This window comes from Trachurus trachurus (assembly GCF_905171665.1).
Source record: "Trachurus trachurus genome assembly, chromosome: 19".
Taxonomy (NCBI): domain Eukaryota; kingdom Metazoa; phylum Chordata; class Actinopteri; order Carangiformes; family Carangidae; genus Trachurus; species Trachurus trachurus.
Genome location: NC_139913.1, coordinates 12,221,211 through 12,365,389, shown reverse-complemented (window position 1 = coordinate 12,365,389; position 144,179 = coordinate 12,221,211). Strand labels below are relative to the sequence as shown.

General features: G+C 42.9%; 6 protein-coding genes across 10 annotated transcripts in view; 3 read left to right on the top strand and 3 right to left on the bottom strand.

Annotated features, from left to right (window-relative positions):
- Positions 1 to 23,283, bottom strand: part of LOC311002555 (uncharacterized protein) — a 42,228-nt gene extending 18,945 nt beyond the window's left edge. Inside the window, exons 1-28 of one of the 3 annotated variants that reach the window (XM_083993951.1) lie at positions 23,232 to 23,283; positions 22,393 to 22,482; positions 20,065 to 20,657; positions 18,291 to 18,495; positions 17,299 to 17,669; positions 16,528 to 16,653; positions 16,243 to 16,440; positions 15,287 to 15,427; positions 14,730 to 14,999; positions 14,038 to 14,218; positions 13,574 to 13,740; positions 13,319 to 13,462; positions 12,418 to 12,587; positions 11,479 to 11,657; positions 11,144 to 11,368; positions 10,929 to 11,038; positions 7,636 to 7,854; positions 6,494 to 6,608; positions 6,185 to 6,401; positions 5,945 to 6,092; positions 4,436 to 4,613; positions 4,144 to 4,321; positions 3,263 to 3,389; positions 3,057 to 3,176; positions 1,983 to 2,121; positions 1,781 to 1,893; positions 731 to 881; positions 343 to 591 (exon numbers count right to left, since the gene is read on the bottom strand). In XM_083993951.1, the coding sequence (XP_083850077.1) occupies positions 343 to 591; positions 731 to 881; positions 1,781 to 1,893; positions 1,983 to 2,121; positions 3,057 to 3,176; positions 3,263 to 3,389; positions 4,144 to 4,321; positions 4,436 to 4,613; positions 5,945 to 6,092; positions 6,185 to 6,401; positions 6,494 to 6,608; positions 7,636 to 7,854; positions 10,929 to 11,038; positions 11,144 to 11,368; positions 11,479 to 11,657; positions 12,418 to 12,587; positions 13,319 to 13,462; positions 13,574 to 13,740; positions 14,038 to 14,218; positions 14,730 to 14,999; positions 15,287 to 15,427; positions 16,243 to 16,440; positions 16,528 to 16,653; positions 17,299 to 17,669; positions 18,291 to 18,495; positions 20,065 to 20,646 (5,023 nt within the window). In that variant the 5' untranslated portion in view covers positions 20,647 to 20,657; positions 22,393 to 22,482; positions 23,232 to 23,283. Of the gene's footprint in view, positions 1 to 342; positions 592 to 730; positions 882 to 1,780; positions 1,894 to 1,982; positions 2,122 to 3,056; positions 3,177 to 3,262; positions 3,390 to 4,143; positions 4,322 to 4,435; positions 4,614 to 5,944; positions 6,093 to 6,184; positions 6,402 to 6,493; positions 6,609 to 7,635; positions 7,855 to 10,928; positions 11,039 to 11,143; positions 11,369 to 11,478; positions 11,658 to 12,417; positions 12,588 to 13,318; positions 13,463 to 13,573; positions 13,741 to 14,037; positions 14,219 to 14,729; positions 15,000 to 15,286; positions 15,428 to 16,242; positions 16,441 to 16,527; positions 16,654 to 17,298; positions 17,670 to 18,290; positions 18,496 to 20,064; positions 20,658 to 21,312; positions 21,345 to 22,392; positions 22,483 to 23,231 lie in introns of those variants that run through there. The other 2 variants (XM_083993953.1, XM_083993952.1) reach the window with 2 other exon arrangements.
- Positions 23,284 to 24,662: 1,379 nt separating this feature from the next.
- On the bottom strand, positions 24,663 to 31,356 carry LOC311002409 (sulfotransferase 2B1-like). Its single transcript, XM_083993773.1, has 6 exons — positions 31,164 to 31,356; positions 27,017 to 27,228; positions 26,080 to 26,206; positions 25,893 to 25,987; positions 25,623 to 25,803; positions 24,663 to 25,441 (listed from the first exon to the last, which is right to left on the bottom strand). The coding sequence occupies exons 1-6, from the start codon at positions 31,300 to 31,302 to the stop codon at positions 25,332 to 25,334; spliced, it is 864 nt and encodes a 287-aa protein (XP_083849899.1). The 5' UTR covers positions 31,303 to 31,356; the 3' UTR covers positions 24,663 to 25,331.
- Positions 31,357 to 35,837: 4,481 nt separating this feature from the next.
- LOC311002601 (sulfotransferase 2B1-like) lies at positions 35,838 to 39,654 on the top strand (the record flags this gene model as incomplete). The annotated part of the gene is made up of 6 exons (XM_083994012.1): positions 35,838 to 35,976; positions 37,672 to 37,883; positions 38,669 to 38,795; positions 39,014 to 39,108; positions 39,198 to 39,378; positions 39,545 to 39,654. 6 exons carry the CDS (start codon positions 35,838 to 35,840, stop codon positions 39,652 to 39,654), a joined length of 864 nt encoding a protein of 287 aa, XP_083850138.1.
- A 794-nt stretch (positions 39,655 to 40,448) lies between these two features.
- Positions 40,449 to 67,511, bottom strand: radil2b (Ras association and DIL domains 2b; the record flags this gene model as incomplete). The annotated part of the gene is given in 18 exon segments (XM_083994873.1): positions 40,449 to 40,629; positions 40,734 to 40,873; positions 41,390 to 41,669; positions 41,671 to 41,984; positions 42,801 to 42,961; positions 43,171 to 43,315; positions 44,751 to 44,923; positions 46,185 to 46,449; positions 51,072 to 51,184; positions 53,121 to 53,347; positions 53,424 to 53,461; positions 54,304 to 54,708; positions 55,609 to 55,908; positions 59,621 to 60,069; positions 61,679 to 61,911; positions 64,122 to 64,296; positions 66,503 to 66,702; positions 67,396 to 67,511. Coding segments are annotated over 18 exon segments (3,828 nt in total). The 3' UTR covers positions 40,449 to 40,535.
- Positions 67,512 to 76,975: 9,464 nt separating this feature from the next.
- On the top strand, positions 76,976 to 131,900 carry abcc3 (ATP-binding cassette, sub-family C (CFTR/MRP), member 3). 3 transcript variants are annotated; one of them, XM_083994690.1, is made up of 31 exons: positions 76,976 to 77,289; positions 91,767 to 91,943; positions 92,871 to 92,996; positions 97,520 to 97,657; positions 100,091 to 100,216; positions 100,398 to 100,459; positions 101,698 to 101,829; positions 105,045 to 105,293; positions 107,237 to 107,414; positions 107,517 to 107,678; positions 108,803 to 108,895; positions 109,217 to 109,420; positions 109,860 to 110,006; positions 110,114 to 110,201; positions 110,480 to 110,546; positions 110,627 to 110,753; positions 112,361 to 112,537; positions 112,651 to 112,818; positions 113,759 to 113,942; positions 114,034 to 114,139; positions 114,830 to 114,986; positions 115,998 to 116,208; positions 119,432 to 119,745; positions 124,748 to 124,947; positions 126,806 to 126,932; positions 127,920 to 128,021; positions 128,445 to 128,591; positions 128,682 to 128,840; positions 130,034 to 130,200; positions 130,299 to 130,493; positions 131,190 to 131,900. In XM_083994690.1, exons 1-31 carry the CDS (start codon positions 77,254 to 77,256, stop codon positions 131,299 to 131,301), a joined length of 4,638 nt encoding a protein of 1,545 aa, XP_083850816.1. In that variant the 5' UTR covers positions 76,976 to 77,253; the 3' UTR covers positions 131,302 to 131,900. The 3 variants fall into 3 exon arrangements, with proteins under 3 accessions (XP_083850816.1, XP_083850818.1, XP_083850817.1); XM_083994692.1 differs by lacking the exon at positions 119,432 to 119,745 and adding an exon at positions 116,626 to 116,903 and having other exon boundaries at positions 76,977 to 77,289; XM_083994691.1 differs by lacking the exon at positions 119,432 to 119,745 and adding an exon at positions 116,593 to 116,903 and having other exon boundaries at positions 76,978 to 77,289.
- A 5,190-nt stretch (positions 131,901 to 137,090) lies between these two features.
- On the top strand, positions 137,091 to 139,309 carry wfikkn2b (WAP, follistatin/kazal, immunoglobulin, kunitz and netrin domain containing 2b; the record flags this gene model as incomplete). The annotated part of the gene is made up of 2 exons (XM_083993772.1): positions 137,091 to 137,306; positions 137,771 to 139,309. Exons 1-2 carry the CDS (start codon positions 137,115 to 137,117, stop codon positions 139,307 to 139,309), a joined length of 1,731 nt encoding a protein of 576 aa, XP_083849898.1. The 5' UTR covers positions 137,091 to 137,114.
- Positions 139,310 to 144,179: the final 4,870 nt, after the last annotated feature.

Here is a 144,179-nt window from a genome sequence, read left to right as displayed (position 1 = left end):
AGCACTGTGAAGCTTATAGCTCAACCTTCACCTTGAGAAGAACATTTTATTCAAACTCAAACACAATGGGGTCTTGATCTTGGTCTCGTCTTCACTGACATTCACTAAAATCCTAACTTGAATCTTTGATATGATAATAGTAGTTGATTAATGGGAAAAACTATTACTTTAAAATGTGTCTTAAAACTGAATAAAAGTCAATGTTGAGCTCCTGTCAGGTAAACACAACACTGACACATGATCACAGGGGATGTGACATCACTGACATGTGACGACCTCTGGGGTTTGGGATCCTTTCACTAGTCTCCATTATAAAATCCTTCTGTCTCCGTGTGCACACACCTGAATGGATGCCGTCAACCATCTTCAGCTCCTTTGCCATGGCTGTAGTCACCGTGGTCACGTCCGATCCCCGCAGGTGTCGGACTCCCAGGTGAGTGAGCAGGGAGGCGGGCGGGGCGGGGCTCAAACTCGGGTGGAGATAGGACAGAGACAGATGTCTTTCAAGCTCGTCTCCACCAATCACGTCACGGATCACAGGGTCCTGACAGACGGCCACCTGGGATGGCAGCTTGTACACAACCTTCGAATCTGGGATGGAGGGAGGGAGGGAGAGAGCAGAGAGGAGACACAGTGTTCTCAGGCAGCAGTTAACCACAGCCTGGCTTTTCATTTATTCATTGGGAGTTTATCATTTCAAAGGTTTTAGATTTGAACTTGTTTGTCACACCTGAGCTGAGAGTCGGCAGGAAGGCTTTGCCCTTCAGCATCTGAATAATCTGCCCAGCAACAGGCCTAAAGAAGTCCATCACCTCGTCGGGAAGGGGGATGAACTGCAGGAACTGGCAGAGACCCTTTAACCCCCTGAACTCTGGGTGATCCTGGAAGAGGAGCAAACAGTTAAAACACAAACAGCAATTATGACCAATCATGTGCATCTTATGAGTACACATCCTGATTCTGACTTTTACTTCATATTCAACTGAGCTTTTACTTAACTCAGAGTTTCAAACCTGTATATTCTACTGTATATCTAAGTTGGTTTCATTCACTGATTTTGTCCAGTTGTTTCGCATTAGAGAATCAACTTATTACTACAGTGATGAACAATGAGGTTCCACGAGACTGTTAAGTAAAAACAGGAGACTTTCAGTTTTTTAGCTTCTCTAACTGGTATGCACTGATCAGGATTTAACTGTCACTGAGTCACAACCTGATGACAGTTAAGGTTGATGTCAAATTATGACGAAGCAGTTCACATTTGACAGTTGAACACTGGGTACATACCGTATTATCTTATGGTGTTTATATTATCTTTTTTTATTTCTTATTTGGTAATGATGTTAAATTTAATTTTACTAATCCATCTGTTCATTCATTCATCTTTTATACTGATTATCCTCACTAGGGATGTGGGGGAGCTGGAGTGAGAGGCAGGGTACACCTAACATATACAGGGCTAACATATACAGACAGAAAATAAAATAATAAAATGTTTCATTACTGGTAACAGTAGCAGTGTTATGGACACAGTACTATACTGAGATAATGCAAATTTTGATGAATTTAATGTGACCTATTACAGAACAGACCACGTCACCCCTATTCAACTGCATTTACTTTTAGGTAGTAGTGCTGTAGTTTGTACAACAGATCGAGGAATTATTTAAGATATTATTATGTATCATCTCCGCTCATCTGTTCTCTCAGTGGAATTTCTCCAATGATATAATAATAATAATACATAATATTTGTAATATTATCTATAACATTGTCTCACAGTGAAGACATCCATGGCGTGGAGGAAGAGCTGAGGTATCTCAGATCGAAGCCACTGGTTCCAGGAGCTGTCTCTGTCCACATCCTCACGAGATGAAGGGATGTCAAAGTCACCTATAGAGCAGAGCAGGGACGGGTGAGTGAGTCGCTCTGCCCCTCTCAGTCTGAGCAGATCCCGTTACAAACATAAAATCTGCTCTCACCTTGGATGATGAAACGAAAGCCAAAACTGCGCAGGGGAAGGTAGGCGAACACGGGCTGTTTCTGAGGCTGGTAGGTGATGTCATTGCTGCAGAGCTGGAAGGCCAGGGCAAGCTCAGTGGACTCCACGTCTTCTTTGATCTGAAGGTGAAATTGAAATTCAAAGATGCTTTATTAACATGGCTGGAGTCAAAGTATTGTCAAACCAGACTAGTTAAGAGGAAACAGGCACACTTAAAGGTGTTAGGTACTGTAAGGCATGTGTGTGGTGTTATCTTAAGACACTCTACTGTGGGGCTGCAGTGGTTGAATTGTTCTTAATGGATGGAGTTTAGTGCAGACCTGTCTCCACTCTAACGCTTACAGCAGTCTGCTCTGCTGTTAGCCTCGTCCCTGTGCCTCAAACCTTTTTGATCGTACTGTCCATTTCGAGGTGCTTGGTGGTCAAAGCACGTCCCATGTTGGCAATGCCCAATGCAGTGATCGGCGGATCGCTTTCTGACTATGCCGATCTGTACTGCGTGTCATTCCCCCAGTCACTCAAATTAAAGAGGAAGTGGGGAGGAAGTTACATTTTAATGCTGCGTTCGAGACAAGTTGGAACTCGGATCTTTCCCAGTTGAAAACTCTGAGTTCTGACTTCAAAGTGTTCAAGACGCACCAGGTCAGAATAACCAAAAGTATGGTGAACCAGGACAAACTTTGCATTCAAAGTGCTTCATGTAAGGCATAGAAACATTGCAACGGGCATAAAAACTATTTTAAAAAGAACATTGCAATGTATTTTGGCATTTAAATGCATTTTAATTGATGTTTTACTGTTGTGTGCCTCTGCACGGGTTAAGATTGTTGACATCAGACAACTGCTTCTCGGCGAAGTCAGGGTAGATTTTCTACTCGGACTTGAGGTGGCGTTCAATTTCAACTTTTTCAAGTCAGAGGTCGGAAAGATCCGAGTTCCAACTGGTCTTGAACACAGCATAAGATGTTAAGAAGTTTGTAGGCACCCAGAAGCTTCACGCAGCAGTTGCTCACCTTGCCTTTTCCCAAGCTGTACCTCTGTGTGTGTTTCTCACCTTCTTGGGCTGCAGTGTTGTTTTGACCACCAGCCAGCGCTCTACTCCCTCTGTGTGCTCCACCTCCAACATCCCATGGTTCAGATCTTTTCGAGTCATGGTCACAAGACGCTTGTCACTCTGCAGAGGAACAGAAGCAGCAGGTCATTCCTCTGTGAGTTTTCAGAGAACAACGTCATGTGTGTGTGTGTATGCAGTAAAGCTACCTGGTTGTAGATGGTGATAGAGCGCAGCCGGTGGAGGAAGAGCAGCAGGGAGGGGTGCACATCATGAAACAAGTTTCTGGTCTGATGGCTCTCAGAGCGCAGTGGGAGGCAGATCTTTGTGGTCCAGCTGATGAAAAAACACAACATTCAAAATGGGAGTCTGTGGGACCTGACTCACTGTTAGAGACACTCTCTGGTGGTCAACAGAGGAGCCATAGTTTTTGGTTCTTCACTACTGGCTTCTACATGTAGGCCGATGCTTGGTATATAGCAGGGGTGTCAAACATGAAGCCCGTGGGCCAAAACTGGCCCACCAGAGGGTCCAATCTGGCCCTCAGGCTGAATTCCCAGTGTGAGAATTACATAGAAGACAGAAGAGGCATAATGTTGTATTGCACATATTTTTCTCAAGTAATAATTTTCTTGAAAACTCTGTTTTGTAGATGGATAGTTCATTAACTGTAAGTATCTTTATAATGTACTTGTACTTCCTTGCACTGAAACAAAGGGAAACATTTAGAGCCCTTGTTATTTATAGGTTATTATGCTATTATTCTACTGGTCCAGCCCACTTGAGATTAAGTGAATGTAAGTGGCCCCTGAACTAAAATGAGTGACACCTCTGGTATAGAGAGTGTTCCATGGCCCTCAAGTGGCCAAAAAACTAAACTACACCCTTTAACAGTACACAAATGTTGTCAGCCAATCAATATCTCTATTATCATACTAAAAGGTGTGCCAATAAAATAAACAATGACTGAATTCAATTTAGCTGTTTCAGATTCAGGGTCCTGGTTATTTCCCCACACTCTCAGCCATAGTTCATGTAAATAATGCCTTACTAACAAAACATCTGCATGTTCTGTGTATTCTCATCCAACCTGATCTGGCTGATGTTCTGCAGCTGAGCCTCCAGGGGCCTCTTGTCCTCAGACCAGTGGGGAAGGATGTAACCCATTGAGCCACAAGTCCTGTCGAAGCGCAGGTGGAAGCCGTTGGAGTGGATCTCAGGACAGTCTGTGACCTTAAAAACTGACTTGAAGCCAATTCCCTTTTGTCCTGTGAAGAATGGCATAATATGTCATATTAAGAAACAGCAATATATTTTCAGTCCATCCATCCATCCATTGTCTACACCGCTTATTGGTGCAGGGTAGTACAGTATGTTCTTACCAATGTATCCATATTTGTGTTTGCCCTTGGTGCTGCGTCCAACGTCACAGATGGCTCTGATGTTTCTCTCCTGAAAGCCAATCTCATTGTTGAGAACAGTGATGCAGTCTCTATCCACCACAAAGGCCAGAGACGGGACGACACCAGCTTCTGATGGGTAACTGTTATCATCAGCATTCTAATGGAAAACAAAGACATGAAGAGGTTAATCATAATTGCGTCACATTTACTCACACGTCAAATGCTTTTATTCAAAGCATGGTCATGACTAATGCTTGAGTGAGTGACAAAAATCGTGCTTTACACAGTCTCTAGGTCTTTGTTTGTCATTAATGCTCCCACGCTACTGGCTTGTGTTAGTCTGGGGCCGTTGACTCTCTGTTTTGGTAACTTAAGGAAATGGATCCAGGGCGAGAGAGACAGGCCTTTCCGTCAAAATAAAAGCACTAAGCTAATAAAATGCGGTGAAACTCTTTAATTTAAGGAATATAATTTACAAGAAAGTCCCAGAGCCATTAACTTAACCTTTTGCTTCTATTGTATTACAAGTTAATGTCTATTTTATAAGTTTTATGTTGGTGAACACTTTTACTTTGGTGAATTTTGTGATTTCCGGTTCTGCTAGAAAAAATCAGAGCATAACAGACACCAGGCTCTTCGCCTGTCTGAAGAGCCTGGTGATGCGAGGCTAGGCTTGTGTAGACATAACCGCTCCATGCTCTACTTAATGCCCCCCTTCACCTGCTCTACAGGGCCTCATTCCTGTCCAGAGGGTGAACAAGAAACCTTGTGTGTGTTTTCTTCCACTCACATTTTCTTTAAAAGGAAAACACCCGTATTACTAATCGGAAAGGAACAGTTAACATTAAAAGACATAGAGCAGGCACCAGCAGCGATGTCCCAGTCTGCTGTGTGGGGAAACATTAGTGCAACCTGATGATGACATTAAGAACATGGAGAAACAGCCACTATGTGCTCACACTGTGCAACTCGTGTTTATAGACAGGCTAGCAGCAACACGTCCAGTACGACGGTTCATCTGCCAAACTTGCTGAAGATGCAATAAGGGTCCTACAGATGCCAGATTGTACACATAGACACACACAGGGCATTGCATCAGAGTGGTGATGTGAAACAATAACCTGTAGATTACCTGAGTGCATGTGAACTACTGTTACTGTAACTAAGTGCAATAAAATACCCTCAAGGGTAGAATACCATCTTTACTATAAATAACTTAAAATAAATACAGACAGATTACAGCCTTATGTATATGTGATAGCCACTTACTTCTGTCTATATCTACTGTATATACCTTCTGCTGATTTATGGTATTTCTGGTGTGTCAAAAAATAGAAGAAAAAAAAACTGAAAACCATGACATTTTGTGAATCATTCCATCCATACTATATATATAAAAATGAAATATGAACAAACAAACAATAGCAGTGGGGAGGATAATGTCATGCATAGTGTGTCCATCAGGGTGTAGATGTGTTAGTTAGCCACCTGAATGAGCTCCAGGACAAAGTGTGTGTCTTTGCTGTAGAGCTCAGTGGAGAGTCGCTCCAGGCTGCGGCCCAGCCGGTCCTGGTGAACCTGCATCAGTTTCTGGCCTTCATCGTTCAGCTCCACACCGATACCAAACTCACTCTTCCTGAGAGACAGAGGGACACACAGATCAGCTGGATGAACCTTGACACCTGAGCAGATAGTGAACATAGATCCATGTGGTTAATAGGAGTCAACCTGATGTCCTCGACCACGGCTCTGTGGAGGTCTGCTGTGCTCTCTGAAACGCTGCTGGCTCCGTTCTCCTCATTTGAATCGCATGTTTCTGACTGATCCTCATCGTCACCTCCTTCAGCTTCGATGCAAACATCTGATGTCGCCCTGTTCAAGGCCAGCTCAAACAGCTCTTCCTCGTCCTCTTCATCCTCAACTGTTACATCTTGCTCTCCGTTTACTGGAAGAAAATTGAAATTCAATCAATTGAAAACTGAGGTCGGAAAACTAGTTCAGTTGTCAAGTTACTGCAGCACTGCTGCTGCCGGTCACCTTGTGGTTCACTCTGGTTGGGCTGGGAGGAGACGAAGCTGTTGTCCATGACATCCTCATCATCACTCGTGTTCAGGTTTGACAAACTGCTGCTCTCAGAATCTATTAGATCAGACTGAAGTCAAAAACAAGAAGAGAGACGTTAGAAGAACAGACGACACGGCAGAGAATTAACCCTCTGTATAACATGGCTACATATCTACAGTAAATACTGTAGTTATAGCAGAGCTTATACTGAGGTGACAGATTAAAGGAGACCATAATGCAGTCAGGAGTTGATCCTCCAGGACCCTTCTGGCTTGTAAATCTATTACCGGTAACTAAATATGTTTACATGCGCAAAATTTCTTCATCAGATTAAAAACTTGAGGGATTGGAAAATTCGAATCCACTGATTATATGGGTGCACCAAGCTTTATTCAGAATCGCAGCATTTTGACATGCGCAGAGCTGTCTAATTTCCCTAAAACAACCGCAGAAGAGTAAGTTGTACTTCCGCTTAGGCAAACCATGAAACAAGACGACAAACGCGGAAGTGGCTCAATTTTTCCCATCCATGATTTTTTCCCAGCTAAGGATTCACCTGATTAACTGTTCAACTGTTAACCAATAACAATAACTTTGACCGATTAATAGCCTACTATCGGTTAATATTTTTTATAAGCTCCTTGTGTCAGCAACTCATGGGGGCGTGTCCACACCTGCAGACTTCCTTCAGTCATATTTCGCATCATAAAGTTACACAGAGGACTGACAGTATGAGCCAGTGATGCAGTTCAGTCCCAATGACGGACGTCTGAATGTAAGGACGGTGCCGCTAAATTTTTCTTTTTTTTAAAAAGGACGGCACTGCCTCTCCAGTCAGCTCATCCGTCACTCACCTGCAGCTGAGCCGATCACGATTGGAATAAGTGTTTATGTGGAACACAATTTCTTTCCGGTTGAGCTGAATCAGATCAGAATCTTCCAACTGAGGTGTTTACATGACGCATTTTTATTCTGATCAGCCTTTTATTCCGAATATTTGTGTCCATGTAAACATAGCTACTGTGTCTGTCTGGCCAGGCCTGTTACTATGAGCCAGATGGTCCGTGTAGACAGATGAGTGGATGGATAAATAGATAGATAGACCTTGACCTGACCTTGCTGTGTTCCACAGGCGCTGTGTGTGTGTTGTAGCTGTGGCTCTGTGGTGGGTTCAGTTTTGTCTGGTAGTCTTTCATCCACTCTGTGATGCCCAGGAGGATGCCCAGCCGATGCAGACAGTTCACGTGCTTTGGGTCAGACTGGGCCACAGTGATCAGGACCTGTTTGGCCTTGGCTTGGCCCAGGAGGACGCGGGAAAAAGGCTCCAGAAACACCTGAAGTCGTTTATGGAACAGGGGACATGACAGAGAGACAGAGAGACATGTTTATCCGAGCTGCAGCAGAACTGCACAGAAGAAGGTTCACCAACAAGCCACGGAGCTACTGGAAAATGAAAAAAAGTTGTCATGACAACAGTGAGGCTGACAATGTGAGAAGATGAAATTCGCTGCCCACTCCTTCAGGAGACACTGAGGTTTTCATTTGTTTCATCATTTCACATCGAGATTCATTTAAAAGAGATGAAAACAGAAGTAATTTATTTACTGTCATCAACTGGTTTATCTTCCAAATCTCAGTGCTAATGATGCTATACTCCTACTTGAATGGAAACATATTTCTGAGCAACAGCAAAGAAGAAATGCTACATGGGGCATTATGTGTGAGGAAGTGAATACAGTTTAGAAGAACAACATATTCTACACAGTGAGGTCCCTAATTCCCAGGGGCCCCAGAGCTGAGTCACTGGAGAGGGAGGAGAGGAGAGGAGCACACTGGATGAGAGACATGCACCATGCCAAAGCCTGAAACTACATAAAAACCTGAAAAATGGCTTTGGAGACCCCCAGCAGAAACAGCAGTATGCTGAAATTACCTAGATGAGGGAATGCAGGGATGCAAGAACTTTTGGCATTGCAGGTATTTCCTAACTCCTTCTTGTAACTGGCTCCAGATCAACCTTTAGTTCATCCAACAGCCCCATAATGACATTTTGTCTTTTTTCATTCTAAAAATGTTAACACAAGCAGTGCATTAGTAGATCTGCTTGCACGTTGGTTTCCAGGTGATTGTTGGTGTACATTTTTACACATGCAAACCTTTAGTTTTAGTTTAGTTTAGTTTAATAAGTTTATTTGTATCAGGGACAATGTACAAAATAACATTAGTCTCGAAATGAGACGAGATGCCTTGTACCGGATTTAGCTTACTAGCTACTTTCCATCCGTAGTCCCTGGGCAGGTGAATAAGAACAATAGAAATATAAGAATTATCAATTTACATAGCATTCTAAACATCCATACACATATGCATATACACCCTCTCACACATCACAAACACTCAGGACATAGTCATATTTCATATCAGTTAACAAAACATACAGTTATTAAAATACTTCACACTTTGCCAAGGTTAAAAATAATTTAGGCTCATGATTAATGCTGACATGTCTGATTTCTTAGGATCCATTGTTTGACTTCCCGGGAGAAAACATTGAAGTCTGTACAAAGTTTCAGATTAGTTGGAAGATTGTTCCATGATTTGACAGATTTAAAAGAGAAGGCAGATTGAGCAAAGGCAGAGCTACGCTTAGGGATGTTACAATCTCCACTTGAGACAGATCTTAAAGCTCTGGTGGAGTGCTCAGAGCAGAGTTTAACAAAGGTTTTCAATGGGGGAGGGGCAACATTATGAATTATTTTGTACACTAGACGGACATTAGAATACATCATTAGATTATCAAAGCTAAGCATTTTATATTTGTTTAGTATTTCACAGTGATGATACTGTCGTGACTTTCTGTCTAATATTTTCAGTGCTTGTTTGTGTAGTGACCTGATGGGTTTCAGGACAGATGGACTTGCCTGAGACCAACAGGACATACAGTAATTATAATGTGACAAAATCATGGCATTGAAATAAGTTTTCGCGGCTTCAACTGTTAATGAGTTCCTGATGTTTCTAAAATTTAACAAGTTATATTTCAGCGTGTGGCTCATTTTCTTAACATGGCCCTTAAATGTAAGAGTGGAATCTAGTATCACACCCAGGTATTTGAACTCATTGACATTTTTTATTATTTCTCCATTAACATATATATTTGGGAAAATAGTATTTCGTTGTTTATTTGAGAAATACATGGTTACCGTTTTATTAGTATTAAGTGTAAGACGAGAGTACTGAAGCCACCGTGTAACTTTTTCCATTGCCATTGACAGCTTCACAGCTACTTCTTCGGGATCTTTCCCAGCAGTGTACAGGACCGTATCGTCCGCATACATCAGGGTCCCTACTTTATCACACACAGATGGAAGGTCATTAATGTATGTGCTAAACAGCAGCGGTCCTAAGATGGAGCCCTGCGGCACTCCCAACACACAGGCTTTAGAAGACGAAGTTTTATCATTGATCCGCACACACTGAGAGCGGTCAAGTAAGTAAGACTGGATCCAATTTAATACATTAACTGAGAGTTTAAATGTTGACAATTTTGAAAGGAGCACTGAATGATTAACTGTATCAAACGCCTTTCTTAGATCTAGAAATAAGGCACCCACCACCCCTCCTTTATCAAGGCTGCTTTTAACGACTTCAAGGAAGTAGCAACATGCAGTTTCAGTAGAATGGTTTGCTCTGAACCCAAACTGCATAGGATGCAGTAGGTTTTCTTTATTTAAATGAGCTACCAGTTGTTCAGCAACTGTCTTTTCGACAGCTTTGGAGATAGCCGGGAGTATATTAATTGGTCTGTAGTTGCTCACTTCCTGTCTGTCACCTGATTTATGGACAGGAGTCACAATGGCATTCTTCAATGAACTTGGAAATATGTTTTCATTCAGTGACAGATTTATAATTCGAGTGATGGGGGTAGTTAGAACATTCTTATATTTTTTAAGACAAACAGTATCAATTCCCCAAATATCTTTAGCCTTTGAGTTTGACAGTGATGATAACATTTTATTTACCTTTGCCTCATCTACATTTTTAAAAAACAATGCATTTGTCTCATTAGCTGGACCAACAGGGAGTTGTACTAAAGGGACATTACCTCCCAGTTCTATAACAGAGTTGAGAAAATAATCATTAAAAACATCTGCGATAACTAAACTGTCAGTCTGCATACTTCCATTTAACTTAAGTTCTATGGGAGTGCTTTTAGGGCGAGCTTTTCCACTGATTTGGTCTATGCCTTTCCATAACAGTTTAGGGTTTCCTTTTGCTTTGCTTTTAGTAAATCAGGCCACACCCTAAGTCTTTTGCTAATAGGAAAATTAGAAAAATAATCAGATGTCCAGTTTCATTGTAGTTTTAGTGAGCTCTGCTGTGATGTGTGCACGCCGGTGTTACTGACCTGCTGCAGCAGAGCCTGACATGTCCTGGAGGGGATTCGTATCAAACAAGCCAGGAGGAACTTGGCCACTCTGCTGTAGCACAGCACCTCATCTTCAGCCTGTGACAAATCTAACAAATACACACTCTATTTTAGCGACAATGAAACATTAGAGCTGCCTTGCTGTGAAGCAATTTGAAAAGATAAGGGGTAAAAAGCTAAATTAAATGACCTACCTTCTTTACCCAGAGCTGCTGCCAGTGAGTTCTCCATGTGATTGGCCAGGAGAGCAGTGGGAACATTGTCGATCCCGTCAGCTACCACCATAGACACCAGATGACCAGCTGTGCCAATGGGGTCAAGGGTCATGGTGGCATTGGAGAAATGCTTGGCTCCTGTGTTTGTAGAGACCCTAAGCAGCACACCAGGTGTGACCTCCAGTGCCTGCAGGCCTGTGTTATCTGTGAGTGAGTAAATTACAAGTGTCATTCACAAATTAGCTGTGAATATTAACCCCTATAGCGCCACACTCTTAAACAATCCATCCACATAAAAATGAAATGATTTCTACCTGCATGTCTTTCGATGAAGTCTTTGAGGAGGCCGTGAGTGGGTTTAAAGATCAGCTCCCACTGGCTCCACTCACTTAAATCCTCCAGCAAAGGGCAGGACAGCAGGCTTGCCAGGGCCTGGGCCTTGGACATCTCACCCAGACACCCCACCACCTCAGGAACAGCTACACCACTGTTCCTGGAAGGGATGACGGACATAGAACAATATATGTTTTATCATTTTAAAAAAAAAGGATTTTTATTTTATCATAAAAAAGTTTTCTTTTTCTCATTTTGAGGCGCGATTGTTGACTGATGAGAGAACATTTTGTTTTAAATGGTTTTAGTACAGAATTGCAATGTAACATGTGGAAACAGTGATGGGGCATGAAATCATTCTGATTGAACTGTGGATAAAGGCAATGATGAAAAGGGAAGAAGAAGTTTGAGCACATTCTTGTTCCTGCAGAGTCACCTCTTTGGGGTTGTCTGCCTCAGCCACTCAGACTAATTTCAGGTTACATTCCTGCTTATTCAGTCATATAAAATACTGTATGAACCATTTGTGAGATATGTCATAATTGCTGTGAATTAAAAGTGTTTTGCAAGGTCACATCGATCTTGACCTTTGAATTTTACCCACCACAATCTGAACAGTTTGTCTTTGAGTCCATGTGACATTTTTACCAAATTTGAAGAATTTTTCTCAAGGTGTTACAGAGACATTCCATTCACACTGCAACACCACAACTTTGACCTTTGACCACCAAGATCTAATTAATACTTCCTTTAGTTTAAATGAATGTTTGTGCCATGTTTGAAAGAGCACATTACATTTTGGAGCGGATCTAGTTAAAAGGACAGATCAAGGAGGTTCTTATGTCCCCTCTCATGGGAGACAAACAAAATGTAATCTAAAAAATGAAAAATATGTGCCTGTATAATGAAACACTTCTGACCTTGATTTGGCAAAGAGGGCAGACTCATAGTAAACCTGGCTCAGTCCTCCTCCATTTAGTTCTCTCTGACGTATGACCAGATCAACCAGCATTTTCAGAGCTCCGCAGCCCAGGTCCCGACTGTCCCGGACCCTGTAGTGGGACCTCAGCGCTGACTCGATGTGGAAAATCTGAAAAATGAGACGGATGTTGGAAAATTCCAGTCAACTTATGGAAAGTACAGTGCTGTGAAAAGGTATTTGTCCCCAAGTAAATAGTAAATGCAGTTTTTTAATTTAATAAGGCAAAAAGCTATCCAAACCTACCCGGCCCTGTGTGAAAAAGTAATTGCTCCCCCTTGTTGAACTGTGTTAAACTCATTTCTCTGGAAAGCTGAATTCAGTTTCACTCTCTACACCCAGGCCTGATCATTGTCAGACCTGTTGAATCATGAAATAACACACATAATGCTGCCATCTAAAGAAATCTATCAGTCTGGAAAGTGTTACAAAGCCATTCCTAAAGCTTTGGGACTCCAGTGAACCACGGTGAGAGCCTGGCAGTGATCAGGCCTGGGTGTAAAATAAAAATAAAATTGAAATAAAATTGAACTCAGCTTTCCAAAAAATGTGCCTTATCACAGTTAGTTCATGATTTAATAAGGTTGGGCAATAATTACTTTTTCAAATAGGGCCAGGCAGGTTTGGATAGCTGTTTTCCTTTAATAAATTAAATCATCATTTACAAACTGCATTTTATATTTACTTGGGTTATCTTTATCTAATAATATCATTTGTTTGATGATCTTAAACATTTAAGTGTGACAAATATGCAAAGTAAGAAATTAGGATACTTTTTCACATCACTGTATGTAGTCCAAGGAGAGGAACTTTAGTCTTTACGTGTCTGTAAAATGACTTACATCATCTGGGTCAGTAGATGTGATGTCACCACACTGTTTGATGAACTCAAAGACATCTTGTCTGCTCGGTTTAAAACTACTACCCGAGGGCGCCACGATGCCACTGTCCACAATCAATGTGGACCCCAGTGTGTCCAGCAGCAGCTGCATGAAACCAGATAGATACAAAAGGACGGAAACATAGATTATTATCTCATCACTGTGACAGAATCAGGCTACACACAAGCAGTAATATATACAGAGATGGAAAACTACCTGACTGTGTTTTACCAGGAACTCCAAAAAGCTGCCCAGCTCCAAAGAAAAGAAATCTTTGACCTGGAAGTGTTTGTTCAATCTCTTCTCCAGAGAAGAGACATAGACCAGAGTGCTGGCTGAGCCCTGAGAGGACAGTCTGTCTTTGACAAACTGCTTCACTTCAGCTGAGAGACAAAGCAGAGATGTCTGTCAGTCACACACCAACACATCAGACCAGTTACTATTTATAATAATAATAAACTTTATTTCTATAGCACCTTTCAAAACCAAGGTTACAAGGTGCTTCACAAAAAATACAAATACAATATCATTGAGAAAATAAAGCAATTAGAAAGTGAAGAAAACATCATACAGAAAACAGTGAACAGGCATAAGATAAAATAATGGAAATATATAAGACAATAGAAACAAAGATCAAAAATATGGGGAAAAAATAAAAAATTTGGCAAAAGCATTGGTACCTTCGCTGGGGAGGGGTGTGGTGGGTTTGTCCTCTGTCTTCGTCTCTGCCCTGGTTTTTGGTGCCTTGTCTTTGGGCACCAGGTCCTGTGGCACAGCCAGGGAGCCGCCACAGATGGCCAACTGAAAGAGAGCCGTGGCCAGCCGGTCGCCTACCACCTGCAGCAGGAAACTCTGGACGTGCTAGGATGGAAATCAAACAGAGCTGCAAGTCAGAGATTCAAACACACACTGTCACCACCTGTCACTGTCACTGTCAGTGATTTTTATATATAAAAAAAAAAACAGAATTATATCAGTGATATATATTGTCAAGGATTTAAGGATTAGCATATTTTACAGAATTAAAATTTAAAAATGCAGTTATGATTCAAATCTCATACATACATATCTCATGCATATTCACATTTTTGTGGTTTTGAGGATTAGAAAATGATGAAAGGTGACATTTTGTTAATGGGTTCAGAACTGAATAGAAGCTATGTAACTTCCTGTCATCCTGCTAAGGGCTTATAGCGAGAAGTTTAGTGGGATTAGTGGAGCAGCCAGCGACAAATTAAGGGCACATTAAGCCCAGAGTATCACAACCAGTGAGCCCTGGTTCCCACACTGCCACTGAGAAAACATTTTCATGCATACAAGAAGGCATGACATTGATTAACAGAACACATCTCTGTCAGAGTCAGGTCCCCACCTTGGTCATCTTGGCACTGAACACTCCCTCTGCATTTGAGAACACAGCCAGAACCACATCAGCTGCTGTCATGGAGGCATATTTTTTCCTGAGGTCCATGTTGTTGTTGTTGCTGCTGGAAGAGAAGGGCCCAGCTACCTGCACCTGCTCCAACACGTTCTTCTTAACCTTCCTCAGCTGCTCCTGGGTCTCCTCCTCCAGCTCCTTCTGGATCAACTCCCTGGCTCGCTCCAAGATGGCATGTTCACAGCGACTCACCTTCAGCAGGGTCTGGAGGGGACGGATGAGGGGGATTACATTGTACATTATTTTCTACCAAAGAACTTCCTGCACACACACATCTCTACTCACAGAAACAGAGTTCACCTGTCTGCATTCTTTGATAAATGTATAATTGTTTTCTGATCATTTGATTTGACACGAAAGGATAAGTGACAGAGTATATATCCTTTCCATATATGCACACATAAACCTACAAAGATAATAATAATAACAGCACAAGCACGATGTTAGACTTGTGTATATTAGACCTGCGTTATATTGCTCACGTCTCTTACCGATATGGGCAGCCCAACACTGTGGATCCTGATCGCCAGCTCGTAAGGTGAGTCACAGTTGTAGTGGTCAGTGAGGTACTTCAGAAACTCAGCCAGATCGACTTTGGGTTTGTTCTGCTTCTTCCGGAATATGCGAAGTTGCTACAGAAATTAAACAGATGTTAGCAGTGTTGGGGAAGCCACTTTGCAAGTGTAGCTTGTGAAACTCCATGTAGTTGAGCCTGGTAGTAGTTTGAACAAACTACAGCTAAAAAAGTAGCTTTAGCAACTACTTCTACTCATTATACTCATTTAACTGAGCCTTACTTGTAAACCAGAAATGTAAATCAGTCAACAAGAGGTCGACATATTCTAGATCGGTGTGTCTTAAACAACAATGTTTAAAACCATGACAGGAACGCCAGGGCCAGCCAATCAGAGGCAGCGTTGGCTTGGCATCATGTCATGACATGATTCATGCCTTTTTTCAAAGAGAGGTCTGGAACATAATAATTGTAAAATAAAATTTTATAAAATATAGGTCTTTTTTTTATTGTTATTGGCAAAACTTTGTTAAACTACAAAAAATAGTAGATGAAATACTTGACGCAGCACAAAATATGAATGTAGTTTAACTACCAGCAGGTTACAGCAAATTGTAGTTAAGTTATGTAGTTCAACTAGTTTAATTCTCCCCAACGCTGGAGGTTAGAGATAATAAAAGGTGATGAACGTCTTCACAGTCTTATTATCAGGCAGCAGAAAATTCATCAATGACCACAGGAAAACTTCACAATTGTTTTACACCAGAACCTGGACTTTCTCGAGATGGTTTGCACTGTTCACTCTTCACATCTGAGCTTTTAGATACATATTTCTACTATATAGAACAGAAACAGATTAAACATTCTTGATTCACATAAACACAAAGTCCAATGCACAACCTACAATATTAATATAATTTTATGCTCTCTTACCCTCAGGATGTCTATTGTCTCGATCTGGGGGATGTCATCATCCTTAGTGTTACTGTCGATCTTGAACATGCGGTGGACGAGCGGGAGTTTGCAGAGAGGGCCCAGGTTCAGCTCTTCGAATCGCTTCTTGTCCTTAAGGCCTGCCAGTGACTGGCCCATCTCATACAGAGTACAGATGGAGGACACCGCTTCAGTGGACTGGCACAAAGAGAAAGAAGGACTTCAGCTACCAAACACTCACATGCATATACTCTAAGTCATAAGCAAATACACCTATTTGCATACCTCTATGAACATGTTGATCTCTCTTATGATGTATTTCAGGTCTTTCAGAGCATTAAACCTCCAGGGTTTGATCCGTGCAGCTTCCTGGGAGGACAGCTGCAGCAGCGTACACACCCTGGATACCACCTGGACACAGATGTTGAACGTTGAGTGAATATGATGAGGGAAAGAGATGCAGTACACGGTCAGCTGTTCAGGTTCACTGAAACTTTAAACATCTCTGTACCCAACTACCCAACTCATCAGTACTCCTCGGTATTCCTCCACACAGGCAGGCTCCGCGACGTGCTGTATCACTCCGCCTATCAGCTGTTTGGATCAGCGGTGTGTGGAAGAGGTGGAGTGATACAGCACATAGTGGAGTCTGCCTGTGTGGAGGAATACTGAGGAGTATTGAGTGAGTTGGTTAGTTCGAGATAAACAAACTTTTTTCCGACCAGCTGATGCATTGGACATTTTTACTTTAGATCCTACTCTTGAACTGGTGTATTGTTTTGAGACGGGACTTCTTGAAAATACGCTGATTAATGGTCCCTCATTGACAACAGTGTACTGCCTGTGTCTCTGTGCAGCATGATGGGCCGGTGTTTCTCAATGGGAGGGAGCAGAGACCTTTCTACTGCATCTAGTAGTATACTTAATGGGCATTTGTAGCTCATACAACCCCACTTCAAACAAGCTGAACTATCCCTTTAATACTATGCTAAGCTAACTGCCTGCTACTTGAGGATGATCAACCAACAACACACCAAAGAGGATCCTCCCCCTCACCTTCTCCTCGGTGACCAGTTCTCCCTCTGCGGCGATTTCTCGGATCACATCTTCCAACAGACTGTTGATTGTCTCTGGATTCATGGCCCCTTTCCTCCTCTTCCCTGTCGACTCCTCATCATTGTCCTGCACGCTCTGCACTGCCCTGACATTATGCCCATGCACCTCTCTCAGCTGGGCATGATAACCGTCTTTAAAGACGGGGAAACTGCCCTCTTTCTGGGCCACATCTTTGACTTTGCCCTTCTGCCCTTTGGTCATGTTACTCTTTGCCCCAAGCTCTGGAAACTCAGAGGCCGAGAGGAAGTCAGATGTGACGTCTGGTTGTTGCTGCTGCTCTTTTTCAGGCTCTCTTGTTAAACTGGTCGATGCTGTGGAGGGACAGAGTGACATTTGTTTCATATGGTTGCACAGATAAGAAAATATTTCTCTGCAAGACAGGGTTATTATAGTTAAACTGAAACTACCAGTGAAAAAATAATTTAGTAAACTGAAATAAAAATAAAAATAACATTTTTTCCAAAAACAGGAACTAAATAAAAACTACAATGAACAATGCAAAACTAACTAAAACTAAACTGATTGTAGATAACATCAGCTTAGTTTGAGTTTTCTAAAGTTGCAGGAAGAAAACGCCGCAGCTCAATATGGGATGACTTGGAGTACGACTCAGGTAGATAAGCGTGAATGTAACGTGATGATGATGGATGGGAACATTAAGGAATGCAACTAAAAGGGAAAAATCCCACAAATGTGGAAGTTCATCTTCAGAGGTCTCACAGAGGATTTCTCCTACAACCTGAAAAACTAAAACTAAGACTAAATAAAAAAAAACTAGTCAATTCCTCAGAAATAAAAACTCAACTAAAACTGCCTAAACACTTGAACTAACTAAAACTAAACTGAAATTAAAAAGGCAAACTGAAAAACTAAATAAAAATAAAAACGAATAACCTTGCCGCAAGAAGAGGGATGGTGTCATGTCCGCCTACCTGCAGTTTTCTGTGATACACCAGTGCTGGGATCTGCTGCTGCTGCTGGCTCAGCTTGCGTGGGCAGACTCTTAGGACACGCTGCCTCCCAGTTGTCATACAGAGCCATGTACTGTGAGAGAGGCAGCTGCTCGCCATACTGAAAAAAGTAGCAGTTTTGGAGCTGCTCCATCGATGGAGTCCTCAGCTGGTTCCTCTTCATTACCTGGAACATCAGCATACCTTTATTACAGGTGATTCACTTGATACACAAAGTTTGACTGGGGAAATTACTGTAAAGGTCAAAGATCAGATTAGTTTAGATTAGTAATAGAGCACAGAGCACAAAAAAAACCAGATACAGACTGACCACATCTCTATCAGTAACCACACCACACCTATATGACGCAAGGATTTTACAGCTTTTTTCCCTGTAAAGCAAAGCAATGGGCGGGACACCGAGAGCCAGCTGGATGTTGCCCTCACGTGTAGCTGACTGAATTTTGGTGTCTAACCTACACAGCCAAATTCATTTGCATGAAAAATGTGCTATTGCAAAAGTACCAGGCCGTGCAGCGTCCTCTCTGACAGCGAACAGACTGAACCAACCCAAACTAACCCCTCATCACGTCCACATTGCTGCATCTAAATAAAACCAAACCACTGACTCCATATTTGTAACACTGAAACACACACAGCTTTTAAACACACCCTGAAACACCTTCCTACAGTAGTCTACTTTCTCATGTCTCTGCATATCATAATTACTCTGTCTGCTGGCTCGCTGTCTTCCTGTGTGCTTATGTCCTAACCTGCTCACTTGACCTGCTTCCTACATGCCTGCATGCCCTAACGCTTGCTCATCATCTGTCTGTCTTCAGTTTCACTCCTTATTGTTCTTTTCTTTTTTTTCTCATGTTTGTTTTATATCTGTATATACTTCACCCTTTTAGACACATGTGTTTTAGTAGTATCGAGTACGGTAAATTGCATATAATGTAATACTGCTGTGTTGTTTTATAGGCTGGCAATTAACATCTTGCCCAGGGACTGCAGTTGAAAATGAGCCACTTGGCTAACACTGGCCCATTTACAGAAGTGTTGATTAATGTGCACTGTCCCTGTAAAAAAAAACAAAAAATAAATAAATAAATAAATCTAGTAGAGAAGTCTGTCTGCTCTGTTAGGAACTGCAGACGGTTTGTTTACTTCATTTGAACTTTGATGCTATTCTGACTGTGCGTCACGTGACCAGTAGCCTGGCTCCTAACAACACTCTCTCGCCATATTCATACAGATTGCATACTCCAGCATAGCAAAGTACACATAGTATTTTACCACCAGCACCAATTAAAATGGTGCACAAAAAACAGACTAAATGATAATACCTTCTTTCTTTCTTTCTTTTTCTTTATTTAGCCTTCTTGTGATTTCCATATGCTAGCAACTTAACCAGTATACTGTCATAGTCTGTCACTGTTTTTTTTTTTTTTTTTTTTTTTTTTTTTTTTTTGTTTGTTTGTTTTGTTTGTATGGTACCATAATGTGCGTTTCTATTCATGTTTTTAGTAGTTGGTGTCTCACAACTCTCTTTTTGAGTGGTCCCCAACACTTTTAATTTTGTCAAGGGGGAACGGGTCATTTTGTAATCAATACTGTATTTTTATATTGTCTCTGGATTTTTATTGTGTGTTGTGGAGTGACACCGAAATAAAGCTTATCTATCTATCTATCTATCTATCTATCTATCTACACACACAACCACAGTGATTTGTATAGTTTCTCTGTAACTGACCTCTAAGACCCTCTGGTACAGCTGCTGCTGGGTCAACGGCTCAGCTGGCTTGGCCACATCGAAGAGTGAGTTAGCAGGATTAAAGAGGGTGGAGAATAGCGATGAGGTGGAAGTCAAAGGAGGACCAAGGAAGCTGATTCCTGATTGAGTGAGAGGCGCAGAATTAGGTTTGACCTCTTCCTGTGGCATGGTGACAGTAGGTGTACTGCTCCTGTCTCCTGGAGGCAATCCTGTTGTCGGGGGATTTGTGAGCCTGATGTCCGCTCCAGCTCCAGCTCCAGCTCCAGATCCAGATGCAGATCCAGATGCAGATGCAGATGCAGATGCAGATGCAGATCCAGATGCATCTTGAGTTGCAGCCTTCTTCACATTATGGTGAGCTTTGTGAATCACCACCTTCCCATCTACGACCAGATTCTTCCCCAAGGAGGCCACCAGGTCCACCGTGGACTTGGCGCCCAGGTCGGACAGTCTGAGGTTCTCGTGGTACTTCTTGTTGTAGAATAGAGCCAGTTGTTTCAGGGGGATTCCAGCTGGGTACTCCTTCACCATCAACACTATTTTCTCCCGAACCTCATCCATGTTGAGTAACACTGTCGGGGCAAAAAGACACGGCTGTTAAATACTGCAGAGGATTTAACCAGTTGTCTGTGCGTGCTCACCATCACCATCGCCTCCATCTTCAGTTACTCTCTCTGATCACATGTCAAGTCACTTCACTTCACTATCCCTATTCACACCAGTTAGGCGAGATGATACACACCTCATCTCTGTCACACACACTATTCAAGAATGGGTGGGACACCAGAGGAGCCAGATGCCAAAGAAAATCTCTTGCCAGCAGCTTAACATCATTTTGTTATGTGCACTACAAACCTGGTGGCATTATCAAAATGTCATAACACGAAGCAGCTCTAATTTAAATTTACCATGAACTACTTAGAGAGGCACAACCCTCACAGGGCAGATCTTAAACACACTGAACATGAAACAGACTCAAAAGACTTGAGAACTTGATCTGCAGAAAATGTAGATGAAAGTTTCTGAATTGAGAACAAAACCTTTTCAAAATCCTGTTTTATCAAAAATAAAATCCATACCTCTGTCTATTCACTTCATTAAACCCCATTACAGAACTAATCATCACTATAAAGTTTGTATCAACATATCACCGGTAGTAATTAGAGGCACAACAGTGGTAAATCTGCATGAGGAATAAATAGAGAACAGAGTTCAGGTTTTTCTTACCTATTCTTTCAAACGACAAGTTGTGTGCTTCAGCTCTGTCAAAAGTTCAACTACTGTCTAGCACCAAGCAACAACCTTCCTGTTTATACTCCCCCTCCCTCCCCCCTCCCCTCCCTCGTCTGTGTTTCATTCTCTGTTCAACTGCTGAGAAAGGAAACTGAAAGTAACACGCAGGCTGACAATGGCCAGTAGTTTAACTCTCATATTCCTGGAAATAGTCACACAACGCCACAGTCACAGTCATGACAAGATGGACAGTGAAGCATTGGAGCAACCTCCTAACTGTCTGTCAAAAGCTCCTCTGCAGTCGACAACAACAGTCTTTATGTTCACAGGACATGTAAAACAGAGTTAATGAATGTTAAAGTAAGCAGCAGTTGGATAGTAAAGAGAAAATGCAAAAAACCTGACATATTGGACCAAGTCTAGATGACATATCAAATTTGGACTGGAAGCATACTGACTAAAGTAACTTCAGTGTTGTGGTAATGATACTGTACTAACAAGATGATGTAGTGGTGAAACTTAAGTAAAACTGCACTGTAAGGAGACCAATGACACAGCAAGAGCAAAGGGATGATGATGATGTGACTAAGAAGGAAAGAAAAACTGGTGTGGCTGTGTCCTCGCCCAGCTGGTTCATGCATAAAAACCATGTGACCTGATATCAGTAACATTCCACTGGTGCAAACAAAACTCAAGGAAATGAAACGCACGTTCAGTGGATTTTAAAATATTCTACCTGTCTGTTGCCCTGTCTTGTTTTGATAATATTGGCCTTTTGTTACCAGTGTGTCAAGTTTCAGTCAATATGAACTACATTTAGCTGACCTTATATGTTCCAGCGGTATTTATATTGAAATTTTCAATCAGGGTACCATCTAGAATGCAGATTTGAAGATTTGTGTCAGTTTATTGAAAAAAAAAAGAACTTTGTTTTATCTGCACTTACAGTGAGTTTAACATTGATGAAAATGGAAATTATTAAGGGACCTGCTTGTGTTATTAAATCAGATTTAAAATCACCAACTTTTAAGCATTGTTTAATATGCATGGTCCACAAGCCACAACATACTGTACCTTAGTCAGCTTTGAAACCATGTGGTCATTGCATCTTATCCTTTCTCCCCATCAACAGATCTGACTGCAGCTTATTGGATGGAGAGAGCACTGTGCAGAAGATGGGGATGAAAACAAGAAAAGGCAGTGATGAGACCTATTTTATATACAGTCTATGGATGAGACTGTCCCTGATTTACCTTTACCCGAGCAGAAAGAGATTGGTGAAAATAATTCCACCAGACTACAGGGGCACATGTGAAGGCAGCTTTTATGTCAGATTTCTTACTTATTCTTACTTATAAAATGCATAATGTACATCTCAATTTTACTTCCATTATTAACTATAATGACAGTTACTGCAGCATTGTATCGTGATTTCATATTATGTAATATAAAGAACACTGGTGTGGCTCCATAACAACTGGTAGCAGCAACCGACGACTGCAGACGCTGCACAGTCAGTCAGTTGTTGGCAGACGAACGCCGTCGCGTTACGTGCTAACCACAGACCAAAGCTACAAGCTAAACATGGCGGACTGACTCTCCAGCTAAGTTACTTGTTAATGCGCCAGTAAGGCCCCGTTTGTTGCATTTGTTGGGTGTGAATCTTTGTGTTCTTTCGATATTCTCGTTCTTGCGGAGGGAACTACAACACAGCACCACCGGGGCCGCTTACTTGAGCTACTGGCACTGCTATTCTTGCTAACTAACGTTAGCAAAGTAGAGGAACTACCGCCGTAAAACTTCATTTCAATGATGTAAGTTAATTTACGAATATCGTTGGAACGGGCACAGTTTATACATTACAGAAACGTAACGCTGTAAAGTACAGTACGATACAAAGAAGCCGAACTTACTAATTTAACGTTGTTTTTGTCTACCACTGCTAGCCGGCTACCTAGCAACAACATGCTGCGTTCAAGTTACATGACAAAGATAGTAAATAAGAGCTTTTATATATATTTGTAACTTTTGTTTAACAAAAACAGAAAAACACCGGTTCTAATATTGTTGATGAATGTTCACCATTTAACCCAAAAAATGCATTTCAACCTGCTTTATGTTGGTTCATCGTTTTGGGGAATTTACACCTGCTTTGCTTGTGTGAAACAAAACGCTGAAGAGGAAATAAACTAGTGATTTTTTTTTTTTTTTTTTTTTTTGGAAGACTTATTAGGTCACGTGAACAAAGCTGAGTAACTGTTATCTACTCTGTCCTTACAAAATAAAGTTAGTGAAGTGGCTGCATGATGTGAAAACTCAGAGTGAACCCTGAGATGAGGGATGAGAGGTAACTTTGTGTCAGTCACCATGGTAACTGACTCTGTGAACCTGCTGACCTCATAATGCCTAAATCCAACAAACATTTGATCCAAATTTATATAGGTTGAAGTTGAAAAAATATGTATAAAAATGATAATAAGGTAATAAATAAATATTCACTTGCCTAATAATTCTGCACACAGTGTATGTTTCTTGTAACAAAAATCGACCCTATCACATCGGTGAAGGAGGGATAAGCATAGTCTGATTTGCTCTTTCACAGAAAATGTCATTCATTTTTATTTTGTTTTAACTTTGTGAAAGGTCTTGGCGGTGTATGCAGTGGGGTGTTCTGGAATATATCAAATAACATGTGTTTTATAACATGCATCTGCTGTGTCATAATAAAATGAAAACTGAATGAACTGATTTTAATGACTTTTTTTTTCTTGCCACATTATTCATATAATTCATACATAGTGTTTCAGTGTTGCCCAGTAGAGGGCAGCTTAGACCAGCTAATGCGCAATGTAAAGTACTGGCGTCAATTCACAGAGAAGGAGTTTGTTTCAGTAGACTGTGAAGATTTCAATGCTACATAATCTAGTCATAATTTTGAGGTGGGAACCTGTGGAGCTAATCAGTTAAATGGACATACTGTATAATGTTCTGTCATTAGATCCTCTTGGTCAAACATGATTCCAGTGGAAGTGACAGTTCAAAGTTTTAACTTTAGTTAAAATACTGTACTCCGATTCAAAAGTCATCTTTCTTTGTCAGTGAATTGTTTTGTGCTCTATTGTGTTCTCAATTTTTTGTCATTTATGAATTCTAGTAGTGGTAAACTCAGCAAACATTAAAAACTCAGTGAATCTCTCTTTATTTCTAACCCTTCAAACACAGATTAGAACATGGCCTCTGGTGAGGGTTCCTTCCTCTGAATCATCTTTATGTAATGTAGCTCGGTGGTTACAACACTGACAGGTTCAGACGTGGCTGACAGTAAATGTGAAACAAGACAAAGACTTGGTTGTTGTGTTTGAAAAGGTAAAGAAATTAATCTCTTTTTTACGAGCATGAGTTTTTCTTAGAACATTCATCACAGAATAACAACAAATCAAAATGCAACGAAACTATGCAAAGAATAATAAAAATTAAAAAAAAACTATTCCAATGTAGCTGTCACGATGGAGGTCCAATTACTGGTCATTGTTTTTTGTTTTTAGTCTAGGCCCAGTCTTCAGCCGGTCAACATACAAGGGAAGGACATTGGGCCTGCTCAGACTTGGTAAAATACTGGATGTCTTTTAAAACTTAATTACTTATATAGCACCATCATTTCATTTAAAAAAAAAATGTAACACGAAGTGCTTCACGGGTTAGAAGTTAAAAGACCTGCCACACTCACCGTGGGTTTTTGTTCTCACATAGGAGACCTAGGTAATGTAAAAGCAGGTTGGATAGGCCCAAGACCATTAAGACGCTTGAAAACTAATAAAATAACCGTAAAATTGATATCCTTGTGAGTGATGTAGGCTATGTGCATCACTATTAAGAACTTGTGATCATATCATTAGGTCTGAGGTCTGTCCACCAAGTCTCTGTGTAGACATGACGAGCCTCCTATGCACACTTTCAGCAAGAGTGTCAGATAATTGGTCAGACATATGATATACAGAATACTTAATGACCTTTTAATCCCATGCAAACCTAAACTTGACATCCTTCATTTTGTCTTTGTAGACTGAATCAAAGAGCTCTGCTTCCGACGCTGTCAGATGGTTTTTCCAGTCTCCAGCAATTCCTGCAACATAAGAGGAAGAGGAAACAGATCACAACAAGAGATTGAGTGTAGTCTTCTTATATGAAATTAACTATTTTATGATTTCTATATCTAGAGGTAAAATGTGTAAGCTGTTGGCATTTCACATATTAAGAAAAAGTGCCACAGGGTAGGAACACCGTGTCATTAAAGTGAAACACACCTTTCCTGAGGAATTCAGTCTTGGACTGGTCCATGAATTCCTTAGGAACAGTAGAGTAGTTTGACATGTTGTTCTGCTTCATGTTCTTGAACAAACAGCGTTCTGCTATCTTCTCTATCACCTCAGAATCCAGAGGTTTCTCCAGGAACTGAGCAAGTCTGGACACAGAGTCCTTCAGGTCCTGAAACGAAGACAACCAGAGCAGTCAGAACTGCTCAGAGACTCTCAGAGGGTTATGAGGAGGTTTTGAGGAGTGTTTCTGAATCTCACCATGATCATCTCTTCATAGGTGATGTACATTATGTGCTCTTTATCTTCAGCGTTCAGCCAGCCTTTCACATGATCAAACCATGAGCCAAACATGACTGGAAGAGACAGAAAATCACACATATACCATTATCCCCTGTATTCAGTTGCTTGTATCCGTTATTGTACCATGGATACTTATGAGTCCAACCTTTTCCATCCAGGAATTTGTGTAGGAACTTGCTCTGTGAACCTGGGTTCACCAGGAAAGAAGACATCCCATGGTAATGAAAGGAGGATATGAACACATCTCTGGGGTTCCTCATCACATAAATGACCTGCAGGGAACACAACACACCCATTAATCATTTATAGAACATGGACCAGTCCGCCTGTTTCAATCCTGCATCCCATAACCATGTCTCAATTCAGAGGTTGCATCTTTCGGAGGAGGTGGTCTATCACAGTGGTTCTCCCCTAAATTGACATAATTAGGCCACGGACCCCAACTGGACACATTTTTTGAAGCAAACATAAATACACAAATATGTGTACTGAGACTGAAGAACATTTCATTTTTAGTGAATGTATATGTGAGGGACCGGAGCGGCCTTCCCACGTACTGTATAGGGGACCAGGGCAGACCAGACTTAGGTGATGGAACAGAGCCAGCGAAGCGTTGAGTGCCAAAAGACAAGGTTTTTTTTATTTTACAAAAAAATAATAAACACCACATCCTCTGAGGGCAAAAACAGGTCCAAAAAATGACCCTACCCTAACCTCACACCAGGTTAGAACTGACCTCATAGCCTCACACCAGGCTAGAGCACCTTTCCTCAGAGCCGCCCGGAAGCCAAATGCCACTCCCTTAAATACAGCTGTGAGTTAACTTTGGGGCAAACCAAACACATCATTTACATCAATACACACCAGAATAAACAATACATAACCTATTTTAACCTTGTACAATCTTTCACATATCCACACAATACCTGTGCAACATGATCACATAAAACCATACAATACAAAAAGACAAACACCCCTGAGCACCATGGGCTAAACGACCGGATCGCTTACTGCTGCTTTAAATAATTCATTATTATGTTTTTAATCTGTGTCGGGTAAGTGTTCATATGTAATAGATTTACCTTGGGCTTTACTTGAAAGAAGCTTGGAGGCATCATGTCATATTGGAAATGTGTACTAAACATGCGAGGAGATGGCCTGTTCTCCAGATCAAGGTTGCAGGCCCGATTCTCCTCCAGCCAGGGAACACGGTCCCAGTTAGGAAGAGTCTCCACAGAGGCTGGATCTCCTCCACTCATGATCAGAGGGACAATCTCCTGCGTCCAGGTCGTACCTGAGTAAAGCAAATAAGAGGTTTATGATATGTTGGGGTTGTTACACTAGAAAAAAAGATAAATAAATAATCAATATAATAAAATATCACTTAAACAAAGGAAGGACGCTCTTCAGAAAGGCACCTAACTTATAAATAACTTTATCTTCTTTATCAGACTGTAGCAGCTACAAAATTAGTTTAAACATAGATGGATGACTAACATAATACTTTGGGAGATATTTTTCTCTGAAATTTATAATACTTCTTGCACTCAAATAAAATATGAAACTCATCACCAAGACGGTTATTGTCACAAAGGTATACAAAACCTCTGACTTCTATGTACTGTAGGCATTTATACCTTCCAATGACTTTTGGTATTCTAGTGTTATTCACTCTAAAATTGCAGATGACCTGTCTAAACTTTGGATTTACTTTTCTGGTTTGAACTTCTGTTTAAGCTCTATATCAATGTCACATGATGTCATGATGCTACCAAGTTCACTTTTCCATGTTTACAGGAACTGTAGTCTCTGTCTCTTTTCAACAGTTAGCTTCAGCCAGTCAGTGTTGATACATTTTTAAGCGAGCCAAAGGTACAACAAACCGCAGTCATCCAAATAAATAGTAGGATGAACTTTATTGTTCCACCAGGTCCACCATGCTGCTGCCATTAAAAAGACAATATACAGCATACACATTGTAGTAGCCGAATGTCAAACAAATAAAAGTTTCAAATCAAACTTCAAATTATACAAATCAAAGGGCCACTGTTGCATCATGGGTTGTGGTGTACTCGGATGGGAAAAACATAATGTCCAAACAAATGTCCACTTTCAACAAAAATCGTGGTTTATTTAACCAAAAAGTGAGCAAACAAAGAACAAAGAAAATTCCTGTGCCTCTCCCGCTCCGGTAAAAAACCATTTGCCCACCCAGGTGCATGCTGGTCCCTTACCGACAGCGACAGCCTACCTATATAACTTCAGGTGCCCCCCCTAATGTGCCCAAATGGAAAAAAACACAAATAATAAACAAGAAACACCTAAACTAAACAAATAATAAACTAGAATACTAATAGAGATCTAATCATAATTAAATCAAATAAATTGATTAAGAATAACCAAAACTAAATACTCACTAAACAAAATACTAAACTAAACAGCACTAAATACCAACAATAAATAAATAGCTCCAACACACATTGCAACAATGTACATTCAGCATCCGCTTCTAAAACACATACACAAATGAGATCAAGTGCTCAATTCATGGCCACTGTTTAAGAGCCCAATAAACACAGGAATTTTGCTACAGTCTTATTGATCCTCATCATTTTATCTTGACCTGCACCAACAGGTTCCCAAACCACGCTGTTATACCAAACCTTATCAGACTATCTAAGACAGCCTGATGAAACATGATCATAAACATGATCATCAACCACGTGAACTCAAAGATGATGCTGGAAATTTTTGCTGTAATCTGCCACATAGACCGTCGACATGTGCTCCAGGTGCGAGCGAGACTCATCAATAAAAAACATCAAGATATTTATATGACGAGACCTGTGCGACAGTTTGGTTGTGGGGTCTGGGGTCAAACACAGCCTCCTCTTTCTTGCTGGCATTCAAAACATCAAAACACGATTCTACCAGGCCACAAATGTGTTGATCGTTGAGTGAGAAGCCGTCAGAAATGTCACAGTCTTTTATCAGAAGCGATAAAATAGCTGTGTCATCTGAGAATTTGATTATAAGATTGTCAGAATACTGATTTCCACTCTCATCCGTATAAAAGGTGAAAAGTTGAAACTATTTGAATTTAAAGGAAAATGTAAAGGAATTTGGTTTTTAACACCAATGGAGATTTAAGTGACACTCCAAATGAAGAGATTAATTATCTGTGGTTTGCTCTCAGATCCACCAGCCACTGAGCACGGGTGTTATGTGACACTTTCTTGCATATTCTGTTATAAGCTGCTTTCTTATCTGTATACAACATCTATTGCACATCTGCCCGTCCTGGGTGAGGGATCCCTCCTCTGTTGCTCACCCTGAGGTTTCTCCTGTTTGTTTGTTTTTGGAGAGTTTTTCCTCAGTGGGTGTGAGGGTCTAAGGACAGAGGATGTTGTTATGATGCTGTGTAAAGCCCTTTGAGATAAACTGTAAAAATTGGCACAAATAAAATTGCCTTTCCTTGCCTTTCTTATAACAATGTACGGCTGATGATTTATCTTCCTTACAGATAAGAAAAGTACCCTGCTGTCCATATTCACTATTCTCAACCAGATGATATTGACAGTCAAACATTTTAGCCTTGTCTTTATATCAAGGAAGATTTAATGATGGACAAAGCCTTATTTGTACATATTAGGCAAAACTCAGTGCCTTCAGTCATGCACTCATAGTGTAAGCAGAGCTGTTGAGCTCAAGAGCTGGACACAAGAATGCAAATAAAGAGTCAAAGTATCACCCACAGATCCAGAGACAACCCATACTGTAGCCACACACTCCTTCAAGCAGTGGTCTCCTGAAGCCAAGGAGCCTCTGACAGCAAATCAGTTCAACTTGTTTGTTAAGAGGTTTGATGGCACAGTCAGAAATACTCGGATGATACAGCGTTAGTCCGCTAATCAGTGATGGGAGAGAGACGGAGTGCAGGAGTCTGATTGAGGATTTTGTGAGGTTCTGCAGGTGTAAACCACACCTAAGACCCTGTCCTTTAAGAGGGGGTCGGTATGGAGGTGGTCCATACCTACACATACTGTATCAGGGGCTGCAGCTGGACCACAGGACTGGTCAGAAAGCATCCAAATGATTTACAGGAACAGGAACAGAACCACCTGTACTGGAGCCAACAACATCTGTCAACATCTGTAAAAAGAACCACTGAGAGTTTCCATCCTGGACAAGTGTCATGGAATTTTTTATGTTTATGACCCTTGAATGAAATTCGAAGATGTTCATGAACTCTAGGTAACCTTCTGGGAAGTTCCACTATTCTGCTCTGTGCAGGGCAATATGCAGGTGTCCGTCTTTGTTCCTGTTATTTTGTGATAGTTATGCTTAAGCAAGCGGTTGTCTCCATATACAAAACCACAGTGCAAATGTCAACATGCTTACAGTGTGTGTATCCTGACGTAACTAAATCTTGGTGTGCACTCTCATACAGACTTTTGTATGTATGACAGTCCACCTCTTGCAAGACAAAATAAAGTAGTTTAGGATTATGAAAAAACTTGATATTGAAAGCCTTCAACACTTGAATTACTTTTTAAGATATGTATGCGTGTGTGTGTGTGTGTGTGTGTGTGTGTGTGTGTGTGTGTGTGTGTGTGTGTGTGTGTGTGTGTGTGTCTGTGTGTGTGTGTGTGTGTGTGTGTGTGTGTGTGTGTGTGTGTGTGTGTGTGTGTGTGTGTGTGTGTTTAGTTAGTTTAGTTTAGTTTATTTATTTAGCAGACATCTAAATTCAATGTTCAATTCAAAATTTCTATGGCTAACAAATAAACATAGAAAAAAATGAGATAAAGTGCATACAACGTTATATGAGCAAAATGAACAAAAAAGAGAAAAAATGGAGAGATAAAGAGCAAATAGAGACAATAGACTTTTTAAAAAGTGGATAGGAAGAAATGGATCTTAGTGAAGGAGGTAGTCCATTCCAAAACATACTGTAGGACCCCTATAGGTCATATTAAACTGATGGTGTGATGTGCGGGTGAAGGGTAAATATAAAGTAAAATTATTACTGTGTCTAGTGCGGTGAGAATGTACATTAGTGAAGAAGTGAAGTTACAAATGCCTGCCTCTGATAAAAATCTGTCAGCTTCTTGGAGTAAATAAAAGTTCAGCTCTTGTTGATCTCTGAGTAACAGACAAGAATGAACATTGTGCCCATTTGTTCAATTAATGTGTAACGAAATAAATGTCTCACCTTGATGTGCCACTCACCTGACTTTGGATATGTTGAGATGAGAATATCATCTGTGCAGAAGGTGAAGTCCTCATAGTATTTCAGGCTTTGTGGAGTGTGCATACATGAAGGCACATGCACACCTTTATACAGAGAGTAAAGCTCAGCCTCAGTCATAGTCACAGGACAAGACGCTCCAGCTTCAGCTTCTACACTGAGCCTGATTCTCTCTCTCTCTCTCTCTCTCTCTCTTTCCCTGAGTCACAAAGGAGTGGCCTCGGTGGTATGCAGTCCACCACCCTTGGAATCAGATTGGCCATCTTCCCTGGCGGAGGCGGGACACAATAATGACTGTAAACTGAGTTCTTGTCTAGAGTTGCAAAATTAGGCTCAAGCGTGCTAAAACTCCACAGAGCAACACTGTGTAGTTGTGATTGACAACACCTAGAGAGTCAGGAGGATTTAGGTCCCCTCAGTGCGCTGATACATAAAGTGGATACAAATTTGAGTTGCTGACAGTATTTTTGGAATTCCATAGCAGGTCTGTCATCATCTCAGCCTACTATCCCCTCGGCTCTGGAATGCCCTGCCTGGGGATCTCAGGCAGGCAGACTCAGTGTCCTCTTTTAAATCACTTCTTAAAACTCACTTTTATCGTTTGGCCTTCTTAAACTGATTCTCTTTTACTATTGTTGTGACTCTTTTAGTTTTTTATTTTGTATTCCTGTATTTTAATGTTGTTTTATTGTTGTTTTTTAATCTGCACCAATCGTTTTATTGTTAAGCACCTTGTAACTTTGTTTTGAAAGGTGCTCTACAAATAAAATTATTATTATTACTAACCAATGTGTTGTCATCTTGTGGCTACTGACAGTGATGCTAATGCAGTATTAAGGTCAGTATTTCTCAACACTAACCTCTAAGAACCGGGACTTACTACTTAAAGCAGAAGTAAGCAGAATTTTTGTGTTAATATAAGTCTTAAATAGTTATATCTTCCGACAGCAATCACTTATATAGAGTGTTTGGTCTGAAACACGGGTCTGTCAGTCACTCTGCTCTGCTGTAAGCCGAGGAGAAAACTTTCCTTGTATCCTACAACCTTTATCCAATGAGGAGAGAGAACGGCATAAAGGGGCGGTCCTCTCTGTGTGTGCAGCCAAGGGATGCGCGTGAATGTGGTGACGTAGGGACGAGGGCGGGGACTGCTAAGTCCATCGGCTGACAAGAAGTTAGCCAAAACGACCGGATCGCTTACTTCTGCTTTAATTATTTTTTTCTTTTTTTAAAACATCCTGCCTTTCCGACAATTCCTTTAACAGCGTATTTTTCCCCAAAAGATTTTGCAATGATGAGGCAATGATGAAAGGAGTTGGTTAAGTTTAGTAAAAAGACCAATTACGCACAACCATGTGGGTTTCCTCTATCAGCATGTCTTAAAGAGGGAGTCATCTGTTGAGTAACGCACATTTCCTTATATTGAAAGCCTTGTCAGAATGGTGGGACGATGCTGGCATGTCGGAATAGCGGTATGTCGAAATGGTGGTATGCCTAAATGGTGGGATTTTGGAATGACAGCATGTAGCCGTCTGAACCAACTGCTCAGTGGCCTGAACTCATTTATTGACTTTGGCAAAACCATGAGCACTTTTCATCTGGTTATGCAACAAACACATTCTCACTCACTGAAACACATTCTGCACTGTGATGCACTTATGCTCTAACGCATCTTAAACACAACGACTCAAAACTGATCACATTGGGAGTGAATGATGTGATGACACTCGTACAAGCCAGTTCAGAGAGCACTGGTTGTTGAAGGTTGTTCAATGGACAGAAACAATCTGAGAGGCAAAGGAGGGGGAGAGAAGTCTCTTTTTTTGTCATTACATAAATATTTACAGTATGACTATGTCATAGCTGTTTCTTTTTTCACATGCACTATGTTTTGATAGGTGTATTACTAAATAAATGCCTAAGTATCTGACTGCAACATCAGCCTTCATAAACAAATCAGGCTTGCTTCTTTGTGAATGGAGAGTGTTGTCCTCCTGAAGCTGTCGTTCATCTGACAGGCCACCGTCCACCACAGGGTGGTGCTGGTCCCGTGGCCCAGCACTTTTACACTTTATCTCAGAAACTCTTATGGTCCCCCTACCCATGGAAGTGTTTGTCAAAATGTCAATGTTTTATTTCGTTATAGTCGTCTTGTTATCTTGTTGTTGTCTGCATTATTATGTCGTCTATGGTGTATTGTCACTGTACTGTTTTTTTATGCTATGGGACTCTATGGAAATTAGCATTGCTGCTATAATCCGGCACATTTACATGTTTTTATATGTTCATTAATGTGCACTGTGCCATCCAAATAAACAAATAAAGTAAAGTAAAGAAACACTCAGACACAGTTTACAACTGGTCTGACCGTCATCAGCACTGACACTGTGTGAAGTTTCCCACTCTCACCTGTGATCATGGCAGCTAGGTTTACCTGATCCCAGACAGAGTGGGACGGGTCTCCACAGAGCAGTGTTGGGATGATGCTGCATTAGAGACAACTTGAGAATATGAGGTAAACTGCAGTAGACACTGTGCAGGACCTCAGGAAACAGAGCTGAACCTACAGGTTGCTGCTTGGCTGAGCATAATTGCTGGTCAAACATAAAGTAACACACAACTACACTGGCGTAAGTAAACCACAAGGTGGCATCTGAAAACTGCAAATTAGATCACTCTATTACATGAACCCTGTCCAGTTTCAAGGTTTACCAGTCCGTGTTTCAAGGGATCGGTGGCAACCCTTGACACAGACCATACTGCATACATAGACAGGCTAGAAACCACTAAAAGCACAATGTCAGCCTCACATTTTGCAGAACCATACACACTGTGGTTTGCAAAACACTAAACACACTTGTATACACACAGAAGTACATCATGATGTCACTTCCTTGCAATGCCAAAACACTGTCAAATTACCACAACTCTGTGCCACATGGTTAAACACACCCATCAGGTATGCAAACACATGACTGCCAAATTGTAGACACACCAAACAGGTTTAAGCACTGTGGAAACGCAGCAGGTGAGTGAGGATGAGAGGAGGAATCCACAGAGGAGAAGAAGGAGGAAGAGGAAGAGGAAGAGGCGGTGCCAGAGGTAGAGGAAGAAGAAGACCTGAAGCAGGAGGAGGCCTGACACCAAATGGACTATTTCCTGAGGTCTCTAAGGAAAGTCCACGTCTCCAGAGAGCTGCTGCTGTCCTTCTACCAATGCTCTGTAGAAAGCATCCTCTGCCACCGCATCCTTGTGTGGTTCCAGAGCTGCACCAAAGCCGAGAGGAAGGCGCTACAGAGGGAAATAAAGACGGCACAGTTCATCACCAACACACACCTCCCCGCCCTCGAAGACATCTGCAGGTCCCGTTGCCTACAACAGGCAAACAACATGATAAATGACTCATCATCACACCCAGGAAACCACCACTTCACACTTTTGCCGTCTGGAAAGCGCTACAGATGCCTGAAGAGCCACACATCAAGACTCCAGAACAGTTTTTACTCCTGTGCCATCAAAGAGCTGAACAGCAGCCTAAAGGACAGATAGGCAACAATGGGTTGTGCAATATCCTTTCATGAGCTTATGATTATGTTTTTACACTTATCATATCTCACTCAAATTATGAGTTTCATGTTTTATATTTATCTTGTCTTATATATGTTGTATGGTACCACAGCGGGGCAGCAACGTAAATTTTGTTGAATTCTTTCAATGACAATAAAGTCAATCGATGATTGTCAATGTCTGATTTATGCTGAGCTGTGAGTGCCACTGTAGTAGAATGAAAACTTAAACTGGGACATGTTTTGTTGACATGTTGACTAATTTGGGTAGGCTATATAGAAAGAAAGAAATGCTATTGTCAGTAGAGTGTGTCGGTGTGAATTTGTTGTATATTTGCACTTTCTCTGTGTAGTCCACTTACAGTACTCTAGTGGTTTTTTGGCTTGTGACCCCATTTTGACATCACAAATATCTGGTGACCCTGCGATCATGACCGCCAGCTCAGATATTTTTATATGCTGCATTTATTTGAACTCGATTTATATTCGAGAAAGTGAAAGTATAGAATACAGTTGTTTAAGATTGTGTGTGGTGTTTTTAATCATTATTTAAAAAAGAATAATAATCAGTTAAAAGATATATTTTTATCAGTCTTTTTTTTTTTCCAATTACTACACATTTCAGGCGACCCCATTTGAATTCCAGGCGACCCCACATGGGGTCCCCACCCCAAGGTTGAGAAACACTGCTCTAATCACTGAGAAGTGTAAGTCAGTTTACCATTTACCATGGTGCTCTTATGTAACAGTCCACTGTTAAAAGTTTAACATTGGCCTTTAGGACATGAAGACCAGGAAATGGCTTAACTTGACAGATCAGTATAAACCAATTAGAATTGTGGGAGATTTTTTTTTTGGTCAACTACCTGGAATTACATATTAAACTGTTCATCTTCACGCCTGGATTAAACTCCTGACTGCTCTGCTTGCATCATCTTTCTTTGTATATGCAAACAAGAAAAAGAGAGAGCTGTCGGAGGAGATTAGTCAGTCTTCACTAAGTCCAGAAGTTCATTTGACAGCTGTCCCTTTGTGTCGGTCACTCCAGCTGCAGCTCCTGCTCACTAACTAACTAATTAACTCTGAACCATGACTGAAGCTGAGTTGTACACTGTGTATAAAGGAGTTTACCTGCCTTCATCTGTGCACCCTCCACACAGCCTCAAATACTACGAGGACTTCATTTTCCGTCCAGATGACATTCTCATCGTGACATATCCCAAATCAGGTGAGTTCACAGTCACACAACTGAAGTGTACATCAGTATTATAATTCATCCATCGCAGCTTTGTTGCAGGGATTGCAGCTTTATGCCCTGATGAAGGCCTGTGAGCCGTTTTGGTGTTTTTAATGTTCATTATGAGCTAGCCATGGTGCCTTGGATCCTGTTTTGTTCTAGTATTAAAAAAAATAAATGTTGTAATTGTTGCAGTTGAGTGGTAAATAATAACTTGAACTGTTAAAAAGACAGATGGATTTGTTCGGGTGAATGTCAGTCAGAAATACCAAAACACTGAACTTTTAACAACAGTAACACATTAATCTTGGCTGCGTTCCACTCAGAGGAGATCTTTATGCTGCCTGTGCTGTGTTGACTCACTGAAAAAGCCCCCTGGGAAATAGAAGAAAGAAGAAATGTGAAAAGATCTACTCTGTTGCACACTTGCAACGTACAAGCAGAGTTGCAACATTTAACATAGTTGCCTGCAGGAGTAAGTCAGGAACTCAGATATTACAATTAAATGTTCTTTTTTTGTGGACACAGAACAGAGGGTCAATATTTGTAATTTGAAGGACATGTTGCGGTTTTACAACAGCCATAGCACAAAGTTAACAACGTATTTTAATATCAATGATCTCTCCCTCCTTCAGGCTCAGCTTAACATTCATTCATTCATTCATTCACAGTTCAAATGCACAGTAGGCTGCTGCTGTCATGTGATCATGGTTTTGTTACCAGTCCAAAACAAACATTTTGATCAGATTTGCTCTTCTTCCAATGTCAGGAAAAAACACTATATACGGTGATACGTTTCATACTGCAAAATAAGTTGTCACAGCTTTGATGTATCAACGACCAAACTCTTTACACTATAAAATAAATATATGCAAGAGGACATACCGGCGGTACATAGACCTCACATGAACCTTTGAACCAGTTCCACATCAAATTAAACATCAACTATCTGGGTAATGTTGGTCTGAAGGTGTTAAATATTTAAATGATCCACCTGCTAGGTCTGTAAACAACAGGTAGAACAGCAGCATGGATTGATTTGAAAATGGGCTGCTGTATTGTTTCTTTAATGTCTTTCAAACAGCCAGATCTTATCTGAGCCACAACAAATCAATAAAAAAAGCAAATACACAACATTACTCTAATACATTGTGAATATTGTGTGTGTTTCAAATGTCTAGCTAGGAAAAAACATTCAGAATTCTTCATTTGTGGAATGATCAAAAGTGAACTAACCCTGTCACTACAAAAAATCAATAAATCAACAAATGTATGTACAGTATACTACATTTACCTACCTAAATCCTTGAATAATTCCCTTTTTCATTCGGTCAACAGTGTATCAACACTGCCCCCTCCTGCCTGGACCTGTCTCCTTGGTGTTTCCTGTTATATTTTGTAATTGTTTGCCTAATGTTTAGTTTGGTTTATGACCTTTTGCCATTAGTCTGTTCCTTTTGTTCATTGGCACATCATTGAACTTTGTAAAAAAGCCTCTACCTGGGCATCTGGATTCAGGCTATCTATCTACCTTTGCTGCTCTTGTTTTAGATGACCCCCAAATCAGAAAGAAATTAACAAAAAAAGAAGGTACTAAACTATTTTATCAAAGTGATTTGACTGAGCTACCATAATGATGAGCTGAGATCAGAAATGACTGATTTTAGAAATCCTTATATTCTTCAGGTACGACCTGGATGCAGGAGATTGTCCCTCTGATCGTGAGTGGAGGAGATCCGGCCTCTGTTGAGACTCTTCCCAACTGGGAGCGTGTTCCCTGGCTGGAGGAGTTCAAGACACGCTACATGCACCTTTCAAAGTGGCCGCCCCACCGTGTGTTCGCTACACACTACCACCACAGCATGATGCCACCAAGCTTCTTTGAAGCAAAGCCGAAGGTACTGCTGTGTCCTGGCTCGTGAAGGGCAGGCATTCAAGCTGGTAGTGTAGTAGTAGAATACAACAGAGGCTTTGGATGTTCCAGTGTAGAGGACTGAACATATATAGCTCCTCTGGAAAAAATAGAGACCACTCCAAAATGTTCTTAATAAATCAGCTTCTCTACATGTATGGCAGCCATCATTTCCAGTGTCTGTTGAACTCCAACACAAGCACACCTCACTCTACTTAGCTGATCACCTGAACCAAATCATATTTAATGAGAAAGAAAGATTATAAATAATAATAATAATAAAAAACATTGCTGCGATTAAAAATTGGGATTGTTCCACCATTGTTGATTTCTAAACTCTTCGTAAGTTTAAAAAGTAGTGTTGTTTTAAAACTGAATATGAACTTGTTTTCTTTGCATTAAACAAGGTCTGAAAACACTGGAACTTTTTTGTTATTTTGACCTGTTGCCATTTTCTGCAAACAAATGCACTAAATTACAATATTTTTATTTCAAATTTGGGAGAAATGTTGTCAGTAGTTTATAGAATGAAACAAAAGTGTTCATTGTACTCAAACACATACCTATGAATAGTAAAACCAAAGGAACTGATCGTTTTGAAGTGGTCTCTTAATTTTTTCCAGAGCTGTAGTTGATGTGTTGGTGTCCAGAGTATGTCTGACTCTTAGATGATATATGACCTGTGTCCTCGAGTCAGGCTGTCGGACATGGATTAATGAATGAATGAATTAATGTATTAATTAGTTAATAGATGTCATGTGATCCCTGCAGGTCATCTATGTGATGAGGAACCCCAGAGATGTGTTCACGTCCTCCTTTTATCACCATGAGATGTTTTCCTTCCTGGTGAACCCAGGTCCACAGGTTGAATTCCTACACAAGTTCCTGGATGGAAAAGGTTGGACTCATTGTACAGTATTTATCCATGCTACGATACACAATACAGGAAGGGACAGAAACCTGAACTATTATGCAGACAGGTCAGGTGGGCATCTGTTAACCATGTGGAGTTCAAAGACCATTAGGTTCAATGTGAAATAATTTCTATACATTATTGATGAAAACGTATCATTTCAACACATCAACTGGATGTTTGTGATTTTCTGTCTCTTCCAGTCATGTTTGGCTCATGGTTTGATCATGTGAAAGGCTGGCTGAACGCTGAAGATAAAGAGCACATAATGTACATCGCCTATGAAGATATGATCATGGTGAGATTCAGAAACACTCCTCAAAACCTCCTCATAACCCTCTGAGAGTCTCTGAGCAGTTCTGACTGCTCTGGTTCTCTTTGTTTCAGGACCTGAAGGACTCTGTGTCCAGACTTGCTCAGTTCCTGGAGAAACCTCTGGATTCTGAGGTGATAGAGAAGATAGCAGAACGCTGTTTGTTCAAGAACATGAAGCAGAACAACATGTCAAACTACTCTACTGTTCCTAAGGAATTCATGGACCAGTCCAAGACTGAATTCCTCAGGAAAGGTGTGTTTCACTTAATGACACGGGTGTTCCTACCCTGTGGCACTTTTTTGTAATATGTGAAATGCCAACAGCTCACATGTAGATATAAAAATCAAAAAATATTTAATTCCATATAAGAAGACTACACATAATCTCTTGTTGTGATTTGTTTCCTCTTGTGTTTCAGGAATCGCTGGAGACTGGAAAAACTTTTTGACAGTGTCGGAAGCAGAGCTCTTTGATTCAGTCTACAAAGACAAAATGAAGGATGTCAAGTTTAGGTTTGCGTGGGATTAAAATAACATAATTAAGGGCAGTGATCTAAGTGATTGTGGTTCACTGAAACCTTCTCAGTTCAGAGATAGTTGCTGTGATATATTCAGCATACATATGATACATACAACATAATATGACACAATATTGTTTGTACTGTAGGATCAAAAGCTCAAAGCTATAAAGAAAACCCTCTGCTCCTAGCAGCAGACAGCCTGTTTGGTGTTGTTTTGTGTGTCTGTGTCTGTGTGTGTGATGGTAAAATGTGCTCCTGGAGAAACATACAGAGGTTGCTGATGGACACATTGTCATCATGATTGTGTCAAAAGCCATCTGTGTTTATATTTCATTGTTATTTGAAATGTAGACACATAATCATCAACAACATGCAACAAACATCATATGTCAAATCAAAAAAGAAAACTAAACTCATTCAACCACAGCTGCTGTTTTTAAAAAGAGAAGCAGGGAAACTCTTTCTACATCAGTACTGATTATGAAATGATGAAGTGGACTACAGACAGGTGACACGTGAAAGGAAAGCATGAATGAATGAAACACACATAAATACAACACAGAGAAACACGATGGCTGCATCTCCGTCCTTCTCCACCACCATCACACACTGTTTATTTCTGCACATGAGATCAGAGCCCACTGAAGTTCTTCTGGATCTAATGTGGACTTCTTTCATTTGTCACCGCTTGTGTTCAGTTTTAAAACTACATTGAGCAGCAACGACCTGGTTCTCAGTTCCTTCGGGACAAAGGAAGTTCATCTCATAGTGCATCGTTGTCGTCCTCCTACGAGACCACACACCCTAAAATCCAGCTCCACTGTGAAACCTGAATATTCAACCAGCCCTGCTGCTGAGTGTGTCCGTGCAGTCCCTGAGTCTGAACCAGTCAACACTCAGTTTCTATGGCTTTAGCCATCCACTCACATCTGGCCATGAGTAGCCTCAGTCTGTCACCGGATGACTGGATCAGCTCCTTCCCACTGAGAGGAACAAAAACACACGAGAGAAAGAGATGTAAAAACAAAAAAACATCGCAATTTTATTGTTAATTCTTCTGACTTGGAGTTTCATCTGTCATCCTGACCTTTGGTAGTCCAGACCCAGCAGACTGACTCCATTAACAGCCAGAATCCGGTCTCCTGGGACCAGTTTTTCACAGCGGGCTGCAGGAGAGTCCGGGACCACGGCTCGGATGAAGATGCCTTTCACTCTGAAGGAAGTGTCCTGGAACGGGAGGTCAAAGGTCACCGATGATCCACTCATGCAGTTACATGTTTATAATGTTCATTCAGTTAGTTATGTTATGTTTATTTATTTGATATGGACATCACAAATACATTGAGACTGTTCCAGTGGACAGAACAGATGCTTTGCTTGGGTGTGTTTAGCACGTGCTAATTTTCAACACCAGTCCATAGGCGGCAATTCGTTAGCATACTAATGTCTGCCAATTAGCAAATTAGTATTCCAGTTTTCCTGCACAGGTGACCAAAATCAGTGCAGAACAGGAAGTCAAATTAAACCGTCAAAATAAAATGCCAGGAAAACAAGGCACTTTGTGAATGAATTGGCATCCTGCAGCTGCAGATTTTAGGATTTGAAGTGAACCATATGTGATGATGGATTAGTTGAGTGGCAGGAAGCTGATTATTCTCTGTAGGTTCACTATAAACAATTCACCTTCTGTTAACCAATATATACTTACAGTTTCCTTTATGTGTAATGATCTCTGTCACTCACCCTTGTGTCAACCAGAGCAAGACCAAGTCCTCTTTCACCTCGCTCCAGCTCCAAGCTGAAAACCTCATTGCTGTCGTTATAATGGTCCTCCTCCTCCTCCTCTTCCTCTCCATTCTGCTCCCCCTCTTCCTCTATAATTTGGGGACAGTCTGATTTCGGATGGTCTGCTCTCAGTGCAGACAGACACTCAAACACTAGGCCACCTGGATGAAAAACAAAGAGGAGTTTAGTGGATTTTGGAGAGGAAGAAAACATGAACAGTGACGCCTGTGACTTTAACTACATCAGAGAATTTAGGAAGTGTCTCACTGTCCGTCTTCATCCTTTTATCCTGGTCTGTGTTCATGCGGTCCACAGCGTCTATGATGTGTGGGGTGTTGGGAGGGGTGAGGAGACAGGGGGGGTCCAGAGCGGACCTCCTCACCTGGCTGCTCGCCGTCTCTTGGATTTGCACCTCAAGGTGTCTGAGCTTTTGGGACAAGAGGACGGCGCTGCAGGAGCTGAACTCGTCCAAACAGTGGGTGGAGAGAGGAGAGTGGAGAGAGGGGGGGGACGGAGGTAAGGCGGAGAGCGCTGGGTGGCCGTGGACTGTCTCCTGTAGAGACGAAGAAAACACAATTCAATGCTGGTACTGATACCATGTCCATGAAGTTAATTTGTCTCTAGCGTAAAGAAATATATGAAGCTACACAAAAAGATGTATTATGCTTTTCATACGGTATAGGATGTTGTGGCCATTTATATTATACAATTTATTAAATTAAATATACATTTAACTTTTGAACCCACTGTTTATGGATCCACCATATACTGACACATACAGTTCAATTCAATTCAGTTTTATTTGTCACTTTCATGAGAAACCATTTGTTTAACATGGGAGCGAGAAGCCGTTCTCCCTGTCATGTTGTATGCAAAGATAAGAAAGGGTTAAGAGATTAAAAAAGAGGCATGTCTAAAACAAGACAATAATTCTAAATTTCTAGAAAGACAGCAACGTTTTGTTGAATAAATAAATAGTTAGGAATAGATAAAATTACATTACAAAATAAAGTGCGCTGGTTGCAGTTAGTTAAAACATATTGTATGTCTATAACAGGCCCATGTAAACATAAACACTGATAAATGTGGGGGCTGGATATAGACAGTATAAAGATTTGTTCTTATAGATGCCACACATAATTATTACACATGTGCTTTTATCTTATCTTACTGTAAATATATAATGAAATGTGTTATATTTACATAATAACACATTTGCACGTTGTTTAATATCCCATCTTTACCACCTGAGCCACATATGAAAACCTGCCTTCCTCATATTTGTCATCCTGGGTTAAAATACTTTGTAGTGCTGTTTTAAACATCCTGTTACAGCCACATTAAAGGTATGAAAGCTCTTCTCCTTTACCTGTGGCTCCCTAGTAGCTGTGATCTCAGGGATGAACTCTTTGAGCCTATCCAGCTGGTCCTTCAGACCTGCATCTGTCACTGCTCTTCTCACTTGGAGCTGGTACCCCCCTGCTGGCAGCATCAGAGGGTGGTGGGTGTCAAAACTCTCCAGGATGTCGGCTGTGGAAAGGAAAGAGGACGTTTAATTTAAACAAAGTGACACAAAATGAAAGATTACGTTTTTTTTCCCCCTCTTCTCTCCTTTGTGCGTGTTTTTGTGATGTGCTATATGTGAATATGTGATATTCTCTAACTACCTACGTCAGATTGTTTTTAAATGCGTAACAGTTTTCTGACCTCAGTGTGACACCAGTGTGAGGATCTCTCACCAGTTTTATGAGCTGCTGCTTCATCCTGAGCTGACGGAGTCCAGGTGTGTCTGCAGGGCGACGCTGGGCTGTACAGGCCCAGCAGGTGGTTCAGCTGAGCCGCACTCAGGGAAGGGTAGTCAGAACGCAGTGATGTCCAAGATGTCTATACACACACAACAGATTTTACCAGTATTTCATCTACAGTCATCTCATGAAACCATCAACAACATTTTACAGGTATGTACAGTGGGACAGTATACTTTTTCTTAGTTTCTACCCCCACAGGCCTAGAGATAGGGCAATTTACAGAGCTTGCTGGTGGGCAATTTCAACCAGGCCCCCCAAAGTCCTCAAATGAAAAAAAAAGAAAAGAAATGTGCATCACGTTGTCTCCAGGAGAACTACAACGACTCTGTCGTGCTATGTGACTCGATTCCAACAGAGGGCGCTGTCTAAATCTAGATTGGATTAAATGCCACAGCTGAAAACGAGTTTGTGTGATTGTTATTAAAATGATCAGCCTAAACTTTTCTTAATGTAGTGATGCAGGTCTGTGCTGTTCAAGTTCAAGTTGTCTACATACAGTATATAAAACAGAACAGAAAAGGATTTAAGTATATATTAATGTTAATGAATATGATTGTGCATTTGTTTAAAAGTAGTTTCTGTGAATATTATTTCCTTCATTCACTGATGGAGTTAATAAACAGTACTATATGTCTACCAAATGGATGTAGTTTAACATAATTCAGCATGGTTCAATTTGATTTTCAGTTGTGTGGCCCTTCTTTTACTTTACTGGAGTCAGTATGGCCCTCTGGAAAAATATATTTCCCACGTCTGCTCTACACCCCTGATCAATGAGCTTCTAAGGGAGAATTAAAGATTTGCAGCACCCATTTTTTAACATGCATATTTTTGGCTGGACTGACCTTGGATCAGCTCTGCGCCCACAAATGTCTATGACACAGTGAGTGATGTAACACTGTTGGTGAGCTGACCGCTGGTCTCTTCCCACCACACGTTCAGAATGATTTGGCCCAAACAGATCAAATTACATCGTTGGAAGTGTATTTCCTCCAAAAGTGGGCGGAGTCTTTATTTACCTCAGCATTTCTGTATTTATGAGTTCCTCTGTTTGATTTACTAACAAGTCTCATTTTCAGGCGCTTTCATCTGTTGTGTTAAAGTTACTGCGTTACTTATTCATCCAGACTACAACATTTCCTGTAACATTTCTTAACAGGACTTTTATTGCTGTGCTTCAGTAAGGGTCCTCTCTCATTTCCTGACCAGCCTGCCAATGTGGTAGCCCTCCTGGATTTCTCCTGGTGCTCCTGAAGCCCACGCTGACCTGGGGCCAACAGCAATAAAAGTACTCATGTTGCATTTTGAGATTATTTTCTATAAAATATTAAAGTTAAGTGTTTTAGTTGGGTGGCACTATCCAAAGCACTAAAATGTTGATGAAATTCAGGGTTAGTGTGCATGTGTGTGTGTGGTTAATGGCAATTAAATAGCACTTTTCTAGTATTATAACAGCCACTCAGCGCTTCACAGCACCTGTCACATTCATCCATTAACACACCCATGTTTACCTGCAGTAAATTCTTTCTAGGTGTGGCCAGGAGATTGATAGCTGACGAGAGAGTGTGTGTGTGCTCCAGAGCCGGTTCTCCATGTCCAGCTGCATGGGCCCAGTCCAGGACCAAGTCCAGGTTGGCCCGCATCTGTACCCCTTTGGACCACTGGTAGAAGCCTGGCTCTGAGCCTGCAGACACAGCAGGAGAAAGCCATCCTTCAAACCTCCTCCCTGTTCGTTGAACCTTGTTCCTCTTCTCATGCTTCTACAGCTAAATGTTCTTTGTTTCTGCAGATGGATGGTGTAGTTATTCCTGAGCTGGAGCTCCATGTTACTCTAGACAACCAACCAGAGCACATTTAATTCTCTCATCGGAGAAAGACCCGCATCTGTAATCTACAACATCTGCATCCATGGAAAGATTTAAACCAACGAAGAATATTTCAAACAGATATTATCTCTGTCTCATGTCTATCGTTTCCTCTGCGCTACAAAGCTCCACTTTGTTCAAAAACTATTAAACACATACTGAAGTAGTTTATGCATGTATTATACTTTATATTAGCTGCAGGAGTACATTATGTGATGAAGAAAAACCTGTCACCCTTTAATTTGAAATGAACAAACGGATTATTTCCTCCTGACGCATAACAAGCATGTCACAGACATGTCTTTAAAGGGATAGTTCAACATTTTGGCAAATTGGCCCATTGCCATAATCCCTATAGTCATAGCAGTAGGTTCGTTACCTTTAATTGTCAGTGCAAGCTATTTTTAGAACGGCGGAGCAGAGCCGCGAGCTGCTACATTACGGAGGCTAGTGGGATTTCTTGGTTTCCCTCATCAAACTCATCAAATACACAATCCAACAACTCCAAAACGCTGTGGTGGACAAGTTGTGACCTGCACATTCACCACGCTATGAGATAATAATGGAACGTTACGAGACAGAGTTGTTTTAGAGACAAATTCATGCAAAACTGCTGATGCGCGTTGTGTTTTTCGGCAAGCAGTCTCTGTATTTACCTCTAAAACAACTCTGTCTGGTAATGTTCCGTTATTATCTCATAGCGTGGTGAATGTGCAGGTCACCACTTGTCCACCAGAGCGTTTTGGAGTTGTTGGATTGTGTATTTGATGAGTTTGATGAGGGAAACCAAGAAATCCCATTAGCCTCTGTAGCATAGCTCTGAGCAGCTTGCGGCTCTGCTCCGCCGTTCTAAAAATAGCTTGCACCGACAATTAAAGGTAACAAACCTACTGCTATGACTATAGGGATTATGGCAATGGGCCAATTTGCATCCCTTTAAGACACCTGATAACTATTCTAATTTGTGGAAAAGGGACAGAATATGTCTCCTTTCAGGTCTTCTTCATCCACCTTCCTGACCACCATGGAGGTTGGAGCCTTCAGCTGCTCTGCCCTCACCTCTGAAACGTATTGATTTACCTCTCTCCATGAGTGAGTTGACCAGTGATGCGTTGATGAAGTAGAAGAGGTAGCCAATGAGCTGAGAGGAAATCTCTGGATGGAGTTGACAGTCTGCGAGCAGCACCCAGGTCTTGTCCAGGACCTCCACAACCTGCTGGATCTCCGCGGGGACCTGCAGGCCACAGGAACCCGGGAGCCAAGGACTTTCTCCGGTCGCCTGCTGGTCTGGATTCTCCCTGAAGGGGTTGCAGTCCAGGAGTCCAGGTAGGATGGGGTACAGGACCTGGGGAGACAGAGGTGTCGTCATGAAGGGGACTAGAGCTCATCAATCATCATTCCTGTGGGTCAGTGTGAGGCTGGAAAAGTTAATGTCCTAATCTGTGGGAGAACCTCAAACATGTAACCCTCTAACCCAGACTCAGACCACCCACGCCGCCTCTACATGTCTCTCTGTTTCTCACACCACAACAGCAGTTGATTTTAGATTAGTTTTCCTCTCTCCCAGCCAAAGGTCTTCTCTGCTCCTCAGAGCGAGTCCATCATCTGTGGCTTTGTTCAGGTTAATTGTACACAGACATCCCCTCTCCCCCTTTAATCTTCCCCCTTGCGCCCACCAAAGCTTCCAAGGGCCAGCGCCGCCCAAAGAGCCGCATTCCTCAAAAGCTGAGTATATGGCTCATGCGGGCCTGGCACGGCTCTGAACCGGAGTGCTGAGTGAAGACTTGTGGAGGAATCCACCCAGACCAGATCAGCTTACATTTACTTTAAGGCCCCTCAGCCTCGGCCCATCTGAGCACCAAGCAGCAGTCCAACACAACAACGTGGCTCTCATCACACATGAGACAGTGGAGCTGGGACAAGACTGAGCCAAATAATCCTGCTGTGTGTTTCTGGTTGGAAAACGTCGCTCAGTGGAGCCAAGAGCGCTCATTCAGGATTCATTCATTCAGTAATGCTGGAGTGACCACACAGCAGCCACAGCACGGCTCCTCCCACAGTCAAGACATAGACTAGTGTGTGCTCCGTGTTCTTATCTGTGCTTTCATTGTGATGGGCATGTAAAGGCACAGTCCGACTGCATGTGTGTTCATCATGACATCTTCATCGGTGACGTTTTCCATCCTGCAGTGATCACACTCAGTTCACAACAGTCCTGTTGTCTGTGTCCGACCCATCATGGGTCTGGCTCAACAGTGTAGCAGCACAACTCACACTGGATGGAAAGAATTTGATTTAATATTGAGAGATTGATTCATTTCCTTCATGACCTTTCATTCAGGTGTTCCTGTTTGAAGTTGGATTTGGACACTCGTTCCTTCCTCTGCGTGTAAGGACACACACACGCACACAGATGGGATGGCAAGCAGGAGGATAAGTGACATATATTCTGCTTTACATGGTATCAGAATCAGAATCAGAATCAGGTTTTATTGCCAGGTATGTGTGAGCATACATACAAGGAATTTTTCTCCGGTTCTTAGCTACTCTATGTAAATTAATATCCATAAAATGTATGTATATAGGTATAATATTTCAATTTTAAGGTTGAAATAATTCTGATGTTCATCTCTCACCTTTGAAATGGAAAAAAATAAAGTTTTTTAAAACCACATAGTTAATTAGAGATGGGTCTAACCTACAATACATTCAACTTCCTCACTCAAAATAACCATCCAGATGGGAGATGATAGTCAAAACTATAATAGAATAGTAGAGAAAAGGGACAACGAGGAGTTTTGGAAAGCGAAGTGTTTTCACACTACATTTCCCATGAGCCTCCATGCGCACGGTGAAATTCTTGGACCGGCACAAGACGGATGAAAGCCAAAACATTTGCTAAGAATGTTTTCATTGAACAAGAATGAAAGTCGGAGGTTGGAAGACGATCAGATACCGTCGTAGTTCCGACCATAAACGGCGATCCGGCGGCGTTATTCCTATGACCCGCCGGGCAGCGTCCGCGAAACCGAAAGTAGGAAATGCTGGGCGAGCCAACCACTAAATAATAATAACAGAATAACTATAAAGACAAAACTATATATTTATCGAAAATGGACCCATTAACAAATTTGGGTAACGCAGATTCATCCACATTAATATGAGACTTTTTTATAACCAAATACAAACTCCTTGTTGTCCCTTTAAAAACAACTAACTCTTACTTCTGTGTATTGACTTTTCTCTTGAATATCTGCAGGGCTCCTTATTCGGTGATTGTTTTATAATGTTTTGTCTTGTTCTATGAATGCAGGCTTTTGCATCTAAAGCATCAGGTCTAGTGTATAGTCTCTTCTTGTACTGCTCATACAACACGCTCCATTATTTGTATAATGAAACAAGATAAATACAGATCGTTGCGCCCCGTCTGGGTCTGTCAGACAACACCTCCATCATGCTGGTTCCAGGCAAAATACAAAAACAACTTTCAGGGGTTTGTGACTGAAGTGACGGAGCAACACCACATGAGTTTATTCAACTGTCACACTATACCAAGTCCGTTTTAGTTTATACTAATTATGATGCAAAGAAACCCACCCACCTGTCACTCAAAGAGGCCCTGTCCAGGATTATACATAACTTTAGTCTTAATAGAGTGAAAACAGATGAGTTCTATCATGAAGGGGGAAATAAGCTGTGGAGAACAAAATTGTTTTTGTATCAGACTAAACTTGTTTATTTCTACTGCAAAGTTGAACATGGGATCAACCAACACCAGAGGTCAACACTCAAAGCGATGTGTCATTTTACAAACAACTGTAAATCTACAGGATCATGGCTCGGACTTAAGAAACCTAACTAAAAAATGATTTTTAATGGTCCATTGGCTCATGTTGTATTACTTATGTTGTACTTATTGCTGTAATACTCAATAAAATAGGTAATAAATATTAAGCTCATTAGGACTTACGTAGATACGGGTTTAGAATACAGTGCAGTATGTTATTGGATATTGAATATGAATAAATATTAATTGTAGAAACATCATAAACACTTTTCTCTTCTAACATGAATTGCTCCTCCTTCACATGTTTATATGCTATTAATCTCACTAATTAATATCACTGATCACAGCAGGATAAATGGGGGAATATTCATATTGTCCTTTTTCTCGGCTTTCGGGCAGTTTCATTGAAAACTCCTAAATCATGACTGTGTATTTGATACAAAACCAAAAGGATCACACAGTCTTTCTGTTTTCTATATACAGTACCTGACTCTTCTGACCAGCTCCAGATCTTTGGTGACTGGTATTACATTGTTAAATATGAATGTGTTGTGTTGTGTTGTTGTGTTGTGGTTTATATCAATTATTTATTAATTTATTAACACATATGCAGCCCCGGCATGGTTGAGGGGTAAATCTGGGCAACATCACATTTAAATGGAATCCTGCAACTTCCACTCCTATGTATTATACTTCTGGATTATTCATGGATTTACTGACTAACCACATCTGGAAATCATCAGCTGCCCCAGCCCTAGTTGCTGAGAGAAATATATGCTGACTGAGAGGAGGAGTTAGAGAACCACATCCTCTCTGAGCAGGAATGTGCTGTCTCAAACCTGCAGGACATTAAGGAACATGTAGGAATTCCTATAATTTCCCCCTGTAGAAATGCAGTGGATTTAGGGTGGAGGTGGATATAGGGCAGGGCAGGTGAAGCTCTGCTGGCGGGACGTGGGACCCTCGGTTGGGCTGCTGCTCCTGTGGAACCCACACCATGCTACAGTAATGATACCTCTGATGTCTGACGTGGCTTCCTGCAGTTCTGGTCCCACGCTCATCAATAGGTTTGACTGGTTTGGATGATCCTGATGAGACTCCTTCGGTTCACACATACTACCTGAGAAAGGCCACATGTTCACTGCATGAACTTGAACAGATCAGGCTCCTCTGTGGTGTTTTTCACCCACAGATCCACTGGAAATTTGTCTGAATTTTTCCAAGCTCAATTTCATGTAATGGTTTCAGTGAAACTGCACACAACCAGCTTCTGTGGCTGGAATCACATACCATGTTCTCTTTTTCCAAGAAAGTCACTGTGAGAAAACAACATGACTGTGCACAGTCAAATTCAGTATGTGAAGTTCTCCTCGTTACCTCCACAGGCGGACATCTTGACATAGGAGGAGAAGTGACCAGAAATCATTTATCCTAAGTTATTTTTTGGGGGGATTCTTTCTTTGCCTTTTTGTTTTGAAAAGGAGAGGAACAGTGACAGAGAGACATGGATGTCTAATGGGAAAGAGAGTGAGGGTGACACAAGATGTAAGAAATTCAGTGTTTAGCCTGGGTGATCAGATGATGTCGGGGAACACTCACATCAACAATCAACAAGACTTTTGATCAGATCTTTTTCAACTATAGTTTTTAACCAGTTGAAGGATTTTAGTCATCAGGCAGTTGAAAAAAAAGCTGAGATGTGCTGTGTCCACTAAACTGTGTGGGTAAACCACACATTTTTACAGTGAAACTGTTTTAATGCCTGGTCTGTTTATGATGGTAGAGAGGACACCTGTGTGGGTAATTCAGCTGTTGCTATACTGACTTTAAATGATTTGGTTTGAACAAATTGTTTGTCTACGGCTAAATTAGGCTGTATTTTCTGATATAACACATGGTTCATTCATCGACTGTTGGTTGGAAATCTGAAAATCCCAGTGATTCTTACAGGTTGTTTTTTGCTTATACTATATCAAATGTTGTATTTTAACACGCATGCACACAATTATATAATATTAAAAATCTGTGTACTTCCATCAGGCTTTTTAATTATTCTGCAAATGGTAGATTAGCTGACAGACAAATGAATTTTCCTTTGGGGATCAACAAAGTCATTCGGATTTGTATGTATGTATTGTATGTATTTGTATTCGTATTCAATCTGTGTCATCATCTCTCACCTTGGTGACGTAGTACACACACTGCTGGAAGCCCAGCATGATTACCTCCTCCAAAACTGCCATAGTTTCCTCGCTGGCTGAACGGACACAGGACAAATGGTGCTCCAACGTGGCTGAAAAGGACACACGAACACACACACAAATACACACATATCAGTAACCAATATAGGTATCGAGTTTCCAAACAAGCAATATGTCCATCCATCTAGCCATTCATACAGTAGGCTATATTCATGTCCATTTTACAAAGCAGATGTCCCTCCCCCACTCCTTCCAGGAGCTTGTATGTGCGACAGTCATTCTAAGGTTGGACAGTCTGAGGACAAAGGATTTCCTGAACATCTCCGTCCTGCACTGCAGTGAGATGAGATGTTGGCTTTACTGTAGCTGCTACAATGATCTGGTTGATATGCATAAGATGCGTAAGCTGCAGCTGTGTATCTCCACAGCAGCCACATGGGTGAAGGTAAGAATGTAGATCATGGATTTGCATGTCGGCTCAGCTCCATCTTCTCAACAACAGTTCAGTTTTTCTGACACTGCAACAACCCCACTTCACTAAGGGCAAAAACTCACCCCTCACCCTGAGTCTTTGTGTTCTGGCTGACAACCACGGCCTCAGACTTTAAGGTGCTGGCTCTCGTCCTCCTCACCACTTGACACTCGACTACAAACCACCATGAACCACCATGATGAATTCATCATCTGCAGAGAACAGCGATGTGGGTCTGACGTACTCCTCCCCTTGGCTGCAACTTCTGACACATAGTGGAGTCCAACAGTTACTGAAAACCTGTTGTGACTCCAAGAATACAGTATTAAACCCAGCTCTCATTACTGTAATCCACGCATAATGTAGCTGGTTATACGTGGATCAGATGGTTCCTAACAATGGCTCCTCCAGTACTCCATGTTACCTAGGGAGTAGGGTGGTATGCCACAAAACACCAAGTGTGAAGAGCTGGTCCACTGTTCAGCACAGAATCCACTTCACCCCCTGGATCCAAGGCTCAGCACCTGGACAAACCTTCCTCTCCAGCTTTGGCCTAAGGCAGGGCCGTCCAACTCATTGGACCAGTAAAATAATAGCGTAATAACCTATAAACAAAGATAACGCTACATTTTTTACAGTACATTATTAAACCAACACTAAGTAACTTTTCAACCTTCATATAATATTTTCACCTCTGTCATGGCCTGAGGGGGTCTGTATCACCTTCACTGGCACTAAGCAGCTTTGAGGAGCATGGCAGGAACCCGGCTCTCACTTAAGTTTCACTTTCGCGAGTCACGACGAGGAGGGAGCAGGCAATGCGGCACCTTTCCGTTGGATTGTGTATATGTGTTTACTGAGAAATGATCCGCTGGTAACAGAAACTTGGTTTGGACGTCTTCTGTTCATTTCCATGCACCAGGAGATCAGGATGTTTACGGCGCTACGCGCTGGTGCTCATGGGAAATGGAGTCTTCCTTCAGGCAAAACACTACCGCTTTGGGCCACTGGCGCCGCCAAACTCAACCAAAATTGAAAGTTCTTAAGTACTGCTTTAAGATGCTTATCCTTTTCCAAAAGATTATGAACAACCTGAATTTATTGAGAACAATATACAATTTCAACAATGTTATACCTCTCCTGTCTTCTATGTAATTTTCACACTTAGCAAATTCATCCCGCGGGCTCGAATGGGAATGACACCGCTGGCCTAAGGTGTATCGGTTGTACAGACATGAAACATCTTATGTTTGATAATGCGGTTGTTCGTAAGAATCCACACTGGCACATTGGACAGGCTGTTTCTCCCAATCAAACACCTCCAGGTTTCTCCATCACTGACCAGCAGAACACGCAGAGAAGGGAACATCGCCCAAGAGCATCAGATACACTGAGCTGTGTGCGATGCATAAGCTGCACATTACTTGGAATATTAAACATCTTTAATGTTTGATTCAAAGAGTTGAAGGTGGAGAAAAAAAAATTCTGGAGAGTAAGAAGAAAACGAAAAAAACGATGGGGAAAATTCAGGACTGAAGTGAAAATGTGTCACTTACCTACGCTCTCTGCCACCTTGCTTTCATCATCCTCCCGTCCTTCACGCCCCTCCTGTCCCTGCTCCACCCTGGTTCTCCACTCCAGAATAAGAGGTAGCTGGTACTGGATGAACTGCAGCAGCTCCAGACTGTTGGACATCCACACCACCAGAGGGCGGAGTCCTGAGATCAGCTCATACAGTCCTAGAGGCTGGAGGTCGTCTGAATCTGAATCTTCACTGCTGAGGCTGCGGGACAGGATGACAGATCTGCAGTGGACTGTTACAGAAGAGACTGTTGGAGAAAACAGTAAAGTGCACTTACGCCTCAGGTTGAGCTGCAGCCAGATCCTTAGTGTGATCCTGCAACAAAAGAAACCATGTGATGCGTCATGGTAACAACTTTCAGGTGTGTCTACACAACCAGACCTGGAGCTGTACAACCATCTGACCCTAGTGGGAGTGACTGAACAGTTTCACACTGACAGAACAGCCAGGTGTTAAAGGGATAGTTCAACATTTTGGCAAATTGGCCCATTGCCATAATCCCTATAGCCATACGTAGCAGTAGGTTCGTTACCTTTAATTGTTGGTGCAAGCTAATTTTAGAATGGCAGAGCAGAGCTGCGAACTGCTCAGAGCTCATCAAACTCATCAACAACTCCAAAACGCTCTGGTGGACAAGTTGTGACCTGCACATTCACCACGCTATGAGATAATAACAGAATGTTACGAGACCGAATTTTTTTCGAGGTAAATGCAGAGACTGCTTGCTGAAAAACTGCCCCGGACGGGAACGTGCATCAGCGGTTTCGCATGAATTTACCTCTAAAACAACTCTGTTTGGTAACGTTTTGTTATTATCTCATAACGTGGTGAATGTGCAGGTCACAACTTGTCCACCACAGCGTTTTGGAGTTGTTGGATAGTGTATTTGATGAGTTTGATGAGGGAAACCAAGAAATCCCATGAGCCTCCGTAGCGTAGCTCTGAGCAGCTCGCGGCTCTGCTCCGCCGTTCTAAAAATAGCTTGCACCGACAATTAAAGGTAACAAACCTACTGCTATGACTATAGGGATTATGGCAATGGGCCAATTTGTCAAAATGTTGAACTATCCCTTTAAACAGCTGGTTCTATGACCAGCGGCAAAGGGATTTAACACATTGGTTTGATCCATTGTGAACTTTTCATCATCATAACTCACCCACATGGCTCTCTGGATGCCGCTGGCGGTGAGCAGCAGGAGCCTGCGCAGGTCTGAGGTCTGAAGACACGAGGAAGAATACTGAACACACACGCAGAGCAGAAACGCTGCAGTCAGCATCGGCCTGTCTTTGACTCTGCTACTCCCCATAGCGATGATCTCCCTGACGATGGCATCCTCGTCCTCTGGGTGGTAGTTCAGCGTGAGGCCGTGGCCCTCGGCTGACTGGAACAGTGGGAGGCCGAGGCCCGGCGGCTCTGGGCTCTGGAGGTCGGTGCAGGGTGAGATGCAGGTGCTGCAGAGGATCTTGTCTGTAGAGTGGCTTGTTGTAGTGGTCGGGGTGTCGTGATGCAGCATCCAGGGGACAGCAGACAGGCTGGGCTCGGGGACAGCGCTGTCCACCTCCTTCATCCCAAGAAACATAAACAACAGCGCACTCAGAAGACAAACTTCGGCTTAAGGGGAGACACTACAGGTGAATAGGGTAAAACATTTAAATAACAGATATCACCATGAAACTTCCCAAGTTTATCACTTAATTAAGACAAATATTTTTTGTATTACAAGTTTTGTCAAATTTTATGTTTAAATATGTAAATGAGGCAATATCTGATGAAATATGCGCTAATTTGCATACATTTCCAGAACCGAAATCAGAAAAATGGATGAAGCCATTTTGTTGACATATTATAGAGGGGATTTTGGATATCTCTTTTTTATCACTTTGTAAATGAGAAAATACTGTCACCAGCCCTAAAAAAAATCTAATTTTGCCATGTTTTTAGGATTAAAATGTTTTATAAATCAGGCTTTGAATGATTTATCAACAATCCCCTCTGTAAAAACCTTCAGAATTAAAAAAAGGGAAGGTTTGGTGTCTGTAAGTGCTGCTGAAGTGGAGATTTCGGGGCCAGAATCTGAGGAAAAACTCATTTTGAAAAATGGCCTTTAAAGACTTGTACTGTAAAATTCCATAGATTGTTACTGTAAATCATACTTTTACGATTGGCTGTGGATACAAAGTAAATGACAATTTTTTGTTCAGGAGAGAGAGAGCTTTACAATAATACCTGACATGACATGGGTCAGATAACAAGCACAGCACATACATATGTCACAGTAGCATGCTAACTTTTGACGAATTTAGGAGAAATCTACAAACAAAAGAGACAAAATGAAGTAAAATAACCACCTATCTCAAAATTGATCAGTGCATGAAAAAACAGTGTTTTTGCCTGTGTCACGCCTGATATCTTTCGGATAATGTGTGCTATCATTCATCTCTGGGATGGAGTAGCGGCTCACCTTGCACTTTAAAGCGACAGGATCCTTGAAGAGAAACAGATACCAGTGTCCCAGTCCAATGACATCACCTGGACTAAGCTGCACTTCATCTTTCAGTACTTGGCCGTTCCTCGTGACCACGGCACCCGGACCGGGACAGAGCACGGTCACACTGTCCTCCTCACCACGGCGATGGAAGCAGCAATGTCTCTGAAGGATATCGGTGGCAAACAGGAAGATGTCGGCCTTTGACTGGTCGTCAGGGTCACCTCTCCGTCCAATTACAGTTTCTGGCCCCACAAGTAAGTAGATGAGGAAGTCCTGTGTGGACAAAGTTACCATGTTACCAAGTAGGCCTATCCCACAATGCATTGTAAAAAAAAAACAGTGTACAACCAATGGTCAGTAGCAAAGCGGTATATACCATCTTGTACCACCTGAATGCAGTGGTGTATTCAGGGAGTGGCCTTGGGTGGCACGGGCCAGCCCTGAAATCTGATTGGCCACCCCAGGTGTCACCCCAAAATATAATGGGCTATATGCCCAGTCAGAGGCATTTGATACATTGTTTATACTGGCTTTTGTCACATAATTCTTTTCTCATTGAGGTTTTCTATCACAATTGTATGTTGCCACTCTTGTATTTTGTATTTTCTGTATTTCCCTGTCTAGTTTTTCTTGCAGTGTTAGTAATTTAAGTAGATATGGGTTTTGCAGACAAAATGGGTATGGCCAAAACCTGTGTGGGTGTGTGTTTGTGTGTGCACGTGCTCACGCTTCATGCCACCCCACCATAAGTCAGTGCCCCACTTGGGCCACCCCTATCAATAATGTCTGGTTACGCCCCTGCAGGATAAAGTTTCCACTCTTAGATTCAAATCAATCCTTTTCTTTTCATTTTCATGTAGCATAATGTTTAAAGTCAAAGGCCAGTTATTATACCTTTATATCTGTGTTATACTCATGAATGTAAATCCATATGATTTAATACACCTTTCTTACAATGAAACACAACAAAATATACGTGATAGTGATGGGTGAATTAATCCAACTCCAATGGGTTGTAGACTTATGGACCACTGATTATAAAGTGATTGAAATTAAATGAGCTAAGTACGGTGTATTTATGTGTTCATGTATGTGTGTTTGTAAGCTGTGTTACTTGTCTTTGTTGTGTTTATTCATAATTGTTGAGTAGCTCATGCTACAGGAAAAATGCATGGTTCTGTGTAAATTATATGTAAAGGATAATATGTGGTCTGCTTGAACCTTAATAAAAAGAGAAAAAAAGAGCTAAGTACAGTGGTTTATGTGCAAACAGACACATCCCCTTATTATCAAACAATATAATATTCTATAATAATGTGGAATTGTTACTCATGTTCTAATAGGGGTCAATCCTGCATAATACATATTTTCAATTTTAATACTTAAGAACATTAATTAGTGTTACATAACTGAAGGATTACACTGCTTTAACTTGGCGTGTGTGTTATGTCACTTGTCATAAGGAGCAGAAAAAGTGAAAACCTGACGTGAGAATATATTTTGTTCAATCAGTCACTGACAAAGAGCAGGGAATCAGAGACTGGGGATATTTAGCAGCTACATAACAACAGAGCATTAGTCTGATCATGTGGATGTATTAGACTTACAGTTCTTATCTGAGCCGGATTAAACCGAGTGTTTTAGAAATCTCACAGAGTGGGAACAATGAGCAGGATTATTATGTTGACGCTACCTGTGTAATGCTCAATTTCCAACTGGACAGATTTAACTGAACAGTGTGTGTGTGTGTGTGTGTGTGTGTGTGTGTGTGTGTGTGTGTGTGTGTGTGTGTGTGTGTGTGTGTGTGTGTGTGTGTGTGTGTGTGTGTGTGTGTGTGTGTGTGTGTGTGTGTGTGTGTGTGTGTGTGTGTGTGTGTGTGTGTGTGTGTAATCAGTCAGGAAGCAGGGCCTGGTTTGTCTTTTTCTGTTTCCTGATCAGTGTTTTGACAGTTTTTTTTTTCTGTTTTCTTTGTGACCTCTGTTGTAATGATTCTCCCTCCGTGTGTGTTGGCACTGAGACAACAGGCGTTAGAGCTGGACACACTCTGGACGGTGTGTGGGACATCATGCAGTGTGTTGTTACCTTGTTTCCAATTGGAATTGAATACAACAACTTTCTTTAAAGAAGTTGTATGAGGTGTTACTCCACCTTGCTTCATCACATTATAACAATCTATTGACACAATGGTTCTGAGATATTCACACAGAGGTAGAAGCAGGATGAGCTAATTGAATTCATGTTAAAGTTTCTCTGTATCAGAAGTTGACAAGTTTGAAAATGAAAACTCTGCTATTCTCTGATATATAAAAACGGGCAGTTACACATGAACAAATAACAGATACAAACTAACTGCTCTGATACGTCTGCTGCGCTCTGGTTCTGAGTGAGTCTCTCTGCTGTTTCCTCCTCTGACCATCTTTCTGCTCTCTGCTCGTTCCCCGGGGTGGGGCCCGAGGCCTGATCAAGATCTTCTAATCAGGAAGTGAGAGTAGATGAGCTCCACACAGCTACACACAGTTTGCACTTTTCATGTGTGAAAACCAGGTTGAACAAATTATATATGATAGACAGTGTTGGGCACCTTACTTTTAAAAAGTGATTAGTTATAGTTACTGAATTACTACACTATGTACCAGGAATAGTAACTTTTGTGTTTGTTTGTTTTTTTAAATAAAATGCTTAAATATGTCAAATTACTTGGACCCACCCCTCTAACCATAACCCAACCATCTGGAACTAACCAACTCACTCAAGATCCGCGACAAGCTTCTTTTTTAGTTGTGACTAGTTGATGGACTTGCACTCAGTTCCTTGGTAGGAGTCCTTGGAGTGTTTTCAACATCTCCCTTGATCTCTCTGACTAGCCGAGGTGACACCACTGGCTTTGGACCGCATCCTTTGAGAGTTTTCACTGTGTTTGTGGTACTTGTTGAAATTTTTGGTACTTCACTTTGTACCATTGACACTGGCACCTCTTTGTATCCTTTTCCTCCCTTATTGGCATTTACAATGTGTGCTCTTAAGTCCTCACTGAGCTCTCTGGTCTTTGCCATGGCAAGTTTTGCGTTGACATGAAAATGATTGAAATTTCACAAGCAAGTCATCTTTTACAGTCAGAAAACTGGTCAAAAAACCCCCAGAAACATTGAAAATAAATTTAAACACTTAAAGTTTAGACCCTTAAAGAGAATGGTTTGTTCAAACATCCTATGGCTATTTGTCTTGGTATCACTGGGCTATGAATAATTTTGGACATGGTGATTTTTGTTCAACATTTAAATAAACACCTTTAACAATGTAACTTCACTTAAATAAATTGGTCATGGCTCCAGACTTTCCATGTCAAATCTGAGTTGAAATACTAATCTGTAACTGACACAATTAAGAAATTCCTTGTATTTGGCAGGGGTATGAATATATGTGCACTTTAATCAGTGTAAGGGGATTTCTTGATTCAAGTAACAGCGCACTTTATTGTCAGTAGCTGCAACAGCGTTTTAACGGGGGGGGGGGGGGGGGGGGGGGGGGGGGGGGGGGCCTGTCATCTGTGTGTGCGTCTGCACACACAGATGACAGGCCCCAAAAGTTAGCAAATGTTAAAATAATGTTATGGTATCAGTCAGTATTGACAAAGATCATATCGTTCTAACATTGCCATGTTCGATTAACATGCTTTTTTAATGTTGTTGATGTTGTTTATTCGAAATAAAATCTATCAGGGTGTTTGCATTAGCTGGAATTGGTGTAAATAGTGTGAAACTATACATAATGCTTGGTTACAGCTGCAGGCAGTCAGCTAGTTAGCAGTTGCAGGAGACGAAGACACAGTTGAATCTGTTCCTTGCACCTTTGCTGTTGAGATTTTGGTTTTGGAAAACAGTGCACCACCCTACACATTCTATAAATACACAGTATCAGTGTCCCTGCAAAATATGCACAGCAGTTGACAGACAGGCCGGTGGAGCAGAGTGTGTGAATGAGATACCTGTGAGGAGCTGCAGCCCTGCAGCAGCAGCAGGTAGGGACAGTCATGAGGAGGGTGAATGGCGTACTGTGTGGCGTTCTGGTCACGGCTCTCCTCCTCCCTCTGTGACTCCTCTCCTTCCCATTCGCCTTTCGGCCTTGGCAGACAGAGGGTCTCTGTTTTGGCCTGGAGCCCCTGGTGGGGGGTTTCCAGGCTCTGAATGTAATTCTGTGCTGGGCTTGTTTTGGGGAGCCTGCAGCTCTGCGGTGACCTTTGATCCAGGCTGTCGCTTCCATCCTTCACATTTTTATTGTGATCTGCGTCCTGTTTGGTCTCCGAGTCAGAATCTAAGAGGTCCATCTCGCTTCTGCTCCTCCACAGCTTGTGGCCTCGACCCACTGTCCTGTGTATGAGGGTGGACGTCACTCTGGAGCGGCTTTTCTGCAGTTTACGAGCCTGGGCGTTGATACCTGACAAAGACACAAATCAACAAATTAAAGCCGTTTGCAAATTAGAGATTCAAGGTTCAAGATTGAAGAGGCTATTGATTATTTATAATAACATTTGGAATATAAAACTTAGAATATAAGAAAAATGAAGGTGCAGGAGAAGTGAGGTGACCAGAGCTTACAAAGGTAGAGCACTACAGTATAGTATGCCTAAGTGGAAGCAGGAAGTAACGTCGCCATGGGTCCTCAATTCGGAAAAAGTCTCCATGTAAGTGAACGGGAGTCAAAGTTTTATTTCGTGATCCGATAGAATTGTGCCAATATGACCATAACCTACTTAAACATAACGTTTCATGCCAAAAAATCAGCAGTTTATCGTAAAACGGCAACGGAAGAATGTATTTTGTGTGAAGACCGCTCTATGGACTACAGATCCCCACAAAAAATACATCACCAACTGACACGGGAAAGGGCGCCATGTGGTGTGTGACATCACCTACGCCACCTGTAGCCTTTCTCGTTACGGATTCTTCGGAATTTTATTTTACAATAGTTTAACAACAAACTGCTGATTTCTCGGCATGAAACGCAATGTTTTTAAACAGGTAGAGGTCATTTTTTTTCTCATGGCACAATTCAGAAATAAAACTTTGACTCCCGTTCACTTACTGTACATGGAGACTTAGAAATTCTCTGATTGAGGTCCCATGGCGACCGATACTTCCTGCTTCCGCTTAGGCACTCGATGCCTACAGTAGGGATTGTTGATATATTGTTCAGTGTCTGACGGCCTATGGGTGGAAGCAACATTCAGCAACATTGTAATAAGCACATAAAGTTATGTTTTGAAAGGGCAACACCAGTTCTGTTTTTCCTGAGGTACGGCAGGGTGTGTGTGCGTCTGTGTGTGTTCATCATTTAAACATTGTGCGCCACACTGGGCTCAGGAAAGCAGAGCTCAGTGGAAAGAAAGACAGAGCTCATGAAAAAAAAATAAAAAAAGCTCATCCACACAGCAGGCATCCGCAAGCTGGCACTGATAGAGGCTATCACAGGCTGCGCACAAAACAGGACACACTCTCACACCGTGAACACAGCTGTGTCAACCTCAGCCAGGGCCTCCAGCAGAAATGTTGATGGGACTGCTGCTCATTAGTACGTAGAGCCTGTACTGTACGTATAGTGTTTGTGTGTGAAGCCTCTGTGGAAAGTTTCTAGTATGTTGCTGTTGCATCATTCTTTGTGAACATCAGTGAAGAGGACATGTTAGAGCACTTTAGTTTAAACAGTGAAGGGTGTGTCACTGGAACAAGTTTAATTGAATCACTGCATGGCTTTAATGGTGATTAAAGTTCAAGTTTCCCAGACCACCGTAATGGCAGCGAGGAGGAGGAAACATCAGCCCAGATCTGTCACAGAAATTGAGAAGAACAAACAAAAAGAAATTGTGGCCCTATTAAAATACAGTTCGGTCTGTGTGGCTTGGATGATTTTCACTGGAAAAACAGTGTGCCAACAAACCACATTTGTACTGAGAGAGCTCTAGAAGCAGATTTTATACTGACAATACTGACTCTATTTCACGGTATAAGAACTCCACCCTCAATCAGACAGATGAGACGGCCCATACCAGCAGTGATGGTGTCTTTGTCTCTGGATATCTTCTCCTCCACGGAGCTCCTCCTCTGGATCTCGAACCGTCTCGCCAGGCCCTCTCTGGGTTTCCACAGCGCCTGCAGGAGGAGGGGCTTCTCGTTGTCGCCGACGGCTCTGAACCCCTCCATCCTCCACTGGTGTTCACTGACGGAGCCGATGGCATCGCAGAGAACATAGGACTCTGCTTCCTCCTTGCCCAGGCCATATCTGAACGACACAGTGACGTTAGGTAGAATCTTTAAAATGGTCAAAAAAAATGGATCAAACTAATTGTGCAATGAAAAGTCATCACTGTGGTTTTTGGAAACGTTTGGCTATCTTGAACTTTAAATGACCATGGATAACTGTCTACTCTGATCCATAGCCTCTAAAGCTGGGCAACTGAGCTAACCGAGTCACTTAAAGGGAAACTTCGGTTTTTTTCAACCTGGGCCCTGCTTTCATATGTTTTTCTGTATACGTGAGTGGTGGATAATACAATTATTGAGGTGGCTCCAGTATTGAGCAGGGCAGGCAGCCTGCAGTCCAGCTAACCCTCTTCAACCGGGCAAGTGGCTCCCGTCAAAGTTCGCCCTATAAACGTGCATTTTTTCACACTGACAGGCTCAGATAGTTACAATGAGTGTCCGACAACAAACTAGAAAGGATAGATGAATCTATGTCTCTAACTGTATTATCCATCGCTCACGTATAGAGAAAAACATATGAAAACAGGGCCCAGGTTGAAAAACACCGAAGTTGCCCTTTAAACACCCCATGGGATGAAAAATGTATTTACCAGCTTATCCTCCATTCACATGGTAATTGTTTACTAATCTGTTAATATTTGCCAAATACATATCAGAAATTGCATTTATTACTTTCTCTTCATGTAAAACGTTTTCAGACGTTCGATGACTCATCTTGTTCTAGAGGGTGTATAAAGACAACCTCTGAGCTGTAGTGAGCATTTTCTGCTGATTCATTTTGTACACTCCATTGAAAAAAAAAAGAAAGTATAGAAAAAGTTCTACTGACACTGTGTGTGTGAGCCTGTGCTAGATCACAGGGATGAACCTGACTGCTACCTTTATGGTCTCAGTCCAAAACTGTTTTCATCGTTTTCTCCCTGTTTCACCTCTGTCCGTCTCATCGGCGATGTGTACAGGTGTGTGTGACGGTGAAGGTGAGGGAGAGAAGTCCTCCACAGCAGCTGACAACCCCACAGGTGATGCTGAACATACATTTGCAACGCAATTGGCTACTGTCGACAGCAAGCGATATCTGTGACATGTGCTTCTAATAGCGTCTTTGTTTTTACTGGAAATATGTGGCTAAGCACGCGTAACCTAACTGCACGGCATTCTGACACCACAAGGCCCCCAATGCTCTCCGGTTCTAACTCAAAACACACAATTTTGACATTAGTTTGACTCATTTGAAAGCAGTTTTTTGCTGAATCCGAGCGTTTCAGAGCGAAGCAGGAAAGAGTTAGAATGGAGGAGTACAAAGACAGCTTGTATGTGATAAGTATGGAGTTTTTTATCGATAGAAACTTTCAATAGTGCCCCATTGTGGTCCAATATCACATTAAAAGCCCCTGAAATTAGCATAATAGGTCCCCTTTAAAGAAGCAAAATAGCCCCAAATCTCAAAATTGAGCAGTGCATGAAAAAACTGTGTTTTTGCCTGAAGAATCTGGCCTTAAATAGTCCTGGATTCCTAGCTAACCTGTTTCTAATTGTTTATATTTTCCATATTTTTCCAATAATCTGTCACAGCTCTGAACAATTAGTGAGGCCTACAGTACAAACACTGATGACTGTAAAACACTTTTGCTGGGACGTTCTGTGAAGATGTTTCCCATGCTAATCAAAGTTAAATCTAATCATGATATCCAAATAAACCACAATGTATTTGCTAGCCCATTATTAATGACCTAGTGATCTAAATGTCACTGCTGCCATGTGAGTTTTCACCGAGGAAAGAGAAAATGATTCACTGTTTCCTCTACAAGTTGAACAGTTGTATTGAATGTTCCATTATGTTTTTTGGCTAACAGCTGACAGACTCACCCTGTGGAGAGACCGCCTCTGAGCCGTGGCCCACACTGACTGCCTCTTATGCAGATCTGTGGTTTTGCTCCTTTCAGAACTACTAAATGAACTGCTATATACACACACACACACACACACACATACACTGTGTGCATTGTACTGTAATTAAAACAAACTTTCTTCGTCTGAAACATACTAATCACAACAACATGAGCTGCTATCCTCTAATCCGCTGCCAAACCTTTGTCAGTCAAACACACTTCTGCAGAGAACACATGTGAATGAACTCATATCTCACCCTAGACACGCACGCATGGACGCATATTCAACAAAACACATATGGCAGGCAGACGCACACACAGATGACATGGCCTTACTTACCGTTCCAGAGCCTCTTTGACCAGCTCTTTTGCACTGGACTGTGTGGTGGCCAGGATGCTCTTGTAGTGAGCTCCTTCACAGATTTCATTTCCAAAGATCTTCAGGATTCCTGGAGCAGTTATCTGATTGGACAACTCAGACGGGTCATCGGCAATCAAAGCATCTGCAGAGATCACTGTGTACAATGACAGATCAGAAATGTTTTAACGTTGGGATTAGATGTGGTCTATGAGCAGAATTGTAGATACACAATTTGAGTGCTTAACATAGATACAGCGACTAATCAGTGTATGTAAACATATAACACTGCTATTTTCCATCCCTTTTCCTGCTGTATAATGTCTTTCAGACAAAAACACATGAAATCTCACCTGTGGTTAGGTGTTGTTAAACACTTCCTATGAGAGTGAGCTGCAGCCATTGGATAAGTTTAAAGAAAACCACACACACACAGTTACAGACCTAACGTCTCACCTCCATGTTACCAGACTAACCAGCATCAGTTTGGAACAAGGTTGCAGTGGTTGAATTAAATTCAGACTAAACAGCATAGCAGCACATAGTATTATATGAATACGGAAATATTCTCAACAATTCAACTGTTCAGTTCAATTTTCAGTTTTACAGAAACTGTGGGGGGAAAAACAATATAATTAATTCTGTTTACCAACATTTAAAACAGGTCAAAAGAATCAAAGACATTTTTCTTCAGTCAGCTACTGTCACATATTGTCTTTGTTCTGTTTGATAACTAAACTATGACATCTCCTGGTTCAGTATCCTGCTTCTCCCTGGTTTGTCCACCATCTTCTCAAAACCTCCAGAATGCCTACCACCGCAGTCCATTTCTTGGTGTTGCAGTGGATCCATACCTTCCACATTGCCTGCAATCCTGGCATTTATGGAACCCTCATGTTACTCAAGAGACATTTGTGGTGAGCAATTATGGCACTAGAAAAACTTAGTATTGGTATTGTTTCAGATAGAGGACCTCAGTTCATTTCACAACATTTGCCATGCTTTGGGAGCTTCTGTGAGTCTGTCTCCAGGTTTCCACCCTCAAAACGGACTGCAAAGGGCAAATAAGGATTTTAAACCTGCACTAGACTTTTAATTTTCTGGACCGACTTTGGGCCAGGATAGTTCCCCCCTCCACTTGGCCAGGGCTGGGCCAGTTTTGAGGTCAGATAAAGCAGGAGCAGCAGAGAGCAGGCAGAGCACATAACTGGAGAGCGGCTCTGAAAGTGAAACCTGCCACTGTGATTACAATCTTGTTTTTGCACGGCACAGATAGTTGTGTCAGCAGCAGCAATAGTGGTAGTAGTAGTAGTAGTACTGTATAGCGATTAGAATGCTACTACCACCAATGGTTTACTGTTTATTTCCATGTTTTCCACATTCTGTGTTTTTTTCTTTTCTTTTTTCTTGTCTGTATACAACGTCTATTGCCCGTCCTGGGTGAGGGATCCCTCCTCTGTTGCTGAACCTGAGGTTTCTCCAAGGATGTGAGGGTCTAAGGCAAGGCAAGGCAATTTTATTTGTATAGCCCGTTATTACAAACAGTTTGTCTCAAAGGGTTTTACATGGCATCATAACAACATCCTCTGTCCTTAGACTCTCACATCCACTGAAGAAAAACTCCAAGAAAACCCTTTTAACAGGAAAAAATTGGACAGAGGATGTTGTTATGATGCCATGTAAAGCCCTTTGAGACAAACTGTTTATAGAAACGGGCTATACAAATAAAATTGCCTTGCCTTGCCTTTACTCACCCTCAATACCTATTCATTTTAAATCTGATTTTCCGGTCCAGTCATTCTTTAAAAATATTGTTTTGTTCCTTTAACACTGCCTCACATTCAATAAACTTGTAATTGTCCTCTACTTGCACATGATCACAAAGACCCAGTGCTTTATTTATTAATTAATTTATAATTTATAAACCCACTCAGCTATGGTGAACCTAATAATTGGGTGAGGCAGCTAATGTTTACTCTGCCTAAAAACAAGTTAACAACAACATCGAAAATAATTAATTAAATTAAAAAAACTCCAACAGGATTATATTGTCACAGTTTGGACAGTAACTCTTTCTAAATCAAACTCTCGAAGGAAGAGAAAGATCATTCAATCTAAATCTATGTGGCAATTTATGTGTAGAAACATTTGTATGTTATGCTATGCATTTAGCAGATAATTCCTTCAAACTCCAGATTTCCTGTTATAATCCAATTTTAGAGGATAAATCAAGATTATTTTTCCTCCAGAGCCACAAAAAATAATGATTGATTAATGTAAAAATATAGTAGATATAGCCTTCAGTGACAACAAAATACTGGTAGCTATCATACAAGGAGAAGAGTAAAGACAGTGTGACGTACTGCTGCCTTTCCTTGTGTGGATGGACAGTGATGACCTGAGACCTGCCGTCAGCATGGAGCCTGAGCTGGAGGTGGAGCCACGGAGGAAGACGCTTGAGAGGCGGTTGGTATGGCGACGGATACTGCTCTTGCTGGGCAATTTGATGGATGATCCCTCAGCTGACCTGATGGAGGACGAACTGCCAGTGGATGAAGCTGATCTGATCAGAGAAGGAGAGTCCTCCATCAAGACCTGTCCTCCAGAAGACACAGAATCCCTATACAGATCTCAATCCTCAAATAAGCTCAGAAGGAGAATTAAACTCAACGACTGGTGCAAGAGCAGAGGATGAAGTGAACTTTAGCGGAAGGAAAAAAGCTTAAACAGCACTCAACTATAAGATCTTGTGTATGTGTCATTAATTAATTAAGATCTCTCACTATACTACAGTGCAGTGTATACATACATACATATATCTGTCCCCAACAGAGAGCTGTCCAGTCTGACTCAGTTTCCCTCAGTGCATAAGTGAAATAATGAAGTCTTGTTAACTGAGACCAAGCTGCTATAAGCTTCTTATCATTGGTTCAAAGGTTCTTTGCAGTGACGCCACCACATCCATGTAAAAGGTCGAAACATTTTTGATTAAGGATATTAATGAAAATATTGAACCTTTATGATGTAATGATGAGGATGATGGTCATAGTATGAAGCTACTGCCAGTGGTGTAGCAGCTTTAATGTTGATATTTTTCACATGCATTTCCTCAGACTGGACTTATTCGTATTTTTCAAATTCATTTAAGAGCATGAAAAGAGAGTTAACACCTCGAAAAACAAAAGTTCTATTTCCCAGTTAGTCATCCTATCTCTCACAGAACTCGTGTGTTAATCATCCAGCTGTTGACACTCACTGCTGAGAACCATCACTGATCTTCCTCCCCAGCTTCACAAAGCGTCTCCTCGGTGAAGCTGTAGGTAAGCCCGGTGGTCTCGGAGGAAGAGAAGTCAACTCCTTCATCTGGTTCATTCCTGCCAGCTGCTCCACCTGGATGTGCCCGGCGCTCAGAGTTAGTTAGAGTTCCTGTAAATGGAGACAGGGCGCTCCTACGTGTCCCATCTGCAAGTCATACACTCCAAATCGCTTTGCTTCATTCCTGGGATGTTTCATCCAGGACAGGCGAGCGGACAGAGCCGTCCAGCTGCTGCTCGATTTTATGCAGTCCGGAACAGGCGCGGCAGATGTTTACAGCCCCCATCCAGCTGCTGTATGCATGCACACACTGCTCTGCCCAGCTATACTCCCCGCAGCTCACACTGGGTTTGACAGATCGGATGGGATAAATAACGTTGACTGACAAGTGTGTAGCGACATCTAGGCCGAACTAGTTCCATCACATGTAGGCGTGAGTTTCCAATTCATAACGGACGCGCTCTCCAAATATGAGAGGGCTGCACAGCGCCACTGCGCATACCCCGCCCAACCAAACTACAACTTGTAACTTTTTTTGAACTAGTCATTCATTGATTCGACGGGGATCGAGAGAAGGGGGTAAAGAGGGGGTGGGGGGGCAGAGAAACGGTCCTCTATGAACCGAGTGAACCTCAGGGCCGGACAATGGTGTGTTCAGGACTCCATCTTCTGGCTGCGCACAGATCGCATGTGAGAGAGGGAGACTCCCACTGTAGCGTTGTGTCTGTTGGGATGATGGAAATTTTATGATCACACCCTTTATGAATCATTTCGCAGTGTTTTCATTATAACCTTCGGGTTCATTTATCTAGCAGCTGCATCCAATGCTTTCCTAATTCAAGGAAGATGTTTTCTTCTGTTCGTTATAATTAATGCTAACTCATTATAAGAACATTATAATTACCGTTTTTTTTTTTACAATCTGGACCTTATTTCTAGCATAAAATATGATCATTTACTCACCCAGATAACTTTGGTGTCATTAGCTACAAGTGGTTCCGACGAAATTAGATCCAGCCGAGAGCCGCATAATGCGAGAACACGGGGCTCGCAATGCAGCCATAACACATTATCCGCCGCGAAACTCTTTCATTTCACCAATATTTTGTTATGATACAGTGCTATTCCCCTCTGAGTCCGGGCTGACCTGTTATCAGCATCCGGGGTCTGTAGGTTGACCTACTAACCTCTGACCTGGATATCAACCTACCAAAAAATATGATCCCAATTGGCCAGATGGTGGTGCTGTGGGGTAATTAAGGCTCAAAATGCAATTTTGGGAAGGCCACGCCCCTCAAACGTGAGTCCGATTGACTTGAAATTTAACACACAAGTTCAGCTCAATGTGCTCTACAAAAAAACTTTAGGTTAAGAAATTAACCCCCGTTCTCTGAAACATGAGTGAGGTATCTCACTATGGGACACGCCCCCTGCGCTTGTCCCCAGAAGCAATTTTCCACTACGCCAGTCCTGACTGGCAGAGAGACGTGACGTCACCTCCCTGGGAGGGTCTTCCTCCTCCCTATAAGACCGTGGCGTCACGTCGGTACTTCAGTCTGAGCAAAAAACACCTCTTCCTCGCTCCAGGCAAGGAGGGTGATCTGGTGAGATACCTCACTCATGTTTCAGAGAACGGGGGTTAATTTCTTAACCTAAAGTTCTCTTTCAACATTCGTTTCGGTATCTCACTATGGGATATAGAGACTCCCGTATTGCCTCAGACAAGCATATCTCGAGGACCAGATATTAACGTGACATAAATCACATAGACAGCCCTCTATCTGTCGCTGAACCCACTTGCAGCACAGTGTGAGCCATCGTGGGTACAGTAACATCCAATCTGTAAAATCTGGAGAAGGTATGAGGCGTAGTCCAGCTGGCAGCCGCACACACCTCCTCCATAGAAACGCCCTGAAACAATGCCCATGACGCAGCCATCCCACGAGTGGAATGAGCGCGCAGCCCTGAGGGGGGCCCTAGACCCTTACTCTCATAGGCCAAGGCAATAGCCTCCACAATCCAGCGTGACAACCTCTGCTTCGTGAGAGGCTTCCCCAAGGTTGGTGCAGCCCATGACACAAACAGCTGTTCTGATTTCCTGAATCCAGCTGTTCTGTCCACATAGGCGCGCAACGCGCGCACCGGGCAGAGCGTATTCATGCGCCCATGCTCCTGCGATGAAAAAGGAGGAGGATAGAACGCCGTCAGCTCAATAGGGCGATATGGTATTGCCGGGTTAAAAACCTTCGGCACAAACGCAGGGTTAGGCTTCAGTAGAACCTTAGAATCCCCTGCTAAAAACTGCATACAAGCCGGGTTCACCGATAATGCATGGATGTCACTCACGCGCTTGGCCGAGGCCAACGCGAGTAACAGAGCCGTCTTAAGGGAGAGCTCTCTGAGCTCCACCTGAAGCAGCGGCTCAGGTGGAGGCCTGAAAGGCCTCCACTCTCTCCGCTGACAGACGTGCTCTGAACGCGACCGAGTCCAGAGATAGACCGATGAATTTGATGTTCTGAGTCGGGATCAGAACACTCTTTTCCCGGTTCACCGTGAAACCCAAAGCGGCCAGATGTGACATGAGCAGTGTGGCGTGAGCCTGGGTTTGGTGTGGGGACTGAGCTGCGAGAAGCCAGTCGTCTATGTACGTTGCCAAGCGCATTCCCACCTCTCTCAGAGGTGCGATGGCTGCCTCGGTACATTTTACAAACACCCTCGGACTTAATGAAAGGCCGAATGGGAGCACCAAATACTCGTACGTTATGCCTTGAAAAGCAAATCGGAGGTATTTTCTGTGCGGGGGGTAAATAGGGATGTGAAAGTATGCGTCCTTCAGGTCTATGGATATGAACCAATCGCCTGGACGCACAAATCGTATCAGAGCCGTGTGCGTTAACATTCTGAACTTGTACTGTCTCATGTATCTGTTCAGGGCGCGCAGGTCTAATATGGGCCGCAGACCCCCGTCTTTCTTGGGGACCAGAAAATACCTTGAATAGAAACCGCTCTGTCTCTCTTCTGAAGGTACTATCTGGACAGCTCCTTTGTTTAGCAGGGAGTTGATTTCCTCCTGCAATATGCGAGCTTTGTCCCCTAGCGCCTGTGATTGCAAAACTTTGTTGAATCTGGGCGGAGTGGACGCGAACTGGAGCCTGTAACCTCTGGTTACGGTTTTCAGCACCCAGTCCGATGTCACGCATGCACGCCACTGCTGGGCTCGCTCCGACAGCGGACCTAACGGTGGTCTCGCCGCCGTGCTGGGCCGCACAGCGGGTGGTGCCGCTGCGATGCTCAGTCTGTGCTGCTGCTGCACAGCAGGGAGACTGGCCCGCTGCACCACGAGTGGGGTTATGGCTCCCCCTCGTGGCGTTATGTGAGGCTTTACAGCCATGATATGTTTCTGTTTTATTTTTGTTTTCATTAATAAGTTTGACTGCGCCCTTGGTTCTGGACCTGGATGCACAGTTGATAACAACTTTATTAATAACAATGAGGGGGGTGTGTGTGTTTTTCTGCACTGGTGTGTGCTTGTGTAACACAAAGTCTCTGCATGGCTCTCTGCAAGGCTCTCTGCAGGACGGACCTTCCTCCTCTTCGGGCGGCTGTGGACCACGAGTGCCGGGGCGGCTGCTGCGTGTCTCTTCAGGGACCCGGAACACGGCCTCTCTGAACTGGGCCGGAACAGAAACATCTTCAAGGGGGGGGAGACGGGCGTCTGGCTGGACCCGGCATCCCCCTCCGTGGACAGCGTCCTAGGTGGCGCGTCGCTTCTTCTTTCCCCCGTGAGTGACTCCTGGGGCCGGCTGGCTCCCCTGCGTCACATTTGCGGCGAACGGCTTCTTGGCCCATGCGCCTTTCAGCTCCGGTGGTTTGCTCTGGGCGGCCGCCTGAGCTTGGGGCTGACGTCTCGGGATGCGGTAACCCGGCCGGGCTGCAACCTGGGCGAACGTCTGCCGCGGAGCTGCTGGGGGAGGAGGTGGCATCTTTCTGGGTAGACAGAGTTTGAGTGCTTCACCCTCCTTCTTCTTCTCCTCACACTTTCTTTGCATGGTGGCTACAGCTGGTCCAAAGAGGCCTCTCGGGTCCACCGGGACGTCGAGGAGGTGGGCTTTTTCCTTCTGGGACAGGCTGGAAAGATTGAGCCACCTAGCTCTCTCCTGTGCGACCATCAGGGCCATGGCTCTGCCGGAGGCCTGGACAGCGCACCTGTGTAGGCGTAAGCAGAGGTCAGTCACCACGCAAACTTCTTCCCACACAGCAGCGGAGGGTGAGGTTGTCATCTCATCTTGCAGGTCGGCTTGGTAGGCCAGCAGGAGCGATGACGCGTTGAGAGCCCTCACAGACATGGCTACGGACTTGTAGCCTTTTTCAGTCAGGGAGGACTGGAAGCATTCCGCCTTGGACGGCAGGGCGGGGCCCGCCGCCGTCATGGTGGGCTTCTGGCCGGGGTGGAGGTGCGACGCCAGGAGGGGTTCAACCGGGGGGAGGTGGGAGAAGCCTTTCTCCTCCATGCCCGCCCAGTCCAGTGCTGAGCCTCCCTGTGCGGCGTTCTTGGCCGTCAGTGGATTGCTCCACGTTCGGGTCGCTTCCTCCAGGCACTCCGGGAACACCGGCAGGAGCTGTCTGGTGGAGGGTTTGGCCTTGGGGAGCCGTCTACCCTCGTACCGGGACGTGGAGGTCTCGGCGGGGGCTTCTGGCCACTCAATGCCCAGCTTTGCAGCCGCTCTCTTGCAGACATCGTGCAGGTCGGTGCCGGCGGGCGGGTTTGGGGAGCCGCCACTTGCCTGCTCCCCGGTGGTCGACTTTGCAGCCGACGAGGGAGTGAAGGAGTCGTCCAGGTCCGAGTCGTCCTCGTCAGAGCCGAGGCTGATGGACTCGTCCCCAGAGTCGGAATTAAACACGACGTCCAAGATGTCCTCCTGTTCTGCGAACAGGTCTTCACCTGGGGCGTCGTCTATCAGCGGGGCCATGGCGTCGAGCTGATCCGCCCAATCTGCGTCCGTGGGGATGGTGTTTCCCCCGGAGGGCCCCGCCTCCGACTCCTGTGGTGGGGGGTTGGATACCCCCATCATAGGGTCGGTCGCTGACAAGCTGGCCAGCCGTGTCAGCCTGCGGCGGCGGGTTTTGTTTGAGAACCGCGCGCAGTGCTCACACGACACCGGGGTTGCCATGGCATCCTGAGCATGTTTCAGCCCGAGGCACGCCGAGCAGGTGGAGTGGGTATCCGCCCCGGAGATCTTCTTTCCGCACGCGCAGGGCTTGGCTGCCGGTACGGACCCGTCCATGGTGAGGAAACGGGGTTTTTTCAGCTCTTAAAAGGCGAGCGGCTACTGGTTGGGAACAGACTAGCTTGGGCTACTGGTTGGGAACAGACTAGCGTGGGGCTACTGTTTGGGAACAGACTAGCTAAGTTAGGTGGCCACTGTTTGGGTACAGACTAGCTTCGCTTTGCACAGGAAAACAGCTACTGTTAGGGACAGACTAGCTGGCTCTCGTAGCTTTTCAGCTAGAGCAGGGAGCTAATGCGTTAGCGGCCGGCGACCGAGGTGCTAGCTCGCTCTTTGGCCAGTGTGCTAATGTTAGCTGAACCTGCCGTCTGAGAGGTGCTTCCAGGAGCGAGAAGAGGTTTTAGACTGAAGTACCGACGTGACGCCACGGTCTTATAGGGAGGAGGAAGACCCTCCCAGGGAGGTGACGTCACGTCTCTCTGCCAGTCAGGACTGGCGTAGTGGAAAATTGCTTCTGGGGACAAGCGCAGGGGGCGTGTCCCATAGTGAGATACCGAAACGAATGTTGAAAGAGAACTTCCTGGACCATAGAAGTCCGCCATGATGGATTTTTTTTGCTACTTTGTGAAATGTGAAAAACAGTAAAATTAGCATTTGAGATTTTAACTCTATCAACACCAAATTGGGTTATGCAGCCATAGGGGACTAAATTCTATATTTCTATTAAATGAGTCAGATCAGCCAGAAAACAGACCAACCAAAACTTGTAGGTCCCTTCACCATAAATGTGTAGCCTATCTGAAGCCCATTGGACGGAATTTCACCCCCCAAACTGGTGTGCATTGTCTGGGCCTGGGGCAATTTATCCAATATCTTGAGTGCCGTGTTGATTGGTGGAAGTGGGCGTGGCCTATTCATCAATATCTGCCATTGTATGCCTTTTCTTAATTTGTCACAAGCTGGAATGACCTAGACACATGAAACGTGGTACCACAACAACAAATGATGTCCAGATACTTCACAAAAAATATGATCCCATTCGGCCAGATGGTGGGGCTATAACACACATCTGTTGCTGTGCCTCCTAATTGATACTGATGCCATGGCCATAGCTTCCACTTGACCACTAGGTGTCAGGCTTTCTCCCTGGAGATACCAGGTGTGACATACTGAACCTCATACAGATCAGCTTCCATCCTGCTCTTGTCAAAGAACAGTGAAATAAATTAACAATGTAATACAGAATGTTGCTGAGTAGCAGCGATACTGTCCTGTTTTGTCTCATTTACAAATTAAGTGTTTGTTAAATTAAATTATCCTCAGGGATTTTGATAAATTCAATTCTCAGTTTTTTGTCTCCTGTGTAAACCTGTAAGCAGTGAGTGAGCCACAGAGCTGCCCTGGTCCAGCATGGTAAGATAAATGGGTTTACAGGTAATGGGGCAGAGTTTTTCTGTACAGTATATCCACTTGCATAATGTGACACTGCTGATGAGGATCCTGCTGTGTAGCTACTGTAAATACATCACAGGTCTTCCCTCACATGGCACCAGCTCACTCAGCAGGTCCTCCGCTTCATTTATCTCCACTGCAGCAGAGAGGATCTCCAAACTAATTGTGAAGCGTCAATCTGTAGGCCAAGGTCAGCTCTTCCTGGAATGTATGGAGAACAGAAGAGCTTAGGGTGTGGTAATCAGATTCCCCATTGTAAGATCCTCTACAACAGGAGGAGTGGAGACTTAACGAAACCTCACAGCTGGCTGAGTGCCCGTGCAGCCTATAAGCAAGGCAAGGCAAAACACAGCCTTATTCGTATTGCACAATTCACACACTGGGGAAATTCATAGTGCTTTACAGAGCAATAGAAAATAAGACATAATAACACAACATATCACATTTTGGTATTCCCACAGGTTACGTAAGTACTCTGTTTCATACCTACAGGTAACATTAACTATGGAACTGCTCTCCTTTACTGTGTCTAATCACAAATATAACAGTTAAGTAATGCACCAACTCAAAGAACATATAAACCATGAAAATAACCATTGGTTATCCCCATTTCATCCCAATATGAATAACTGTGTAAAATGGTCCTACTACTCTGACTACTGTTTTTAACCAGTATTTTTGAAGTGTTTTACTGTATTACTCTCCACCAAAAGAACAACAAAAGCTTTCAAACACGAGTCCACCAACTCAGAAATACTTCAATGAAATCCAAACACTGAGTATCACATCTATGACTGCATGGTCAGAGAAATACAATGTTAACTTTAGTCAGCGCTGCTAAGGTTTGCAGATATTCCCATAAACAGGAGATAGATCACATCTACCCGTTTATAAAGCACCCAAAGCAATGTAAAACACTGTACATACATTTCTTATTTAGTCCCATCCCATGCGTTTCATTGGTCTGAGTTGACTTTTGCACACCGCAGTATGTAATCTTGGTATTTTAAGTTTTATCTCACAGAGATTACAGAACATTTTGAAGCTTGGTATCTGAGAGCTCTTTATCTCGGTCAGATACGACCTTACAGAAACACAGGCTCCACCAGAAGAACAGAGGAAGGAAATGGTAAGCGAGGATATTCACATGTACCGTAAGCTGCATTAGTCAGCAATCTGACAATGTATCAGTGAAGCAGTTCATTTGAGGTGTCAGTTCACACAAAACAAAGTAGTTTGGTCAGGTTATGTGACCGCATCATAGGACAGTGCTTTTTGTCGTATGTCGTCATAGATAACACTAAACACATAAAGGAACACTCATGAAATATTTATGTGACAAATGAAACAATCCCACCTACAGTATAATTATCTCACAGGCTTCAGTCAATTAACTGCTGCAGCTTGGACTTATACACTCGACCTATCAATGACTGTTCAGCCAAACATCAGAGTTGTATTGTGAAGTTTGCAGATGACACAGCCATGGTGATTAATTTCCCACAATGACAAGTTTGAGTATAGACTTGTTGGACTAGTGCGTGTTTGTTACATTTTATTGTGCTCCTCATGTGAAAACATGTTTAGAAATTAACCTTAAACCATAAAACTTCATTCGTGAAATATCAGAGTTGTTATAAACTTGAATTTCCCTGGAACAGTTGTCTGACACTGGCATATCCCAGCAGGAAATCAGCCCTGACTCAATCCCAATGCAGAGCAGTTACTGTAATATACAGACATGCTCCAACCTGTAGATGCACTTTGCTGCTATGTGATCTGCACAGTGAACCTGAGAGGATTCAATCAGCTGTTAATGTGTTATGGTATTCAAACTTGAGGAACTCAGCATCTGCATGTGGGTCATTCATCATTGTACCTCAGACAGTGATTGTTTGTTCTCCATTATTTCCTTGGGAGGTTTTCCTCAGTCAATGTGAGGGTCTAAGGGCAGAGGATGTTGTAATGATGTTAAAAGCCCTTTGAGACAAGCTGTTTGTAAAATGGGCTATACAAATAAAATGCCTTGCCTTGTGTTGATCTCTCCCTAGCTGGAACAGTCCTCTGTTTTAAAAACCTGGGAGTGAAGTAGACAGATAAGTGTTTAGCTACTTATAGTTACAGTTACAGACTTTAAAGATGAAGATGTGTGAGTGTTGAGAATAACAACTCTCAAATTTAACATTGTTTAACCTGGTTTAATCATCCAGATTGCATTGTGATTTGTTGTGTGATTACCGGTATTTCATTTTTATAAATTATTTGTTAAGGTGGTCTGAAACCTCACCTGTTACTGATGTTGATGTATACACCTCATTCTAACTAATGGACTAGTGCATGTGGTGGTTGTAACCTTTATTATTAGGCTAATTTGCATATTTTTGCAATATATATTTTGTTTAACAATGGAAATAGATAGCTACATTAATATTAATATTTTAGAAAGATTAAAAAAAAATAGACTACTAGGCCTAATGAAGGCAATGAAAAAGATTAGGGAATATATCAAGAAAGTGAGAAATAAAATAAAAACACTGTAGAAAGACTAGGGAGGAGTCCGGAAGTCCGGATGGCTTGGATGAAGTGACATAAAAATAAGATTAATTGACACCACCACGTTTACCTGTGAAGTGAATGTGACTCAGCATGACAGGGTTATATGTTATGTTAGTTGAGTCATGTTACGTGTATCATGAGAGAGAGGAAGAGAGGAAGAGGGAGAGGGAGGGGGCGGGTCCAATCAGCCTCAGTCCTGCCTCCTTCACTATAATCTATAATCCTCCGCAGGCTCCGGGTGACTGCTCCTGCGCTTCGCCCCAGAACAGAGAGGAAGAAGCGGACTCTTTTCCCCCCGAGTAGGTCGGTCGGTCCTCGCTGTCCCGAGCGTGAGGGGGAGGGCGCCGGCGTCGAAACCAAGGCGACTTCGCTACTACAACTCAGGGCCTATAGCTACTACTACCGCTGGGTTTGGCATGTGACTGTTACCGAGCGTCTTTTCACGGCGAAGTGCTGCTGCTCAGGAGGAGGAAAGCTGCTGTGAACCGGACGGCTCCACCTTCAGAGGAGGGACAGCGCTCCGCCTGCTCCGGGGCTCCCTCCCTCCCGCCGCCGCCACACGGATGGAGTGGCTGTGCGGACCGCAGCTGCCCTTCTGGGTGAGTAACGTAGGCTACGAGCTCGACGATATGTCATACTTTGTGTTTGTGTGTGTGTTTGTGTTTGTGGGTCACACGATACTACAACTGTCCCCGTGTGAACTTTGCGTGCAGTCTGACAAAGAATGTGCAAAAAAGTTGTGACACCTTCTTCTAGCTTCTGCATGCTGCTACGTTCACGGTTCACCGTAAATAAGCCGCTTCGTCCCAGGTTCGTTGTGTAAAAAAACAACACACAGCAAGGTTAGTTCCAGGTGCATTTACATCCAGTTATGTAGTTTTATAAAAACAATGAGATTTTTACACAAAGAGAACAAGTGTGAAGCTGAAGTGAATGTATAGGCTACATGTGTCCGTGAACTCACCTCAGTCAGCAGCTGCACCTCTTCACGGTGACAGACACGAGCAAGTTCATGTTTGAATGGAGGAGCAGTCACCATGCAAAACCACAGGACACAATTAGCTACTCTTTATCTCGGTACTACTGTTTATAGTTTTTACTCTCACTTTAACTCCTATCTTGAAACCTCCTGTGCTAAACACAAAACTCATTAGTCAAACGACTATCACTAAACTCACAACTCTTATAAAACCAAAATTTGAGCAACTGTAATAGACCATGATCTCGTTGATGACAGGACAGTGAGTCGGCCGTTGTATGTATGTAGCTATATGCAAATACAGTGCATGTATGAACAAGAACTTAGATTATAGTTGTGCATTTTTCTTCCCCCTGAAATGACTTGGTCTTGATCTTCCTCCTCCTCCTCCTCCCCATCCTCCTCCTCCTCTCAGATCATTCTTTCTTAAAAACCTTCAACCTGTAACGACCTGGGACCTTTAATGCTTGTGTCACCACTTCATCAGCAAAAAAGTATTAACAGTTTTGAGTTGTTGAGTTCAGAGTTTGAACCTTTACTGTTATGCACCAGGAGTGCGTGACGGTGCACAATGTGTTTCTCAAATGAAATTGTGTTTAGACATTTTCAATAGGAAATCTGGAACGTGTTTCAGTAGCCTAACTTTGTTCAGGCCACCGAGGATTTGGTTCAAACACTGGGATTTAGTGTTTTGGCATTTCAGAAAAGCTGTAACACAACACACACACCCTCTATAAGTGTGAGCATCATGAATATCACAGGAGACTACGGCACAACACACAAACACATTAAATCCCAGTGGGATTATTATGGAGGCTTTTATTTTTCCACAGCAGTGTTGATGGCAGCAGCACTGTTAATACAAGCATAAATAATGATTTCACAACGTATAATTATTAGCTACATGTGTTACTTATTTCATACACAAATGAATGAAGGATGGTAATATAGATTATCCTTTTTAAAGGGTAGGCTACATATGGGCATGCTCATTTTTGAAATAATAATGTGGAAACCTGAAGTGTCTGTTTTTGGTGCTGTTTGGGTTAGTTGTGTGTTTTTCCACAACAATTAAACACAACAGCAGCACCTGAAGCAGACACAGACGTGTTTTATCTTGAACCCGGACGGTGATGATTATTTGACATTTGAGTCAATGTGGAAGTCATGTGTATGATGAATAGCCTACAGTGCTGTCTTAGTGCAGCACTGATAAAGCCTCCTCAGTTTTCACTTTTTCATATGATGATATGAAACTCAGAGAAACATGAAGTTGTGTGTGTCGTTATGGTGAATTTGAAGCTCTGTTCTGTCTCCTGAGCCAGATGTGTCTCCCTTGCTCTGTTTTTAGCAGCTTGACTCTCCTCCAGAGTCTGTCTCCATCAGGAGAGTGTAAGATGAGGTGAGAGCAATGTGACTGGATCCGACCAGTAAACTACATCAGGGTCTAGGCCTGCCACACAAACCGGCCTTGCAGGTTGGCTTGTCATGATACCAGAATTTCAGTAGTCGATACCAATAGTAAATATACATACATGATTCTTGATACTTATTCGATACCACAAATACTCATGGTATCAAAAGAAGCAGGTTTTTGGTGAAATACAAAACCTTTGTCAGCATTGTCTAGAGATTCTGTCTGACAGGTTGTGCACCAACTGGACTTAGGGCCCAGGTTTCTGTCTGAGGTCCATGCAGCCGTCTGTATCAGCCCTCAGAGTTAGACTGCATCATCTCTTACTATATAGGCTATACATACATACATACCGGTATATTTACGCTGCTCTTTGACTTTGACTGTCGAAAAAAGGGAATAATAATCAACATATGAATGGAATCAGTTGGGGTGTAATGGTACACACAAGTCACGGTTCGGTACGGGTTCGGTACAACAGACACTAATTGAATGTAAAACTAAAATCTGTCTGTTGTGTTCTGTATTAGGAGTGTTGTAACACCATTCATGGAGGAAAAAAACTTGCACTTGACAACTGGCAACTATTATAAAAAAAACAACAAGAAACTAACATCAATGTTGGTTTGCACAGTTAATTTAGGCCAGATGCCAGTTGCTTTGGTGATGTTTGTGGTGTCTGTGTTCATGTCAAGAGGCTTTAAAGAAGTGGGGGTAAGTTGTTGCACACAACTTGTCTTTTTCCTTGCACCAGTGATTGACATCAAACGTGTTTGATGCATTTCTAGCAATGCGCCGCACATCTGTGAAATATCACACTTTGTCCGGTCGACCAGTCGCGAGCGGTGACATGAATGAGGCAGGCAGCTCCTCTAACTTCACACTCTCGTCACTTCTTTTCTTCGTCTGTTATGACGGTTGCTGGCAACTTTGAGGCTCATTATCGCCACCTGGATTGGAGTGAGGACTTTTTTAAAATATTCATCGTGCACGGGACCGTTACACCCCTAGAATCAATAGGAATCTAAGTTCCTGCAGGGTGCCTTGTAACCGTGGTCCCCAGCCCCATCGGGCTCAGACTCCCTAAGGATGTAAAACCAAAACATGTCCTAAAAATCTGCATCCATTTCATGGGTTGCAAATAAACACAACCAATTACACAAACATGCTACAAAGCACGCACAACTACAGGAAAGTTTCCTGTGAGTGATGAACCAGGCTGGGACAGACCTGTTGTTCGAGGCTTTGTGAGGTTTGTGGTTTACATGTATTATTGATGTAATAGCAATGCATGTGGTGAAAACACTTCCTCTGTGTTGTAAGCATACATAGGCTGAAATAACCTATGATGTAGTTGTAACTGTCACTGTGTTGAAGTCATATAATAGTTACAATGCTTTTTGTTTTGAAAACTGTCAATGCAAAACAGTCCTAATTAAAGTTTCAACAGACCCCCCCCCCCCCCCCCCCTGGATCAATGGTTTGCTCCACTGCCTGCTGTTCTGCTCCTGGACTCGCACTGGCTTTTTTACTGATGGTACTCTCAGGAAAAGGAGACAGAGGACAGAGCAGGACATGGAGAGGCATACAGCAGGGGACAGCCAGACCAGGACTCTCAGGTTAAGCCTGTTAAAGATCAGCTGCCTGACCTGAGGCTCAGATATGCAGCTGTGGAGCCTGTACCGCCGGCTCCAAGTCTCTGGAACCCATGTGACACGTTGTGACACGCATTGATGGAGATATTTCATGAATTTGTCTCATTTCTGAAGTTGCAGTAAACTGAGCCTTCAGGGCAGGTTCATCACTTTTGACCTTCATTTTTATCTGTTCATCAAATTTAGACCAGTGCAGCTTTAAATGTGTCATAACAAAGTCTGAAGCTGGAGAGATAGTCATCAGTGTTACATGACAAGCTTCCACTGCTGCAGCATTGTACCTCTGGAGCTGTGTGTGTGTGTGGTATGGGTGGTATGGGTGTACACATCAGCAGCTCTGCAGCAGTGTGTTGGCTCATGAAGGGTTAAGTCTGGAGCAGCCTTTCCTCTGGCTTGACATTACTCTGAGGCCTGGTTGTTTTCCAGGTCGGCTGAGGTGACCTGCACTGTTTGCTGCTGTTTACGTCCACTTCAAACAAACTCCAGCCAGTTGTAGGCTAATCCCCCAGAATTCAACAGGGCCTGCTGCTCACTGAGTCAGGTTCAACACCGAGGCTTGGCCACAGACTTAGTTTGTAACCTCAGTGGTTGTGAAAGGTGAGAGGAAACGCAGAGCTCCATTATTTGAGTCAAACATGACGGCCATACAAGAGAGAGTTGTCGAGGCAGATCTTAAAGTGTATCAGTCAAGTCAGGCCGAGCTTAGACAGTTAGGCTGCCGCTACACACAGTGTTTAACTTTTCAAGATGGACGCTCCATGCTCCAGACGTGGTGGTGGGGAGCTGGGTTTACATGGAGCCAAATATTCCCATTAGAATCGATTCAGAGTCCAAACCAAATGAAAATGCTCCATATAAACAGCTCAATCAGAATAAACAAGTCCAGAGTGAATGGAGAGGTGGAATAAACCTACGGTTAAAGCAGAAGTGAGTGATCCGGTCGTTTTCGCTAATGCTGCGTTCCAGGCAGGCTTTTGAAATCGTAAATTACAGCTTCAAGTCACAACTTACGACTTTGTAGCGTTCCAGGCAACCCACTCGTGTTTTTCCGACCTGTTTTACCGGTGAAAGTCACTATAACGGCCACTCGTAACTTCCGACCGGTGAACTCGTACCAGATCGAACTGGTACCACTTCACGGTCGGAAAAATACGAGTTTCCTTGAACGCACCATAACAGTCCTCGTCGCTACGTCACCACATTCACGGCGTTCCTTGGCTGCACACACAGCCCTGCATGCCGTTCTCTCTCCTCATTGGATAAAAACTGTAGGATACGATAAATGTTTTCTCTTCGGCTCAGAGCAGAGGGACTGAGAGACCCGTGTTTCAGTCCAAACACTCTATGTAAGTGATTGCTGTCGGAAGATATAACTATTTAAGACTTATATTAACACAAATATATCACTCACTTCTGCTTTAAACGGTAAAACCGAATGTTGTCTGGTTCCGTTCTTTCTGCGCATGCGTAGTGACGTTTCTTCACTTGCAAATGCTTGAATGAAACAACTACTGTTCTAATCAGACCATAGATCTCCATCTCTGATCAGTCGCAAAAACCCAGACTCGACGCGTCTCACTAGCATTAATTCTTGCCCTGAACCCGGCCGAACTCGGCCAAAACAAAGAGGAAAATGTTAGTTTCGTCCTGCCAGGTTGTCCAGGTCTGACATGACCGTTAAGAACACTCAGCATGTGTCACACTGCTGTAAAACGTTCATTCTGAATAAATGCAGTGGCTCATGTAGACAACCGATTGGATTAGATCATATCACATGTAAACAGTTGACCAGAAAGACTCGCTAGGAATGAGTTCAATCAGAAAGAGGAAAAAGTCTCCGTGTAAACCCACCTAGAGAGTAGTGCAGTTTTGTAAGTGGAAAAAATCAACCTGTTCTCTAAATGTAGAAATATGTTGACCAGTCGGTGTTTGGTCAGTAGGTGAAACTCTTTGAAGCTTTCCTGTGAGACAAAGGAGGTCCGAACAGGAGCAGTGGATCTGAAGATCTCATACAACATGAGTCATGACCTTATGTTGCACAAGATGAAACAGATTGCATCATTAAAAGCTGCTGATATTTAATTGGATGTAAATGACTGCTGAGGAGAGCCAGGTCAGCTGCCTTTGTTCTCTGAGGCGTCTGTGAGCTCAGCATAGTGGAACATCTTCAGCTGCAATCCAAGACACTGGAGTTACAGAGATCTGGCCTCATCTCCCACCTCCAGTTCTAACCATACATACAGTTGTTACTAGGGGTGGGAGAAATAATCGATTCACATGTATCGCAATATTTTATTAAAACATTTTTTTTAAATATATATATTGTGCAATGTGCATTTGTTAGCCTTTTTTACATACAGAGAGTCCAGGTTTTGAAAAGGGTTTAAGTTCACTTTATAATGGAGTATGTTAATTTATAGGCTCCAGATAAATGTTAAAATGTAGCAGTTTACCGCAGTCTATATCTCATTTTGTCAGAAAGGTTTCAGAAGCCTGTTTTTTCTATACTCTTTTATTTTTGCCTCTTTTATGCAGTCCAGGCTTTTGAAAAGAGAGTAAACATACAGCGGGGAAAATAAGTATTGAACACGTCAACATTTTTCTCAGAAAATATATTTCTAATAGAGCTATTGACATGAAATTTTCACCAGATGTTGGCATCAACCCAAGTAATGCACACATACAAAGAAATCCGAACATTAATGTCCATAAATTAAGTTATGTGTAATAAAGTGAAATGACACAGGGAATAAGTATTGAACACATGAAGAAAAGGAGGGGCAAAAAGGTATGGAAAGCCAAGAAAACAGCTGGAGTTTGTCAGTATTTAGAATGTAATCCTGTCTCCTATCAGTGCAAAGTAATATCTGCTGGTTTAGTCCTGATTGATGCTTTTTAAAAAGGTTTCTCACCACCAAGGTGTCAGACAATAAGAATTGCATGGTGGGCAATGGCAAAGAGCTGTCTAAGAGCTGTCTAAAGACCTACACAACCTTACTATTGCAAATCAGGAGTCAAAACAATAATCAGAAGGGTTCCCTAACAGTCCAGGACACTGGTGGAGAGCTTCAGACAGACCTGGGATCAGCAGGTACAGTTGTTTCAGAGAAAACAATAAGTAATGCACTCAACTGCCATGGCTTGCATGGTGTGTGTGCATGGAGGCCATGGCGGTTGAGTGCATTACTTATTGTTTTCTCTGAAACAACTGTACCTGCTGATTCCAGATCTTTCTGAAGCTCTCCACCAGTGTCCTGGACTGTTAGGGAACCCTTCTGATTATTGTTTTGACTCTTGTTTTGCAATAGTAAGGTTGTGTAGGTCTTTAGACAGCTCTTAGACAGCTCTTTGCCATTGCCCACCATGCAATTCTTATTGTCTGACACCTTGGTGGTGAGAAACCTTTTTAAAAGGCATCAATCAGGACTAAACCAGCAGATATAACTTTGCACTGATAGGAGACAGGATTACATTCTAAATACTGACAAACTCCAGCTGCTTTCTTGGCTTTCCATACCTTTTTGCCCCTCCTTTTCTTCATGTGTTCAATACTTATTCCCTGTGTCATTTCACTTTATTACACATAACTTAATTTATGGACATTAATGTTCGGATTTCTTTGTATGTGTGCATTACTTGGGTTGATGCCGACATCTGGTGAAAATTTCATGTCAATAGCTCTATTAGAAATATATTTTCTGAGAAAAATGTTGACGTGTCCAATACTTATTTTCCCCGCTGTATATACTGCTGCTGAATAAATCTTAAAAACCGACTTACATGTGATGTGTATTTTTGGGAGAAATATGGTTCCTGGAATAGTCTGGAGACAGTCATAATTATTCAACTGTTTCACTGGTGTTAAAAATGCAGACTAAAAATCGGCAATATCGTAGAATTGCAATTCAAATCGATTCGGCATCCAAAAAATCGTAGAAGAATCGAATCGGGAGAAAAGCATATCTTCCCAGCCCTAGTTGTTACAGTATTGTGACACACACAGAAGCAAACGTGTAGTAGGCCCATGATGTATGGATGGATGGATGGATGGATGGATGGATGGATATGATTTGCATGAACAGGGTGGCGGGCCGGGCTTAGAGCGGACAGCCGGTACACAGCAGCAGGCTGGTGTAAAGCCTGTCTATCAGGAGCATTATAAAGCAGCTGGGTGCGTCAGCCGCAGCTTGAATTACACCTGTGAATGGAGAGAAAGAGCAGGAGGAGGGACAGAGTGTAATCTGGGAACTACTGTACAAGAAAGAGGAAGTAGTGGTGATTTAGGAAGTCGTACATGAGAAGACCAGGGCGTGTGGGGGGGATCTCCAGCACTTCACAATAGTTGTGTTAGTCGAGGTGTGTTATCATTAACTGAGCTGTGTGTGCAGAGATGTGACTTGAAAGATATTTGTTCAGCTTTTACTGACTTTATTATGAAGGAGTATGACATGCAGCAAAGGCCAGCCAATTGTTTGTTTTTCTTTCTAATGAACTTTTAAACACACATTTACCAGACAGTTACAAGACGGTTAGACATGTACAAAACCGTATGGGACAAAGGGCGATTACAGAACAAACAAACTGAGACAAGACAAACCAGAGATTGGAGGGTGGAGTTGCAGGAGGGGGTGTTGAGCAGGCATATTGGAAATAAAAACAGAGAATAAGAAGGTTAAAGAAGAAGGGATAAGAAAGGGAGGGGGGAGGGTGAATGATGTAAAGTAGTGTTTCGGGGGATCAGCTCTGGACAGGGCAGCCAGTTGTGTGGTTAAGAGTAATGCCTACATGCTGGACATTGTCTGAGCCCCTGTCTCACAGTGTATTAGTGTTGCTGTAAGAGTGGAGCAGAGTGTGTTTCCTGATCTGAACTGTTGACGCAGCAGAAAATCAGGAATTGAGAAGTTGTGAAACGGTAGTTGTTGTGACCCCAGGATGTCGGGACGCTGCCTTGTGATGCCTTGTGAACTGGTGACTGAGGAGGACCCACCAACTTCTCAAAAAAGGAAAGCTGAATTTTAGAAAGAGTGAAACGTTTACCAGATGTGTATATTGTGTATATAGTTGTTGCGTGTTGGCTTTGATTTATCACCTTCAGTCTGCACAGTCTCACTCACTTCCTGTCTGCGTTTTTATTGGTTTTTATTCTTAAAGGGAAAGTTCGGTTTTTTTCAACCTGGGCCCTGTTTTCATATGTTTTTCTGTATACGTGAGTGATGGATAATACAATTATTGAGGTGGCTCCAGTATTGAGCCGGGCAGGCAGCCTGCAGCCCAGCTAACGCCCTATAAACGTGCATTTTTTTCACACTGACAGGCTCAGATAGTTAGAAATGAGTGTCCGACAATATACTACGTAGAAAGGAGAAACGAATTTATGTCTCTACCCTTACCACGTCTCTTCTTTGACTGGCAGCAGTCATCCCGGTCAAAGTGGTCACAGCAGACCCTGTGGTCGGCACGGCGACGGCGCAGTGCATCGACAGGAGTGTCAGCATCCATTTGTAGCAGCACAGCCAGTCCTAACTTGTGAAAGCTCTGTGACAGCTTCGCGAAGAGTAGCCCAACATTTTGTTGCTACAATTTGTAAATTCTCCGGTCGTTTCTCTTCACCTCAGTCAGGTAACAGTATTCCCCACCGGTGTTTTGTCGCAAGTTATCGCGAGATTTCAGAACGAGATTTCTAGCGTGGTGAGATTTGGACACAGATCACAACAAACAGCGACCTCCAGCTAAAGGTAGAGACTATTACGTTCATTTATCCTTTCTAGTATGTTGTCGGACACTCATTGTAACTATCTGAGCCTGTCAGTCTGAAAAAAATGCATGTTTATAGGGCGAACTTTGACAGGAGCCACTTGCCCGGTTGAAGAGCGTTAGCTGGGCTGCAGGCTGCCTGCCCTGCTCAATACTGGAGCCACCTCAATAATTGTATTATCCATCACTCACATATACAGAAAAACATATGAAAACAGGGCCCAGGTTGAAAAAAAACGAAGTTTCCCTTTAAGTAAAATGCTGAACTCCGTCTGAATCGTCATTCCTCATAATCCGCTGAAATGTGCGGTTGAGGAATCTGCTGATCCGCTCTATCTACTGTACATGAATCACACACATGTTTTCCACGCCAGTGTGAGCAAACATGACGGCAGGAGTTCCTGTCCTCCTGCCCTCTCTCTACTGTCGTCATCCTTCCATCCGCATCGGCCTGCTGCAGAACGAACTGGAAGTGGAAGTGAAGTCAGACCCGGTCCAGGTTCATCTGATCCCAGTGCAGACACCGATGGAGCGTTTTTTTAAAACCAGACTCTTTTGATATCTCAACAGCACCTTCTCTTTAGCTGTGTCTCCGGTCAGGGGGGAGGATGAGGTCATTCATAGTGGTGTAGGAGAATATTGATACACTTAAATACTGTGATAATGTTCTGTCAATAGTTTACATGGTGACGGACGTTGGTTTTGTGTTTAATCTTTGTGTGATGGTGATCCCTTTGTTAAGATTGCAGAAATAAAAGTGCTATTTTTTTCTAACTTCTTCTAAGCAGATGTTATTTTACTCTGTTCAGTTTACACAGAAAAGTATTTAGTGATACAGGAACTGAGAAATGAGTCAAATGACCTGTATTTGTTTGTGCATATAATATTTTGTGCTCCTTATACTAAGAGATGTTTTTATTTACTTTTTAAATACACTAAAAAACCATAGCCTTGCTACAGTATCCACATATACTGCAACATCTCAAATCATCCATATGGACTGTATCTCCACATTCTGTGTATACAGCTCTAGTCCTCTGTAGATGTTATAGAGCAGAAAGGCCAAACTGATAGCAGCTGCTGCTTTGAAACGCAGCACTTAGATTTAACAGTGACTCTGTCAGTGTTTGCTTTCATTACTGGCAGGCAGTGAACTTTATGTATGTTGGAAAAGAAGGGCACAATTGAAGCGGGACATTCAGTCTTCAGATGCAGCCTCTGAGGGATGTGGTCCATGAACTGTCACGCAGCTTTTGACAGAAGGATGAACTGATTTTAGAATTCAAAGATCAAGGTCATTGTGACCTCACAAAAACATTTTTGGCTACAGCAAGAATTCATACACTTAGAATGACATGATGATACAACTGTCTTCACAAATAAAGCGAGTTGTATGGAAAGGTCGGGGTCACTGTGATGTCAGGATGTGCAGCAGCTCTGTTGGAGCTGAAGGTCACAGTGTTTGCAGAAATGCTGAACTAAACTGAATTTATCTGAGGTGGTGATGAGACAATGTGGGATTGAAGTTCAGTGTGCTGAATGAGTCAGGAAAACAGACAAACAAAATCTGGCTGTGTTGATCTGTAAATCCAGTGTGTGTGTGTGTGTGTGTGTGAGGTTATTTCACTGAGTCACACTGTTTTGTTTTCTCATCTTCTCTGTTCACACCAGCAGGTCCCTACTGATGCCAAGCTTCACTAACCAACCATTCAGAGATGAATTGATTAGATTAGTGTTTTCATGACCATGGTCGTAAAATGCAGAATAAAAATCATTTTGCTCATCCCAGCTGCAGCTCGGCTGCTGTGTGTTCGCTCAGGGACCTCTGACTGAAAAACAGACACACACTGACCCCCATCTGACATTGTGGATGACCAACACTAATCTAATCTAATGATATGATGATGTAATAGTAACACTTACAGGTTAGATTCGTTCAACACGTAATTCTATATGTACATTTTCCTGACAATACTCACATACTTGACATCTTAAAGGGATAGTTCAACATTTTGGCAAATTGGCCCATTGCCATAATCCCTATAGTATTAGGAGTAGGTTCGTTACCTTTATTTGTCGGTGCAAATTATTTTTAGAACGGCGGAGCAGAGCTGTGAGCTGCTCAGAGCTACACTACGGAGGCTAATGGGTTTTCTTGGTTTCCCTCATCAAACTCATCAAATACACAATCCAACAACTCCAAAACGCTCTGCTGGACAAGTTGTGACCTGCACATTCATCACGCTATGAGATAATAATGGAACGTTACGGGACAGAGTTGTTTTAGAGGAGTTTGATGAGGGAAACCAAGAAATCCCATTAGTTTCCGTAGCATAGCTCTGAGCAGCTCAGCTTGGCTGTTCTAAAAATAGCTTACACCGACAATTAAAGGTAACGAACCTACTGCTATGACTATAGGGGTTATGGCAATGGGCCAATTTGCCAAAAGGATAGTACTGTGATGAAGATTTTTCTCCATTGAAAGTACGCTTTCAATTCAGTTCAGTTTTATTTGTATTGCACCAAATCATCAGGCAATTTGCAGGGTGGGGTAATAGTGTGTTAATGAGAGAGATCCAGCAGTTCCCACAAAGAGGAACACTTGGTGACAGGGGAGGGAAGAGGAGAACGAGAGAGGGAGGATAGAGCAAGTGTGAGACCATAACCAGCTATATAAACTGTTCACTGTTAATGTTAATGGTGTTGTCGTATGTGCAGAACCTGATACGTCCTGAGAGCTGAGGGCTCAGCCTCCTATCTCAGCAACTGGCAGGAGAACAAATTCATTTAAAGAAGTGGAGAGTTCTGTTGGATGGTCAGTGGTGTCACCGTGATTGGCCTTGTAGGTAAAGGAGAGGATTTGCAGAACACAGGAGAGGAGTGGTGTGATCTCTTTCCCCAGGTCCTGTCTGTGCTGCAGCATTTTCAGTCAGCTGGAGGTTTTTCTCTGACAGCATGTTTCTCATTTCCCTAATGTTGGCAGAGACTTGTTGTATGTGTGATGTAAACGTCATGTCCTGAAAATGGCACTGGAGGCTCAGGCCACCGAGAATACTTATATCATCAGCTAATGTGTTTCTAAGGTGTTTAGGGAGAAGTTCAATCATTGAACGTTAGTTAATTTCAACGTTTGAGTTAATTAGTAAATTGCTGGTCTTTCAGGTATTAATGCCTTGAAGACAACTGGTTAGTCTGAGCTGGCTCTATAGCAGAGTGTCATCTGCATAACAGTCGTCACTGTGTCAGAGCTTGAATGATATGAGTTAGATATCAAAGTCCTGTTGAAGGAACTGAAAAGGAAAGAGACAGGAGGGAGGAGATATCACTGATCGGGCTGAAGTGGACTGAGCTGACATCACCTCCTTCCAAACACCAGTCAGAGTTTTGCCATGTTTGATGGGTATCCAGAGCCAGTGATCCACTGGTTCACTGCCGACTGCCGAGCCAGACACAGATTTGAAACCAGTTTTGTATTAGCTGTTGTAAAAGCAGCAGCTGCTGATTGGATCTGACGCAGGTTGCGTGAACACTGATCGTTGTCTCATGGAGCTCTGATGATGATGATAACGAGCGTTGGGACTTGCTGATGTCTCTCCGACTCTGTGCTTTCAGGTTTTTGCCCGGTTGAGTGGAGCCTCCTCCTTTTCTTCGTCGTCCTCCTCCTCCTCCTCCTCCTCCTACCATTTGTCCTGGCTGCACCCCACCCTGTTAATCTCTGCTTTTGTTGGAGTCTCAGGTTTCAGGTCTTAAGTGGACTGATAACTGCACTGAAAGTCTGTGAAATGGAATAAAGGGTTTGTTAATCAGTGAGGGCTTCTACAGGCTCAGAGAGCTGCTGAGGTCACACAGAAAACAGGTTTGAAGTGGGAGCTACCCACAGGTTGGATGGAGTCATTTTGACAAGCAGAGATGTTTAGTAGCAGCCACAGAGATTTTTATTTATTTATTTATTTTTGTAATGGATTTATTTTGAACGAACGTGTCTAAAATTGAGGGGGGAAAAAATAAATAATAATATATACAGTGTGTATATATATATTTAATAATAATAATAATATAAGCATCATCAAATCATAATATGCACAAGAACAAGAATACACTTTACTTCCCGTCTACACCACATGGTGTTTCCTCCTTTAGCCTATTTTTCCTGATGATGAGACCTGTTGGATGGATGGACACAGTTCCACAGAGGATCTTAAACATCATTTTAATAATCTGTGCAATGTAATATGATATGTGATATTATCACTGTTATACTCCTGTTTCATGTGGAGTTTTTGAATGACTTTCAAATAAGCCTCTAACTTATACAAATGTAAAAAGCCATATTGCTTTATCCAGGCTGTCAGGAAGAGTGATGGAGTTCATCATCTTACACACACACACACACACACACACACACACACACACACACACACACACACACACACACACACACACACACACACACACACACACACACACACACCAGCACTTACCCCTCACCTATTTCCCATCACACACCTCTTCAACAGGTGGGTGTGGTGATGTATGGAGAGGCTGGCAGCTGTGTTTATCTTGCTCCATCTGTGGGTGGGCCTTGTCAGTTTGTGCAGGGGAACACTAAAAAACTGCTGAGTCATGTTTACTGAAACTTCCTCCTCCGCTGTCCTCAATCAGTTAAATAATGAATCACACACTTTTATCTTTTGGTTTGATGAATGGGAAAAACTATTTCAAACAAACTTTTCATTCAAGCTGCTGACATCAGCTTGAGCTGGTCCAGTGTGGTGACCGTCAAAATATTCCAACGTATAGTTCGTTTTCAATGACTGACAGCATCATGAGTCATGACACATATTAACTTAAAAATTACTAGAAAAACTCTGTCTCTATGACGACAGCTCCTGTGACTGTCACATCGGCTTCTCTGCTTCGATGGACAGTTTCGACTGGTGAAGCTGAAAAACGGAGAGTTTGCAGTTGTTATGTTTCTGAGGTTTCCTCCCCCTCAGGGCAATGGTCTCAAAGTGTTTACAGACTTCAGTTCAAGGATAAACATCTGGTGTGTGTGTGTGTGTGTGTGTGTGTGTGTGTTTGTGTTTGTGGGTGGAGGTTGTGTAAACGCATTGTTTAGACTCTGCTGTCAGAGGCAGGGCTTGATGCTACGTGCCTGGTCAGTGTGCAGGGCTGCAGGCTCAGATAGAGCTGCATGGACCTCTCTGATAACAAGTGTAATGTTATTCAGTAAACTGAAGCTCCGCTCCACTTCCTGTGTGTGTGTCTCTGCAGGTAGCCAATCAGACGTTCTACGCAGACCGGCCCGACCTCCCCGAGTGTTTCCAGCTGACGGTCCTGTCATGGCTGCCGTGCATCTTCCTGTGGGCCGTCTTCCCCATCTACTTGTTTTATCTGAAGAAGAACAACAAAGGTTACATCATGGTGTCCATTCTCAACAGGTTCAAAACGGTGAGACTTCATTCACTCATTCATTTACTCAGCAATTTTGTGGACTTGCACGCTTGTCTAGTCTCCAGGACCAACTCAAGGCTGTTTGTCACATTCACCCATCCACTCACATTAGTTAATAGTTATAGTTAGTTGCTTTTTATTGTCTCCCTTAGGAGAAATTAGTTTTGGACACAAGAGAATATCACAATACAAAACACACACAAAGGAGAGAAGCAAAAAAAAAAAGGTCACCGACCTTCTGGTTAGTGAACAACCCGTTCTTCTGCTACAAAACAGAGCACACCTGTGACACATCAAAACATGCAGCTAAGTAACATCAGATAATAGCGGAGATGTGGTGAATTGTAATTCCCATAGGACTAAACAGCAGGTGAACGTTTGTGTTCTGAATTATTAAATTGTCATGTTGAGTTGAATAAATGAAGCTATTGGAAACATCACTTCAAAGGAGAAACTCCACTGCAGTCAGAGGTGAAGCTAAGCTAACAGGCTAAGCTCCAGTTAAGCAGCACAAGCTGTGGTGGCGTAACACACTGGCTGTCATGTTTCTGTCTGAATGAATGGAGGATGTCAGTAACCTCAGTTTGTCCATTCCATGTGGGTTTTGGGGCTTTCTCACATGACTTCGAGACTCACAAAAATCAAGGTTCAGGTTTTTTTTTCTTTTCTTTTCTTTTCTTTTCTTTCACACATTGTAACATTGTTTATGATAAAAAAAAACTGCTATGATCTGCAACCAACGAACACTTTAAACGTACATAATGCAGATTTACTAGCTGAAACAATCTCCAGTTTTCTCTGTTATCCATGTGGTTTGATCAGTACTTTGTAATAATGATGTTGAAGGTGCTCCAGACCAGCAGTGGACAGGACATTCCTTCCTTCGTGTGTTTTTCATGTGTCCTCTGTCTCCCTGTCTCCCAGGTGTTCGGCCTGTTGTTGTGGGTCGTGTGTTGGACGGATCTCTTCTACACATTCCACGAGCTGCGGCAGGGACACAACCAGCCGCCCATCTACTTCATCACCCCGCTGGTTCTGGGCATGACCATGGTGAGAGTTTTTTAAACTGTCCATCATCAGTCCACAACGAGACAGTGTGTGACTCTGCGGTTTCATCTCACACTCAGCAGCAGCTCTCTGAGGTCCAAAGACTGAGTTTGTGGTGGACACGTTCACCAGTCATACCTGCAACTAATACATGATTTTGAATAACTGTTTGAAAGCAGCATTGTCCCTCCGTGCAAATTTTACTCTGGAATTATACAAACAAATTTTACATGCAAATACAGAGATGCCATCACAGGACACAGCCAACAAATCTGCATTGTAAAAAACAAACCCTGTTAGTAAAGCCCTATTCGCACGGGATTAGTATTACCTGGGGACCTCTGGTGATTTGTAAATTACCCCCCCACGTCTGTGTTTCTTGCGGTGCATTGGCACGGGATAAATGAAGTCTGTATTTTACTTGAATTTACTGACATTACGGCCCGGATGTGACGTCAAAACCGCGCGCACGTCGCTCGCAATCCATTGTCGCGTGTGCAGTGCGAAAGCGAGATGGCGGTAAGGAAACCCTGCAACGGATAGCTGTGTGGGGCGAGCCACGGTTCGAATGGGTCTCCAGCACCGATACGAGCCCGTGTTTGCAAAAAAAATGCCGCTCATAATTTCCACCGCAGCCTCCATGTTTCAGCCCGTACAGTATGATTTCAACCGGGGGTAGAAGTAGAAAAGGCGCACAATAAAAACAACAAAAACAACAAATGCCCCTCAATTACTGAGATGCAGATTCGCAAGGGACTAGTTTTACCACGGGACGTCGGTCTTTGGTGAAATATACTAGGTAATTTGCGGGGGAATTTTTACTTAACAAATTACTGACATGGCACATTCGCATGGGATTAAGATCACAGACGTCCTCCGCAATTATTACAAATTACCAGAGGTCCCCAGGTAATACTAATCCCGTGCGAATAGGGCTTAAGACAAGTTTAATTCTGTTGACAAACTAGTTGTAAAATGGTTTTATATGAAAGTGGAGCTCCTTCTGGGATCTTGTGGGAAAAGCTGAGGTGAAATGTCTCCGTCGACCAAATCTCTTCAGTTTGTGATGAACAAACAAATATATATATATTGTTTATAGTATATATATATATATATATATATATATAAACTACTCGGTCTTACAAGTAACAAATTCATCTTTGTTTGTTTGTTCATTTCACAAACAAATTCATCTTCCTCTTTCCAAAATTTGCACATGTAAATGAAAATTCTAGCTCACTGTGTGTTCTCTGTGTTTGTGACCTGGAGGCTACAGGTCTCCACATCACTGCTTCTGGTTTTTATACTGGTTCCAGACTGACTGTGATGAGTTGGGACAAACTTGGCTGCTTGAGCAGATAAAAGCTCTTCTCCACAGTAAAGTGAATTAGCACCAAGACTCTGTTTACACAGGAGGCTTCAGGCTTCAATGACACTACACACTGTTACGCAAAACTACACCTGGACAACACATGTCATGCACACACAGTCTGTGATCTGAAGCAGTTTATGTTTCCTGGGCCTCACTCACAAACACATTAATGTTGAGGATGAGAGAGGCACTGTTCTTGTGGAGAGAGAGACTCTTCGGACGGCATTTTACAACAAAACGTCGACACTGAGTGGTCATGAAAACTGATCCTGTTTGAGAACTGGAAGGAATCTGTTTCTGGTGTAGTTCTTTGCAGATGAAACACACACAAACACACACATAAGAAAGCTGTAGAGATGGTAAACAGGAATATCAGGTATTGTGTGGTGGACTATATGATGTCACAGTAATTGTCTATAAATTCAATGTAGTACTGCACGCTCTTCTTCTTCAGCTGTTGGTGCTTTAATGTAGGTTTGGGTCAGTATTTAATTCTATGAAATACCACAGTATGTGCCTGAATATGCATCATTTTTCATAATTATTATTATTATTACATTTAACAAAAACAATTAATATAGTTGCGTTTTGTCCATTGCATTGTATGATATTCCAATACTGGACTGGGGGTGGGGCAGAACTATATTGAGATATTAAATTTTAGATATCAGGCCAGGAATTTCTTCATTTATCTCCAGTGACACAACAATTTTTAGAACACAAAGAGTGATGCCTAAATACATAACTTGATTTGCGTACGAGAAAAAAAACCTTTCATCATGTTTCAATTTACCAGAATATATAATCATTCAATCAATTCAATCATTTCGGAGAAACCTTCAACAGTCAACGTAATAACAGTCATTTGGGTCAAATTCACTCAATCATTTGCACAGTAAAGTTTATTACTGTTCTGGGATCAGTCCATGGCTGTTGTGTTTCTAGCCATCCCAGGACATGAGAACATGGTGCAGTCCTGCTGCAGGCAAACCATGGACGGCACCAGGACGTTTGCAGATCTTTCCTCACATTTTACATAAGTCCACATTTGTGTTGCCTGAGGAAATTACCCAAAGGGTTACCTTGGTAACCACAGGATTCCTAATTACCGTTACTTTCACAAAAATTTGATGTTGGAACCTTATTGGCAGATGTGCGCAAAAACAAAGGTAAATGCACAGATACTGGTCCATTTAACGTAACATTGAATTGGTAGGAATTTAAATGTTAGTGTGTCATTTTTAATAAAAAAAACAAAACAAAACAAAAAACGATTTAAAATAAATGCAAACATTTGGTATAGATGACAATTTATGACCTGAATATTTCAAACATTTCCCCTAGGGATTAATAATTGGTCATATATTAATAGATACTTGAAATATTTTGTGTAAACAATGAGTAATGTAATTATATTTTGACTATATTTGATTTTACACATTCATAGTGTTGTAAAATTAATTAATGCATAATAATCGTGATAATCGTAGTACCGTGATTATTTCTGACAATAATCGTACCAAGAAAATGTATAATCGTGATGACATCCCTAACCAGGACTGTAAAAAAAGGTAAACCACCAACATAAAACAGAATAAATAATAAGTATAAGGCATGAAAGGAGCTAGCACTAATGTTAGCAAGATCTGTCATATGATGATGATGATGATAACTTCCAAATCCACTTTCATCAGGTGTGATTGTTATTTTCTTTACAAGGTAAAGGTAATGAACAATGTGAAATCAGTTCTGTCCCATTCCTCTTGAAACCATTGTGACCCTGTCCCACTCACTGAGCAGGTGAGGACAGGTTTCGTCTGTCAGGCTTCAGAGGGACGTGGCTACTGGCCCAGGTGACCACTACCAACAAACAGCACTTGCTCAGAGTTACTGTGGGATGTCGTATGGATCCAGACTCGGTTTCACTCTGGACACAGTATCAGTAGTCTTTACTTCCTGTCTGACGTTCCACTGTTTGGGGCCTGTGTTCCCCAGCAGCAGTAACACTAACCATGTTTCCATCCACTTGTCGATCCAATTATCTGAAGATCGATAAAAATATTAATGCGAATAATGCTGGTTCAAGTGCGTTTCCATCTCAGACCTTTAAATCCAATAATAAGTCGTGTGTAATGACGTAATCATGTGCTGTTTTGCGATCATGTTGCTGTATCATCGAATCGTTTTCTTGCAATTTAAGGTGTTACCATTCATTTTTGTACTACCGTAAATCACAAAATAGAAGGACATCCATCCTTCATCTTTAACCGATTATCTGAGGTCGGGCTGTGCACAGGCCCAGTGTGACCAGCTGCTGGAGTCGTTGCCTGGAAACCACTGAGCCATACGCACGCCAGCCAAGTTAAGTTGGTAAATAGGGAAGTTCTAGGCTGTAGGCTGGTGTATACTATGCAACATGCCTGTCATCTAAACACCGCTTTCATGCAGATGCAGACGCACCGCATGTTAAATCCTACAGACACCAGAGGTGGTTTGTGAACGGCAACGCTTCAAACTGTTCTGGGATGTGGTGACACTTCACACGAAGCCAGTCTGTCCTGTTCACCTGCATCTTTCTTTGTATACTGAGCGGAATTGACATAACATTGACATTGGGGAAAATATATTGTAGCATAAAACAACCAGATTTAAGTTTACTTGTACACTTGAATATCTATGCTATTCCTCAACCACATGCACACAGCACACTGCTTACTGCAGGGCTATTGAGGGCTATTTTCTTTCCCAACATTCATTTTTTGTTGTTCAGTAAAATAATTAATTGTTCATACAAGAATTAAAACTTGATAAAGTTCTACTCACAAATAAATTTACCGGAAATTTACTGGAAATTTCCCGCCCCTTTGCAACCCTATTCATGATGTTTAATCAAATTTTACTGTTTCCATAAGACATGTTTAATTCGATATTGCTTAATGCGAATAAAAACGTGTGGATGGAAACATGGTCGTTGAGGCTGGGAGTCGGACAGAGCAGTGTGCCGGAGACCTGAGGCCACATCAGGTCACACAGCAGCTGATGTAGGAACAGTCATGAAAGACTGACCCAGTCGGACTATGATTCTGTTGGCTAATGTAACTCCGTCCCCCCCTCCCTCCTCTCCCCCTCCTCTCTCTCTCCCTCCTTCCCTCAGCTGCTGGCCACATTCCTGATCCAGTTTGAAAGGTTACGTGGGGTTCAGTCCTCAGGGGTCCTCTTCATCTTCTGGTTCCTGTCGGTGCTGTGCGCCATCGTGCCTTTCCGCTCCAAGATCCTGCAGGCGTCCAGCCAGGTGAGAGCAACACCACCCCTCTCCTCACCCTTCATGCCCGTCATCTCATCTCCTCCCTCGTTGTTATCCTGCTTCTCCTGCTCAGTCTTCTCCATGTTCAGTCAAGTCCGCCTCCAGCCCTCCTCCTCCCCCCTCCCCTTTTCTTGCCGTCTCAGTAGTTATTAGTATGCAGCTCAAAGTGGAGTAGATGTTTTGGAGGGTCAGCCCAGGACGCCACTAAGCAGAGAGTGAAGAGGGAATAGTGGGCCTGTTGTTCGGAGCAGACTTATCTCACCTCCAGCTCTGCGTGGCTCTCTAACAGAGCCACAGCGCACTCCAAACAAAACCTGCTGGCGGTGAGGAGAGATGGGCGGACAGATTGTAGGGAAACAAACACGGGCAAAAGACAAGGAGCCACAGTATACACACTGATGATCATATGCATGGCGATTGATAAATAAATAGCCAGCCGTGACCTAGGTATTTACTGAGTTAGGTGCTGAGAGTCCTGGCTTTTCAGACCTGCCGAGCTGTAATCTACTGGAATTACAAGACTCCCAGATAAGTCGCCTTTTCTGCAGGGAGCCAACTGGTCAGTGACCTACTAAACATTTCTACTACCAAGGTTGAAAACTAAACTCTTGTATAAAGGCAGAAAATAAGTTTATTTTTAGTACTTTCATAAGAGGAACTGGTTTTTAAGGTCAAGGCTAAGGTGTGTCTAATCATCAAAGCTTTCAGATTTCCAAACCACTCCTTCTGTATTGACAACTGAACATTCCCATTCCTATAAAGCCATTTCTTGTGGCTGCTGTGGTGTTAATGGTAATACCAAGGGCAGTAGGACATGAGGAAGACAGACTGGTAGATGCACACAGACAAACAGTGTGTGAGGCTGTGGACTGAGCAGCCCTGTGCCGGGGTCACAGCAGGCCACCGCAGCCCCGTTCTGCTATAATCAGGCCGGTCCAGACAATAGGTCCACATACAAATATGACTAAAGGAAAAGTGAAGTGATGCCACAATTCATAATCGTTATCAGCTGATTTAGATGATTGTGTGCAGCTGAGGAAGGAAGAAAAGTGTGTGTGTGTGTGTGTGTGTGTGTGTTGTTTTGAGAACTCAAATGAATGGATGGGAGTTGACCTTCAGTCCAGTTTCATGCATGGAAATACAGTTTCAAGTTATTGGGAATCTGCAGTGAACTGTTTATCAAAATATATCTTATATCAGAACGGCTAAGTGCAGTATCCACATCAAGGGAGCTGCAGTCGTTTTGATAAAGGTGTCACAGAATCAGGATTTAGGATTTATTCATTTAGCACAAGTTAAAAAAAACAGTGCAATGAGGGAACGAAGCCTGGAGGGCTTGTACAAAGTTCCACTCCCATCGTATAAGAATTACATGAAACTCAAGATAACCAATTAGAAATACAACATAGAAAAATTCAAGATAAACAATAAAATGTACAGTGCAACATAGAAAAACTATAAAACGTAAACAACAAAAGAAAGGAAGATGGATGCATAATTAACATTAAAGCAGAAGTAAGCGGAATGTTTGTGTTAATATAAGTCTTAAATAGTTATATCTTCCGACGGCAATCACTTATATAGAGTGTTTGGGTCTGTCAGTCACTCTGCTCTGCTGTAAGATGAGGAGAAAACTTTCCTTGTATCCTACAACCTTTATCCAATGAGGAGAGATAACGGCATAAAGGGGCGGTCCTCTCTGTGTGTGCAGCCAAGGGATGCGCGTGAATGTGGTGACGTAGGGACGAGGGCGGGGACTGCTAACTCCATCGGCTGACAGGAAGTTAGCCAAAACGACCGGATCGCTTACTTCTGCTTTAACAGGAAAATAACACTGAAGGTTATGACATAAGGTGTTTTTTCAGTAACTTTCTAAAGGATGTGAAAGATGATGTTGACCTCACTGTGATCTGTAACCGAGGTGCAGACGAGTAAGGATTGACAAAAAGAGAGCGAGACGACGTAAAGCCACCGCCGTGATATGACGGCCCCGCCCCCGCTGAAGAACTCAGCTGTAATGGAAAAGGACCTCAACCGAGTAGAGTCGAGCAGAGCTGTAACTGTTTAGTGGAAAAGGGCAACTAAATCCTCGCTGGCCTTAGCAAACGCCAACATGTTTGTTTACAGTGTGTGGGGTGAGCACGATGAGAGGACGGAGGCGGAAGTCACTACAGTAACCCACCCGGCCCAGTTAGAGTAAAAAATCGATTTTACGATTTCACATTTAGAACATCGTCCTAACTAAATAATCACGATTACGATTTTAAAACGATTAATCGAACAGGCCTGGTTGATATAAAGTGTTTCAATCTAGTCTTGTCTGGTTGTCTTTCAGCCATTTGTGTAGAAAAATCTCCTGTACTCTCCCTCATTGTCCTTCCTGTAAACACACTGAGGGACGGGTTCTTTTGTTCATTTCAGAGCGAAGTGACAGACAAGCTGCGATTCTCCACCTTCTACTTGTACTTCAGCCTGGTGCTGTGTGAGCTGATCCTCTGCTGCTTCAGTGAGAAACCTCCTCTCTTCTCCAGCGTCGTCACAGACCCCGTGAGTCCAACCTCCACTGTCCGGTGTAACCTCACAGTGTGTTATGTTGCAGAGCGCTGTGAGGCCACCTCCATGCCTGTCAAAGCAGGTCACCATCACTCATGCAGAGTCATGTACTAGTTGTTGCTGCTCCTCCTCGTCCTGGTTTAACCTCTCTGGCGCGTTCTCACTGTCTCCTCAGAACCCCTGCCCTGAGACCACTGCCGGTTTTCTCTCCACCATGACATTTTGGTGGTTCACAAGGTGGGTGTGTGCTTCTTCAAAACTGCTCCCAACTACACACATGCATACTTTTTTATACATACAGTACAGTATGGGGATTTGCTTTGGCTATGCAGACCTTACAAAATAAGGGCGGGTTCACACCTAAAGGTCCGTTATCTGATTACGCAAGGATGATACATTGTTGCGCTTTTTCAATTGGTCCGGTTTGCCTTCACACCTTCACGCCTTTTTTTTCTTTCTTTTTTTTTTAATAGTGGCTCATCTGTGTACATTGTCCTCTGACCTTTCTTCACGGGACTGCGCTGCATTAGCCTACCCTAGTCCACCCGTGTTACTTCGGAAGTCTGAACGTGTCGACACGCCCGATGAGTTGATGACATAAGGAGCTAATGATTAAAAAAAAACACAATAATATTAATCGGCCATAGTTCTTGTTATTGTTAACGGTCAAACGGTTCATGCGCGTCCCTACACAGCTTTCTTTCTTTTGCCATTCAAGAGGGACCAGTGAGGTCAGTGGACATAAAATAGTTGTCTCATCATAACAGCAGCTCTTGTTTACAGAGCGAGAATAAACCGCTCTAGAGTTAATATGATAAGTTCTATTGAAGTGACAAATATCTGATATCTGCATTTACACCTGCTTTGCTTGCATGAAACGACCCGCATGCGTGATGCGGTTGGCTACCACAGTGCCCAGCTGCAGGTTAACAACACACACTGTCATCAATATGCGCTATCGACGCATCATTGATGACGTATGGCTCACATTGCCAGGGAATATCCAATCTGTCTGTTTAGACTGCAGACGCATTGGCGGATATCCAATGTGTATCTGATTTATTAGCACATATATCAGGGGCCTGAATCCAATCCCGTTTACATGTTCATGTCACAGATCCGATCTGTGCCACTTGAGAGGAAAAAATCGGCATTGGGCCACAGATGTAAAACTAACTGGGAAGGTTTTTTGGTTGGTGAAACTACAAATATATTTTCTTGTGCCTCAGTTATGACACATGTTGTCATTTTTTCTAATGGGTGTTTTTTTCCTCATGCTAGAAGAAAAAAAAAACCCAATCCAATGGAATCCAATCCACTGGTGCATAATTACAATCCCCAAAATTCAGGAAAGTAATTCTTATTAAGTTCTCTGTGAGATAAGAGCAGGTCTGAGGTACAGGCCAGGGAGGCAGATGCAGGCTGGACAGTGTACCAGATTGAATTAAAGTGCAGTTTCTCTCCCTCTCTCTCAGTATGGCCATTAAAGGCTACAAGGTTTCCCTCGAGGCCAAAGATCTGTGGTCCCTGAACCAGCGCGACAGCTCCAAGGTGATGGTGCCGAAGCTCCTCAGAGAGTGGGACAAGGAGCAGCTCAAAGCCAAGAGGTATGTTCCTGTTTTGGAGCACAGCCCAGTGTTGTCACTCATAAAAGCTGTTTACATTCAAAGACAGAACGTCATTGTTGGAAGTATGGACTACACAGCTGTTCATTTCTCTTCACTGGTCAACAAGCTCCTGTATAGTTGATCATAGCGTGTGTGTGTGTGTTTATGCGTGTGTGCTGGTTATAAATGCAAATGTTGTTGTGGTCATGGAAAAAGCAGTCAGATATGGCCTTGACATTTGACACTTGTCCATGCCATAACCCATTCTTTCTTTGTTTTTTCTCCCTGTCGGTTCCTAATAAACACTCAATACTCTTTAAAAACACAAACAGACAAGTAATTTCCCGTCACAAAAAGGAGGAAGTGGTGTAATTTTCAGGGATTATTTTCAACTGTGGAAAAATACAGTTGATGTCTATGTGATGGTCCATCCTTAGAGTGACTGCTGATGACCCATAAACTGTTAAAGGGATAGTTCCAACATTTTAGCAAATTCACCCATTGTCATAACCCTATAGTCATAGGAGTAGTTTAATTACCTTTATTTATTGGTGCATGTTGTTCTGAGATCGGAAGGGCAGGGACGTGAGCTGAGAAAATGCACCAAGGCTCCTGTAGATGCAGATGTAACCCTGCACACACACACACTGTACCCCTCCGGTGCGAGGCTTCAAACACATGACAACCAGAGAGGGACTCATGTCATCAACCGCTCCACTCGTTCACCACCACTTAAATTGCCATCAGCTCCACTTTCACTCATTTCCTCCCTGTTTTCAACTTTCACTCCATCCTTCCTCCCTTTAGCTGCAGCTGCAGCTCAAACAAACTACTCTCACAGCAGGAGGTGGTGCATCAGATGGCAGACTGACAGACTGCTGTTGCAGTTATTTCTTCCGTGTGATATCGAGGAAATTATAGCCAGTAATCGTAATTGCGATCCCAGTTGGAGATTGTGTTTTTTAAACCTTTGGCACTGAGCTGAATTTCTGTAGTTTCAGCTGTCACTGATTCTTTCGCTGCTGGAATCTGACTCCTCAAGCTGCTGTCAGATGACACTTTAGTTTGTACAACTTCCCTTTCACTGAAAACCCGAGGCCTTGAACTCAGCTTTAAGAAGAGAGACCTCTCTCTCTCAACCTGAACGAGTTGGACAAGTTTAAGACACACAGGCTGGGTGACGCCGTAAGACTCATTGTCCTCAGGGACATTGTTACTGGCGGTTTTGTGCTTCTGTGGTTCAGAGCTGAAACCACTGATTCTGTCAATCAATAATGAACACAGCTTAATGAATAATGTGGATAATAGAAGATTAGCAGACATATCAGAGTGAATCGCAAAGTCAGCATCTCTTCAGAAATGAATTTTAATAATGCACTGGCAGCAGGCTGCTGGTAGCTCTGTGCAGTGATTTTCTTGATTGTAAATGGTTTTCCTTTGATGGTGGAGAAAATATTTTACACCAATGGTCAACGGAAGAAACCAGATCGCGGATGAGTCAGCGCGGTTTTATGAGAATTATGTTCTTTGATTTCTCAAGTACACTTAACACCATCCAGGCCCTCATTGTTAAAGACGAGCTCAAAGGGATGGGGGTGGATCTCTGCTCCATGTGCTGGAACGTTGATTAGCTAACAAGACGACCACAGTGCATCATCGAAGGAAGGAACTGTGTCTCAGAGACAGTGATGAGCAGCAGTGGGGCTGCACAGGAGACTGCTTTCTGTTTCTGTTCACTCTGACTTAAAATACAGCTCTGAGCCCTGCTGCATCCAGAAATACCCAGATAACACAGCTATGGTGGTGTGTATCAGGAACAGGAAGATGAGTACAGGGATCTGACAGTAGGAGCAAGAACCGACTCCTTCTAAATACCTCCAGTCCAAGACCAAGGAGGAGATCACTGACTTCCAGAGGTCACGGCCCAGCCACCTGTCTGTTAACATATGAGTGAAGGACACTGAGGTGGTGGACACTTCAAGGTACCAAGCAGTGTATATACTACAAGTGTTGTATCGGTCAGTGGAGGCAGAGAGGAGGTCGGACTGGACAAACTGGTCTGTGACTGGCAGGAGGCTGGACTCACTCAGGACTGTTGTTAAGAGACACATCCAATGTAAAGATGGAGAACATCTTAGACCACACCAACCACCATCTCCACAATGGCAGGCCAGAGATGCAGCTACAGCAGCAATCAGTGTCTCATCTCACTGCTCTGCAGGACTGAGAACCAAATGTTTAGTTTGCATTAGGCAGCTTCATGTAAACACATCTACTGGAAGTGATTAGTGAAGAGTTTAGGTGATGAGTATCTGTAGATTTGTCACTTCCTGACAAATATTGATTGCAACAGCTTTTAATTGTGATAAACTGGTAATAGGCTCTTTATTCTAAGTCCATTATTCTTTTATTCATCTCATCTTGACTAAACGTTTCTCAAGTTAATCATCAATAGACAGTTGGCAGTTGTACAGGCCAAGCCCCTAGTCCACAATCAGCCAGGTATTCACTGGAGGCAGGTCAAACACGGAGGCTTGTCCATACACTTTATTTGTTGTAGAAGGTGTGATATCAAGCTCTTTTATCTGTGGCTGAGCCCAGATCAGCTCAGACCATTGTTGCTGAATGAATGAATGGATGACTTACCCTTTAAGTTCACACTCTACTCCTCCTCTTAAAGTGATAGTTCAACATTTTGGCAAATGGGCCTATTGCCATAATCCCTTTAGTTTTAGCATTAGGCTCATCACCTTTAATTGTCGTTGCAAGCTGTTTTTAGATCGGCGGGGCAGAGACGTGAGCTGCTCAGCTAACGCAATGCCTTTCCCTCATCAAACTCATCAAATACACAATCCAACAACTCAAAAACGCTCTCTTGGACAAGTTGTGACCTGCACATTCAGCCACGCTATGAGATAATAATAAAGAACATTACGAGACAGAGTTTGCATAAATAAGCAATCAATTAATTGTTTCTGCTCTGAAGGGTTGCAGATCTAACAAGTCTTTTGTTGTGTCACATGACATGCTGTTGTGATGCACCAACAAAGTGTGTGTTGTTTATATGATTGCAGTCCTCCCAGCAGTGTTGTATGATGCTAGTTTGGTTGTTTATATTGTTATTAGGATGAGTAATAGCAGTTGAAGAGTTTGTCTGACATGATGAGAGTTCCCTGTTTTCACCTCTCGTCGTTCTCTCGCCTTTGGCTCCACAGTGAACAGAGTCTTTCCAATCAGGCTGTGTACTCGAAGCCCCCGCCGTCCACCACCAACCACATAGCTGGAGGAGGGGATGACACCAGCCCGGAGGAAGTGGAAGTGCTGCTGTCCAATCAGAAAGCAGCGCCCCGTCAGCCGTCCTTCCTGTGTGCCCTGATCAAAGCTTTTGGGCCGTACTTTCTGATCGGCTCGGCCTTCAAGCTGCTGCAGGACATCATAACCTTTGTCAACCCTCAGCTGCTCAGGTAAACAAATGTGTTATATTATTATTGTGTGCTTTATTTGCAAGCTTTGAAAAGCAACACACTGTCATTGTTCCATTGTTTTCACATCCCGTTTCAGCCTTTTTGCATGCATATTTTTGCATGCTGGTTTGATTAATGCACAGTGTGGTACTGCTCTTAGTTTTTATGCCTCAGAGGCGGAGACATCATACTTTCACCATACTTTGTTTATTCCATTTATTCTTATAAACACAATATCTCAGAGAACATCTGCAAACTTGGCACAAGCATTCACAAGGACCCAAGAGCCGACTGAGTAGAATTTGGTGCTCAAAAGGTCACGCTGATCTTTTAGACTTAACTTACAAATTCATACACTGACTAATTATGGCAAAATCAGCTTTCTATGGCTGTGATGTTTCATATATCAGGATTGCTAGGAAACAGGATCCATGTTTTGCCACTGAGGGGGTTATGGTTAGTTGTTGGTTAGATGTTGTTTTTTGTTTTTTTGCAAATTTTTGCCAATTCACTGTTCGGCTCTGCCACTGGCAGCTTGCTACATTTACATTTTTAAGGTGGAATATTTTCCACCTCTTCCTGCGTGTATTTTGAGTAACATGCCATAACACAAGCTGTTCTCATACATACGTCTCACTCTCTCAGTGACTACTTGAGGAAAGTAAAATTTAGCTCAAACGCCCATTTGAAATTGATTCATTTACTAATTATGACACAGTCAAACTCAAATGTCTATGAAGATAAAATAATGAGATGGTGACCTCATTTTATCCAGAGCTTGGCTGATAAAATGGCGCTGAGAAATATTAATATTAATATGAACATTTTAGTTCAGTTTATGTTGTTTTTTAAAACATCTCAGTCTGTGATGGGTCAGTGTGTGGAGCTTTTTCCATGTTTCCTTGATCAGTTTAACATCTCTTACAGTGATGCTGAGAGATTTCTCCTAGAGCGCAAAAACAGAAAACAGTTTATATCATCATCTCACTCACTTCTTGGTTCTTCTGTTACATACCATTTACCAGACATCTCTCATAGATGGGAAAAGACTTGAACAATATTGAGGATGATTGGCAGGCAACTATAGACCTGGTCAGGTCCACATCTACATACTACAAGATACTTAACAGGCTGCATATTACTCATGTTATTTTAAACAAAATGTACCCCTCCATTTCTCCTCTGTGTTCCAAGTGCAACTTACAGTAGAAAGGGAGACATATTTCCATTACTTTTGGGAATATAAACTGATTTCCAGATTCTGGACACGTATTTCAAAGGTAGTCAGTGAGATATTTAAAATGAAGAAAGACCCTGGGGTCTTCCTCCTAGGCTGTCCCTCTAGGGACCTGCATCTCACTGCATCACATTATTAGTTCTTTGAAAAACTCCTTCTAGTTGCTCGAAAGTGTACTATACTGCAGAACTGGATCAAAACTCTTCCACCTAGTGTCACCCTTTGGTACAGGGAGATCTTTAATATCCTCCCTCATGAAAGGTTGGAAGCTGTTGTAAAGGGTAAGGATGAGTTATTCCTTAAAGTTTGGACGCCCTTCCTAGATTATATACCTGCCTTAAACTCATGGTAACATACTGCAGACTGGAAACAAACTAGAACTGTATTTTTTATTTTTGCTTATTATTTTTGATCATTATATCATTATTATCATTGTATTGGTCAATTAAACTATTTTGCATCTCTTCTTGTCTAACTCTGTATAGCTTGTGCTGTCTGATTGGTCAGAGTGGGGGGGGGGGGGGTCTTGTTTCTGTGTTTTGTATTGTTTGTGGTTAGAAACAATAAATGTGTTTAAAAAAGAAAAATCTGTGAGAACATGTGATCTGCCCTGGCCTGTATGTTTGCCCTTTGGCCATGAGTAGGAAAAGATTGGGGCCTCTGTTGATGCTGCAGAGGTTTTACTTCCCTCTCTTTGCTTTTACAGGATGTTGATCTTATTCACCAAACAGACGGACGTTCCTGACTGGTGGGGGTACACGCTGGCCTTCCTCATGTTCTTCACAGCCTTCCTGCAGACCCTCATCCTCCACCATCACTTTCAGTACTGCTTTGTTACAGGCATGAACGTCCGTACAGCCATCATAGGAGCTCTCTATAGGAAGGTACAGAGGATCATAGTGTCTGTTTGCAGAGAATCGCACACTCCTCCTGCACTATTGAGTACAGCTTAGTGTTTTTTCTTTTTTACTGTCTTTGTAATGCAGGCCCTGGTGATAACCAACGCGGCCAAGCGTTCCTCTACAGTGGGAGAGATCGTCAACCTGATGTCTGTGGACGCTCAGAGGTTCATGGACCTCACCACCTTCCTCAACATGCTGTGGTCTGCTCCTCTGCAGATCATGCTGGCTCTTTACTTCCTGTGGCAGGTCTGTGTTCAAAGTACAGGAAGTGTCCCTGTCTCTGAGTCTCTGTGGAACAAAAGGCATGGCATTTCCCTCTGGGTCTGACAAGCCACTCCTCGCAGAGTGGAAGTATGAGTCTGTGTGCCACACCCACACATAATGTAAACTGTCAGACTCTTACATGCTGATGGAACCACGGTCTCATTGTTGGCCAATCAATAGTTAACTTAGGTTGTTTTGTTTTGTTTATTTAGATCCCCATTAGCTTTTGCCACGCAGCAGCTACTCTTCCTGGGGTCTTTTCATCTTAATAAATGACAAATACAAACCATTAACACACAACAAATACTTAATACATAAAAACAAAAATACATATAGAAAACACATACTTACGGTAATACATACACGTACAAAACAAAACATCCAAGTCGAACACTTAACATAAATTACCCGCTCCTACATTGAATCACTACACAACAAGGATGCCAAGACCCAATTTACAAATATAGGCTACTAATGGTCAAAATTGTGATCAAAATAATAATCTCTTAGTTTCATTTTAAAACTAACCATATTTCTTTGTTGTATAATTCGGAAGGGCATTCCACTCCTTCATAGCTCTATACAGTATAATACTGTACCTTGAGAGGGTGCCCTGGGTAAAATAAAATAACCTGAGTAATTATGTATGTTTGAACTAAAAGATAATTTTCTATACAAAATGTATGGCATTTAAGTTGTTATAATATTTCTAAGAAAAACCATCAACAAATATGACAATCTGTGCTTAACATCCATGTTCTTGGTCTAGACACCAGTAAAAACCAGTGGACCACATGTGTCCACATTGCTTCTGCTGTGGGTACGCAAATGAGTCCTGACCACATTTAAGGATTGTGCCCACCTCTGACGTCTCATAGTTTAACACCTTCCTTTTGCCCTCTCTTCCCCTCACACTCACAACAGACCTGTCTGTCATCTGCTGGAAACATGTGCATTTATCATTAGAATGTATTGATGTATATGTTCTTGTAAACAACTCTTAACTTGCAACATTAGGAGCAAAGTTACTCATCTACAGCCTGTGTTGTGTGTCCAACAGGAAAAGAGTTATCCTCACGTTTACTCACTGTGTTTGTGTTTAACAGAACCTTGGGCCGTCAGTTCTCGCTGGAGTTGCTGTCATGATTATGCTGATCCCTTTTAATGCTGTGATCGCCATGAAGACCAGAAGCTACCAGGTATGTACAATTCAGAGTCCTAAATATTATCTATCTATCTATCTATCTATCTATCTATCTATCTATCTATCTATCTATCTATCTATCTATCTATCTATCTATCTATCTATCTATCTATCTATCTATCTATCTATCTATCTATCTATCTATCTAGTATCTATCTATCTATCTATCTATCTATCTATCTATCTATCTATCTATCTATCTATCTATCTATCTATCTATCTATCTATCTTAATGATATATGATAATGAGTTATTCAAAGATAATTTGGTTGCTAATGTTTGTAGTCGTTAATGGTCATGATGTCATCCCTCCCAGGTGGAGCAGATGCAGTACAAGGACGAGCGAATCAAGCTGATGAGTGAGATCCTGAACGGCATCAAGGTCCTGAAGCTGTACGCCTGGGAGAACTCTTTCAAGGAGAAGGTCCTGGCCATCCGACAGAAGGAGCTCAACGTGCTGCGCAAGACCGCCTACCTGGGAGCGCTGTCCACCATGGCCTGGACCAGCGCCCCTTTCCTGGTAGGCTCAGACCACAGGACCAGAAGCTTTCCATGACGGTGGTTAAAGCTCCATGATCAGCCATGAATGAAACATGAATGTGCTGCAGATCAGGATGAAGCTGCTGAACTGTCTGCAAAACCATATTCAGAAACCTGTGTGTGTCTCAAACCAGACCAGTCTCACTTGCATGTAATACAGTGTAGTGTGTACACAGCACACTCGCCTGCAGTGCACTGTGTACACAGAAGGTCCGCATGTTGTTCTTCACCCCACACTCACACTTAGTTTATATTTTTAGTTATTGAGTTTCAGCCTGAGGCGATTGTTGACTATTATTTTTTTGTTCTTGTATGTTTTCTTTAGACATCTTCTTCTTTGTGTGTATCTGAGCAGCTGCTGATAGTGACATCACAACATCTCTACAGACTGATGCAGCCGTTTGTCGTTGTGCTTCCAGGTTGCCCTGACAACGTTTGCTGTGTATGTGACTGTGGATGAGAACAACGTCCTGGATGCAGAGAAGGCCTTTGTGTCGCTGTCGCTCTTCAACATCCTCAGGTTTCCTCTCAACATGCTTCCTCAGGTCATCAGCAGCATGGTGCAGGTGGGAGCTCCTCTTCCTCTTCCTCTTCCTCATCTCTTCATCTCCTACCTCTGGTCTGTTTGGTAAATTGTCACTGAGTGTGTGTGCGTGCTCTCACTTCTTCTCAGGCCAGTGTCTCACTGAAGCGGATCCAGAATTTCCTCAGTCATGATGAGCTGGATCCGGACTCAGTGGACAGGAAGAACACGACCACAGGTAGAGTCAGGGCGGTGCCACATGTTCTTGTTAATATCTGTCCGGTCATACCCTTCACACAGTCTGTAAAGACGTATAATAAAACATGCTGTGTCATTCAGAGTCATCAGTTTGGTGTGTAGGCTCCTGTTTCCGGGGCGGTAGTGAAGTTGCTGTTTTGTGCTGACTCACAGTTCAGGAATGTCTTTTGTCTTATCACAACATACACACAGTCCACACACACCTACACACTGTCGCCTCTTAAAGGAAAGATTTATGGGACCTTTTTTGTTCTTCAGAGTTTTCAGTGACTGTTGTCAACGGGAAGTTCGGCTGGGCAAAGGAGGGTCCCGCGGTTTTGCACAGGTATGTCACAGTGCATGTGCACATGTCACGTGTTGTTTACCTGAGGCTGTTTGAGAAACCTGTCGACCGTGTGTTTGTAGCATGAACGTGATGGTGCCTCAGGGCTCCCTGCTGGCCGTGGTCGGCCACGTCGGCTGTGGGAAGTCGTCCCTGATCTCTGCTCTGCTGGGAGAGATGGAGAAACTGGAGGGAGACGTTTCTGTCCGGGTATGACTTCACCTCATTTTCCATACGACACATTGACCAGCAGGTTCATTTTCTTAGCATCTGTCTATCAATGGATGAGCTGAACAATAATATGTAAGGGGACAAAAGCTCCATGGGACATACTGTATCAGAAAATATGACTGCATGCTAGCAGCTCTGTATAGTTTTATCAAGTTTTAGAATACAACATAAGACTCAGTGGGTCTCATTCATGAAACGTTAGTAAATCTGTGTGTAGATTTGCACATGAAAGTCCATGCAACTAAAACTCTACTCCGGATTTGTGAACCCTACGGGAATCTTAGATTTGATCGTAAGCACGTGTGTAAGATCATGAAGACCAACCCATCGTAAATTGACAGCGCTGCTCCGGTGATCAGCAATTAGCATAGATCTCCGCCCATGAATAGCCATATAGGAAGACCGTGACCACCACATAAGGAGGTAGGTGCATCCTGTTCACCTGCGGCCATGACGCAAACAAGGAAAGAGAGAAAAAAGAGAGATCGGGGATAGAAGTCATTTTGGGTGAAGTGGAGACCAGAAAAAATATTTGATTCTTTTCTCTTAGTAGTGGTGTGACTGGGACAGGTAAATCAAAGGCCTGGAGGGAAGTAACAGATGTAGTGAATATAATGCCCTCGGTTTAAAGAGCAATTGAAGAAGTAAAGCAGAAATAGTTTGATATGAAACATGAAAAAAAATACACAAACCTCCAACAGCCACAGGAGGAGGAAGCTCTTCACTGTCTCGGCTCACTGCTGCAGAGGAGCATGGCTGCATCAACACACAGGCAGGTGTGTTGATGCAGCCATGCTGAACGACTGAACCAGTCGTCTCTCACAGCTCCATCCAAACCGGTGCCAAGTGTGCGTCCAGCGAGCATCTAGCAACGTGTAGCAACACACGCTTTGCATGGCATATCAGCTGCACATTTATGGAATGAAAGTTGTTCCATTTGATATCATATATCAGATTATTGTCATCATAAGATGGAGCCTTGATGGAGCCTACGTGCTCGTCCGATCCCTAAAACCTGTCCCTCTCCAAATGTTTTAACGTCAGTGTATTGTGGACATAACAGAGAGCAATACAAATTAGAATTGTAATTTTCAACAGTGATATTTCTGTGCATTTCTGAATTTACAGCACTACAGGTACTACAAGCAGTCAGCAGCAGGTGTAGATTTTGTTAGGAAAAGATCGTGGCTACTAAAAGATTGATGAATGAACAGTTTGTGCTGCTCATGTTTCATGAATGAGACCCAGCGTGTGTAGCAGATAAAACACACAGAAAAACTGTAAAGACTCTCACACTGAGCTGCAACGAAGTGTTTGCACATAATTACGTACTTGTACAGCCTTACCTGGGATCCTGTTTGAAAACACAAGACGGCACAGGGGCTCAGAGCAAATAAACCTCAGAGCAGCATGATGAGAAATATCAGTGCTATGAGAGAGACGGGACCAGCTGGAAAACACCTGATGGTGAAACAACCTCTAACATTCAGGTTGTCTTAGAAACGATAGCCAGCTTTTACAGCATGTGCAAACAGGTGAATTAATGTCCCGGCAGCAGTGACATGTTCTGTGGGATCTGTCTTCAGGGATCGATAGCGTACGTGCCTCAGCAGGCCTGGATACAGAACGCCACGCTGCGGGACAACATCCTGTTCGGGAAACCCTACAATGAGCAGAAGTACGGCTGCGTGCTGGAAGCCTGTGCCCTGACCCCCGACCTCGAGGTGCTGCCTGGAGGAGACATGACCGAGATAGGAGAGAAGGTACAGAAGATGAGCGTCACCTCTTGGTTTAGTTTTCAGCTCCTCATGCCATTTGTATCTTCAAAGATCTGGTGGTCAGCTGTGAGTTTGCTCCTCTTGTCTCCACCCCGTAGGGCATCAATCTGTCTGGTGGCCAAAGACAGCGGGTCAGTCTGGCTCGAGCTCTGTACAGCGATGCTGAAGTCTACCTGCTTGACGACCCGCTGTCCGCTGTGGACGCCCACGTCGCCAAACACATCTTTGACAACCTGATTGGTCCAGAAGGCGTTCTAAAGGGAAAGGTGAGACTGTGCTAAAACGCTAAACCTGGCATGTATATGTGTTTACTTTAAAGCAGAAGTGAGTGATATATTTGTGTTAATATAAGTCTTAAATAGTTATATCTTCCGACAGCAATCACTTACATAGAGTGTTTGGTCTGAAACACGGGTCTGTCAGTCACTCTGCTCTGCTCTGAGCCGAGGAGAAAACATTTACCGTATCCTACAGTTTTTATCCAATGAGGAGAGAGAACGGCATGCAGGGCTGTGTGTGCAGCCAAGGGACGCCGTGAATGTGGTGACGTAGGGACGAGGACTGTTATGGTGCGTTCAGGGAAACTCGTAGACTCGTGTTTTTCCGACCTGTGAAGTTGTATCAGTTTGATCTGGTACGAGTTCACGGGTCGGAAGTTACGAGTGGCCGTTATAGTGACTTTCACAGGTAAAACAGGTCGGAAAAACACGAGTGGGTTGCCTGGAACGCTACAAAGTCGTAAGTTGTGACTTGAAGCTGTAATTTACGATTTCAAAAGCCTGCCTGGAACGCAGCATTAGCGAAAACGACCGGATCGCTTACTTCTGCTTTAAGTTAATTTCATCAAGTAAACTTGAGTAAGTAAGTTTGAGTATATTTAGTTTACTTCATCTATTAATATCAGTGCATTAGTGGTGTACTTTTAAGTCTACTATTTTAATGCTCTTGGTTCTTCATAGGTCCATTCTTAGTTTACAAAAGTATACATTGAGGCATACTTCAGGTGTGAGAGTAGTAATCTTTGAGTAGACAATTTTAGTTTTCTATCTATCTAAATAAACTCCTTCGTAGAGGTCTGATCTGAAATTTACCAGAGAGGAAATTGTACTTTATCGGTTCATCATGACAGCTGGTTGAGATTTGGTGTACAGTATTTGGTGTGTTTGTGTTTTTTAAACGCTGCTTATTTTTGCTATGTTCCTCCAGACACGTATTCTGGTGACACACGGCATCAGCTTCCTGCCTCAGGTGGACAACATCATGGTGATGGTGGAGGGCCGAGTGTCAGAGATGGGCTCCTACCAGGAGCTGCTCAAACAGAACGGAGCCTTTGCAGAGTTCCTGAGGAACTACGCCCTGGAGGACATCGTGGAGGAGGACGAGGCCATAGGTGGAGCTCTGCTTCCTCCTCAGCTACCATCAGGATGAAGTTGTTGTTGTTGTTTTTTTTTCGAGTTTATAAAACTTTCTTTGTTTCACAGAGATAATTGAAGATGAGGAGTTGTTCCCTGAAGATGCTCTGAGCAACCACACAGACATGGTGGACAGCGAACCAGTGATCAATGAGGCCAAGAGGAAGTTTATAAGGTAACAATTCATTTTGCACTTTCTCTGAATTATTTTTGTTTTAAAAGACTAAAAAGAAGAACTTCATTTAGAGAACCATGACTTTCAAGATAAATATTTTTTCGAAAGAAGTAAAACCAGTTCTCCCTCATGAATTTGAACAAAGCTATTGTAACATTGAGTAATGCACAGGGTTGTAAATCACAAGTTCCATCACGATACGATATTTTATAGATATAGATTCTATGGACCAAGATTAGATATTTGTCGATATCACAAAGTCTGCCACGATACAATTCCTATTTGATTCGATTGAGGGATCAGTGATGGATATGAGATGATATTATCTGATCTCTTCTATTCATATCAAACCACAATAGCAACTAAATATCATTTTATTCAAATTTAGATACTGATTTTTTTCATTAAATGTAAGCCACAATTATTACAATTAAAGGAAATAAAGATTCTATTTGAATTGAACTACTGAAATAAATGAACTTTTCCATGATATTCTTATTTATTGAGATGAATGATGAAACCTTTGTAGCTGTAAGGCGAGGCCATTCTATTTGTATAGTGCGTTTTTACAAACAGTTTGTAACCCAATTACAGCTGCCAAATGATCCAAATGATGGGGGTTCTTATGTAAACGAATGAAAGAAAAACTTCACAGTTCACACTGATGTTGTTCCTGCCTCTTTCCCACAGGCAGATCAGCATCATCTCGGCAGAGGGAGAGAACCCCAGGTGTCGCTCGGTGAGGAGACATGGCTGCAGCCAGAGAAAACACTCAGAGCCATCGGATAAGAAGAAACCACAAGGGGTGGAGAAGCTGATCCAGGCAGAGACGGCTGAAACAGGCAGGGTCAGTACACCACATCTGTTTTCCACCTAATATATTTGCATCAGGTTCAGGTTCCTGTATTTGTTCACCTAGGTAAGTTTGGTTTGCAATTGAGAAGAGAAAGTACAAAGCCTACATTCACATAGTCTCAGACATCATATCCATACAGGATTAAAACTGCTCCAGTGCTAATCACAAATGGTAAATAAGTATTCAATACCAATAAAAACATCTAAACTACCAAATAAATACATGCAAATAATACAGGCTTCAACAAGGTCTTGTGCAAATTTGCAATTTAGCAGCCTACCAGTGTGATGGCAGCTGGAATAAAGCTGTACATTTACAGCACTTGGCTTTACACCTCTGTCCAGAGGGAGGAGGGAGGAGCTGGAACTCATTGTGCAAAGGGTACAGACTGACAGTATTATATTACTGATGCCATTTTAACTGTGGCAAACAGTTGAGTTGTAGCGAGATCACTGATCCTGCAGGTTTCAGATTCAGCACTGAACATGACAATGTGAGTGGAAACCTCAGGGTCTAATGGGATCTTCAAAATAAAAGCTTCTTTTACTTTGTAACTGTGACCTTCCTCTCCATCTATCCACCTTTTTCAGAACGTCAAAAACGTAAGCCGGTTTTGCTCTTCCGATGTGGAATTTTATGTTTATGTTTCCATGGTTTCGGTAGTTGCGGTAAATGCATGGATTTTTTTTTTTTTTTTTTTCAATGAAAATCTGTAAAATGCATGGATCATCACACCAGCTTTTAACAATGGATATCACACAAATTGACATCCGCATTAAAAGCCAGCGTTAATAGATCCATGCATTTACCGCAACTATGACAACAACTGAAAACCATGGAAACGTAACATACAATTCCACCAAAACGGGGACCATAGATCACGTTCGGAAAGTTGTGGATACTGTAACACTAAAATCTCAAATCAATGATACGAACACAGTTGCATTTGTCATGTTTACACCTTTTTTTTTTTACCTTGACTGCGCTCTCCCTCCCCACCAGGTGAAATCTAAAGTGTACCTGGAGTATGCGAAGGCAGTCGGTCCCCTGCTGTCGGTGCTCATCTGCTTCCTGTACGGCTGCCAGAGCGCCGCCGCCATCGGAGCCAACATCTGGCTCAGCAAGTGGACCGACGACGCCTCGGACAGAAATCGGACCAAGGAGAACGTTCATATGAGGGTGGGGGTGTACGCAGCACTGGGCATCGCACAGGGTAAGAGACCATTGCATCTTTTTATGGATTTCTTCTTGTTGTGTACTGTAGGATGTTTTTGGCTGCGTCTCCAGGTTTAACCACGGTGCCGAGGTTAATACGAGCTCTGGGCTCCGTGTGGTGCACATGCTGCCTGTCTTGTTTCCATACAGCGAGCTCAGTGGAGACCGGGAGAAGCAGCTGCATATCTGATAATTAATGTTTTGTCGTTGTGACGCGTGTGACTCGTGTTCCTTTTCAGTGAGCTGCTCATGTTTTACTTTCAGGACAGATCTGTTGGCCATCTCTGTCTTCCCAATCCCGTAATAAATAAACCTTCCTCTCTGATATCTCTCCTCCTCCTCCTCCTGCTCTTCCTCCTCCTGTGGTTCACCTCCATCCCAGGTCTCTTGGTCATGGTCTCCTCCTTCACTCTAGCCATGGGAAACATCGGCGCAGCGCGGAAGCTGCACTTTAACCTGCTGTCCAACAAACTTCACACGCCCCAGTCTTTCTTTGACACCACGCCTATAGGACGCGTCCTCAACCGCTTCTCCAAGGACATCTACGTGATCGACGAGGCTCTGCCGGCCACCGTGCTCATGTTCCTGGGCACCTTCTTCGTTTCTCTTTCCACCATGATCGTTATTGTTGCCAGCACGCCGTTCTTTGCCATCGTCATAGGGCCGCTGGCTGTCATATACGTGTTTGTCCAGGTACTCCCAGGAGAAATGTGCTCATGTGCCAGACTTCCTCCATGCTCCTCTTTCCTTTGTCACTCTTCCTGTTCCTGGAATGGCATGTATGTAGCTTGCAGCTTGTTAACCCTTCAGTTTGGCCTTCTGTTTCTCCACAGCCTGTGGTGGTGTACTGTACGTGACGAGGGTCTGCCGTTGTTGACATTTTCTTTATTTTTCAGTCGTAGCTTCACTTTGCTCTCTCTCCGCAACTGAAGCACTTCCTGTCCCGCAGCCTGCCGCCACACCCTTCCTTAGACTCGCACACATCCACATGGTCACATGGAGCCACACAGCCCTGCTCCAGTCTGCACACAGAACCTTGTTTCAGGGATTACACCAGTCATGTGGTTTAATGTTTCTGAAACATGGATCAGGTCTTTACTGAGCGTTACTCACATTTCTCCAAATTTAATGTAATCCCCTTTGTCTGTTTATTTTTAGTCAATTAGTCAATTTAATAGTTTAATTTAATCTGAATCCAAGATTCTCCTGTATCACACCTGTGTGACTGAAATCCAGTCAAAACTGCATCTAGATGCAGGTTTGACTGGATTTCAGTTGTCAGTGCCACACGTCTCAATGTTATTGTGTCTGTGGTTTCATGTCACATTACTGTATATAAAAGATACGCAGGTTTTAAATCTTAGGAAAAAGAGAGCCCTGGAGCTGGATCAGTATACTGTAGGATCAGCTGAGAGGAAGCTGGGTTTTTGTGTCTTCAGGATAAATTCATACAATGGAGTCTAAATGTCTTCAACACCAACACCTCTCTCCAAACTCACCTCCATTTCTTAAAATACAAGTTACAGAAATGAAAATGTGAAGAGACACCTGGTGAGAGATTGAGTCAGGCTGGACGGGCTCTGCTACTTCTCTAGGTGTGTTTCATGCACTGTGGCCCATCACTATTACACCCATATTTGAATTCTTTATTTTGCTGCTACAGTATTTCACATTGGTGGAATCTCACTTTATTGCCAAACTGGACACAGTGCATCTCTGTGTGCACGTGTGTGTCACCGGCCAGTCTCACCCTGACTCTCAGTTTGGCTGATGTTTGTTTCATGCAGTGTGAAGTGGAGATGTGTGTGTTGTTCAGATATTTGATCATGAAGGTAAAGGAAATGACAAGTTTTTAGACTAACAGAAGCTCCACCAGGTGGCAGGAGTGAACCATGAGTAATGTGGGCGCTAATTAGTTTTGACCTGTGAACGTTTAATGACAGGATGAGAATGCAGAGCCTCTGAAAACATGAGATAAACTGAACTCTTCACTGTCACTACATGCACTGGTGCTGCTGCAGGCGGTTTTCCTCCCTTCCTGTTGCATGTAAACGTTACTGCAACCGACCACAACACATCGAGGGAGAACACTCTGACGTTACATTGACGTACACTTTCGCTTGAGGAGGTGAAGGGATGAAACCTACTGGAGCTACAGTATTACACTTTGGACTGTTACAGCCAGTTTGATGAGCTGGTCAATAAGAAGCCATTGGCAGGTTGATCTTTTTTAACTCCTGCAATTCCTTTTTTTTTAAGTCACTCCTCGCAGCCCACTGGGACTCGCCGGTCTGAGCCTGGTTGATAAAGAGGATGTCTGTACAGACACAGACAGTCCTCTCTACTTTTGAATGATGTTTTGAGCACACACGTGTCAGTTTAGTAGTGTAGCAAAAGTCTGAAAAGTGATCCTAAAGACACGTATTTGTGTTCAAGCGTCAAAGTTCAGTGTGAATTTAAAGGACAATTCCGGGCAAATTCAACTCGGGGCTGTATTTTCCTAACATTTTAGGTCTAAAAGAAGGAATCTGAAGATTTTCAGTTTAATTGCTCCTGTTTTGCGGTAGTTGTGTCACCACGGCAGCGATTAATGGGAACGGATTGAAGTTCCGCTGCTTAGGCTGTTTACATCCCTCAAAGCCGCAATTGTTTTCCACAGACAGCGTCAGATGGCTACTCATGCACCGAGAAGTTTATTTACGTCAAGCAGGCCGACATGTTTGTAAAACTAGATCTAATTCAAAGTCTCGCGTGAGACCCAAGTTGACGCGCTCAGTGTGTTTACGTGCAGTCGGAAGCTCCCGTTTGTGTCATAAACACAGGAATATCAACTCTTGACTTGCTTTAAGTAAATAAACCTCTCGGTGCATGTTTGAGGAGCCATCTGACGCTGTCTGTGGAAAAAAATTACGGCTTTGAGGGATGTAAACAGCCTAAGCAGCGGAACTTCCATCCGCTCCCATTCATCGCTGCCGTGGCGATGCGGGGACAGACACAACTACCGCAAAACAGGAGCAATTAAACTGAAAATCTTCAGATTCCTTCTTTTAGACTTAAAATGTTAGGAAAATACAGCCCCGAGTTGAATTTGCCGGGAATTGTCCTTTAACTGTGAAGCAGCAGACATGAAGAGTAGCTGCTCATCCTTTTAACGCAGGTGTTGTGTTGTCACGCTTGACCCCTCCCCCCCCACTCCCCCCACCCCCTCCCCTCTCTCGCAGGTGTGCTCTTGTTGGTTAACTGCCTGTTGTGCCGCGCCTACAGTGTGCTGCGGGCGGCCAAGCTCACACACTACAACCTGCTCCAGGGGGTCCTGCGAGCTCCGCAGGCCTTCTTCGAGAGCACCCCCACTGGGCGGTTGTTGAACCGCTTCAGCAAAGACATCGATGCTATAGACTCCCACATCCCAGAAAATATTGACATATGGATGCGCACTTTCTGGTACACACTGAATGTGCTGCTCATATGCTCTATCCTCACCCCAATGTTCCTCATAGTCATAGCCCCATTAATGGTGTTCTATTGGTGGGTTCAGGTAAATTGGAAACAAGTCTGCTAACTCATTAATACAACATGCATGTCTGAGAGTGTTGTGGAGTGTGTGCTGCTTGACTGTTGCATGTGGTTGGAGTGGTGATCACGGCTGTAGAGGGGTAGCTGCAGTAGAGGTAGAGGTAGCTGTTGAGTCTGTAGTGATGAGTGGTGCTCAGTAGGATTCAGAAATGACTAGTCAGGGTTCTAACCCCGAGCTTCTTGGATCACTAACTTTCTACTGGATTTTTGGCTTATTTGTGTTATGTGAAAAATACTCAAATTAATAGAATTTCATGAATTTTTACTTAAGCAATGCCAAATTGTATGGCTGAGATGCTTATTTTTAATTGTTTATGAGCAAGATGGGTCAAATAATATTGGCCACTGTCTTCATGACAGACAGAGCTTGGATTTTTTGAGCCCAGCCCATAGGAGGTACCAGAAATACACCAGAGAAGTGTGTTCCTCAGAAAACTGGTGGATAGAATTTCACCACATTAGTTATACATGTTCTGGGGCATCTGTCAGCCAGTATCTACTGTAAAGTGCCATTTTGATTGATGAGTGGGTGTGGTTTGTCAGTCAATATATGCCATTCTAAGCCTTTGCTCAGTTTGCAGTGAGCTTGAATGAGCCAGATACATAAAAAATCTCATCATAGCTTCATACAAAACATGACATCAGTTGGCCATATGGTTAAAGGCTGTCTTTGCCATACCATAAGTCCAGTCCAGTAGCCTTCAAATTGAATTTACAGCAACAAAGTCCATCTGTCCATTGTTTTTACCCCTGGAGCCAATCCCAGCTGATAATAGCCTGGACTGACATATAGAGACAAACAACTCAGTGTGAGTCTCCTTCCTCCTACCTAGTGTGCACCAGTCAACCTAATGTGCATGTTTTTGAGCTGTGGGAGGAAGCCAGAGACCGCGCAGACACACGGAGGACAGGCAAACTCCACAGACAGAACCTAGGTCCATCTGTACATTTTTTAGCCAGTCTGCCTTATTGGTTAAAAGTGGGCAGCCTCTGTCTGTTGAGAACAAAGGGGTTAGAGCCCTCAAAATGCTACTAACAGCTATAATGTAATTATTATTTGATTCGATAACACTTAATTTGATCATTTTTGGTTAACGGTGATTTTGAAAACTACTTGGAGGCAGAGCTGCTTTGGAGACAGAAATAAATTCAGTTGTTAGACAGTCTTTTATTCATATCAAGTCAGAAGAGACCTGCAGTGATGTGAGTAGAGCTTCCATCACTCCTCAGCTCAAAATCTGCAGCCACAGCTGCAGGTTGTTTCAGTCTCTGAGCAGCTCTGACCTCTGACCTCGCAGGGCTTGACAGCAGCAGTTTTCATGGTGGTGTTTGTAGCGTTGAATCTGATACTGATACTCAGTCAAATTCAAATCCCTACACTAATTTTTCTTATGTGATCGATATGGTTTAAAGATGATGCTGATGCTTGGTGAAGAGCTGGTGAGTGTAGGTGAAGAAAAGGGTTGTGGGATCTTGACCTCTAGGTGCTACAGCTCTGGTTAAGGGGAACTCCACTCCATCTAGAGTGCTGTGGTTGTGTTATGTAGTCTGTGAGGCTGGGGGAGTTTTCAGCCTTAGTCACAGTGTTTGAAAGGCTCCAGTGTTTTTAGAGCTTTCTGAGAGGAAGTAAAAGTCAGATTCTGTCAGCGCCTAGTTTTGACAATCTGTGTCTTTGTGGTAGAGTTTGCTTTTAGACCATATCACATTTCTAAGCCTCCTCCTCCTCCATCATTTTCATAAGCTTGATTTTAGTATCTCATTGGTTCTCTCGATGCACAGAAGCTGTTTTTTCCTGCAAGAACTGAGATTATAAATGTCTGTTCTTCTGGAGTGCTTCAACATGGTACAACCCCAACTACTACCACAGGACAGAAAACAGTTTGTCATAATCACAGATCTGCTGTCTGCAGGAGCCTGCACGCGCATAGGATTCAATCCCAGCCCACACTGGTCAGGGGTTCTTAGAGTAACCTAATATACATGTCTTTGAAGAAGGAGCGTCCACTCAGGTCCCGTGGTGGTGTGTGTAGTGCCGAAAAAAATCCAACCAGATTCACACCTGACAGAGTCATGCACATCACACTGCCCTTCAGGGCAGTGTGATGTGCATGTATGAGGAGCACAGTGGCCCCTAACTTTAAATTTTAGGCGTGCAAGCTGAAAATTTAAGGGCGTAAATAGACTTGAAAAGCAAATATTTATATTATATTTATTTATTCATGATCCTTGTAGCAACCCAAAATGTAATAACAGCCAATAATGTAATAACTTTGGCCATTTTAAAGCAGATATCAGCTTCACGGCCGTTTCGGCTAATGCTGCGTTCAAGGCAGGCTTTTGAAACCGTAAGTTACAGCTTCAAGTCACAACTACGACTTGGTAGCGTTCCAGGTAACCCGTAGCTCGTGTTTTTACCATCCTGTTGTCTGTGAAAGTTCCCTATAACGGCCACTCGTAACTTCCGACCCGTGAATTCGTACCAGATCGAACTGGTATGACTTCACAGGAAGGAAAAACACAAAGTACGAGTTTATTTGAACGCACCATGAGTTAGCAGCCCCCGCCCTTGTCAGGCATCAATTGGTCCTCGTGCTACGTCACCACATTCACGCGCATCCCTTGGCTGCACACACAGCCCTTCATGCCGTTCTCTCTCCTCATTGGATAACACTTGTATCCCACAAGGAAAATTTTCTCCTCGGGTTACAGCAGAGCAGAGTGACGGAGAGACTCGTGTTTAGGCTGAAATACTTCATGTAAGTGATTGCTGACGGAAAATAGGACTATTTAGGACTTATATTAACAAAAACATTCCACTGATATCTGCTTTAAATGTAGTAAAGCCAACAGCATAATAACTTGCCAATAATGTAATAATATTAATTATTACATTATTGGCCTTGTATTATAAACCCCTTTGAAAGTGGAATAACTGGTTTCATTATATATGTATCACTAAAGATAACGCAGAACTTCAAATGTTTCACAACTGTGACATCTTCTTCCCTGAAAATAAAACAAACATGTAGTGATACATACAGTATATTATTACATTATCGACTCCAGTTATTACAATGTCAAAAGTTGTTTTTTTTAAATAATAGGCCAATAACGTAATAACCAGCAAATAATGTAGTCATTTATTCCATTGCCAAAAAAAAAGTTATTACATTACTGACTTAAAGCAGAAGTAAGCGATCCGGTCGTTTTGGCTAATGCTGCGTTCCAGGCAGGCTTTTGAAACCGTAAATTACAGCTTCAAGTCACGACTTACGACTTTGTAGGGTTCCAGGCAACCCGCAACTCGCGTTTCTCCGACCTGATGCCTGTGAAAGTCACTATAACGGCCACTCGTGTTTTTCCGACCCGTGAACTCGTACCAGATCGAACTGGTACGACTTCACAGGTCGAAAAAACACGAGTTACGAGTTGCCTTGAACGCACCATAACGTCTTGTCAGCCGATGGAGTTAGCAGCCCCCGCCCTCGTCATGGATCTATTGGTCCTCGTCCCTACGTCACCACATTCAGGCGCATCCCTTGGCTGCACACACAGAGAGGACCGCCCCTTCATGCCGTTCTCTCTCCTCATTGGATAAAACTTGTAGGATACAAGAAAAGTTTTCTCCTCAGCTCAGAGCAGAGCAGAGGGACTGACAGACCCGTGTTTCGGTCCAAACACTCTATGTAAGTGATTGCTGTCGGAAGATATAACTATTTACTGTAAGACTTATATTAACACAAAAATATCGCTTACTTCTGCTTTAAACATTTAATTACGTTGCAATCCTCACACACATCGGCCTGCCACCTGTAATGACAGATTCCAGATTGTTTGAGTCGCCCCCTCCATGTTTCACACTGGCTGCACATGTGCGAGTAGATGAAAAATGTACTTGCGCACTCTGGAGCCGTGCCTTTCAATACTCGATTGGTATTCGTGCAACTAAGCAAACAACTGCACCAGCATGGTGTGTACAGACCAGATGTGTTAGGGTTGGAGATTGTTTGTGATATGGAGGTAAAGGTCTTGTCTAAACAAAGATTGTATTAGCGTGGACACGGCATTAGCTTGTTGGACAGATTACTGTCTTATGTCTGTGCTTCATGGTATTTTCACTTCCACACTCCCCCACATGTGTGAAAGTGGCTAAATTCCTGGAGTGCCCCTTTACCAGAGTGGGTAGAGAGCAGTCGAACAGTGGAGTTCAGTCACACACCTTCAGGACCGGAGCACTAAACACACTGCACGCTGCTCATTCCAGAGCAGAGATCCATGAGGCGTTCAGGGTCTGTGTTCACTACTTTGACACTAACCCGACTTCCTAGTGACGAATATTAACATGTTAACACATCCCATATCATTCCTATAGCTTTTGTCATGTCATCCACCCTGCATGGCCAGTGTCTTTCCTGCATCATTTGTCTTATACTCACATGCACATACTGTTGGTACTCAGGGAAATGGATCTGCTGCTTCAAGCTTTAACATTTTCAAAATACCTCAATATTGTAAATCTGACATACGATTTCATGAAAAACAAAACACCTGCAGTCTAAACGTGGAGGAAGTTGTTATGAAATACTGCCTTACAATGTTTTTTTAATGATTATACCTAATTTTAACTTTGTAAGTCTGTGCAGTGTAAGACATTCCTGAGGTGAATGCAGGTGAGCTGATTTGCACGTAGGCATGGAAATCGCCACCTGTGAGCAGCTTATGTAACATTCGCTGGCTCCCTGTCAAGCATCATAAGAGAGGAATATCAAACAAACCCTGCAGGTGCTTTGTTCAAACAGGCTCTTTCTGACTCTGAGTGCTTGCGACTCTGTATGTGTGTGGGCTCGTCTGTGTGCATCTTAATGATTTTTTGAATATCTGAACATCTGTGTAATGTTGTGTCTTCTTCGTTTAAATTGTTTGTTTTTTCTTCCCCCCCCCCCCCCCCCCCTCAACATCTGTAGAGATTTTACGTTGCCACGTCTCGGCAGCTAAAGCGCCTGGAGTCGGTCAGCCGCTCTCCCATATACTCCCATTTCTCTGAGACCGTCACTGGCTCGAGTGTAATCCGAGCCTATAGCAGACACTCTGCCTTTGTTTTGCTGAGTGATATGAAAGTGGATGATAACCAAAAGAGTTACTACCCGGGTATAGTGTCGAACAGGTACGTGTGCTGTTTCAGCTCAGCAGAACAGCTGCTGTGTTCCAGTGATGCTCTCTTCTTCCTTTGTCTCTTTGGACAGTCCCTGGTGCAATGATGAAAAGAGGAAGAGCTTGACATTTTTTTGGGAAACATCATCTTCACTATTTCAAACTGCCAGTCATTTCAAACCAGTGGCTGAGTAAAGAGGGTGAAAGAAAACGAGAACATTTCCACACTGGGACACAGCTGCTGACACCACACTCAACAACCACACAGCAGATTTTCACAGCCTCACAGTACAGTGCATACACTCACATTCTGCAGGTGAATGTGATCTATACAGTAGCTGTACTTAAAGGGATAGTTCAACATTTTGGCAAATTGGCCCATTGCCATAATCGCTATAGTCAATAGCAGTAGGTTCGTTACCTTTATTTATCGGTGCAAGCTGTTTTTAGAACGGCGGAGCAGAGCCGCAAGCTGCTCAGAGCTACACTACGGCGGCTGATGGGATTTCTTGGTTTCCCTCATCAAACTCATCAAATACACAATCCAACAACTCCAAAACTCTCTGGTGGACAAGTTGTGACCTGCACATTCACCACACTATGAGATAATAATGGAACGTTACGAGACAGAGTTGTTTTCAAGGTAAATTCATGCAAAACCGCTGATGCACGTTGCCTTCAGGGACAGTTTTTCAGCAAGCAGACTCTGTATTTACCTTGAAAACAACTCTGTCTGGTAACGTTCTGTTATTATCTCATAGCGTGGTGAATGTGCAGGTCACAACTTGTCCACCAGAGAGTTTTGGAGTTGTTGGATTGTGTATTTGATGAGTTTGATGAGGGAAACCAAGAAATCCCATTAGCCTCCGTAGCGTAGCTCTGAGCAGCTCGCGGCTCTGCTCCACTGTTCTAAAAATAGCTTGCACCGACAATTAAAGGTAACGAACCTACTGCTATGACTATAGGGATTATGTCAAAATATTGAACTATCCCTTTAAGACTTTACTTTACTTAACTTGTTTTTTGAGGTCTTTTCCACAGCAGACATTTTTGTTATTGCAGGAAAAGAACAGAAACCATTACTGGCTGAGTGATGGCTCTGTTCTGTGTGTCTCAGTATCAGGGCCGTCTGCTATGTTATTGTCCCTTTGCTGGAGAGAAGAGCCTGTAATAATTCATTCAGACATTTCATGTAAAGGCCAAATCAACAGATGTCAGTGAAAGGCCACGGTTAGAAAAGTGTCACTCAGTTACAGGAGAACAAACATGCTGAATAAGATTAAAGCAGAAGTGAGTGGTCCGGTCGTTTTCGCTAATGCTGCGTTCCAGGCAGGCTTTTGAAATCGTAAATTACAGCTTCAAGTCACAACTTACGACTTTGTAGCGTACCAGGCAACCCACTCGTGTTTTTCCGACCTGTTTTACCGGTGAAAGTCACTATAACGGCCACTCGTAACTTCCGACCCGTGAACTCGTACCAGATCGAACTGGTACCACTTCACGGTCGGAAAAATACGAGTTTCCTTGAACGCACCATAACAGTCCTCGTCCCTACGTCGCCACATTCACGGCGTTCCTTGGCTGCACACACAGCCCTGCATGCCGTTCTCTGTCCTCATTGGATAAAAACTGTAGGATACGATAAATGTTTTCTCCTCGGCTCAGAGCAGAGCAGAGGGACTGAGAGACCCGTGTTTCAGTCCAAACACTCTATGTAAGTGATTGCTGTCGGAAGATATAACTATTTAAGACTTATATTAACACAAATATATCACTTACTTCTGCTTTAATTAGCACTGAGAGCATGTAGAAGCAGTCTGTGCTGGTGTCGGACCTCTCGTCACCTGTAGCTGCTCTAACTCTTCACACAGGTGGCTCGGGGTGCGTATTGAGTTCATTGGGAACTGCATCGTTCTGTTTGCTGCTCTGTTTGCTGTGAATGGGAAGGACAATCTGAACCCCGGCCTGGTGGGTCTGTCCGTGTCCTACGCTCTACAGGTATGGCACGCACAAACACACACACAGTTTCATCTGCATACATTAAACAATTTAATGCTGTACATAGCAAAAGATTGAGCTGCTGAAGTTGGGTTCATTTACTCTGTTTGTATGATAACACGACTGTAAAATGTAACAGGTGTGTTTAAGCCATCAGCCCTGTTCCCAGGTGTGACATGTATCTGCCAAACGCCTCTGATAGGATGAGCAGCAGACAGAAACACAAAGTTTGTCACTAGCAAATGAACATTGAGTTTCTCTGAATTCAAAGAAATTCCTTTTAAAACCCCTGAAAACCCTGAAGCTCAGTTTGTCTGCTACTCTATATGAAAATAACCAGTTGACATACGATGTTTTTTCATTTTTGCTTTTATTATTTGATTATTAGTTGCGGTTGTTAGAGTGAAGATGGACATTCAAAGTGTTGAGAATAACAACCCTCAGGTTTAACATCCAGATCACTTGATTCTTTTAAAGTGCAACCCACTACCACTTTACATTACATTTTCATAAACCATCTTCTAATCATCACATCCTTTCCTGGTTTTCACAGCACCTCAGTTTTATTGTAAACATTCAGAAAATGTGTTTTAGATCACTATATTTTTTTCTGAAGGAGGAAACCAGACCCTTCACCAATTATGTATCTTTCTTATCAGTTATGCTAACCAGGTCCCCATGAAATGCATTCCTTCACAACAGAACAGTAACCCAGATAACATCCATGATGATGTAAAAACATGGGATGGGGCCCTGAAAGAGTCTCAGGCTGACCCGCCAACCTGGGAATGTCCTCAGTTTTGTTGTTATATTTACAGCCTGTTGTGCTACATAGATACTGTTTATTTTTGATTATTTCAACTGTTAATCAACTATTTGCTTTTTGCTAACTTTTTCAAATATGATGTACTACTGTGTATTATTATATAACTGCTGATACAAATCCCCCTTTAAAGGATGTGTGTAAAGCCTGTATTGGTTTTGTAGGTGACCATGTCTTTGAACTGGATGGTGCGAATGACTTCAGATCTGGAGAGCAACATAGTAGCAGTGGAGAGAGTGAAGGAGTACTCCGAGACCAAGACGGAGGTATGTCAGGAAGAATGGTTCCTCTTTTTCTAAAAGCCACAGAAATTCCTTTGCAAACTTTGCATGTTTTTGCTCTCAAACTTAAAACAGTGTGTTGGCCCTGAGCTGCTGTAAAAATTAGGAATTTACTTACAATCTGAAAAAGTTGTCCTGCTGCCAAGTCTTGTTCTTAAAAACATGACCTATAAACAATAACTAGATCCAGAAATATCAGACTCCCTGATGCCAGCATGGGCCCCTTGTTACCTAAGGTAAACAGGGCTCTTGTAACTGTGCACCGTGTACTTTCTCAGCTCATTCACAGTGAGCGCCATTTTATAGCTGCTGTAGTTGTTAATGAAAGCTGCTTTTTTTCAGAGTGAGTGTGAAACGCCAAAGCAGGTTAATGAGGTGTTCACAAAGTTTTCAATGTCTTTCTTCCAGGCCCCCTGGGAGGTGGAGGACAAGAAGCCGCCTCCCGAATGGCCCATGGAGGGCAGCGTGCAATTCCAAAACTACAGCGTCAGGTACCGAGAAGGACTGGACCTGGTGCTGAAGAACTTGACATTGAGCGTCAAGGGAGGAGAGAAGGTCAGCGGTGTGGTGGTGTGGAGAGATGCCCCGACTGAAGGATCACAGGCCGAGACACTGATGGGGTCCGTGTGTTTTTGTCGTGCACAGATCGGTATTGTGGGTCGAACAGGAGCAGGAAAGTCCTCCATGACACTCTGCCTGTTCAGACTGCTGGAGGCGGCAGCAGGAGAGATCACCATCGACCAGGTGAAGATAGCTGAGATCGGTCTGCATGACCTGCGCTCCAAACTCACCATCATTCCACAGGTAACAACACACACACACACATTCCTTAAAAGGTGTGGGAGACTCACATGCAAATGTACATGCATTGAATGTATTAAAGATATCTGGAACCTATTGGAAATTAAAACATTTACATACATATATTTGTGTAAAAAGTCTGTAAATGTAAAAGACAGGGTGTTTCTGGGTGCTCTGCCACATTGGGACTAAACTGTGTAATTAGGTGACGTCATTTCTTTACTCGCCATTCACTGTTTCCTGCAGACCTCCGCGTATGCCTCCGCGGTATAAAGTTGGTAAACTACAACTGCGAACAGCATCGTGTCAAGCGACTAAGTAAATAAACTAACAATGTTTATTTTAGTGTAACTTTAGTATATTTATTTGACAGCATTAGCGCGTTCATTCAGCAAAATGACTATTACTCAAACACTAGTTTGGGTCCGCCGCGCTTGTCTTCTTCCCTTTCCAAGTTGAATGCTGTCGAGGACGCGCATGCAGCGTCATTTGACGTCACATTACCAGGAGTGCACGGGAAAACGGACCCTGAATTGCAGCGCATTATGCAGCACACAGCCTGTTCAAGGCAATGGAGAGATACATGGGTGGGCTCATAACTCATTAGCAGTAAAAAAAAAATTAAAAAAACTTAAAATGCATCCTGCCCCAAGTTCCTTTAAGCTCTACTGAAGCACTTATTTTACATCATGTATTTGTGTTGTCTATGTTTATTTATAATGTTGTGAATGAGTGAAAGTCTGGTTGTTGTTTTTATGAGCTACTGGACAATTTCGATTTTCCCTTCGGAGGATGAATAGCGATCTATGTTATTATGTATTTATACATTAATACAGACATATTTTAATTCCATGAATATTTAGTAATGCAACTGACATCATTGCTAACTGATATAAAGATAAAATAAGACAAACTGCTCCCTGGTCAGGGTGAAACATCGCTCTGTCCTGGGGGACAGGATGAGCCATGACAGAGTCCCTGTCTCTTAGAAGCTTGTCCAATCGGGTAACAAGAGCCTCAGCATATGGCAGCTGCTGTCAAGTAAGAAAAGACCCAAATGAACACGAAGCAGAGCGAACAAAGAGTGACACCCAGGCTGACGATGAGACTGTGAGGCTTCAGACAGACGCTGGTATCAAAAGTCTTTTGAAGACATGTATTCATCTGGTCCGGTGTGTGTCTGTTCTCTGTCTCAGGAGCCTGTGCTGTTCTCGGGGACTCTGAGGATGAACCTGGACCCCTTTGACCAGTGTAGCGAGGAAGAGGTGTGGAAAGCTCTGGAGCATTCTCACCTCCACAAGTTCGTCAGCAACCAGCCGGCCAAGCTGGAGCTGGAGTGTGCAGAGGGAGGAGAGAACCTCAGGTGGGTCTGTGGGACGAGGACGGACAGTCCTGGTTTGAGGTGGTGGGGCACAGACTGAGTGGCAGGATGTGACGTGCTGTGTGCTGCTCTGTCTTCAGCGTGGGTCAGAGGCAGCTGGTGTGTTTGGCTCGGGCTCTGCTGAGGAAGACCAGGATCCTGGTCCTGGATGAAGCTACTGCTGCTATCGACCTGGAGACGGACGATCTCATTCAGTCCACCATCAGGACTCAGTTTGAAGACTGCACCGTCTTCACCATCGCACACAGACTCAACACAGTCATGGATTACACAAGGTGAGATCTATGTATATACCTGCTATTAAAACTCTATATAAACATGTGATTTACTTTCACAACCTCTAAGATGTTGACAGCAGACTAACAGAGCATTATAGGTCCATGTTTCCAGTACTCACCTTCTGTCGATAAACACACAACTAGGGATGTCACAATTACTGTACTTGTTTTCACAATTAATCGCGGTATTAAACGCCACAATTAATTGATGGTAAAGAATCCTAAATACTGTGACTTTCTGAAAAAGATTATGTTGGAACCATATCTTATCTATCTTATCTAAAGTAACACTGAATTGGTAGGAATTCAAATGTTAGCGTGTCATTTCTATTTAAAAAAAAAAAATTAAAATAAACTTTAACATTTGGTCTAAATTACAATTAATGTCTTAAATATTTCAAACACTTCCCCCAGGGGATTAATAACTGGTCCTATATTAAGAGATTAGTAATGTAATTATATTTTGACCATATTTGATTTTAAACATTCAAAGCTGTGAAATTTATTGATGCATAAATATTGTGATAATCGTAATACCGTGATTATTTCTCTGGCAATTATCGTACCAAGAAAATCTATAATCGTGACATCCCTACACACAACACATGGAACAAACAGAAACAGTAATAATGTTACTCAGTGTGTGTCCTGTTCTGTCTGTGCACCTGAGTTGTGTCCTCTGTCCCCCTGCAGAGTCCTGGTGTTGGACAAGGGAGAGGTGGCAGAGTTCGATACTCCGACAAACCTCATATCAAAGAGAGGAATCTTCTACAGCATGGCTAAAGATGCAGGACTGGCACAATAAACCGCCCGTTTGTCCCAACGTTGCAAACGAAGCCTCGACAATCAGTTTGTATTTCAGAGCTGGCAGTGGAACTGAATGTTACCTCCATGTGCAGTCGGTATATTTACAAGGTTAAATCTGAACTCCTTTTGGTCAAGCTTGGAACAGTCAACAGTTGCTAGCAGTTGTTCGTACGTTACAACATGTGAGTGACTGTGGTGTCCTACAAGGCAAACAGTCCTTTTGCATTGAAAAAGGACTAAACAAGCCATATGTGCAAGTGCTGGTTGAACCAAGCCAGCTCTTTAGTGCCTTCTGCCAGTGGGACGAAGAAGCCAGTGAATGTTTCATTTTCTAATCAGCTTCAAAATAAACAACAAAAAGGAGGAGTTTTTTTATTTTATTTTTTCTACCAGAGAAAACTGTGCCACTGTACTTTCCTCAGACAAAAATAACATACACTTTATGATAAACCCACTTATTTTTGTACCGTACCTTTATTTAAGCCGCTTTTTCAAGATTTTTCTCAAGGAGTTTGCTCAGTTTAACATGTGATTCTTCTGTGAACCAAATTTGTAAACACTTGAATTCTGTACCACCAAAATATTAAATATGATAATGCTTTTATTAAAAAAAAGAAAGGAAACTGTGTGTGCTGTCATGTCTACCAAAGAGATGAGGTGAGGTGAAGTTGCACTGTGGGAACTGTTGGATCTGAGTATTCGGAGTATTACAGCTAGACCATCAATAGACGTACTGTACAGTCAAACTTCACTTCTCATGGACTGAGTTAATAACACTTATTTGAATCTATTCAAAGTCCATGTCTCAAATTGACGGTACCATCTCCTCTGGTTGGCTGCTGTTGCTTCATCTCCCTTGGGTTAAATCCGTTCTTTCTCCCAGCTGCATTTGACCTGTTTCCATGGAGTTTTCAGCAGAATGAGGACGTGGAGACCTGACGCTGGGCTGTATGAGGACTGTGGCCTTCTCTCCTTTTCTCCCGTCTGTCCTCCTGTTCATATTGGACATGCAGAGACCCTCTCAGACGAGGACACCACTCACTGCCCCAGTTCTCCAGAGCTGCTGTCTTACTACAGGCACGTCACAGCTGATGTCTTCTCATGATGTGTGGACTGTGGACGTGTCCCTCATCACCTACTATACTAGAAGCTCATGGAGAGAATCTCATAATGTCTAGTTTGAACAACTGAAATATTCACAGCATGAGAAACCTGCTTGAGTGTCGTCCCTCTAACTACTGTAGAAACCAGCAACTGAGTGCATCCTGTACATGTCTAGGAACAGAGGTTTTTTTTATTGCAAAATGCAAAATACAAGTACAAGAAGCATATTCAATTACAATTACAACCGTTATTCCTTTCAGAACTGAGCATAGTGTTTAATGTACAGTATATGGACAGAACAACAACAGAAAAATAAAAATAAAAAAGTTACATATTCTTTCAAGGGATCAATCAAAAAAAAAGCTGATAAACATTCACATAGCAACAGGGCTTTCTTCGTTTTCATAAGTTCTAATGAATCAAAATAAAGGTGCATCTAAGAACAGAGAAATATAGTTCAGAAGACTGTAATTACTCCAGTCATCCACTAGAGTGTGCTCACAGAATTCACTAAATCTGTTCTGTGTAAGCATGCCTCTGGTACCTATAAATAACATTTACTTGATGATTAATGAAACACTGGTGGAAGATGGTTGATTGATGCTTGAACGTTACCACACACAGTACACATGACACTGCACTTTCTCTGCAGACTAGATGAGCCAAACATCTCAAATGTCAAATAAATAATTTTGTAATTACGGTCCTGGTCGACATCTTCAAGGTGTCAGGACTTTGTTGTGTTGATCTTTCTGATATTTCATCAACTGAGCGGTGCCAGACAGTTGAGCTCACCACAGATCCCTCGCAGCAAGACTTCTCTTGCCCCACACACACGTTTTCTTCACGGCCCGCTGCAGATCACAGTTCTTTGTGTCTCTGTGTCTCTGACAGATGCTGATAGCCCAGTCTGACTGAGCCAGCTTCTTTGATAATGTCCCTGCCCATGGGCAAAGCTGCATGAAGTGGCAGAGAGGCTTGGCTCTAGCTGTCTGCTGACACGCCCGTCAGATGCAGCTTCAGGCACTGGATCCTCAAGTGTTCTTCTGCAGAAGGGTGACAAAGCAAGAAGCTCCTTGTTTTGCTAGTCATGATTTGTCTGAGTGTTGCTCAATGGTACATCCACGAAGAACAATCTGATCAGGGCTGGATGTTCTTTTCCTGTCTGTCTTAGGGACACTTAGTCTATACCTGTACAATAAATAGCCTATGAAGCAACAATCAACAGAGACTGGAAATGGGCGGAAGGCCTAGCACCACCACAACCTGGCTACTAGCACCTGTAACGGTGGCTAACATGTTCATTTAAACAGTTATCCCTTTGGCCAGGCCACATTTCACCTTTTTTGCTTCTTTGAACTGAGCTAAGCTAACAGTGCTGCTTCTTATTTGATGTCGGCCATCAGTCTTGAGAGTGGAGACAAGAATCTGCCAACTTGGCTCTGTAGAAAGCCTAATAAAACATGTTGTATTTAGTTTGTAAAAAGGAGAAAAGGTGTTTGTGCTCTTGCTCACTGTCCAAAAAAATCCTCTTTTCAGGTGCGTAGGCCAACAAACATTTGAGAGCAACAGGAGGAAAAGGCTCGCTCACTGATCAAAAATGGCACTGTCCACCAGAGATTGAAGGATGCAACAAACATTTAATGGTCCATCAAACAACAAAAAAGTGCAACCATGGTGATAAAATAAAATAAAGAAACAAAAATAAGTAAGACAAAAACGTTTCGGCCTACACAGCCATCTTCAGTCTGTCTTAAGACAGATGGTGGACATTGCCAACATTGCTAAGACAAATGGTGGACATTGCCATTTTTGATCAGTGTGCGAACCTTTTCCTCCTGTTGCTCTCCAGTATTTAGTTTGTATAAATACAAATGGCAGCTTGATTGTGGAGCACTATTCTTCAGTGGCTGGTTTTGTTTCCCCCACATCTTTGATGCTGGTCTGTGACACACAACACACCCTGACAGGGAAAACAAGCCCACAGGTCATCTTGTGCAGCAGCTTAGGTTAGGTCTAATGGTTGTATGATGACAGGAGCAGAGGGGGAGTATAAAGAGATAAAGTCCACATCAGGACAAAAGTCCAATGTTGCTGCATCCATAGAGGAGAGAGATGGAGCAAATGACCTGTACAGTTGTTTAGGTGGGAGGATCTGTTTCATGTTTTAATGAGAAGGTTGATCTTCCTATCAGCTTTTACAATATAAGCTAACATTATAGCATTATCTGCAAAAAATACTGTCAGTTTTACAAAGGGCAACACATGAGACAGTTCTTTTGTATGGATTACCTTATTCACCATGATCTTGAAGCACATATACACTCTTGAGATCTAACATGCTGGGGAGCTTTAGAAGCCCTGTCAGATAATGCACAGACTTGAAAAGCAGAGGGATGTCAGGGTCGGACACCGTAAATACGCTGACAGTTCTTCACACATGAGGAGTATGTGCAGTTGTTTGTCATTGGCAGTGCAGCGAAATGGAGCACATATAATCCGTTTCACAGAATTGAGACCTGCAGCTCAAAAATCTCCACATAAACAGGCTTTTTTTCTTTTCTCTCTTTTTTTTTTTTTTTTTGGCTTGTCACGCACACTCACACACGTACACACACAAATTACTAAGTCTGCATCAAGAACAAACAATTTACCACACAAACAGTCTGACAGCATGAGCCCAATGTTATTGCGAGGAAGGCGGTCTCACAGCTTCTCTGTCCTCAGTTGAACTATGGAGGTAGTTTATACAGAGGAGAACCGAGTGGTTATAATAACACCTTCATTGATTAAATACTCTGCCAACACACACACACACACACACACACACACACACACACACACACACACACACACACACACACAGACTGTGGAGCTCATCACCTGAGCTTCAAAGTGTTTTTTAAGTATTGTCCTCATCTCACCTCTGCTGGCTCTGACTGCTGTTTGCTATTTTAAGGTGAAGGTTTGGAGCCAACGCTTGCAGACCTGAGCGCTGATTGATAACCTGCTATGATGTTGCAATTAAAGTTTCCTGCTCAATCTCAATATAATGACCCACTGTTTCTATCTGTGAGGTGGTAAGTTTCCATAAATTCAAATTTTTTGCCTTGTCATTGCCTTGCCTGCCACATAAAACTCTTGAAGCAATGAAAGAAATCCTTTCTACAAAGACTGTGTGGCCTGCGGAGGTAAAGTCACATGTGACACAGGAAAAGCTCAGAGTCATTACATTCACCAAGAGTGAACAGTTGTCTTTGAATTTGCATTATTTATTTTATAGTGATATAAAATAAATAATGAGGCTGTTTACTGGAGAAACACAAGTCTGCAGTGTCAGGTCATTAAAAACTAGCTCCAGAAATAATTAGGACTTTATTAAACTACACAAAAAAAAAATCATTTCTCCACCTCAGAGACATGGAATAAAAATATAAAGGTATAAATAACAAGAATGATTATCTAGATAGATAGATAGATAGATAGATAGATAGATAGATAGATAGATAGATAGATAGATAGATAGATAGATAGATAGATAGATAGATAGATAGATAGATAAACTAAGCTTAAACTGATTTACCACCAGGTAAAAAAATAAATAAATCATACAGCCAAAACAAACTGCACAGAAACAACAGACAACATTACCACAACACATGATGCACAACAAACACAATGAAAGGCCAACGGAACATGATCAAGAAGAACATAACTGGGGAAAAAAAGAAAAAGAAAGACGTGATTAAACACCATAATAGCATATTTGGGTATAGACTGAAAAATGCCCTGACTCACTGAACAGAACCTGCAGAATAAAAATCTTGTAGAAACTGATAATAATTTTTAAAAGAAAAGAAAAAAAAAGACTGCTATAGGCTGTTTGTGGAAATAAAGAAATCAAATAAAATACAAATAAATAGGCTTCAGAGATAAACATGGCTACCTCAACAGGTTTTTCAAAGTCAGATGGCACATTTTTGGTCGTGTTAAACACGACAGGAATCTGGACTCGGCTTCATCTTTATCTAGTGCTCATTGTTGTGAAATAAAGAAATAATAGAATAGAAATAAAATGACAATGAATTCCTCAGGAAAAAGTGACAGGTTCATTACTTATCTATCTATCTATCTATCTATCTATCTATCTATCAAATGATTTTGTAGCAGCAAAACTGTTGAAATAAAATAAAAACTTTTGAAGAATTCTTCCGATTATTTAATGCATATGATTTTTTTTTCATGAATATGAGTATGTTTTTCATTTGACGTTTCTATAACAAGTAGCTAATTGAACTTTAATAAATTCCATAGGTTTTAATTGTGGAGATAATGTACCTTTATCCAAATGCTGAAAACAGTTGGGATTGATTCGGTGAGTTGTGAACACGTCGTGTTGGATTTGGTCCTGTGTGTGTGTGTTCTCAGTCAGAGAGGCTCCTGTGTGCGCATTCAAAGGGTTAACGCGGTAGCAGCAATGCCTCTAACAGACCAGCCCAGACCTCTGACTTTTAAAAGCTTCTTCAGCATCTCAGGAGGAACTGTGTGTTGTGAGGACGTGACCGATCAGCAGAGCATCACCGCTGCAAGACCAGGACCCCGACCCCGACCCCGACTCATCAGACACCCCACTCCGACCTGTTTCATCCCGTGACAGGAAGTTGTTTGACCTGTTGTTTTACCCTCTCCACGTGTTGAGTCCGGTGGATGGAGATGTGGTGGATGCTGTTCCCGCGGTGGATCTGGTTCCTGGTCTGTGTGTCAGTGTGGCTGGAGCCCCAGGGCGGAGTTCTGCCCCAGATCACCTACTCACACGCCGGAATCTGCCCCAATGACATGAACCCCAACTTGTGGGTGGATGCCATGAGCACGTGCACACGGGAGTGTGACACAGACCAGGTAAAAAAAATTTTTTTTTTTTTTAAATCATCAATATTTATCCTCTGCACTATTTTGGAATTTTAGAAATATTTCTTATTAGGTGGTTTAAAGTCTATCTGATATCTTTAAAATGTAAAATGTCAGATCAGATGTATGTTTATGATATCATTCATGTCTGTGGATATTCTTATTCATCCAGGTCATCGTTATCTCTGGGCAACAAATTGAATCGAAGGCAACTGGACTTGGGAAGATGTTTCGCCTCTTGTCCAAAGGGCTTCATCAGTTTGCAACGCACTGGTCTAGTCAGACTGATACATTACAAACTAATGAAGCCCCTTGGACAAGAGGAGAAACATCTTCCCAGACAAATACAAGTCCAGTTGTCAAGTCAATTTGTTGCCCAGAGATATTCTTCATATTCATCAGTATGTCAGAGCCCCCAGCCTCCTGCTTCAGTATTTCTCTCTTCTGCCCCTTAGGAGTGCGAGTCCTTCGAGAAGTGTTGCCAGAATGTGTGCGGTAACCGGAGTTGTGTGGCTGCTCGGTACGTGGATGGACAGAAGCGTCCCGTGGGGATGCCGAAGGAGGCCACCTGCGCCAGCTTCATGTGCACCCAGCAGGGCTCCGAGTGCGACATCTGGGACGGGCAGCCGGTGTGTAAGTGCCGGGACCGCTGCGAGAGGGAGCCGCACTTCACCTGCGCCTCCGACGGCATGACCTACTACAACAAGTGCTACATGGACGCCGAGGCGTGCTCCAAAGGCATCACCCTCTCCGTGGTCACCTGCCGCTTCCACCTCACCTGGCCCAACACCAGCCCCCCCCTGCCCCAGGCCACCACGCTGCGCCCCACCACCGCTCCCCTTCAGGCCACCGTCCCCCCTCCTCAGCCTCCGGTGGAGGTCAGCGGCCCCGTGCATCAGACCGTGAGCGTGGGCGACACGGCCAGCTTCCTGTGCGACGTGACGGGTCGCCCCCGGCCGCAGATCACCTGGGAGAAGCAGCAGCCGTACGGGGCGGAGAGGGTGGTCATGAGACCCAATCACGTCCGAGGGAACATGGTGGTCACCAACATCGGTCAGCTGGTCATCTACAACGCCCAGCCTCACGACTCGGGCGTCTACACCTGCACGGCCCGGAACCCGTCCGGCTCGGTGCAGGTCAGCCACCCGCTCACCGTGCTGCCCACAGAACCGCCCAAGACCCCCGAGCCGAAGAACGTGAGCCGCTGTCTGCCTGAAGAGTGTCTGAAGCCCCCCGACAACCCCGAGGACTGTGGGAGTGAACTGGAGAAAGTCATCTGGTACTACGAACCCAAGGCCAACAACTGCTTCTCCATGACCCACTGCCACGGTAACGAGGACGGCCAGCCCTGGAAGATCTTCGACACGTACGAGAAGTGCATCGAGTGCTGCGGCCCCGAGCTCACCGGCCCCTGCGGCCTCCCCAGCCTGCAGGGCCCCTGTAAAGCCTACGAGCCCCGCTGGGTCTACAGCAGCGTGCTGCGGCAGTGTCAGTCCTTCATCTACGGAGGATGTGACGGCAACGACAACAACTTTGAATCAAAAGAAGCCTGTGAGGAAATGTGCCCCTTCCCCAAAAACCACCACTGCAAGTCCTGCAAGCCCCGCGGTAAGATCGTGACGAGCTTCTGCCGAAGCGACTTCGTCATCCTGGGTCGCATGACGGACCTCACGGAGGAGAAGGACTCGGGCCACGCCCTCGTGACCGTAGAGGAGATTCTGAAGGACGAGAAGATGGGGCTCCGCTTCTTTGGCAAGGAACCTCTGCAGGTCACTTTCCTCAACATGGACTGGAACTGCCCCTGCCCCAACATCACAGGGGCAGCTGCCGAGGGACAAGTGATAATCATGGGCAACGTTAATGACGGCATGGCGGTCCTTCAGCCCGAGAGCTATGTGGGAGCTTCCAGTCCTCGTCGTGTGCGGAAGCTGAGAGAGGTCATCTCTAAGAACACGTGTGACATTCTCAAAGCCATCACTAACAGCCCTCAGTAGGGGCAGTTGCTCTCCTCTGGACTGTAGCTGTAGTTTTAATGTGCGATCTTTAGGTCCTACATTTAAAGGACTTCTCTCTGGTTCTGAAAGGAACCTGTCGTATGACTTTCCTATGTACAGAGGTGTCTTCATTCTCTTCTCTGCTGCGGTTGCTGCTATTGTTGATTGAAAAATCATGTCTGTGAGTGAAGACATTCACAGACACAGACGTTGTGACCTTACAGCCCCCAGCCTGTGTGCCCTCCCCTGTCTGCAGCAGGCTTCAGAACATCTGAAGCAGAAAACACACAGTATGATCATGTTTGAATTGTATTGTATGTATAAAATTAACTGTCACTCAGCTTCTGGTTCTTTCCTCTCCAGTCCTGGTGCCTCGTTTATGAAACAGTGTGTAGGATTGGTACTATAAGTGTACATGTGCACACAAGCTGAAAAGGGCCAGCGGGGGAGTTATTGTTGTATGTTTCCTTTGGGATCTGTGGACCGAGCATCCAGCACCTGAGTTGGTTTGTCACTACATGTCACCTGCAGGTTATAACAGAGGGTAATAAACTGGAAAAACATGCAGCTTTAGTCAGAACCACTCTAATATGTTGTTTTATGAACAGTCATCTTATGCTTGTAGTCTGTACCTTACTTTGTTGTGCTCGGACAAGAGCTGAGTGTTGCATTTGAGAAACTGGACACTGCTGCAAACTGCCCTGTCCTCCCACAGTAGGCTGTAGGGGAACCTGCATGTCACCTCATTGTAATGATCCCATCTGAAAGTGCCGGCTTTATTAAACTCAGGGAGGCTGTGATATCCCAGATGAAGGATAGAACTGACCAGTTAGCTCCCCTCCAGTTCCTCTGTGCATGGAGTCCTCTTGCAGCATTATGCATGCATGTGCTGTGGTGTAAACCCTAGAGGTCTATGTGTATAGCAATCAGACCATAAACATAGACCAGGCAGAACTAATTGCAATGATCAGCGCTAGCCTTTTTCACAGCCTGGGATGAATATAGAAATATGAAGATGGGTCGGTGAACACAATGTATTGGTTTATTGTAGCAGTGTCTCCAGTGGATCTGTGGTTATCAGTGACCAAACCTTTACCCTGCAGGGTGTTGGCCACACAGTATGACACAAGTTCATCCAAATAACTGAGTTGTAATATATTTCATTATCCAGCACATTTTTTTCCAAAATCTGTCATTCATTTTTTAATCACTTTTTATATATTTATTATCATATAAACTTTTCATTGTCTTGTTTTATACTTCACATTTTCTCTGATGTTAAATTACATTTTGTGTAAAAGAAAATAAAGATTTGTGATTTTTCTTCTGTCTCCTTTTGTTTTCGTGTGTTTATGTAACTCTCTATTATATTTGAATAATGGGGCTGATGAAACATTTCGTCCTCTGAAGCTAAGATCCAGAGCCACTGGGACGGAGTTTTTCTTGTGCCTCTGTACTTGCAGAGAGCAGCTGCTCTGTGTACCTGTGTGCCTTCTCTGACAGCCTGTGATAAAAGAGACTTGGGAATAGCATGTCCCCAGCCCACCCTACCCCCACATTCATCCCAACCCCCCCACCCCCCACCCCTCGCCGTATTTTGCTTTGCCTCCATCAACCAGTCTAATTGGGTAAAGAGCCCAAGTTGTAAACCTCAGATCCACTCCTATGCAAGAGTTATGTGTTTGATGGCGTGCCAGCAGGCATCTCAGGGTTACCGGGAACAGGCCTTGGTGGGCTTCGACGAGGGTGTTCTCCTTCCCAGATGAGATTCTGTTTCTCCCATCCAGAGCAGCAAGGGAGGTGGGAGATGGGCCCATGTACGGCGGTCCTTTACTGGCAAAACCACCAGGGAGCTCAGACCTGCACTTCAGCAGCTGTTACGGCTCTGGAGCGGAGAGGGATTGGATCTGCAGCACCTTGGATCAGATCGGTGGACAGCACAGACTCCACATCAACATGTTTTATTTGCTGTCAGAGTCACGGCATAAAAACACTGGTTTGTCAGCGCGGTCATCTGTTTTATCAGCTCAACTGGTTTGACTGGTCCACTCACACAGGTCTGATCTGTTCTTCTGTGATTGTCTGGTTTAGTGAATAAACAGATTCTGCATCTGGGCTATCCAGATAGAACCACCACAGGTCAACATGATGAAATCGCATATTAATTAAATGTTAAATGTTAATCAGTCAGAGGGGATCTGTGTTTTAAGTTTGCTCTAAGGCTGAGTCAGTGGTCCAGTGGTCCAGTTGTCCAGTGGAAGGGACACAGGCTGAATAACATAAACTGGATGCACTGGATATGTGGCTCATGTGTGCACAACATGCAAACATATTTAACTAGAGATATATGCACCCGTAGAGAGTTTACATGTTTACGTGTGTGTGTGTGTGTGTGTGTGTGTGTGTGTGTGTGTGTGTGTGTGTGTGTGTGTGTGTGTGTGTGTGTGTGTGTGTGTGTGTGTGCGTGTGTGCGTGTGTGCGTGTGCGTGTGCGTGTGCGTGTGTCTTTGTGTGTCTATCAGCATGAGCAGTCTTGTGCTGTGTGTACCACACTGTTTTAATTTAATTTTGAAACACACACTGATGATGGATAGAAACTACACTAAAAAAAGATAATTTCTGTGCCTCAGAGGCATGGGATAAAAATATGTCTATAAACAGGAATAAATAACAAGAAATACATACAGAGATCATGATAGATAGATAGATAGATAGATAGATAGATAGATAGATAGATAGATAGATAGATAGATAGATAGATAGATAGATAGATAGATAGATAGATAGATAGATAGATAGATAGATAGATAGATAGATAGATAGATAGATAGATAGGTTACAGGTGAACCACATGTAGAGAGTATTATTCTTGTAATACAGCGACAATTGAGTGTAAGTGAAGTTAATATCATTCACGGGTGCAGCCATCGAGTCATCTGAGGGAACTGGTTCAACTATCAAAACAACCATTAACCATTTTCCATTAAAGACCCTCTTTTACCACCTCAGCACTTCAGTCCACAAAAACACTATTTATTATCAATTAAAACGCAGCATATTCAAAACATGTGTGATGCTTATTTTTCCTCGTACTTTTATGCTTTTCTAATTTGAACCAAAGGGTGCAGGAGTTCTGCTTTGATATGCTGTGCAGCGTTTTCACTCACATGTTTTTTTTCTCTCCTTCCTCTCGGGGGCTGTTGATTGGATGGGGTCATTGCGTTCACGGGCTCAGTTCACTCAAGGCAGGAGCGTTCAGAGAGGTCCATGTGAGGCTCAGATGTAGACCTGCATCAGATAGAGAGGACATGGCCGACGGCTGAGCGGGGAGGGTCAGGGGCCGGCTCCTCTCCGTGTGTATTTCTATGCGGTGCCTCCATGCTGAGTATCCAGAGGAGAGGGGACCGTAGCACCTGTGGAACACATCAGCCAGCCGGGTGGTTTAAGACCTTTGATTCATGACATGCATCTGTTATGGTCATATCATTTGGAACGTCAATTGAAAAGATACAGTAGCCACTCACACGCAGTGACTGGAGTTGAGCAGGACCCTGGGCAATATATCATCCTGGGGCAGCAGCAACTCAAAGTCTTGAAGCTGGTAGGTGGGGAGGGGGAGGGGGGGCTGGGAGGCTGCTGCTCTGGAGAAATGCTGTCACTCGGGTGGCCTCGGGCAGCAAGGCGCTGCACCCACAGGCCTCCTCCTTTGTCAACAGTGACAGATGCTGTCCCTCTGATATTACCATCAGTGAGTAATGGACTGAAAGCCAGGAAAAAACAACAACATTCATCAAATCATTATTCTAGTTCTGAGCCTAATGATCTGATCGTCCTTTAAACAAGTCAAATCAATCTCTCCTGCTCTCAGATACTGTTCCTCCTGCTTTACATTCGTGCCACTTGCCGTCACTCACTCTGGCTCATCTGGTAGACAGAGCACTGAGTGTATGTGGGAGCTGTATGTTTTTGACTAATTTCAGGTCAGCTCATAATGACCTTCGATGTACTAATTCAGTCTTTTTTTTTTTGTTATTTTTGTTATAATTAAAAACATTTTGTGGGACAGAGCTAGAGTTTACCACAGTAAAGCTGACCTCATTAGTTCACCATGATGTGTTTGCTTGGTTTCCTGAGCTGGAGGTGAAGTGGTTGTGAACCACAGCATCCTCTGGTGTTGGCTGAGGCCTACAGTTTTACCTCTGAGTATTTACCACAGAGATGAAATCTGTAATATATTTACATATATAGTATAAACCTGTGTTGATGGGTTTCAGTTTGGATATATATACACAAATCGTATCATATATTCAATATACTGTAAGTATATATTTGTTCCATGAAAAAGTGTTTGCCCCCTTCCTGATTTCTTACTTTTTTGCACATTTGTCATACTAACAATGTTATTATTAGACAAAGATAACCCAAGTAAATATAAAATGCAGTTTTTAAATGATGATTTAATTTATTGTGTAAACTGTAAAAATGGGCTGTACAAATAAAATTGCTTTGCCTAGTCTGTTCGAGCCGTGCAGAAATATCACAATCCAAGTGCATGTTAGTCCATGTGAGTCTCTCAGGTAAAAGTTTCAGAAGTTTCAGAGGTAGACCGAGGACTACAGATCAAATTCTGGTCGACTGGTGGAATATCAAAACATCCATAGAGCTTTTGGGGCCTTTTCTGTTCTGTGTCACTGGTGCTGCTTGTCGTGGTGGATGAGTCCGAGTCTGAACTTCTTTCCCAGTCTAACTGTGGAGCGGATACCGGTCTGGGCGGTCCTCATGAGTCTCAGTGTAATTGTTGTTTGTTTGCAAAGCACAAATGAGGCTCAGTCTCAGCTTTAAAGATATCTGCACGTGTCGTGTGTACGGTA

Bases quoted from the DNA above. Each gene is read 5' to 3' on its own strand.
- LOC311002409 (XM_083993773.1), bottom strand. From the start codon at position 31,302: ATGACTGAGGCTGAGCTTTACTCTCTGTATAAAGGTGTGCATGTGCCT. The intron at 27,229-31,163 runs GTGAGTGGCACA...TGCTTTACTCAG, and splicing joins CTCAACATATCCAAAGTCAG to GTACGACCTGGACGCAGGAG. The intron at 25,988-26,079 runs GTTGGACTCATA...TGTCTCTTCCAG, and splicing joins CAAATTCCTGGATGGAAAAG to TCATGTTTGGCTCATGGTTT.
- abcc3 (XM_083994690.1), top strand. From the start codon at position 77,254: ATGGAGTGGCTGTGCGGACCGCAGCTGCCCTTCTGG. The intron at 110,007-110,113 runs GTGGGAGCTCCT...ACTTCTTCTCAG, and splicing joins TCATCAGCAGCATGGTGCAG to GCCAGTGTCTCACTGAAGCG. The intron at 128,841-130,033 runs GTAACAACACAC...TCTCTGTCTCAG, and splicing joins AACTCACCATCATTCCACAG to GAGCCTGTGCTGTTCTCGGG.